Source organism: Hemicordylus capensis, chromosome 2, assembly GCF_027244095.1.
Source record: "Hemicordylus capensis ecotype Gifberg chromosome 2, rHemCap1.1.pri, whole genome shotgun sequence".
Classification (NCBI taxonomy): domain Eukaryota; kingdom Metazoa; phylum Chordata; class Lepidosauria; order Squamata; family Cordylidae; genus Hemicordylus; species Hemicordylus capensis.
The window spans coordinates 210,162,192-210,284,087 of record NC_069658.1 but is presented as its reverse complement, the minus strand read 5'-3'; the positions used below and the strand labels follow the sequence as shown (position 1 = coordinate 210,284,087).

The following is a 121,896-nucleotide window of genomic DNA, read 5'->3' as shown; positions in this document are numbered from 1 at the left end:
AAGCTGTGAGACCCAGGAGCAAATAGCTCCAGGTTGAGGCAGTGGCCAGAGGTACCTTTTATCAGCTTCGGCTGATACATCAGCAGCGTCCGTTTCTTGAGATAAATGACCTCAGAACAGTAGTACATCTGCTGGTCACCTCCAGACTTGACTACTGCAATGTGCTCTATGTGTGGCTGCCTTTGTACATAGTCCGGAAACTGCAGTTGGACTAGAATGCAGCAGCCAGGTTGGTCTCTAGGAGAGACCATCTCACTCTTATCTTAAAAGATCTACACTGGCTGCCGTTAAGTTTCCGGGCAAAGTACAAGGTTTTGGTTATAACCTATAAAGCCCTAAACAGCTTGGGCCCTGGGTATTTAAGAGAACCACACAATGCCCATCGAGATCATCTGGAGAGGTTTGTCTAGTTGCCACCGGCTCATCTGGTGGCCACTCAGGGACGGGCCTTATCTGTTGCTGCCCTGAGGCTTATTGGAACACACTTCTTGCTAAAATAAGAGCCTTCCCAGCTCTCACAACCTTTAAAAAGGCAGTCAAGATGTATTTGTTCACCCAGGCTTTTAATTAGATATTGTTTGTTTTAATTGTGTTTTAATAGTTTTAACCTTTTAAATTTTAATTGTTGAAATGTTTTAATCTTTTTTTGGTTGTTTTTATTGTTTTGTTGTGAACTGCCCAGAGAACTTGCGTTTTGGGCAGTATAAAAATGTGTTAAATAAAATAAAATAAACACTGCAGACTAGTCCTGGATTCAGGTAAATATAGGAAATCCCCTTATGTTCAATGGGAAGGGGAACATTCCTTCCTTAGTAAATGTAGAGGAGTTCGAAAACAAAGGACTCAACGCTCTGGAGAATACTATATCTCGCGTGTTCCTTGCCGGAGGCGGGAAGAGCCCCGTGCTTCTTTGTGGTTTCAGGCCCGAGGGATCATTGCTCGCCTCCTCCAGGACTCCATTTCCCAGCAGGCTTTGCGTCCTCGGCGCCTGCGCAGTGCTCTTCTGAAGCTCCCGGTATCCTTAAGAGATGGGTTAGCGCCTCCTCCTGGAGCGACAGGCAGGGTCCGGAAGGGGACAGACCCGCCCTGCCTAGCGAGCTGCGCAGTAGTTGGAACCGCTCAACCTCTCTTACTCTCCCACCCCCATTGGCCAAGCTAGCGTTAGGAGCAAGTGTAGCAGTACTTTACCCTGCCCTTCAACGTGTCCTGCCCATGTTCCCAAAGCACCAAAATATTTTATTGCTTTGTTCAGAAAAAAAAATTTAAAACATCTTAAACATTATTTTTAACAATCTTAAGCATCAGTTTAAAAAAAACATTTAAAACATCTTAAACATTATTTTTAACAATCTTAATCATCAGTTTTAAAAAACATTTAAAACATCTTAAACATAATTTTAACAGTCTTAAACATCAGTTTAAAAAAAATAATGCATTGTCCCAAAGCACCAAAATATTCTAATGTTTTGTTCAGAGAAAAACATTTAAAACATCTTAAACATTAAACATAATGTAATGTGCTGCAAAAGTCTCTTCAATGTATGGGCAACTGAGTGGCTACAAACGGGGACTGAGCATGAGCACCGACACGGAAGTAGTAGCGAAATCTGAGTGGCAGGGAATAAGAAGAGAAGAACGCACTAAGGGGCACGGTAAAGTACTACACCAGCCCAGTCTTCCTACGCGACTTCCCCTTCCCCAGGACTCCGTTTCCCGTGGCGCCCTGCGCCGCCCGCACACGCGCACTGTCCTGCCCCCGCCCTTCACCTTGCCTAGGGCTCGGTCCGCAGTCAATCTAAGATGGCCGCCGTCGGCGGCGGAGCAGCGGCCTCCTCCTCGTCTTCCGCGGCCACGCCGTCCTCCGCGGCTGCCGCTTCCTCCTCCACGGCGGCCTCCTCCTCCGCGACCACCACCACGACCACCACCACGACGGCGGCGGCCCCCGCCCCCCAGGCGGCGGGCGGGACCCCCGGGCCGGGCTCGGAGGCGGCGGGGGGCGGCGGCGGCGGCTCGTCCTCCTCGTCCTCTTCGTCGGCGGGCGCCGCGGCGGCGGGCGGGGGTTCCTCGGGCTCCCCGGGGGCCTCGTCGGAGTCGTGGTACGTGGCGCTGCTGGGCCTGGCCGAGCACTTCCGCACGTCCAGCCCGCCCAAGGTGCGCCTCTGCGTCCACTGCCTCCAGGCCGTCCTGCCCCGCAAGCCGCCGCCCCGCGTCGAGGCCCGCACCCACCTGCAGCTGGGCTCCGTCCTCTACCACCACACGCGCAACGGGGAGCTCGCCCGAGGACACCTCGAGAAGGCGGTCAGTCAGCCAGCCAGGCTCCCACCAGCCGCCGCCGCCGCCGCCTTTTCTCCCTGCCCAGCCGAAGCCCCCCGTCTCTCCCCCCCCTCCTCTCCCCCCAGCTGGCTGCCGGCCGCCTTTTCTTCTCTGCACACCTGGCTCTTCCCCCCCTCGCTTCTTGCTCTGCTCATCCCTTCACCCTCCTTCCCCTATCCTCCCTCTCTCCTTCATATCTAGTTAAAGTAAAGGTAAAGTGTGCCGTCAGGTCGATTTCGACTTCTGGCGCCCACAGAGCCCTGTGGTTGTCTTTGGTAAGATACAGGAGGGGATGACCGTTGCCTCCTCCCTTACCGTATGAGATGATGTTGCCTTTCAGCATCTTCCTATATCCCTGCTTCCTGATGGAGGTGCTTCCTGTGGTCTGGGAATGTGTGCCCCATATTCTAGGAAACATACCAGTGGGGATTTGAACCGGCAACCTTCTGCTTGTCAGTCAAGCATTTTCCCGCTGTGCCACTTAAGGTGACTTGGTAGAATGCAGGAAGGTTTTACCATTGCCATCTCCCACACAGTATGAGATGAGGCCTTTCAGCACCTTCCTATGTTGCTGCTGCCCGATACAGTACCAGCAGGGATTCGAACTGACAATCATCTGCTTGTTAGTCAAGCATTTCTCCACTGTAGACCATTTCGGTGGCTCCTTCATCTATTCTTTCCTTCCTTCCTCGGTATCTATCCATTTGTCCTTCTCTGTTCTTGTATGTTTTTAGTTCCTCCATGGAGCTCTATATCTCTAGGCATATCTGTGCGTCTCTTCCTCTCCATCTTTCCTTTCTTCTCTGCATACCTATCTAGATTCTTTCCTTGTGCATATTAATCTAGTCTTCCGTTTCTACATCCCCCCCTTCCTTGCATGTATATGACAGAGATAGAAATGTAGGAAAGGAAGGCTAGATAAATGTGCAGAAGGAAAGAAGCTAGGTACAACAGATATTTATATACTGCTTTTCAACCCAAGTCCCTAAAGCGGTTTACATACAGAAATTAAATTTAATTTATTAAATGGCTGCCTGTCCCCAAAGGGCTCATAGTCTAAAAAAGAAACATAAGAAAGACACCAGCAACAGCCACCAGAGGGATGCTGTGCTGGGGTTGGACAGGGCCAGTTGCTCTTCCCTTGCTAAATAAATAGAACCGCTGCTTTGAAAAGATGCCTCTTTGCTCAATTAGCAGGAGTTCTATGTGTACTTTCCCCTTCTGCATATTTCTCTCTCTCTCTGGATATTTATATTGGTCTCTCTCTCTCCCCCTCTCTATTCTTTTTCACTCCTTTTCTGTTTGTCTCTTCTTTCTCTGCTTATCTCTGTATCTTCTTCTCTCTCGCTTTCCTCCCTGCATATCTATCTGTTCTTCCTTCCCCCCTTCTCTGTTTTTCGGGGGGGGGTGTGTCTTTGTATGTCTGCCTGTGTCTGTATGCATATTTATCTATATCCAGGCTGCATAATTTTGGCCCTCCTGCAGATGTTGGACTACAACTCCTGTAATCCCTGACTATTGGCTGCTGTGGCTGGGGATTATGGGAGTTCACCAAAATCTGCTGGAGGGCCAAAGTTGTGCAGCCCTGCTCTCTATATACTTCTTTCTCTGCATATCTATCTGTCCCTTCTGGCTCTACATATCTCTTTTTCCTTCCAGATCTCTGTATTTTTCTTCTTCCTTCATATATAAATCTGCATTCTGCTTTTTATCTTTGTAAAAGATGTTGTGGAGGGGTATCTATATTTGAGCCAGATAGCAACTGTGTTCCATCTAACAGGGATTCCCAGATGTTGTTGACTACATCTCCCAGAATTCCCAGTTGCAATGGCCTTTGCTTTAGGATTATTTGAGTTGTAGCTCAACAACATCTGGGAATCCCTGTTAGAGAGAACACTGGATAGCAGCATCAGCATATGAGCATTTCTTCCTTCCTGTACACATGTATTTATAGCTGTTTTCTCTCTCTCTTCATGTGTATATATTACTTGCTTGCTCTTTTTCTAAATAGCTTACTATCTGTGGAGGGGATTGGAGAAGTAGCACTTAAAAAGGATCTTGTCTAATCTCTCCCTCTATCTCTTTCCTTCTCCCCTTCATCTCTGCACATCTGTATCTACTAATGTCTTCATTCCTTGCATTTCTGTGTGGAGGGGCTTGGAAGAGATCTTGTATTTAGACCAGATAAGCAGCACTGCAATCTGAATCCTATAGATAATTCCTTATATGTTTAAATGTTTATACTGTATAGTTGCTTTATTTGGTTCTCTGTGTGAACTCCGGTGTATTGATTTGAGGAATTCTGATTTCTCTCTCTCTCTCTTTTAATGCAGTGGTTGATATCGCAGCAAGTATCCTTTTCCCATCTCTTGAAAATTAGGATTGTCCTGTGCGAAAACTGGCCCTGGGTTATCTGGATGCTTAACACTACAAGTCTCTGTATGGACTAAAAGTTAAAGTCCCTTTGATTCTGTGCTGTGGTTTTGTTAATCTGCACTTTGGAAATCTTTCAGCCCTTGATTTGCTTTGAGAACCATTTAAATAAAGGGCTCTTTGGTCATTGTGTCTGGGGGATGATAGGAGTTGTAGTCCAACATCTGGGGACCCAGGTAGGAGAACCTATGTTTAAGATGTGTTCTCAGGGCAGGTCAACTAGCCTCCCCAAATCTAATGCATTAACTTAACTCAGACACTTCCAGATCCCACAGTTTGAGGATGTCAAGTTTGAAGCGGCTAGCCTCCTTTCCGAGCTCTATTGTCAAGAGGTGAGTGCGGAAGAGCATGCCTGAAGCCATAGTCCTTGGGAATGCCAATGTTTTGTGGGGCTGGCACTCAGAGAGGGTTTTGTATGGCTACTTATTTCAGTCTAAAATGGGTGAGTGCAGACGGTGCCTATTTTAAGCTTTTGTCCAACTGACTTGCATATTTTTCAAGTTTAGTTTAAGAATGCTTTCCTATCAAAAGGCACATTGTATGAAAGATGCCTGTCTGAGAATCCTAAATGAGACGGTCGGTGGTGGTGGTGGGTCTGATCAAGAGGGAATGGTCATATATAGCAAGGAAGCCCTGAGGTTCTTGTGTGTCTTCAGAGGATAGTACTATTGATTGACCGAAGTGTGCGTTTTGCATGCTTTGCAGGATAGCGCAGTTGTGCAGCTGTTTGTGTCAGTGCTGAAAACCTTGTTGGACTAAAATACTTGCCTGGTGTCCAGCTTCATTGCTTTGAAAGCCTGTCTTGCTCCTTTTGTGCTGGAGGTTGCACCCCCGTTGCCTTCGGTGCATATGCATTGATTCTTGTTGCCTGTGTTTCAGAACTCAGTTGATACAGCGAAGCCATTGCTGCGGAAAGCTATCCAGATTTCACAGCAGACACCCTACTGGCACTGCCGGCTCCTTTTCCAGCTTGCGGTAAGCTTGCCCTCAACGTTTCCTTTCAGATGGGCTAGAGCAAGGTCTCCTAACCTGAGGTCCATGGACCCTTTAGGGAGTCCATGGGGTTAGGTGGTCCTCCGAACGTTAAGTATGGTGTTAAAGGTAGCTTGCCCAAAGTGCTGTTTATAATCAACTATAGTTGATTGAGCAATGGCTTTCACTGTGGACAAGGGACATCAAGAGTGCAGTGGTCTCTACTTTCCCCAGCAATGCATATGAAAAGGGCCCAGAGCTTTTAATGCAGATTATTTACTGCACTTAATTGAATTTGCTTCCTGCTGCGTCAGAATAAAGTTCTTGAAAATAGCAGTCCTGAGTATATATTACGAAAATGTATAAATGGGGTGGGGTCCAGGGGTGATGCTTGAGGATCTGGGGAGTTCTGTAAATGCAAGAAGTTCAAGAACTGCTGAGTGAGTTCTGTGAAACCATGATCAGGTGGAGAGAGGTCTAAAAGAGCTGCAGATATGCACAAAGTGAAAAGAAGATATTTATCTCCTAGATATTCCATTCCTGACATTATAACCTTGCTTTGGAAACACAGAAAAAACTACATAGGAAGTTTTGTAGTTGACTGGCTACCTTGTATCAATTCCATTAAATTGTGTGGCCCACTGAGCTCAGATTTGAAAAGTAGACATGTGGAAAAGCAACTGTGTGTTCTTTTCCCGATCAGCAACTTCACACACTTGAAAAAGATTTGGTGTCAGCTTGTGACCTTCTGGGGGTCGGAGCAGAATATGCCCGTGTGGTGGGATCGGAATATACAAGGTGGGTCTCACACCTTCGATTCACAGGGAGGGAGGGCAGTGGGGGGTTCTGGATGTGTTGTTACAATGACAGAAGCTTGCTTAGATCAACAATTCGCAGATCAGTGTGACAGAGATCGCATGAATCTGCATCTGTTGGGACCAGTTTTCGAGTCTGAAGTGTGATCACAGGCAGTCAAGGTTGGCAGTCAGCATGTAGAACAGGCCCGAGTCACCGCTTTGTTCAGTGGGCTGTACCCCTTCTGTCATGTGTGTGCTGTTTGGGACAGTGATGGTTTTTGTGCTTTAATCCTAATGAGCGCCTGTCTCTCTTTTTAGAGCACTGTTTCTGCTGAGTAAAGGCATGGTAAGTTCCCAGTTCTGAACCTGGACCCTTCTCCACGCAAACCTCATCACTGAGTCCTCCCCTTCTGTGAAGCTGCCTCCGAGCAAGTCGGATCCTTGCTCCATCTAGTCCAGTATTCTCTGTCCTGATGCACAGCAGCTCTCCAAGGTCTCGGATGGAGTTCCTCTGGTGCTTCCCCAAAGGCGGCTGAGTGCCAGGCTCGTCTGACCTTTGAAAAGTGCTCGGGGTTGCTGCACTTGGGGGAAGCTGATGTCTTTAAAAACATCATAAGCCGAAATAGCTCAGATGGGAGAGCATTAGACTGCAGAGCTAATGGGCCCTGGTTTGATCCCGGGTTCCTGCAGGTGCGTTTTGGGGAGGAGAGCTGGGCTTGTGGTAGCAAGCATGAATGGTCCCCTTTGCTGAGCAGGGTCCACCCTGGTTTGCATTTGAATGGGAGACCACGTGTGAGCACTGTGATGTTCCCCTTAGGGGATGGAGTCGCTCTGGGAAGGAGAGTACTTACATGCAGAAGGTTCCAAGTTCCCTCCCTGGCAGGATCTCCAGATAGGTCTGAGAGAGCCTCCTGCCTTCAAGCTTGGAGACTCTGCTGCCAGACTGTGTAGACAGTACTGAGCTGGATGGACCAGTGGTCTGACTCGGTAGAAGGCAGCTTCCTGTGATCTGCTTGCAGCCCTGAAACTCTTCTGACATCTGCTGTTCTGTCCCTCCCCCCTGCCCAACTTCCTTTCTTACAGCTGCTCCTCATGGAGAGGAAGCTGCAGGAGGTGCACCCGCTGTTGACGCTCTGTGGGCAGATAGTGGAGAACTGGCAAGGGAACCCCATCCAGAAGGAGTCCCTGAGGGTCTTCTTCTTGGTGTTGCAGGTGACGCATTACCTGGATGCTGGTCAGGTCAGTGGATGTGGCTGGGCCATCGCAGTTCCCATGTGAGGTCTGGTGTGATGTCTAAACTGACACAGTACCCCTGTTTGGTCCCCCCTCTTGACTGGCATTCTGCTGCATTTTAAAGACTGTCTTTGCTGTGCTTTGAGATGGCTTGATTCCCCTGCCCTCCTTTGTGGTATTGAGTTGCTGCTTTCCCCCCCCCCACCCCCCGGCACATTTTTCTTGAGTGACTGGAAGCCACTGGGCATGGGGAAAGGCCTTTGGGGCTGAAAGGTGGGGTGCAAAAAGCTATATGAATGCACTTTTGGCTAGCAGATGCCATGCCTGAGTGGAACCCAAGTCTGTCGTCGTGATCTATGTGTTACATTATATTAATACTTTAACTAGAATACGAATAAAAGCTTGCTTTTCAGGGCTGTGGTGATTATTAATATGAGGGGTGTGGCTTGAAAGCAAGAGCAGTAGTCTGTTCCTTGCTGGGTGTCTCTTGGATTTCTGTATGCAACTCTGAGCTTCAGCCTCCTGTAAATTGTGCACAAAACCCCTTCAAATAATAATTCTATACAAATCTTAAATAATGAAGTATCTCATGTAATCGTACAGTCATGATAAATTATAACCCTTCATTGATTCCTATACATTGTTCCCACTCATAACTCATAATAAACACTATTAAAATCCTTACAACAAATCATACATAAAAATGATATCTTTCCATCAAACATGTATACATTCAGTCCTGTGATTGTGATATTAAAAAGTCCAAACGAATATTTTTTCCAAGTTCTCAGTTGGTGTGATTAAAGTCTATGTGATGTCCTGAATAAAACCCTATGAATAATTCTTAAAAACTAGTGAATTGATACAAACTATTTCAGAAAAATGTCTAACAGTTCTTCTCAATATGCTAGATGTGTTTTGGACATTACTCAGTCTTCAGTTGGACTAGGACCAGGGAGACCCGAGTTCAAATCCCCATTCAGCCATGAAACTCACTGGGTGACTCTGGCCCAGTCTCATATCTCCCAGCCTAACCTACCTCACAGGGTTGTTGTGAGGACATACATAACCATGTACACTGCTCTGGGTTCCTTGGAGGAAAAGCGCGATATAAATGTTGGATGAATGAATGAATGCAGTCTGTACAATAAATGAATATAAACATAGATAAAATCAACCATAAGAGTCTCTCAAAAATATACTCCAAGTAAATAATAAAAATATAATCTGTATAGCCCCTGCTAACTTGGCAAAGAGGCACCTTTTAATGTGGTGATTCTCTTTATTTAGCAGGGGGAGAGTAACTGGCTCTATCCACCCCAGCACAGTACCTTCAGTGACTGTTGCTGGTGTCTATCTTACGTTTCTTTTTGTATTGTGAGCCCTTTGGGGACAGGGATCCATCTTATTTATGCATTATTTGTCTGTGTAAACCACCCTGAGCCATTTTTGGAAGGGTGGTACAGAAATTGAATAAATAATAATAATAAAGGTGGAAGAGGAATGCTGCAAGTCCATCAAACAGTAGAGGAGGAGAAAAGAGGCCTTGAAGAATATATCAAGGACAGTGAAGAAGATGCACTGCAAATGGTCAATAACGAGAAACTATTCAACACCAATGAAAGAAAGCAGGCCTACAAGAAAGAACAAGTCAAGAACCGAGCAGAAAAATGGGGAAAAAAGCCCCTGCATGGTCAATATTTGCACAATATAAGTGGAAAATCAGACATCACCAAGACCTGGCAATGGCTTAAGAATGGCAACTTGAAGAAAGAAACAGAGGGTTTAATACTGGCTGCACAAGAACAGGCACTAGGAACAAATGCAATAAGAGCAAAAGTCGAAAAATCCACCACAAACCGCAAGTGCCGCCTTTGTAAAGAAACAGATGAAACCATGGACCACCTAATCAGCTGTTGTAAAAAGATCGCACAGACTGACTACAAACAAAGGCATGACAAAGCAGCAGGGATGATATACTGGAACATCTGCAAAAAATACAAGCTACCTGTAGCCAAAAATTGGTGGGACCATAACATTGAAAAAGTGGTCGAAAATGAAGATGTAAAAATATTATGGGACTTCCGACTACAAACAGACAAACATCTGCCACACAATACACCAGATATCACTGTAGTTGAGAAGAAAGAAAAACAAGTCAAAATAATCGACATAGCAATACCAGGGGATAGCAGAATAGAAGACAAAGAAATAGAAAAAATCACCAAATACAAAGATCTACAAATTGAAATTGAAAGGCTGTGGCAGAAAAAGACCAAAATAATCCCAGTGGTCATTGGCGCCCTGGGTGCAGTTCCCAAAGACCTTGAAGAGCACCTCAACACCATCGGGGCCACAGAAATCACCACCAGCCAATTACAAAAAGCAGCTTTACTGGGAACAGCCTATATTCTGCGACTATATCTATAACAGCAGCAGCAACATTGATGATAAAATTCTGGCATCCCAGGTCCTTGGGAAGGACTCGATGTCTGGATAAAACAAACCAGTCAATAACACCTGTCTGACAATGTAAAATAATAAATAATAATACTGTTATCAAATACTCACTAGAAACACTCATATAAATACAGCCCTTTGAATTTGTAATCGCTAATCCCTAATAATAATCATCATCAACAAAGATGCCAATATACATTCCCCTTTTACTTAGAATCCCATGCCTCCCACATATATTCCAAATGGGGTGTTCATACTCACTCTGTACATTCAATGTTTTAATGCTGTATCTCAAAATAAAGACATCCTCTCTTGCCATCTTGTCCCTACAGACTCCCAACATTTAAATACGGTGATATCTGGCAGTTTCCATTAGAGTAATCCTAACAGCTGTAAACTATAATTCCATTAGACATACTAATTTTGAAACAACTTACCCTAAGGCTAAAAAATCAAATGTTTCACTTTCCAACTATTTGAGTATCACCATTTTAACACCTCAGTAGGGATAAAGTTTATAATACTTAATATGCAGTTCATAATCCAGTTGTCCAAATTACATACCCCATAATACAATGAATCAGTATATAATTGTATTTTTGTCCAATAATAGTAACAATGGCTAGAAAAATAAATCAGCATTCAGTGAGTTCACCTCCTCATTCAACCCAAAGGGGGTCCATGTTTTGTGTATCGATCCAGAAAAGCTCCTGGCATGCTAATAATAAATTGTTAATATTGCTAGTGTTGTTCCTAATCTTTCACACACCAAAATCATAGATCCTTGAACTAATGTAACAACTTTTTATGGTGACGTAGATGTTATCTCATTATATACTAACATTCCTCAAAATGAGGCATTGCATATCATTGAACTGATTCTGAATAAAAGGGCTATTTTGGAACCTCCTGCTTCATTCCTCAGGGATATAGTGGAAATAACTCTCGCAAAAAAGTGTTTTCAGTTTTCTAAAGAACATTATTGGCAGGTCTGGGATGGCCAGAGAATGATTAAATAAGATACTTAATTATTTAAGGTTTGTATATTAGGATTTTTTTTATTTGGGATTCTTTTGTACACCATTTACTGTTTTCAGAACCCTAAAACCTCCTAGAGTCTGTCTGTCTGTCTTTCTTTCTTTATTAATTTATTTAATACATTTCTATACCGTCCAAAACGTAAGTTTTCTGGGAGGTTTACAGAACAATAAGATTAAAACATTGCAACAATTAAAAAGTTAAAATTATTAAAACACAATTAAAACAGTATCTAATTAAAAGCCTGGATGAACAAATGCGTCTTGACTGCCCTTTAAAAAGTTGTGAGAGATGGGGAGGCTCTTATTTCAGCAGAGAGTGTGTTCCAAAGCTTGTCTGGTGGCTATTCAGGGACGGGCCTTCTCCATTGCTGAATGGAGAAGGCCCGTCCCTGAATAGCCACCAGACAAGCCGGTGGCAACTGCAGACAAACCTCTCCAGATGATCTCAATGGGTGGTGTGGTTCATAGCAAAGAAGACGTTCTCTTAAATACCCAGGGCCTGAGCTGTTTAGGGCTTTATAGGTTATAACCAAAACCTGCCCGGAAACTTATCGGCAGCCAGTGTAGATCTTTTAAGATAGGAGTGATATGGTCTCTCCGAGATGACCCAGAGACCAATCTGGCTGCTCATTCTGGACTAACTGCAGTTTCCGGACTACGTACAAAGGCAGCCCCACATAGACCGCTTTGCAGTAGTCAAGTCTGGAGGTGACCAGCAGATGTACTACTGTTTTGAGGTCATTTATCTCAAGAAATGGATGCAGCCAGTGTATCAGCTGAAACTGATAAAAGACACTTCTGGCCTTTGGAGTCAGGTGGTATATAAATTGAATAAATAAATAAAATAAGTTTTAATCAGTCCATCTTCAGCCTCCTGTGCCAGCAAGTGCTTTGTTGGGCAGTTCTGACCCCGACCTTAGACACGGCCCTGCCTCCTTGCTTCTGAATATTGCTGGCTATTCTCCCCTGAGGTGATCCCTCTCTTTTGCAGGTGAAGAGTGTCAAGCCATGCCTGAAACAGCTTCAGCAGTGCATCCAGACCATTTCGACTCTCCACGATGATGAGATCCTGCCCAGCAACCCTGCAGATCTCTTCCACTGGCTGCCCAAGGAGCACATGTGTGTGCTGGTCTACCTGGTGAGCTGCTTTGCTGTGCTGCATATCCCTTGCCTTGCAAATAAAGTCAGGTCGCATCTAGTCTGTCCCTTGTCACTCTGTCACCACAGACAGGGCTGTGCAGTTTGGGTAAATCATTCTTTATTTTAGAAAGTGCTTTTTTCCTGCTTATTCCTAAGCATGTGTTCATGCAGCAAGTCCCAGGTTCAGTCTGTGGCATTTCCACTTAAAAGGTGGTCAGTGGAGCAAGGTTGAAAAAGATCTTTCCTGTCTTGGCAGACAAGAATATTATTTTTATTTATATATATATATATATATATATATATATATATATATATATATATATACACACACACACACACACACACATATATATATATACATACATACATACATACATATATATTTATTAATAATAATAATAATAATAATAATAATAATAATAATAATAATACATTTATATCTTGCTCTTCCTCCAAGGAGCCCAGAACAGTGTACTACATACTTGAGTTTCTCTTTCACAACAACCCTGTGAAGTAGGTTAGGCTGAGAGAGAAGTGACTGGCCCAGAGTCACCCAGCTAGTCTCATGGCTGAATGGGGATTTGAACTCGGGTCTCCCTGGTCCTAGTCCAGCACTTTAACCATTACACCACGCTGGCTGAATAGACTAGTGACTAAAGGTCTGATTTGGCCTAAGGCAGCCTTATATATTTATCGTGAAGGAGTTCCCCCTGAGTTCAGTGTAGCCTGCTTAAAATTGCAGCCTGGGGATTTCTAGAAGGTTGGATTTTCAGGATCTTTCTGATTCGTAGCTGCAGAGTTGCACCTGAAGGTAGGGGGCGCTCATTTTGGAAAGTCTGGAAATGAAATAAATCAAAGTGGCTTGGTGCTGCTGATAGGACAAGGCAAACGATTTTAAGCCTGCATGATCCAGTTACTCCGGCAGTATTTGATGATCTGCCGATCTGCAGGGGGAGAATGTCTCTTCCGGTTCAGGGTGACTTTCTGGGATGGCCTTGTGGGTGACATGAATTGCTCTCTTGCTTGCTGCAGAGTGAATGCAGGGCCTGGCCTTGCAGACGCACAAAAGTGACAGCAGAGGGTTCTGGTGTTCTCTTGCCAGGTGACTGTGATGCACTCCATGCAGGCCGGATACTTGGAAAAGGCACAAAAGTATACTGACAAAGCACTGATGCAGCTGGAGAAACTCAAAAGTGAGTCACGTAAAAAGCTGGGGGGGAGGTCTCTTTATGGTGATGGTTCCCTGTTGCTTGGATGCCCCTTTTCTCTTCTGCAAGGCCCTCCCTTTTCCTTCTGACTGCGGGGCTAAATTCACCTTCCCAAGGCCCATTCTAGTTCCTGCTCCAAATTCCATCACCAATAATGACTCTGCTGTCTTTCGGCAAAGCTAGCCCAACGGTTCCATTCTGAATCATTTGACCGGCCAGAGCATCTGTGCAGAAGGCAGAGTCCGGGGTTTTTCAACGTCTCTGCTTGAGTGACGCGGGGATCCTGTGCCGCCTTGTGCTCGTGGCCGGTCTCCCTTGGCACGCTTCATTTCTCCCCCAGACAAAGGAGATGCGGGCAGGAAAGGGAAAGAGGGGCAGAGGGTGGGTCTGACAGCCGCAAGGGCTCTGGGGGCTTTAGCACACCCCCAAGACTGCTGAGCAGCTGCTGCCTGCTCCGGGGGAAGCCAGCTGTGACAGCGGCAGCGGCAGCAGCTCTCCCTCTGCACACAAGGCTCCTGTCTGCTCACTTTCTGCTAAAACCGGTGCCCGCTCTTCCCCAGTGCTGGACTGCAGCCCGATCTTATCGTCCTTCCAAGTGATTCTGTTGGAGCACATCATCATGTGCCGCCTCGTCACGGGGCACAAAGCGACGGCGCTTCAGGAGGTAAAGGGCAATCCGTCTCTCTTGTGGGGCGGACGGGAAGGGGGGCTTGTGAGCCTGCCATGCTTGCAGAACGTGCCGCGCAGTGTCTAGGGCCCCTGAGAGCTCGCTGTGGATTTGCCCAGCCCTGGCCTGGCGTTTCCGCTCACAGTTGACTTTGAAAGGAAAAGGGTGATGCCGGGAAGGGAGCCCAGCGGAGCTCTCCTGCCCAAGGTCCGGTCCAGGCATGCAGTAGGAGGGGGTCACGGAGTCCCGAAGGGCTCCATGCATTGTGCCACTTCAGATTGCAGGTGGGAATCCTAATGTTCTGGGTCGATATTGAAACCAAATCTTCCTGCAAGGAGTGCACTGGGCTAGTAGCCTCCTCCCTGAGGGGGCGAGCTTTTTCCTTGCAGAAACTTCTTGGTGTGGGAGAACCGGCACCAGTGGCACCCCTCCTCGCCTGCAGTCTAAAGAGGTACAGTCTGCTCTCCCCACCCCCTTGGGGTTCTAATGTGGCATGCACTGAACCAGGCCCCAGGCTTTTGCCTAGTCTCTTCTCTTGTGGAGGGGTTGAGTACTGCGGCGCTATGCGTTGGCATCCCCCTCCCCATCAGAACCCCCACCTTGCACCCAGCAGTGGTAGTGTAGAAGCAGCAGGCAGAGGGAGGAGGCCAGCATTTCAGGTTGGGTGAATGGCTGCGGGAAAGAACCAGCACTGGCTGAAATTCTCCCTTCCCTGTTTTTCGAAAGATCTCTCAAGTTTGCCAGCTCTGCCAGCAGTCTCCCCGGCTCTTTTCCAATCACGCGGCTCAGCTGCATACTCTCCTGGTAAGTGTGGCGTGGCTGTTGTGAAGTTCCTTGTGTCCTTAGGCTGCGTGGTTTCAGGGGTGCACAAGATTGTGGGTTGGTTAAAGCACCTAGGCAGTTCCATTTACCATAGAAAGTGAGAGAGTTGCTGCATTTAAGTAAGTGTGTGTGTGTGTGTGTGTGTGTGTGTGTGTGTATATAATTTCTCAGCCAGCCACAGCCATGTGTGGGGATGTGGCAAGGGCTATGTGTGCCGGTGAAGGAAGTGCCTGATTGGCTGGGCGCTGGTTGGCCAGCTGCTGTGAGGAGGTGGCAGCAGGCCTATCACAGCTGCGGCTGGGAGGAGGCGGGAGGCAGCGGGATGGACTGGCACAGGCGGTGCCAGCAGGAGTGAGTGGGGAACAGACGGTGGGGGCAAAGCCTCCGCGCTTGTTGCAGCCTGGTGTGGGAGGGAAATGGGTAGCAGGGCGCAGCCCCGGCTCCCATTGGAAGCTGGGGCAAGAGGGAAATGCCCATTGGAGGCCGGTGCAGAAGGGAAATGGGCGGTGGGGCTTCCCTGTTCGCCGCCCAGGAGGAGGGGTGGCGGTGGTGGGGCCCTTTTTGGCCGCCCACTGCCCCATGAGGAGCAGCTGCGGTGCCAGTTGGAGATGCTCTGTGCAGGTGGTGGTGGGGAGGGAGGGGAGGAATGGAAGGGGGGAGGGCAAGAGAGCGTGGGGCTGGAGGGGGGAGGGGGGCAAGAGAGACCGGGGCAGGAGGGAGGGGGAGAACAGCCGGCCCCAAAGAGCGTGCGTGTGTGTGTGTGTGTGTGTGTGTGTGTGTGTGTGTGTGTGTGTGTACACACATACACATACATACACACGCACCCCCAGGGCTGGTTCCTGTGAACAAGTAGCCATTTCCCCAGTCTGCGGATAAACCCACCTGTGCACTTTTATCTGCTCCTTTGTGCCTGCTGTGTTGAGGCTTGGCCAGAGCTCTTGGGATGGGCAGCTGAGAGAGTTCCCTCCAGGACGGTGGCTCTCCGTTAACACTTAAGAGGATAATGCCTGGGCAAAGGAGGAAGTCGAGCAGGATGATGGGAAGAGAGCTGCTGCGAGTCCGAAATGCTTGGGGGAAGGGGGGGGTGCGTGCCCGCCCAAGGCGGGTGGGGAGGCCTTCAGAAAAGTAGAATGCCTGCACAGAAGGCGTTGCCCGTGGTGTGCTACTACTCCGGGGTTAGGGGACAGGGCCATAGTCCCGTGGCACAGCCCCTGCTTGGCACGCAGAAGGTCCCCGGTTCAATCCCTTGGAGCAGTTCCAGGCAGGGCCGGGAGAGACTCCTGCCTGACCCCCTGGGGAGTGGCTGCCAGTCCGTGTAGGCTGTCCGGAGCCAGATGGACCAGGGGTCTGACTTGGTAGAAGGCAGCCTCCGTGGTTCTGGTGATAGTCTGGCGTCATCCTGACCCTGCTTTGCCCCCGTCTGAGGACATAGAAGACCTGCTCCCCCTCCACACGGGCCCCTGCTTTCTCCTGTCTCCCCTCTAGAGGCCAGAGTCTGTATTTGAACCCTGAATCGTGACTTCCTGTTTCTTTCCCCCTGAAGGGACTGTACTGCATTTCTGTCAACTGCATGGACAATGCAGAGGCCCAGTTCACCACAGCGCTCCGGGTAAGGCTGGCATTTGAGCGGTGAGGGTGCTGAGCCCGCGTGTTGAATCGGGGGAGTCTTTTTCAAGGGTACCTTTCTAAGGAAACGAAAAGTCTTTCCTTTGTGAGCTGCAGAGAAAACCGCTATCCTTTGTACACCTGCCCTTGCTGTCTTGCAGCTCACCACCCATCAGGAACTCTGGGCTTTCATCGTGACAAACCTGGCCAGCGTCTACATCCGGGAGGGGAACAGGCATCAAGAGGTAGGAGCTGGGAAACCGCAGAGCCCGTCTCCCCCTGCATAGATGCGAGCATAACTTTGTCACCCTAGGGACTAGAAACTTGGTGGTTTTTTTAATTTGAATGAAAGCTGACCAGAGAAGCAGAATGATGTGCTTTTCCCATGCTCCTGCAAAGCATTGCCATATGTGCAGCCCTGGGTCCCACATCCGTGTGTGCACACATTTCACTGAAACTAATTTTGTGTGGACATGAGAACCATGGAAGAATGCTCCGGGGCCCGAGTCCAGTGTTGGCAGTCTTTGCTGCTTCCTCCTGTGCTGTTAAAGAGCAATAATGTCGGTTGGGCAACAAACCAACCCCTCTCCTCGTTCTCTCCTCCTCCTCCTCGGCTCTAGCTCTACAGTTTATTGGAAAGGATCAATCCAGACCACAACTTCCCTGTCAGGTATGCCTACAGCTCTGCAACTCTCTCCTTGTGGCGGGAGGGTGGTCGTGGTGGGGCGGCGGGGCAGGCCTCCAGTGAGCGCCCTGTGCCTTGCAGCCCTGCTCTCTTTGGGTGGTTCGGTGAGAGCTGTGTTGTCTCGGAGTCATGAGGACAGCCCTGCTGGATCAGGCCCAAGGAGGCCCATCTAGTCCAGCATCCTGTTTCGCACAGTGGCCCACCAGGTGCCTGTAAGAAGCCTACAGGCGGGACTTGAGGGCATGTCCTCTCTCCTGCTGTGACTCCCCTGCAGCTGGGACTCAGAGGCATCCTGCCTTGGAGGCTGGAGGTGGCCTGTAGCGACTGTTGGGTCCCTGGGGGTGGCCGGCTGTGAGTGAAAACAGCACAGTGTGGTCTGTTTGGGTGTGCCGGTCTGTCTGAGGTGGGGCGTTTGCTCGGTGGTAGAGCAGCTGCTTGGCTGCTGTAGAAGGGCCTGGGAATAATCTCCTATCTGGGGAGTTGGGCAGAGAGAAATCCTGCCGGCTACGGAGGTCTCGGGGAGCCTCTGTCAGTCCTGAGCCAGAAGGACCCAGTGGTTTCACTCTCATGCTCATCTCCGTGGCCTTCCCTTTTGCTTAAGAGCAGCCCCCTTCTTTTCTTTACTGCGACTTACAAAGACTCCTCTCCCACTCCACCAGTGCAATACTGTTCGGGGCAGCCCACAACAACCTAACGCTGAACCAAGACTGTCTGGGTGTTTTGCCCGTTGGCTGGAGGGGCAGGGGTGGAGTGTTGTCTCGTTGAGCAGTTCCTGCCCACATGACAGCAGCCTGCGTACCCGCCCTGCCCCCCCCCCGCTCCCTCTGACCCCTGCTTGCTTGTCTGCCTTGCCTCCAGTTCCCACTGCCTGCGAGCCGCTGCCTTCTATATCCGAGGGCTCTTCTCCTTCTTCCAGGGGAGGTACAACGAAGCAAAGTAAGTCGCTTTCCCGGACTGGTTTGTTTCCGGAGGGAGGGAGAAGGCAAACAGGGTGCCAGTCAATTAATGGCCTCACTGCTTGACTGCGGTCAGATGATCCGTGCAGTTGGGACTGTGCCTAGAGAAGTGGCAACCTCTGTGCTTCACTGGGGGCTGGCGGGAGGTGGTCATTGGAGAGCAGCGGCGTGTCTGTGTCCTGGATGAAAAAGTCCTCTCTTGCTTGACCTCCTGCTTTGTTTTGGAAGGCGCTTTTTACGAGAGACCCTAAAAATGTCCAACGCCGAGGACTTGAACCGGTTGACGGCATGCTCCCTCGTTCTCCTGGGCCATATCTTCTATGTCTTAGGAAACCACAGGGTGAGCCATGTCCCTCTTTAAATCCTGGCTGGGTATTCCCTTTTTGGAGAGCGCAAAAGATCTCCACCAGCGACTGGCAAGGTGGCTGGACCCAAATCCTTTTCCTCTCCAGGAGAGTAACAATATGGTGGTCCCAGCCATGCAGCTGGCCAGCAAGATCCCGGACATGTCTGTGCAGCTCTGGTCATCTGCTCTCTTGAGGGGTAAGTCAAGCATCCTTTATGCAGGCAGATTGAGAAGCCAACCTGAACCAGTTTGACTTCAGTTGCATTCAAATGCAACAGTTAAATGTGTTAGCCTTTTGGGGTTATTTCTTTTGTTTTGTTGTAAACCACCCAGAGACACAGGTTTGGGGTGATATAAAAATAGGTTGTTAAACAGATAAGGAGGGGTTATGTTCACATGCGGTCTTCCTTTGGGCCTGGAGCACTGAAGGTGTTCTGGATGAAAACTTGACCCATCCAGTGCCCAGTTCAAGGGGTCAGCACAGCAGCTCGAGGCCACTGCAGCAAAGACGTGAAGCTTTGCGGCGCTTGGTTCTCTTCTCTTCCCTCTCCCCTTTGACTGCCAACTTCAAAGCAAACAAGATCTATTTGTGACTTTCCTGGAGGCTTGTTGGCTGGCTACTCTGGAATATGGAGGGCTGGACTCGATGGACCCTTTTGTTCTACTTGGGGAAGAGGCACTTCTAGGTAGAACAAAGTGGCATTAGCAGTGTCCATTTGAAGTGCAGGGGAAACTCCGTTGGGCAGGCCAGGGTAACACTTTCCCATCTCCCCTCTGCACCAAGATCTGAACAAAGCCTGCGGCAATGCCATGGATGCCCACGAAGCAGCACAAATGCACCAGAACTTCTCCCAGCAGCTGCTCCAGGATCACATTGAGGCCTGCAGCCTCCCAGAACACAACCTCATCACGGTATGTTGGCCTGTGTGTCGGAAGGCCCTCCCCGCATATCGTGCCAGCCTTTGTTTTGTGGAATTTCACATCTTGGTTGGGGGACAAGATGACGATGGGGCCGTAGCTCCGAGGTAGAGCCACTGCTTTGCGTGCAGGAGGTCCCAGATTCAGTTTCCAGCAGCATATCCAGGTAGGGCTGGGAAAGTCCCATGTCTCGGAAAGCAGGAAGCTGCTGCCAGTCGGTAGAGACAGTCCTGAGCTAGATGGATCAAAGATCTGACTCAATAGAAAGCAACTTCCCTATGTAAGATTCTGCAGCAGGTAGAGCCAGAAGTCGCTATTGTATCAACTTCCCTCTCTGCACTCCCAAGATCTGGTTCTGGAGGGGGCACGGTGCTCCCAAGGTGGGGTTTCCACTGCTAAGGAAGGCAAAGAGAGCTAAAACCACTACTTGATTCAAACAGGTTTGCAAGCCTCACTTTTGCTACGTAAAGGACTTTGAGAAGCTTTTATTGAAAAGCGGTATATAGCTATTTTAAATCATGTTTATAAGGTATTCCTATAATACAGGTCACAGAACCAGAAGTGTTGATTAAATGGGGAGACTGAATTGCTCCCCATCAACTAATCATGCTGATCTGATAGTCATCTATTGAGAGACCCTCCCCATTTCCAGGTGTCCGGTCAGGCAATCTCACAATTTCGAGTGTTTGTCCTTGAAGATGGGCCTCCAAGATAGGCTGGGGATTCTGCTGGTGTACCGACCACCCCGCTGCACTTCAGTCTCCCTTCCTGAGCTGGCGGGAGTGGTCTCGGAGGTGGCCTTGGGTTCCCCCAAGCTTATTGTTCTGAGGGATTTCAATGTCCACGCTGAGGCCCCCCTAGTGGGTGCGGCTCAGGATTTCATGGCCTCCATGGCAACCATGGGCCTGTCTCAATTGGTATCAGGCCCTACCCACATGGCAGGACATACTCTAGATCTAGTATTTGCTGACCGGGGGAAAATGATCTGGAGGTGGGGGAGTTTGAGATAACTCCCTTGTCATGGACAGATCATCATCTGGTGGAGTTTGGTTTGACTGCTCCGTCTGCCCTCTGCAGGGTTGGTGGACCGATTAGGATGGTCCGCCCCCGGAGGCTTATGGATCCACTTGGATTCCAGAAGGCTCTCGGGGAGTTTCCAGTGTCCAGAGCTGGTGACCCTGTCAAGGCCCTGGTTGATCTCTGGAATGGAGAGACGGCCCGGGCTGTTGACACAGTTGCTCTTAAACGCTCTCTCCGGCTTGGTGGAGCCCGTTCAGCTCCTTGGTTTTCCTCAGAGCTTAGGGCGATGAAACAACTTGGGTGATGGCTGGAACAACGCTGGAGGAAGAGTCGTGATGAATCTGACCGAACACGGGCTAGGGCCCATTTTAGGGACTACTCCGTGGCGGTGGCGGTGGCGAAGAAATGCCTTTTCTCCGCCTCCATTGCATCTGCTCAGTGCAGACTGGCGGAGCTGTTTTGTGTACCTAAGACATTGCTGCACACATCCCCCCCAGGTAATGGGGGAGGAACCACCCACAGCCCGCTGCGATCAGTTTGCGTGTCACTTTGCGGATAAAGTCGCTCGCATCCGTCCTGATTTGGACTCTAGAGTTTTGGCAGTTCCGGCAGACGTGCCTCTGGTACCATCTGGTCCTATTGTGTGGGATTCTTTTCAGTTGGTGCAGCCTGAGGATGTGGACAAGATCCTTGGCAGTGTGTGGGCGACATTGTGTGCTCTTGACCCTTGTCCTCCATGGCTAATAAAAGCTGCCAGGGAGGGGGCAGGTAGATGGTTGGAGGTGATTATCAATGCCTCATTAAGGGAGGGCAAGATGCCATCGTGCCTCAAGGAGGTAGTGGTAAGACCACTACTAAAAAAGTTCTCCTTTGATTCCTCCAACCTGGAAAACTATACACCTGTGTCTAACCTTCCCTTTTGGGGCAAGGTGGTAGAGCATGTGGTGGTGTCCCAGCTGCAGAGGGTCTTGGATGATAAGATTATCTGGACCTTTTTCAATCTGGCTTCCGCCCCGGATATGGAACTGAGACTGCCTTGGTCGCTCTAGTGGATGACCTATACCGGGAAATAGACGGGGGAGTGTGTCCCTGTTGGTTCTGCTGGACCTCTCAGCGGCGTTCAATACCATCGACCATGGTATCCTTCTGAGCTGCCTCTCGAGTATGGGAATCAGAGGTACTGCGTTGCAGTGGTTCCAGTCCTTTCGTGGGGAGAGGGTCCAGAAGGTGGTGCTGGAGGACCACTGCTCGGCTCCGTGGCCATTGGCTTGTGGGGTCCTGTAGGGTTCGGTCTTGTCCCCCATGCTGTTTAATATCTACATGAAACCACTGGGAGAGGTCATCCGGGGACTTGGACTGAGTTGTCAGCAATATGCGGATGACACTCAGCTCTATCTCTCCTTGTCACCTGATCCTAGGGAGGCAGTGGATGTCCTGAATCAGGGATTGGAGGCCGTGATGGCTTGGATGTGGGCTAATAAACTGAGATTGAATCCAGGCAAGACGGAGGTCATGTTGGTCAGTAGGAGAGCCAATCGGGATGAGGAGATTTCACCGGTTCTGGATGGGGTTACACTCCCCTTGAAGGAGCAAGTACGCAGCTTGGGGGTATTACTGGACCCAGCTCTGCTTTTGGAAGCTCAGGTGGAGGCGGTGGCCAGGGGTGCCTTTGCACGGCTTCAGCTAGTGCGCCAGCTCCCTTTCTCAAGAAGGCAGATCTGGCAACAGTTATCCATGCCTGAGTCACGTCACAGCTGGATTACTGTAACGCTCTCTACGTGGGGCTGCCCTTGAAGACTAACTATCCAGAAACTTCAGCTAGTGCAAAACGCGGCAGCTAGGGTTTTGTCCAGAGCTGCTCGGTGGGAGCACATCACACCCATCCTGAAAGAGCTGCACTGGCTACCAGTTTGTTTCCGGGTCCAATTCAAGGTGCTGGTTTTCACCTTTAAAGCCCTTAACGGTTTGGGCCTGGGATACCTGAGGGACTGCCTGCTCCCAAGGGTTACTGCCTGCTTGACGAGGTCATCTGAGGGGGCTCTGCTCCGGGTACCAACAATGAGGGAGGCTTGGTTGTCATGCACATGGGACAGGGCCTTCTCTGTGGCTGCCCCCAGACTCTAGAATGCTCTCCCGGTGGCTATTTACTCCTCGGTCTCCATTACAGCTTTTAGAAAGAGTGTAAAACCTTGGCTTTTTGCCCAGGCATTTATTTGATTTCGTGCTGCTGCTCTTTATACTCTGTATTGCTTTTATGCTTTTGTTTTAAATTTTTAATCAGATTTGTTTATTTTTCACTTAATATTTTAATTGTGTCTTTTTTACCATCTTGTGTTTAATTTTTTGCTGTAAACCGCCTTGGGATTGTTTTAATGAAAGGCGGTATATAAATTTAACAATAAATAAAAATAAATAAATAAAAATCTGTTCTAGGATTTTTACTTGCCTCCCACTTCTCTCCCCTGCAGTGGACCGATGGGCCCCCGCCTGTACAGTTCCAGGCCCAGAATGGCCCCACCACCAGCCTGGCCAGTCTCTTGTGAAGGAGTGGTGCACTGTCTTTCCTCGGAGAGAAGATGGGAGCTGCCCTCTCCCTGAGCTCTTGACCAAGGACGTGCTGCAGACGCATTGTGGGGCAGAAGCTCATGCGGACATTCTCAGCTCCTCTGGATATTCCAGTGTGGGAGTGAATCTCCTGGATTTGCACACCTATGTGCATGCATGTGCGGACATGTGCAAGGTCACGGGGCTGCAATGCCTCCCTTCCCTTTGCTCAGAATTAGGTTTGACGGTATTCAGAGGGGCAACTGCTCCATTAATTGGGTTGAATCTTAGTCATTTAAAAACACAACACCATATCATGAAGGAAAAACCTGGTGTTGGTAAAAAGCAGGGGAGGGCAGCAAGAACCCTAACGATCTTCTAGTTAAAATGACCCCTGGAAGTGCCCTGTCTTTGCATTTAAACTTGGGCTCCATTGCTACTCCTGTTCCCACCGTTCTTAGATTTGCTGCAGCTGCAAGCATCCAAGGTTGGTGCACAATCATCTGTTCTCTCGCTGCTATCTTTCCCATGATCCCGACGCTACGGCTGGTTGGCCACGTGCCATTGGCCTGTCTTCAAGTGGAAAGAACAGCGCGTAGAAGCGAGATATAGGGGGGTGAAGCTGTCTCCCTCTACTTCCGTTGGGCTCTTCAGCGAACTTGCCTTTTTGTTTTCAAGAGGGGTGCTGGGGAACCAGCATTGGAAAGAAGCACAGCTCACTGTAAGCTGAGCCCTTCGGCCTGGTCTTGCCCCAAAGGATGAATCTCTTCCTTTCTGAAACACTTTTGCTTTCTCCAGATTGTTGGTCCATCTGTGGCGAGCAAGAGGCTGTCTCCTTCTAAGGCAGACATGGTGATTTCCCACCCTCTGATGCGTGTCCCTCCCCCAGTCTAAGCCACATGGCACTTGATCTGCATGAATCCACAGATGGGCATAGGAGCTTGATTTGTGGCAGCTTTATCATCAGTGCTCTGTGGTTACCACAAGAAAAAAGCAGAATGCAGTACTGGGTGAAGGTTTCAGCTTTGGCTTCCTGAGGATCTTGGCTTTCACTTTTTTTTTTAAGGCTCATGTTTCTAGCCCTTATGGCTGTGTAGATATGCATGAAAATCTGAAATCTCACAAGTCAGAGGGCTGGAAGGTTTTGAGGGTTTTGCACCATCCCTCCTTGATGCATGACTGGCGAAACCTTAAAAAAAAAAAGTATAATAGTATGTATAAAAATGAAAGTCAGACTGTATTTTGCAACTATGCTAAATTTGCATAATTCTTGTTGCAGGACTTTGTATATATCTGTTTATAGGGCAGGAACACACAGCCCTGCTTTCAGTATGATGTGTGTTGGGGTTTTTGTTTTTTAAGGAAATGTTTGATCCTCTAGCCCAGTGATTCTCAAACTTGGGTCCTCAGGTGTTATTGGACTTCAACTCCCATAATCCCCAACCAAAGGCCACTGAGGCTGGGGATTATGGGAGTTGAAGTCCAATAACACCTGAGGACCTAAGTTTGAGAATCCCTGCTCTAGGCAAATGATGGTTGAGTTCTTTTAACTACTAATTTTATCAAGTCTATTTATCATGTGCAAACCATGACCCACATTCTTTAATCATTCTCTTCCATGGCATTAGCCTTGTTCCCGCACTGCATCCCTCGAAATCTGTCTTCGGCCACTAGATTGGGCTGATGTGCAAAAATGGTCCCTGCAGAAAAGTTTCTTCCTTGCAATGTGCCTGCCATTGGAGAATGCAGAAGAGGAGAATTTGGACTGTTTCCTGTTGGGAATATATGTCTGTATATAGCATCCACTTACAAATATTGGAATAACTCTGTTCTCTTCCCTGCCCCCATACCTGAGATAACCCCTAAAGAAGCAGCTGATGCTTATTAGTTTATGTGAATGCAGACTCTTGAGTTCATTAACACCCATCACCCCAAAGCCATGCAGACACATCTTAATAATGAAAGCTTGGTCGCCTTGGTGAACCACACAAGAAGACGCTTGCCCTGTGATGTTGCTTGGGGTCTGCTCGGTCTCTGACAGCCCATGCTTGGGGAAGAAGGACCCCAAGTGCTTTGTTTCATAGGCCGGCCCATTCAAGAGACTGCCTTTTTTGTAAAGTTTTGCTCTGATCTTTAGGCCACATGTGTGTCAAGGTGGATCAGCGAGTCACAGGTCTGTTCTGCTCAACCTGTTTTAATTAGTCCCTTTTCCTAAAACCAATCATGTTTTATTCCGGGCATAATGCAGAGATGGCTGACTCCTGTATCTTTGGCAAGGGGAGCCCTCTGGTCTCCAGCCAAGAATCTAGGAGCCAGACATGCATGTTGCTGGACAAGCCCAACCCCCTTCAGAAATTGTCAGCTCCATCATGGTCAGCACTGCCTACCTCTGCCTACCTTCTCTTCCAGGCCATGTGTGTTCAGGTATGAGTCTGTGTAAATGTGCATACAGAATTGGAAAGATCTTAATTGAATGTGTGGCAGGTTTGCATTGTACAGTTTTAAAATGTGTTTCAAATTAATGCATGAGCCTTGCTGGCCCAATCAAAAGTTCCATCTAGTCTTAGCCTCCTGTTTCCAGCAGGGGACAGCTGGATCTCGCTTCTTGGGAGCAGATCTTGCTTACAGGCCTCTAGTTGGCTGCCCAAGTCATAGGTCATCTCCTCACACTCCACTCACCCAGTGAAATGTGTCAGCTGAACTGCCTTGGCCAATTGGGCCCCCTCCCCAGAGACTCTTTGTGGGTGGATGAGTGTGTGCTGGTTTTGCACTGTTGCAATGTAGAATCCATTGACGTGCATGAGAGTCCACATCTGATACTACCCTTTCTTCATGTAACTCTCTATGAAACAGTTTTTTAATGTAAAAAAAATTAATGATTGTGTACTCTAGTAAATTTTTACAGTTCTGTTTCTAGCCCTTTCCAAAAAGTGTGTTGTCTCTTGGGAAAAAATTAACATACAAACATAAAGATGTACAGGGGTGTGCAATTACTTTTGTCTTCATTTCAGGATTTCAAGTGATCTCTTCTCCTAACACACACACCCTTGCCAATAATTAGATAAGGATATTTGAAGCTCAAATTTAGCTTGGCATTGAGTCTATAATTCTAAATAGGATTGTGTGTGCAGACTACAGAATATAGAAAACGTGCTGCATTTCTGAGGTGATCATGTTCCTTATCCTCATGGCTGCACTTATATGCTTGAAAGTAGGTTCCTATATAAGATGTGGGGGACAGAGCAGCAGTACCTTAAATACCCTATTGTTTCTTATGCCCCGCAGAATAACTTGTGCATACCTCACCTTTTGGGAGCCTGGCATTTAAAAGGTTAGCAGGTCAGCACTAGGGGAGGACTAGCATAATTTATACATGTCACAGAATTTGGATTGCTTGGAGCAAGATTTTATTTTTGAAGCACTGTAGCCCCTAACCATTACGTTGTTTAGAGGAAGGAGCAGGGAGAGAGAGGACACTATTTTGAAGGTACCTCGGGCAGAGCCAGCCTCCCAATCACCCTGAGGAATTTCCTCTCTTGTAGTACATGGTATTTCTGGTGTAGGTGCAGTACCATGGTTAATAAAAATGGTTACATACCCAAAAAATATATATTGAGAATAACTTTAAAAATGTATTTAAGCTCCGTCATTCAAGGTTACTTCATTTTAAATCTTAATGGATTACTTCAAAATGGTTTCTCAAAGTTGGGTCCCCAGAGGTTGGACTACAGCCCCCCTGTTTAATAGGCTGGGGTTTTCCAGTAGTAGCCTCTTATGGTTATTGAGGCAGGCAGCCTTGTGATGTTGGACCACAGTGTTCTGCTACAAACGCCAAACTATTCCAGGACCGTTGCTATGCTGCTTGTCTCCAAGCTCAACTTCAGGCATGAAGTTTTCCAGTTTGTCCTTCTTGCTCGCCAGTCATCCCCTTGACTGCCTGGCTCTTAAAAGTTGAGGTATTTCTACCAGCCACTGTATAGTTCTTGTGAAAGTACAGGGCCAAGACTCCTTAGCAGATTTTGAAAACTTCTCAGGCAGAGATAATGAACATAGGAATCTGCCTTTATACCGAATCAGACCCTTGGTCTATCTTGCTCAGCATTGTCTACCCAGACTGGCAGCGGCTTCTCCAAAGTTGCAGGCAGGACTCTCTCCTAGTTCTACCTGGAAATGCCAGGGAGGGCATATGGAACCTTCTCCATGCAAGTGTTCAGGTGCTCTTCCTAAAGTGGCCCCATCCCCTAAATATCTTGCCGTGCTCACACATGTAGTCCCACATCTGAATGCAAACCAGGCCAGACCCCTGCTTAGCAAAGGAGACCATGCATGCTCGCTCCCACAAGACCAGTTCTTCTCCCTACCAGGTCATCAGTGCCTACCCTCCTGTTCCCTGTGCTGCCCTTTGCTCCTTCCTCCTCCAGAACTCTCCCAGATATCTCTCTAGTCACTCCTGTAGCCTGCTCTGTAGTCATTCCTAGGCTGTGGAATGTGTTCCCTTATAGAAATTTGAGGTTAACATCTTTGCCAGCCTTCAAACACATATTTTTTTAGCCTAGCTTTTGGTAATCTCAGAATGTGTGTTAGATTTTTAAATTGCTGTTTTTAGCAGTTGATTTTCTTGTATTTATTTTTGAGAACTGCCTGGCGCCTTTGGAGTCAGGTGGTAGATAATTTAAATAAATATCTGCCTGTGAACCTGTCCAGACCCTCTATTTATACCCCACTCTGCAGGATGTTGACATAGACCCAGCCAATTCCAGCCCAGATGTCACCTTGGAAATTGGCCACAAGCTTTACCTGCAGAGTTCCTTCTGCTTTAATGGGATTGGATAGTATCTTTACCTGCGGGAGCCTTCTCACTGGACAGTTTTTGGATTCTACCTAGCTTTGTATACTACTGCCTGTAAACCAGGGGTGGACAAACCTGGTCCTCCAGCTGTTGTTTAACTTATTTATTTTTTAGTGAACTTTTTAAGGAACTTTGGTTGAAAAGCGGTATATAAAATATTCATCGTATTCATAACTACCGTTCCCATCATCACAGTCATGCTACTGTGGCTGGGGATGGTGGGAGTTGTAGTTCAACAATAGCGGAAGGGCCAAGTGTACACACGCCTGCTGTAGGCAAAGGCAGAACCAGCCAGCCAAGGGAAACCAAAGATCAATCACAGGGTAAAGCAAAGCTAGCACAGGTTAATTTTCTTGGCAAACAATGATGGGAGAGCCCCTTTTCCTCCCCACTTCCCTTTCTTGCTGATTTGTGTGTGTGTGTCTTTTAAATGCACATTTAAAATGTGTAGCACTTTAAGACTAGCACTTGATAGGGTTGCAATGAAGGCCTGGGAAAGGATATTTATATGCCGTGACGTGTATATACCTGCAAAGATTAGAATTGTCCTTACACTGGTTTTTCCCATGACACCCTCTGGATGCAAACACTGGACTTTGAAGAAGAAAGATAGAAAAAGCATTGATGCTTTTGAACTTTAGTCTTGGAGAAGACTTTTGAGGAGACCATGCAGGAAAACAAACAAATGGATCATCGAACAAATCAATCCAGAATTATCACTCGAGGCACAAGTCATTTGTGCCCAACTATAGGTTCAAACTATCATACTTCAGACACATTATGTGAAAACCCAGCTCCTCTGAGTCCATAAAGCTGGGAAAAGTTGAAGGAAAGAGAAGAGGACGGCCACCAGCAAGGTGGATGGACTTGATTACTACAGCCATGAATGCACCACAGAGAGACCTTAAAGGCGAAGTTGAAGACAGATCGTCCTGGAGAGAATCTGTGTGGTCACTAAGAGTTGGCACCAAATTGATGGCATTTAATCAATCATTTTTTAAAGGTGCTGATAATTAAGGTATGCTCTAAGAGTCCAAAGTGTCCCTTAAAACATGTAAATCTTTGCAGCAGTTTTAATAGCAGTTAAAAATACGTTCACTTGCTATTTTGATTTACATTAAATTATAGATTAAAAGATAATTTATATATTGATATAATTATGTAATTAGTAATTACATATTGATAGACTAATTAACAGCCCTAAACCATAGAGAAGCTGCAACTTTGCAGCTTTATTTGGCGGGAAAAGAGCTTTTTGAATCTTACCAGCCACACCTCCTCCCTGGCTCCGTGAGCTTCCCCTCTACGGCTGAAACTTCTCATTGGTCGAATTGCTTTTGCCCGTCAAAACTGGCGAATGAGGGTAAAGTTCCTCTTTTCATTCACTTTGCGCTCCTCATTGGGTACAGCTGCCTGCCAGTCGGCATGCGTAATCAGTATAGGGGCGGGGCGAAGGGCTGAGAGAGCTTAGTAGTTAATTATAAGCCACAGAAAGATGGCTTATAAAAACGTGAAGCAGCAGTCGTTTAAGATTGGCCCCTTTTTGTTTGATTGACGGATCAGGTTTGCACATGCGCTTTGGAAATTAAGTTATAATTGTAATAACTTTTTTGTGTCAAGTTTATTTACGGTCAAAGACCAGAAATCAATAATTCTTAATAAATAACATTTATATATTTTTGGGAATTTTTTATTGAAAGGAGGTATATAAATATACGTCGTGTTCGTTTTTAATAAACAGGGCATGGCAGTCTAGGGTGGAGAATCGGGTCAATGGAAGACCAGAAGTTCCCCCGATTCCTAAGGAAGGGAGGGCGGGGGACCGGGGGGGGGTCCCATTCCACCGAAGCCTCTTGCAAAGTAGCTTATGGCAGAGTGAAGTGTCATTCTGCCCTTCCTTTGAGTTACTCTATGGTACCTTGGCTCACTTTTTGTATTGCGTGAGTTTCCCTCCCCCCACTGCGAATGCCTTTTAATATCTTGACTCGCCCCCCTTTGGACACTAGCAAGCAACCCTTCTCTAGCCAGAAGAAAAGAAATACTTTAAAAAGCCGTCGTACAGTTCCAAGCAACACGAAACTTGGTTCCCCTCCCACCACCCCACACTCTTATCTCCCAAATCAAATAACATTTTCCCACCCGAGAAATGTCAGGAGCTAGGGCGGCTCCCTTGTTTCCATCAAAAAGAGCCCCTAGCCACTCAAGAGCGGCTTTTGCTTGCTAACCGGAAGTTCCTGCAGCTGAAACCTCTTTCTCACCTCTAAGGCAGGAATAGGAGCCGTGGGCGCGGCCCAAAAGTTGCCTTGAGGCGCACGAGACTCGGCGGGGGCGTGGCCTGGCGAAATGTTGGAGGCGGAGCCTCAGACAGTCGCGAAGCGGCACGGCTTGGGAGAGCCGCCTTGAGGCGAGCTGGAAGGAGAGGGGTGTGGCTTAGCGCCCTGGGCGGAGGAGGAGAGAAACCTGGGCGTCGGGGGCGTGGCTTGAGTGGGCGCGCGGTCGGGCAGGGCTTGATCCGATTGGAGGAGAGTGAGAAAGGGGGCGCGGCCGGCCGCGCGTGGAGACTTAGAGTAGCTGCGTGGGCGTGGCCTTGGAGGAGGCGGGGCTGTGGGGGGCTTGGCTCGGTCGCCCGCCTTCTCCCCGCGCTTCCAGTCCAGTTCCCGGTGTGGCGCGCGGTTCCCTCTCCGCGCACGCGCACTTGCTCCCTTCCCCCCCCCGGCTGTGGCCACCTGAGGCAGCCGCCTCCCCTCCCCCACCCCGTCAGTCAGGCCGGCCCTGCGAGGAGGCGGCGGCGGCGGCGGCGGCGGAGGGGAAACTCCTGAGGTGACGCCCAGGACCCCGGGGTGGGGCGCGGGGGCTAGAACTATACTTCCTATCCAGCCTTTTCCAGTGCTCATGAGAGAGCTTCGTGCACTACTATTGATATTATTAGTGCCGCTCTGGGTTTATCTACTTTATATTAGAGCTGGCTGGTTTTCGTTGCCCGTGTGTGTGCTGGGCTTGCCAGTTCCCTCGCTCCCTGGGGCTGTCTGTGTCGTGAGGACCCTGGTTAGGGACTCGTGTCGTGCCTGGGCTGTTGCTGGAATGTGTGTGACCTCTTATAGGGCTCCTTGGGCCGATTGCTGCCACCCTTCCTGCTGGTGTTATGAGGCACGCGGAGCTCCTTGGCTTCTTAAAAGTTGTGAATATATATGCCTTGCTTCAAATTTGTGCAACTGGCTGATGGTTATTGCTGCTGTTAATGCACTGAACTAGTTGACTGAGCATTTTAAGTTTTGATTCCATCCCAAATTTTATATTCATTAGGAGGAGATGATTTATTATTATTTGATTATTATTTTATCATTATTTTATTTTATTTTATCATTTTTTAATTATTTTATTCTGTATATTTCTCTGCATATTGAGTTCTGAATATATTTAACTTCCTCATTGGGGTTGATTGCTATTATTATGTACTTTTATAGTTTATTGGTTGTTTTTAATTTTGAATACATCTAGTATTTTATGTAGTGCATGGGGGGCTTAATAATAATAGTAGTCCCGAATGCACCATAAATGCATAATAGTCTCCAATGAACTATATATACATATATATTATTATTGGGCACCAATATAGTTTATTGTTGGCTGTTTTTTTTTTAAATTTGAATGTATTTAGCATTTTATATAGTGCATTGGGGATGTTGTTGTTAGTATCGACTCATATAGCTCATTGGTGGCTGCTGTTTTTATTTTGAATATGTTTTGCATTGATATGTGGTGTACTGCAGGCTACTGTTAATAAATAAAAGTAGCACCCAATCAATTTTATGTATTTATTTATCTATAATAATAATGCCTGCACATTTGGTAAATGCATTATTGTTGTTAAAAATTATACAATACTATTCATATTTAGTTCTAGAGTGTTCAAAGCATTTTTTCATACAGAGTTCTGTTCTTCTTCCAACATTGTGAGGTTGGTTAACATTATTATTTCTTGTTGCAGAAATGGGGCCTAGCCTGAGAGAAATTCAGCTCGCCTAAGGCCACAGGACGGGTCGAATTTGTGGCAGAGGCAAGATTCGAATTGTGGGCTTCTTGGCTTGTAGTCACTGCACAACATCCTGCATGCATCATTTTGGTAATCTCTCCAACAGCCCTGTAAGGTCAGTGGTGTTATCTCTATACTGTATGAAAGTTATTTGGACGGCTATGGTTGATACTGAAGCTTGCCTCATGCCACCATCGGTGTTCATGGCAGAGGTACGATTTGAACTGGAGACTTCCTGATTTGCAGCTTGGTCTTTTAACCACTTTTGGAATAACAATCAATCATAATCAGCTTTGGTTATACAGTTACAGGCTCCAAAGCAATTCATGTACTCTTTCTTTGCAGTCTTTACAAAAGCTCTGTTATTGTTGTCTTATGGGGGCAAGGACGACACTGATATGAAGGGAGTGGCATTCTTAAGGCCCCCTGGCAGTCAAGATTCGAACCCCTGACCATAACTCAGTCTCTTCATCCCATGCAACACTGATTTCATGGAGAATAGTTGTATATGTGGTGGAGAGGCAGAAGAACTATGGGGTCATATTCTTGTGCTAAATTATGGAGGATTTGAGGTGGGGGGTAGTTGTATAATTGGGAGGCTTAGGCTTTGTGGGGAACGAATGAGTATTGAGGAACTTGCACCATGTGGAAAGGCAGTTGATGTGCGGTTTCCCCTGATGATCCTTTGTGGAGGAGTAGTTTTGGGGGAGCTTTGGGTATGACAGAAGACTCTTGAGTGTGTGTGTTGCGGGGTTTTTGTGGCCCATATGGGGGAGTTACAGAGGAAGAGGGGTGTTCTGTCATGGGGAAGGGGTGGTATGTAGGGTAAGGTGAAAATAGAATTGAATAGAGATGTGCTATGAGGAAATAGGGATGAGCTATGAGATGTTTTGTGGGAGGGGAAGTAAGAATGCTGGAGGGAAGGTTCTGTATTAGGGCTAAATGAGAGCATCCTAATTCCAGCCCACCTTTTGGAAAGAGCAGGAATCCTTTACTTCAGGATCCATTGGAGCTCCCCAGATGTTCTGCTTTGATATTGATTGATTGATTGATTGATTGAACTTACATACCACCTAATATAGCAATGTCTAGATTCCAAAGAAGTTTGGTCTGGACTGTAGGGTGGTGGCAACTTAGCTGGGGTGGAGAGGGATGGATGATGATTGGCACACTCCCCTAAAAAATAAAAATAACACGTAGGAGGGGTCTGTGATGAAGACGAGAGATGCAGGTGTTAAGGGAAAGGGGACTTCTCTATAGAATTGATTACTGGGGAGGAGGACAGTTCAGAATGAGAATGGGCTGTATTGGCAACAAATGAGAAGGTCGGGAGTGGGGAGATTGGATCAAAGTGGTAGGTTATCTGGTGAATAGTGGTGACGGTGTGTGCACTGTATCCACAGAGAAGAAATGAAGGTGTGTGTGTCAGGGAATGCTGAGGGCAGGGAAGAGTACCAGGGAAGGAGGATACCAGGTTAGGGACAGCTAGAAAAGGACAAGGGGATAAAATTGACAAGGTGGTGTGGGAATACATGGATCTAGCTGTTGTGGGAGGGATAAGGGTATGTAGAAGAAAGGAGTGCGGAAATCAAGAAGGGGGGCATCAGAGGGCATAGAATCAGTGGCACAACTAGAGGCATGTTGGATGTTCTGTGTGGGGGTAGGAGGGGGCCTGCTGAGGTTGGTGGGGGGGCATTCATGGAAGGTCTGCGGAAAGGAAACGTGAACTTGTGGGACTTGGTTCCCCTCTGTTGAATCTTCTAGCCTTGACAGAATGGTGGGCAGCTCTTGGCCCCCCTGGCAATTGGGAACAGAGTTGCAGGCCGGCTGAGGCTAGCCAGAAGCCTGAGAAGAAACCAGGGGAGCACATTGGCAGGGGTTGAATGAGGAGGAGAGCGGAAAGGAAGTTGGGAGAGTCCAGCCAGGGGAAGCAGGTTCCCCAGCACCAAGGGAGTGGCTTGGGGACGACTGGAGGAGCGCTGACGATCCTGACTCAGGGAGTGGTGGACAGGCAGGCTTTAGGGGAAAGGGTGTGCCATTGAGAACGGAAGGTGTTCTATGGCAATGTAAGGCTGGCAGTCTTGCCGTGTATTTTGATGGCCAGTCTGGAGGGCCTTCAGGGGTAGCTGCTGGGGGGGGGGCAGATGGGAGATGCAAGGGGTTGGTGGGTTCTGCAGATAAGGTGCCTTTTGGGAAGTATGTATCTGGGGGAAATGTGCTGTATTCATGAAACTGGTTAGCAGGGAGAGTGCTGGGGTATACGTGTGTACAGGACAGAGGGTGAAAACCTAGGTAGGTGTGTAGAGTAGGCCATGTGTGTGTTGCAAAAGATGTGGGGTGGAAAAACCAGGAGCGATGATGGCTCAGCAGGGCAGGGAGGGTAAAGGCCATAGGAGAACATTATGTGAGACTGGCGGGCATGTCATCTCGATGGAGATCCAGAGGGCATTTAGCGCAGTGGCCAAAGGGCACCTTGGCCAGTAGCCTGAGGAACAGCAGAAGGATATCTGGGCAATTTAAAATATTTGCACCCCGTCCCTCCAGTGCACTACTGCTCCGGGCGGCTCACAACAATAAGATAGACACAGATACAATAAAAGTAATAAAATTAACTAAATTCTTTTTTTTTAAGTCAGATTAAAAACCACGATTACTAGGTTCAAGTTAAAATTGAAAATTATAAAAAGCTAAAGAAGCTAGAGAACCTACCAGATATAACAAAACAATAATGGAGCATTAAAAAGCTTCCTTTAAAGAGGTGTGTTTTGAGATATTTTTTTTAAAACGCTGAGGGAGGGAGCATGGCAAAGCTCTTCAGGGAGGGCATTTCAAAGCCAAGGGGCCGCAACCGAAAAGACCCTGTCTCTAGCCCTCACCAACCAGATCTTTGTAAGTGGCGGGGTCATGAGCATATGCTTTAAGGACATATCTGAGAAATGGATGCCAAAGCAGGCCAGAAGGTTGCATGAAGAGGAGTGGCTGATGCATACACCAAGACATTGGTGTATTTTGGAGAGGTGCCTCGTGAGGGGCCCTCTAGAAAGTGAGGAGCCCCAGGAACAAGGGTTCTTAATTGTACACATGCCAGCATTACAGTGATAACTGGCAAGGGAATGTACAGGGCAGAATATTCTCGTCAATGGAGTACAAAAATCTGATACTGTATGCGAACTGTGTTTACAAGGGAGTTTGCAAAAAGAACTACTTGTAACCGAAGGAGCCATCCCTACATCCTTCAGTTTGGGAAATGGGACTTCTTTTCAGCCCTGTTTGGCATTCTACTCTTTTGCCTACAATAATGTTCTCAGCACCGTTCTGGAAGCCTATTCCTCCAGTGACTGTTGCTGGTGTCTATCATGTTCCTTTTAGATTGTGAGCCCTTTGGGGACAGGAATCCATCTGACTAATTTAGTTGTTTTTTCTCTGTGTAAACCGCTTTGGAAATTTCTGTTGACAAGCGGTATATAAATATTTGTTGTTGTAGTAGTGTCAGTTGGCTAATTCAATCTGAATGTAAGCAAGCAATACAACATTAAAATGCTATGTAGAACTTCCTTTTTTTTGGTTCCTTGCTCCTTTGTTTCATCTGTTGCTTGAAAACATTTCTTGTTTGTTAATAATAAATAAATTATTATTGTTATATCATTTTAAAAAATAAAAATGCAGTCATTTGGGCTGTCTGTCATGTGTGTATGTGAGAGAGATTCCTTATGGCATAGCACTTTTTCTTCAGAAAGTTGTCAAGAAAGTTCTTGTAGGGTTGTATAGGGTACTTACAAAAAAGGTCATTTTTGAGAGATTGGTTTTGCCTCGGGATGAATATGGGGAAATTGTAGGGTTTTTAGAACTGTGGCTAAAAAACGTGTTGTGTCTGTGTAATTAAAAATATTTTAGTAGCCTACCCCTATATCCAAATCAGTTGTTTGTAGTCTAAAAGGGATACATTCATGGAGACAGGTATATTAATGGCTACTGGTCTTGACAGCTGCAGGCTATCTCCAAGCTCAGAGACAGGTTACCTCTGAATATGAGTTGTGGGGGAGCAGCGACAGGACAGAGGGCATGCCTTCACCTCCTGCTTGTGTGGCTTCCCAGAGACATGGGACTGAAATTGCCTTGGTCGCTCAAGTGGATGACCTACAATGGGAGCTAGACAGGGGGAGTACGTCCCTGTTGGTTCTGCAGGACCTCTAAGTGGCATTTGATACCATTGACCATGGTATCTTTCTGGACCGCCACTCAAGTATAGGGACTGGAGATACTGCTTTGGCCTTTTCTATGGCCCTTTCTTTGGTGGGAGGATCCAGAAGGTGGTGCTGGGAGGGGCTACTGCTCATCTCCATGTTTTCTGAATCAATGGCTCTATGGCCATTGGCCTGTGGGGTCCCACAGGGTTTGCTTTTGTCCCCCATGCTGTTTAATATCTACATGAAACTGCTGGGAGAGGTCATCCAGGGGCTTGGACTGAGTTGTCAGCAATATGCAGACGACACTCAGCTTTATCTCTCCTTGTCACCTGATCCTAGGGAGGCAGTGGATGTCCTGAATCGAAGGTTGGAGGCCATGATGGGTTGGATGTGGGCTAATAAACAGAGATTGAATCTGGACAAGACAGAGGTAACGTTGGACAGTAGGAGAGCCAAACGAGTTGAGAAGATTCTACTGGTTCTGGATGGGGTTGCACTCCCCTTGAAGGAGCAAGTACGCCGCTTGGGGGGTATTGGTGGACCCAGCTCTACTTTTGGAAGCTCAGGTGGAGGCGGTGGCCAGGGATGCTTTTGCACAGCTTTGGTTAGTGCGCCAGCTATGTCCCCTTCTCTAGAAGGCAGATCTGGCCACAGTTACCCATGGCTTAGTCACGTCACGGCTATGTGGGGCTGTCCTTGAAGAATATTTGGAAACTGTCGCTAGTGCAAAATGCGGCAGCGAGGATTTTATCTGTAGCTGCTCATTGGGATCACATTACACCCATTTGAAAGAGCTGCACTGGCTGCCAGTTTATTTCCAGGTCCAATTCAAGGTGCTGGTTTTGAACTTGAAAGCCCTTAAAGGTTTGGGCCCTGGATTCCCAAGGGACCGGGAGGTTCCTCGGTTGCTGCCTTCTCAAGATCATTTGGGCACCTGGAGCATTTCTGCTCCAGGTGCCGACAATGAGGGAGGCTTGGCTGTCATGCATGCGGGACAGGGCCTTCTCAGTTGTTGACCCCAGGCTCTGGAATGTTCTCCATCACAGTTTTTAGAAAGCGTGTGAAATCTTGGCTTTTTACCCAGGCTTTTATATGATTGTTTCTGTTGCTGCTGCTTTGTATCTTTTATGGTTATATTGTGCTTGTTTTTTAATCATTTAATCAGATCTGTATTTTTATATTCCAAATAATATTTTAACTGTGTAATTTTTGTAGTCTTGTGTTAGCTTTTGTGTTAACTGCCTTGAGATTGTTGTAATAAAAGATGGTACAGAAATGTAACAATAAATAAAAGAAATCTGGTGGGCTGCTGTGGGAAACGGGATGCTGGGCCAGATAGGCCTTGGGCCTGATCCAGCAGGGCTGTTCTTATGAGAAAGCTGCATTCCCTGGTTGTTTGGACGTGAGTTTTAATCATAATAGATACCTAGCTGGGAGGCTTTTCTAGTCTCTCAACAGCTTTGTGGTGTAGGTTATGCTAACTTGGCCAGAGCCACCCCATAAACTACCTGAGCACAGATGCAAATCCAGATCTCCTGCATCCAAGCCCAGTGCTCTTGCCATTAACCCACAGTGCTCTATGGTGGAAATGGAAAGTTGAGTTCTTATCCACAGAATGGTCAGCTACCCCTGACAATTGATTTCTGTTCCTGAAATAGCTGGGGAAGTGAGACACTTCCTTCCTCTTGGCTACAGTGACAGGGATGTTTAAGTCCTCAGGTGATCTGAACTGCCCTACTTTTAAGATTATTCATCCTGTGTTTTCTGTGTATCTGTTGAGGCTCTCCAAGGTATCTGCTGAGGCCTTTTTCAGCCCTGCTATGCCAGACTATTTTGACCAGAGATCGAACCTGGGTCCTTCTGCATGTAAAACACGAAGCTCTGGACCTCTTGGTATAAGCTGCCAAGTACCAAGTCTGACCGCTCATTCATCTAGCTTGATTTTGTCTGTTTTGACTGTCAGCAGCTCTCAGAGCTTTTGGTCAGAGCCTTTCCTAGCCCCGCTACCTGGAGATGCTGCCAGGGATTGAACCTGGGGTCTTCTGTATGCAAAGCAGCAGCTTTGTCGCTGAGCTCTGGCTTAGCTGTTTCCTAAGAAAATAACTAGATTAATTTGTGCAGGGTGGAGGTGGGGTGGATATGGTATGCATATTCCACACTATTAACTCCTTAGTTTCCCCAAGTCAACCCGAAACCAGACAGCCTTTTCCAAGGATTTGGAGAATCTAAAAGAATGTGGCTGATTCTTACTCTTCTCATTTTGAAATCTCACCTTACTTCAGGGTGGGCCAAACCTCACTAAACTGAGATGTTTCAGATAGTACAAACTTCCCTCTTGTGTGAAGCTCCACTTTCTTTTGAGATGCCGGGATGCCAGATTCTGCCAACAAGCGCGCTCTGTGTGTGAGTGTGAGTATGAGAGAGAGAGAGATCCGTCCATCCTGGTTTCCAGTGGAGCAGCCGTTTTTTTGCCTTGTAGTGTCAGTAAAATCTAGGCGAGACAAGATGCCACAGGAAAAGGAGGGGAAGGGTGACAGGGAAAAGAAAACAGGATCAACCAATTAATTGTGCAAGATCTAATCTCTTGTCAACAACTTCTCCAAGGTTCCATTTATTTAAATGAGGTTGGCTGTTCAGCTGCTCTGAAGTGCTGCCTCCAAAAAGTGAGGTGCAGGGAGGAACCCACAGCTGTTGCCAAGGAGTTTTGCTGGTCGAAATGGTTGGGCTGGAGAGACAGAAGCTCAGCCCCTTCATCACAAAGAGGACTGGGCTTCCTATGGCAGGTTTGGGGTTTTGCTGGTTAGTTGGGTCAGTCAATGAATCAGCCCTTGCCTTCAGAACAAATAAACTCTTCCTCCTTTGGGGCCAGTTACATCGCCTGATGACTGGAGGCCTTCCAGGATTCACCAGCTTGAGCTGGTGCTGACCTACAAAACCCTCTGTGTCCTGGGACCAATGTACCCAAGGCAAGGGTTCTCAAACTTGGCTCATAGGATCATAGGGAACTGCCTTCTGCCAAGTCAGAACCTTGGTCCATTTAGCTCAGTACTAACTTGGTACTGAGCTAAATGGCAGCAGCTCTCCGTGGTCTCAGGCAGGAGTCTTTCCTAGCCCTGCCTGGAGATGCCAAAGACTGAACCGTCTGTATGCCTAGCCGACGCTCTACCACTGAGCTACATCCCCATCCCCTGCTGGAGGAGAGAGACCTTTGGTCTCATCCAGCTTGTTTTTTAAAAATGTTCTTAGTCCTACCAAGGCCATTGTGGTTGGGGATAATGGGAGTTGTAATCCAACAGCAAGTTTGAGAAACCCTGATCTAAGAGACTGCCTCCATCCCAAGATCAATTGGGAACATTCTGGTGGGGAATGCCTATCACCTATGTCTCAAGTCAGGTCACCCAAGATCTTAACTTCAGAATTCCCCTTCCCCTTGGGAGGCTCACCAAAGTCTGAGCCTGCGTGTGTTCCAAAAGCTGTGTGGTGATGGTGTGTGTTTGTTTTGAATCAAACTGACTGTGGGGCCTAGGGGCTAGGGTAGAGCTGAGGATTATGTAAAAGGTTGGATATAAAATATTGATTACAGTTTGTGACCCTGCTTTCCTTCAAGGAGACCAGGGCAACATGCATAAATCTGCCTAGCTGCTGTTGGAAATAGGGTGTTGAAGTAGAAGGATGTTTGGGTGTCATCCAGTTGGGTCCTTTTTATGTTCTTAGACCTACCAAGATCTTCACTATGGCCTTTTTGTACAGGGGGTGGCATGAAAAGCTCTCATCTTGCCTTACAGAGCTGTCGTCAAAGGCGAAGAACCTATCCTCCAAAACAGTTTAGTGGGGCAGGGTGATGGTGGGCTCATGAGTATCCACTTGACTTGTCACCTCTGAATGAGCAAGCTGGGCTTGTAAAAACTGAGGTCTAGTGTCATATCTGCGAGATTACCAGGTGGGATGGAGCTGTCTTCTGAATCAGATCATTGGTCCATGTATTTAGTATTGTCTACTCTGTCTGGCAGTAACTCTCCAGGGTCTTAATCGTTGCCCAGCCCTGCTATTTATAAGATGCTGGGCACTGAACCTAGAACCTTCTGTGTAGAAAGCATGTGTTCTCCCGCTGAGTTATGGCCTTCTCCCCTACTTCTAGACTACTGTTCCCATTTTACAGATGTAAATAAATCTGAAAGAGAACTGGCTTGCCAGTGGTAGGTTTTTTATTTTTATTTATTTATTATTTTTACATTTATATCCCACTCTTCCTCCAAGGAGCCCAGAGCGGTGTACTACATACTTGAGTTTCTCCTCACAACAACCCTGTGAAGTAGGTTAGGTTTTGGCTGGAGGGGTGAGCTAGGACACTAACCTAAAGCTCCTACTTCAGCTGAGCTTTAGGCTCCATCCAGAATCAGATCAGTGATATGCTTCTGTTCATGTTTGTTTTCAGCAGTTCAGAAAACAATATTTTTTAAAAACAAAACCCAGATGTGAAAATATTGTTCTGGGGACCAGAAGATGCTTCTTGTTCATGTGTTCTCTCTCTCTCTCTCTCTCTCTCTCTCTCTCTCTCTCTCTCTCTCTCTCTTCCCATTTATTTACCTTAAGTTGGCTCATCTTCTTGTCAAAGTGTGCATTTTCCTGCCACCTCAGCATTCCCCTAAAACTGGTTATGCTAAGCAGTTTCGTTTACAGTTGTGTTGAGCAATGCTCCCACTCACCCTTTTTCAACTAAGTTTTATAGCCAAAGGGGCTACTTCTCCAATGAATAAATAATAGATACCTTTTTCAGCCTTGAAGTCTACAGGATTCTTTTTCAATCTTACTTGGCCAGGAATTCCTTATGCCAGTGATTTCCATCTGTGTCCTGGGGCACCTTGGTGTGCCTTGAGAAAGCAAACCCGCCATCTTGGATGCATTCGCTTCTTCATGCTTCTCTGAGCAGGCAGGGAGGCCCTGGACAGCACACTGATTCCCCAGCCTCTTTCTGCTGTGGGTAGGGAAACAACCTTTACAACTCAAAATACGAATCCAACTCGACTCTCAGTATCGCAAGGGGAATCTCCTTCCATATCCGTCTTAGCTCCAAGCTCAGTCTTACAAAGAGGCTAAACTAGCCTCCATTAGAAGCAAGGCCTTCTCTGTTGCAGCCCCAATGTTCTGGAACTCAATTCTGTGGAAGGCTTGCACTGCCTCCTCCCTACAGACCTTTTGCAGACAGGTTTAAAACATTTTAGTGTCAGGGGGTCTTTGGAAAAACAAGAGCCAAAAACTGACTGCTGATATGCTACCCTTGATATTTGTTGTTTATATTTAAATAGCATGCCCAGCTCTTAAAAACAAGTCCTCCCACAGCAGCTGAGACCACTGGAGAAAGACAGTCACCATATAAAACAACAAAAGAGAAAAACAGCAGTCGTTTGAAATGCCAGCTAATATGGGCAGTTTAAAATCCTTTCCAAAGAGGAGGGCTTTCCCACTGTCTGCTAAAAAGCAGAGGGAAGGGGCTGGATGAAGATCCCCAGGGAGGGGATTTCCAGGATTAGGAGCTGCCGCCACCAGTAAGCCCTGGGTCTGGTCTCTAGCAACCAATATTTCCCTTGCTGGTTCTTAATACTGGTTGTGGTTTTTTTAGAAACATGTTTTAGTTGTATGTGTAAACCACCACTTAAAAAAAAAAGAAAGAGTAGTGGTCTTTTAAAAATAAACCATCCTGCAGGGCCTAGAGCACCTTCCTTATGAGGCAAGGCTACAACACCTGGGGCTTTTTAGTTTAGAAAAAAGACAACTGTGGGGAGACATGATAGAGTATATAAAATCATTCATGGAGTGGAGAAAGTGGATAGAGAGAAATTCTTCTCCCTCTCACATAACACTAGAACCAGGGGTCATCCCATGAAATTGAGTGCCGGGAAATTTAGGACCAGCAAACGGAAGTACTTTTTCACACAATGCATAATCCACTTGTGGATTTCTCTGCCACAAGATGTGGTGACAGCCAACAACCTGGATGGCTTGAAAAGGGGTTTGGATAACTCCATGGAGGAGAGGTTTATCAATGGCTACTAGTCGGAGGGCTATAGGCCACCTCCAGCCTCAAAGGCAGGATGCCTCTGAGTCCCAGTTGCAGGAGAGTCACAGCAAGAGGGACGGCATGCCCTCAACTCCTGCCTGTGGTTTCCAGCGGCATCTGGTGGGCCACTGTGTGAAACAGGATGCTGGACTAAATGGGCCTCCTTTGGCCTGATCTAGCAGGGCTGTTCTTATGTTCAGAAGGGAGTAAGGACACACAAGGATTCCCTGATGCAACCTGCACTTCCACCGACAGAAGAAATCCAGAAGAATCTTCTGTCCAGAAAGCAGATTCCTTCCCTGAGCCAAAGCAGGAGAAAGCAATAGAATTGTCTCGTAGCAGAGTTGGGAGGGACCTTGGAGGGCCTCTAGTCCAGCCTTCTGCTCCATCACAGGAAACTGCTACGGCACCTCCGAGATGCACCTGTCCAGCCTCTGCTTGGAAGCCTTCAAAGCAGGAGAGTCCACCACCACTGCACAAAGTAGACTGCTGCACTGCCAAATAGTTCGTACAGTTGAGAAATCTCTCCTAATGTCTAGCCTGAACTTGCTTCTTTGTCATTTCAACCCACTGATTCTAGTCCTCAGGACCAACAGAGAACAAGTCTGCTCTTCAGTTATCCTAGTGCCCCCCCCCCCCCCCGCCGCTTTAATCCTCTGTACTCTATTGGACTTGGTTTCCAGACCCCTCCCCATATTAGTTGCCTCTGAACTCATTGCAGCTTATCAACATCCTTCTTAAAATGGTGTCTCCCAGAATTGGAGACAGGGTTCACAGGGTTCCGTGATGAACTGAGCTGTGTCACAACAGCAAGGAGGATGAGAATTGTGGTAGGCTTTATGCCTGGTTCTTAAAGCCTCTGCTTATATCTCTGGCTTTCCTAGCTCTGTGTTGCTAGCAGCTGCCCCATATTTTAGCTAGTGTTGAAGATGCCGAAATACACCTGTGCCCCCACTTTGGACTATTCTGATCTGTGCAGATAGCTAGTCCCCACACTGACCAGTATACTCCAAACTGGCATGTTTTTCTCCCCGATAAAAATGGTGCTTAGTCTCCGACTGTAGCGGTCGAAGGGCCTGTCTCAAGAGAACTCCTTGCTTGTGTGTGTATGTATCTGGACACATTAATATTCAAGAAAGCAGGTGATGTAATCCTTGCTATTTCTGTCACTGCCATCTTCAGCCATAACCTAAAGGGAAAAACCGCTCTCTCTCTCCCTTGATTAGCATTCCATTAAGGCAGCCAGGTTGCTGGGCCCAGTTTTTTGTTCAGACTTTGGATAACAGTAATAGTGGCTTACGTTTGTGAGAATGGAGTTGTAATAAATTGTGACTGGTATCCATGCCTTGGCCTTCCATGAGAATGAACGTGGTTTATTAGCTTTCCTTTGAAGGTGTGTCATGTGAAAGGGCTTGTGTATCTCATGCACCTTGGATAAAACTGATCACAGTTCGTGTTTGCAAATCACCTTCCAGTAATATACAGTGTTGTCAGTGCTTAGCATCTGCGCCTAACTTGTCATGACTGCTGAGGCTGGGACAGCTATCTTGCTATAAGTACCCCTGTAGGGAGAGTATCGCCAGACATAGGAAGCTGCTTTACATTGAGTCCACCCTCTAGTAGTCCTTTTTGCCAAGTTTTGTTCATTCTGGAGAGCAGGGGCCTCCAGGGCTTGGTTGCAGAGAGATCTTTCTCGGCCTTTTGCCTCGAGTTCCGTTTTAAGTAGATATGCCATGGACTGAACCTAGGGCCTTCTGCGTGGACAGCAGGTGCTTTGCCACAGAACACTGGTCCATTTAGCCTGGCGCCAGCTGTTCTAGGAACATAGGAAGCTGCCTTATATGGAGTCCATTGGTCCATCTAGCTGCATATTGCTCATACTGACTGGTAGCAGCTCAGGGTTTCAGTAAGGGGGCTTTCCCAGCCTGTCCTGGAGATGCTGCCAGGGACTGAACCTAGGACTTTCTGCATGCAGAGCAGGAGCTCTGCCCCTGAGCGACAGCCCCCATTTTGTCTGGCAGCAACTATCCAGGGGTCTTCCATAGCCCTGCTATCAGAGATTGATCCTGGGGCCTTCTGCATATGCTCTTCCAGTGAGATCTCTTTTCATGCACGTGCACCCTTGCACACCTCCCTCTCAGTGGAATTGGTATAAATGGCTTGTGGTTTGGTTTTACCTCCACTGCAAAGGTATCACCATGTGTAATTCCTTTGCTCTCCCCATTGAAGTTGGTGGCAGCTGATCTCAGAGAAAGGGGTGTCCTCAAGGCCACCTTTGGGATGGGGGCAAACCTCTCTCGGGTGCCTGAAGGGGCTGCCTACCTCTTGATTGACAGAAAAGGCTCTGCACCTTTAGGAACCTGCTTATGTTGAAGGCACACCCCAGACAATGTCTTCAGTGGTATCAGATCCATCGCCTTGTTGAACTTCAGCTCCCAGGAAGCTGGTCAGTCTGGTTTGCTTCTAGTATAGAGAGAGAGATGCCTCTGCTCCATTTGCCGAGGTGGAAAGATGGCAGCCCTCTTTCCTCTGGGCCCACCCTGCTACTGCCAACTCACAGGGGAGTGTAATTAACGCAGCACAGCTGATGCCTGCTGTCTCCAAATGCAGTGTCACCTTAGGGGCGTGCCCCAGGATGCGACACCTTACAGACCTCAGGATGCTGACAGCCATCTCGGGGCTGGTGACAGCCTGGATTGTGCCTTCTGGCCTGATTTGTGCTTGATTTTTAATAAGTGTTTACCCCTGTGACTTTTTTATTGCAAGTGTTGCTCTCGCCTGCAATGCTAGATTTTGGATCTTATGACCAAGTTGGGGGGTGCGGGGGGGAGGCAGAATGAGAGCAGTGTGGAGTGAGTGAGCTACGACTTCACTTCTAAATAAATCATATAAAGTTGCTGATTAGGCAGAGCATGTGACTGTAGAAGGTCGTGTAGACCAGGAAATCCTGAAGTGTGTGGACACTGATATAAACCTGCTTGCTCTTGTACCAAAGATTTGTGTGGCTCTGTCTCCTTTTACATCCAAACCATTTTTTCCCCCAAGCATGGATATGGATATGTTGTACATGCCCACACACCCATAAACACCCAGATTAGCTCTACCACCAGAAGTCTGGCATCTCCCAAATGATGCTCTTGGACAAAATGGCCTTTCATCCCAGAAATGGGAACAGAAAGCTTATGAGGCACCTTGCAAGTCTAAGGAAGTACAACAGTTTATTATGGTTATTTCTTGTCTCTTCCACCTGGTTCTAGGGTTGGGAGGCATGGAATTGAATAAAAGCTCAGCACAATAAAATAGAAAAACCAGTTAAAAGGAATACACACCCACCAAACACAATGTATCTGAGGGAGTAGATTTTTGCCCACCAAACCTGAACTTCCACTGAAAATAGGACTGACTTTTGAGTTAAACAGCATTAAGCTCTAATTCTCTATTATTATTACTATTACTATTAGTACTACTACATTTATATCCCGCTCTTCCTCCACGGAGCCCAGAGCAGTGTACTACATACTTAAGTTTCTCTTTCACAACAACCCTGTGAAGCAGGCAAGGCTGAGAGAGAAGTGACTGGCCCAGAGTCACCCAGCAAGTCTCATGGCTGAATGGGGATTTGAACTCGGGTCTCCCCGTCCTAGTCCAGCACTCTAACCACTACACTATGCTGGCTCTCATGTCTCTATGTCTGTGTGTACCTGGGAGTAAACACACTTCTCAGTTGGGACTTTACATTAGCGATCTCTGCAACAGTACTGGCTTAGGATGGCAGTATTTCCGCTCTGAAGCTAATTCCTGAAATCTCTGCAAGTTACTTCTGAGTGAACAGCCATAGGGTTAGGCTAGTGCAGTCGGATCCCATATATCCTGGTTACCTTTAAATCCCACTTCTCTGTGGGTGGATGCATGCACGCCCACCTGCCCCCCCTCCCGTTTTATCCTCACAACAGCCCTGTGAAGTAGGTTGGGCTGTGAAAAGGTGACGGTGGAAGCTTAACCAGTGAACTTCATGGCTGAACAGGGATTGGAACACAGCACTCTTCGGCCCTGACCTGACAGGCTAGCTGTTCTGTCACACTGAGCTCAGCAGGGCAGGCTGGCAACTGTGTGCAGGATTTCGGCCCGCTCCTGTGCAGGTATGCACAGCGGCATGTTTCCTTGCTTTCAGCTGGCATGCATGGTGCCCTACAGAGGCACGAGCCGTCCAAAAGGAGCTGGACGGACACGCAGGCGACGGTCCTGCTGTTTGAAGTCTGGCGGCAGCTTGGGCTGGCTTCGCAACAGGGATCTTTGCAAGAGAGCCAGCCTGTCCCTGTTTCGTTGCTTACGGGCCCCGCTGTGGGGACTGGCTCTCCCGAAAGCGTGCACAGGCTTGCAGCTGCTGCAGTCCGTGGGGCTGAATTCCGCGTCAGCAAGCCCAGGTCCCGCGGCTTCCAAGGAAGGCCCCCTTTCGCCTTGACTGAAGGCTCAGCGTCGCGGCCAGAACATTCGTGCCCAGGGGAAAGGCCCCAGGGTGAGCTGTGGCCGTCCCCTGGGGCCTCGTGAAGGCGCTAGGCCGCGGCGGGGAGCAGGACGCGCCCTCTCCAAGGCCATCCAGGAGGGACAGCGAGCCAGGAGCTCTCTGGGAGCGGCGCCCTGGCCGGGTTGGGCTAGGCCGGGCTGTTTCTTCTCCTCCTCCTCCTCCTCCAGGAGGCACAGCAAGACCGGATGTAGCCGCCGCCGCCTCGCTGCCTCGGCTGGTCGCAGCGCACCCCAACACGTGGAAGGAAGCCCCCCTCCCCCGCCTCCAGCCACACATACCCAGCTTGGTCCGCCGCTGCGTGCGCCCTGCCTCTCCACGTGGCCCCAAAGAGAGTCGCGTAAAGGAGGGAAGGTGGGTGGTAGAAAGAAACGGGGGACCCCCGGCCCCCCTCCCCACGCTGCTTCATCACTCCCCCCCCCGCGCCTTTCTGTGCGCCTTCCTTACACCGCCCCAGGGGGCTGATCTGGCCCAAGGCATCCCAACCGGTTCCCCCTCGCTCTCCCCAGCGGCTCCATTTTACGCAAAGGAAAAAGGGGAGGCTGGAGGTGGTGGGTGTAAAAAAAAAAAAAATGTTTGCAGCCGAATTAAAAGCTTGATCGAGGCTGGGGGTGACGGAGAAGAGAACGAGAGCGATCGGGGGGAGGGACCGAGCGAAGTGGGCAGGCGCTTTGCGCGCATGCTCCTCGGCGCGACTCCATGTGGAAGACGCGCATTTGATAAAGGGAGGGGGAGACGGCAGGAGGAGGATTAGGGAGAGGAGGAGGAATCTAGCCGGCTGGTTTAAAATAGGAGGCTTCTTCGCTTCCCTCCCCCCACTTTTGGAGGGGGTGGGGTAACAAACAGACAACCCACCCAGCAACCTTAGGTCATCTTAACCAGAAGCGGATCTCCCTCCTTCCTTTTATCGGGATTGCACCAGCGGCTTTTGTAAGTCAACCTCTTAAAAGTTGGGGGTGAGTGGGGGCAGGGCAGTAGAAGTTCTCTCCTGGAGAGCGGGGCTCTCTGCTGAATTCCGGAGGAGCGCCTAGAGTTGAGGGGTTGGTACAAGTGGATCTCTTCTCTCTACGCCGGAGTTGGATCTGGCTGGGCTAAACCGAATCCTCTCCCCTTTCACCCCAACTTCTTCGCAATCGGGGAGAAAGAGCGTAAAACTCCTTAGTCGGTTGGGCCTTCTGGACTCCAAACCTGAGTGTGGAAGGGACGCATTGGAAAAGATTTCTCGAGAGGAGAGGAGAGGAGAGGTGCTTGCTCTATGCGTGTGTGTCTGTAAATCTACCAAGTTCCGGACCCTGGTTTGGCTTGTTTAGTGAAGATGAGAAGGCCGAGAAGGAGAGGGAGGCTGCTTAGGAGTTGCCTTTTGGGGTGGCCTTGTCCACCCTCCCCTTGGCAACATTTTTGCTTCAAACAGGAACTTTTTCTTGGTCTAAGACCGAGACAAACTAACATTTGTCTCCCCAGCCAGTCAGACTTTGAGAGTGGGTCCGAGTGCTAGATACCAGCCTTCGAAAAAGCATTTTGTCTCTGAAAGTTCTCCTAGCTCATCCCACCCCCACACCCACTCTTCCTTCCCTGGCTGGCTGGCTGGCTTCCTCTTCCTCCTTCCACCATCACACTCCCTCCCGGTTTGGGAAGGAGAGACTCCATGGAGTTAGGATGCCGGAGAGGCGGGTCAGCGGGAGGTGGGGGGTTCAGAGCTCCCAGTGTTGCAAAATATGTGTTTTTAAAATGGTACCCCTGCTGCTGCCGTATTTTAGGGGTGGTGGAAGCATGTTCGCGTGCCATCTTACGGGGTGTTTTTTCCAAGAGGGACTGAGTGGGCTTTCTGGCGTCTCCTAAAGCTTGCTTATTTTGGACCAAAGGTGTGGCACCAGTTTTCTTGGGGGTGGGCCATGGGGAGAGGTTGCTGGAAGTGGGGTGGGGGTGAGGAGGAACCTAAGGGACGTATTTGTGTCTCTTACTGGCACTTAAGCCGGCTGCCAGCCAGACGGAATTTCATGTCAGAATAAGAGTCTCCTCTTAATTAATTAATTCTCTCCCCCCCCCTCGCCACTCGCTCTTCAAAGGTTCTCTAAGTACAAAATGGGCGGGGGAGGGGTTAAGCTTCCCCCGTAGCCTGATCAGTCGCACAGAGAGGCTCTTCCCCCCCCCCGCCCCCCATCTTGCTCCACCTCTTCCTGGATTTATGTCCCCTCCCTTCCTTACAGGACGGTTGTGTTTCTCTCTCTCATCCCCCTACAACTTGGCTTCTCCCCCCTCTTCTGTTGTGGTGATATTCTAGTGTGCATTTCTTTTCTCTACCCACCCACACTCAGTCCTGAGACGGAGCAGGGGCTAAAGTTTCCTTGCTGTAGAGGAGTTGTATGTAAACATCTGTATCAACCTTCCCAGAAATCCTGCTCAAATATACATTTATTATCGTTTCTGAAGGACCTTTCTTGAAAGGCTGTATAAAATCATGAATGAAGTGGGATGTGTGTGTGTATGGTTTTTCTTTTTCTTCCCTGCCCCATACTGGAACTCAGGGGTCACCCAGTGAAACTGAGGGCAGTAAATTCAGGACTGACAAAAGGAAAGACAGCTTTGTGCAGCACACGATTCAGTTCTGGAATTTACTGGTTGCAAGATGCCTTGATGGCCCCTGACTGCTTTGTAAAATAGACAAATTTTCATAGAGGTCTGTTGGCATCCAAATGAAACCTCCATGTGCAGTGGCAGTGTACCTGTGAATTCCAAGTGCTGGGAGCAAACATGGCTGCTGTTTGCATTCTTAAGGACTGAACACTTTGGCAGCTTGTAGCGTTGTGCAGAATCGGTCTAAAAGCTCTCAGGTCAGAATCCATCGTTTCTGGTGAATGGACGTAGGATTTGCCCTCTTAAAGCATCTAGGAGTCCTTGAAGTATGGGAGTGTATGTACACAGGTAGTCGATAGTTCTTGTATGCATTAGTTCACTTATGTTTTGAAGGTAGGGAAACTCACCAGACTTGCGCTTGGGAATCTCTTCCTTTTGTTTCTCCCTGGTCTTTCTGTGAACAGATCCGGTGTTCCGTGTTCCTGAGCCTCTCCCCATCCCTCCTTCTCCTGAGTTCTTTGGAAGCCAACAAGACTTCTGTGTCTGTGGGCTGGGATGTAAGCTCTGCTTGTGGTGCAATTTGTATGGTCTTGTTTTATCATTTTGCCTTCATGCCCAGCTTCCCAGAATCCCTTTCAGGTCTTCCATTATAGATAATACTTGTAGCATCAACTGGGTCAGTTCACAGAGAGGAGTTCTTCTGCTGACCATCGGCATGGGAACCGAAAAGGGAGCCTGCATGTTCAGAAGCAGTCTGTCTCCTGAGTAGCAGGTGCTTGGGACAAGCATCAGGAGTGGGCTTTTACCTTTGTGCCTCACTTTTCAGAGACATCTGGCTATCCCCTGTTGGTAACAGGATGCTGGGCTAGATGAACCTTTATGCCAGTCTAGCAAGACAGCCACTTCTGTTCATCCTTGCACTGCTATCTCCCTTCACCGCTTCCTTTACAACCCACACCTGAATGTGTTTCCTTGGAAGTAAATATTGTGCATTACAACTTAAACTTCCCAGGTATGCAGGCCTAGGACTGTTACCTTAGACTCGGGGTAAAAGTTAGCCTGCATGCCACTCCGGTTTTACTTTCGCTTCTGCTCTGTGGACTTCCGCTGGCTCCTAAAGCCTGTGGTCTGTGTATGTTTTTTTCCTTCTTCTAAAACTGTGAACATAATGGGTTGGGTTTTTGTTTTTGTTTTTTAAACTGATCTGCAAATGAGCTAACTTGCTACAGGTGGCAAGTACTTACTCCTACATATTGTTATGGGTCAGAGATCTTTGCTAGCTGGCTAGAAATGGGCAGAATTACTAACAGTAGTGTGAGATCAGCAGTACTTTAGGTTTTTGTTACCGGATGGCTCTTGCATCCAAAATGCTTCTTTGGGAGGGAGCTAGAACTGCACCTTCCTCCAGCAGTAATCGCCTAGCTTGAGCAAAGAGAGGTCTGTGTTAGATGCATTCCCATGTTGCTATGGGGTAAGCCCTTATCTTGCCACTTGGCTACCAGGTGTGGGAATGGGTAAGGAAAGAGCAAGGGGTGTTGCATAGTGGTGCCACAGGGTTGCATCAGCATATGTGTGTGTGGCAAACGTCCCAATTCTGGAGAGCTCGCCTTGTACTTTCCCAACCTTGGCCATTTTAACATCTGGATCTTGAAAAAGTCGCTTGCGAGAAAGTAGGTGTGATGGTTGGAGGAGCAATAGCCGTGGGGAAAACTGTGGGGTGGGGGAGGAGATGTCTCAGTGCGTGGGGCAGTTCGTGCTATATGTTGCTCCTACATCTCCGTCCAAGACTGTTTTACTCTGCAGCCCGTCTCAGAAGCAGTTGACTTCTCCAAGGCTCCAACTGCTGGGTGTCGGTTTTGCCCCAGAAAGGGCTTTCATCCACTTTCATCAAGTACAAAAACTTGAATTCTGAAGTTGCAAGTAATAAATCCAATGTGAAATTTGAAATCTATTAGCAAGCAGGACAGTACTAAATATCCCACACTCTTGACTTTCAGGTCAAACCAAGAGATCGTAGTGGGGTGGACACCCCCTCTAACTCTGCAAATACTTAGGTATGTTTTCACATTCTCTTTGGCACCATTGGGTTTGCAGGCGCAGCTACTCTGTCCTTCCTGGATCATTTACGTGGGTGCTCCTCTCCATCAGGGATCATGTCGTAAACATGATGGTGTCATGCCACTGTGCAGCCAATCTGATTTGCCTGTGTGGTGATGTTGCTGAGGTCAAGGGGAGACCACAGAAACGAATAACTGAATATTTTCAGAATGTGTGCTGCAGCTGCTGTGCGTTGTGAGTGCACATGCACACATACACATTCTGTCCTGTGTTCATTCCACCAGGGATCTCAAAGCGACTAACAGTATAAGATCTGGAACATTGAGACAATATTAAATGTGTTAAAATATTATCGTAGGACCCGCAGTTGGAGCAGAAAATTGGTTCAGCTTCCCCAAAAGGCCTCTTTAAAGAATCTGTACACAGCATTTGGTAAAGGTCTGATGTCTTACAGTGACAGGGTTATCCAGGCCTCTGTAGGGAGGCCACTCCAGTATTGATGCCACAACTGAAAAGATCCTGTCATGCTTTCCCATCTGCCAAACCTCAGCAGGGGAAGGAAACCTTGGATGTTGAACAAAGTATACAGAAGGGCAGAAATTGGGGGCAGGGAGTGGTCTTTAAAGTGCCCATGTTTAGTACTTCAAAGGTAAGAACGAGCACTTAAAACTTCCAGTGCATAAATTAGTCCAGAAATAAACTGGTAACCAGTGCCAAGTTGTCTAGGCTCAGAGATAATTTAGCAGCAGCAATTTGGACTGGTTGAAGCCCATGGATGCTCTTCAGGGGCCGCCCTGCATAAAGTGCATTGCGGTAGTCCAGTTCTGGGCTTACTGGGGTGACTAAGGTGATCTCCATCCTTGCTAGTAAAGAGTGCAACTGGCAGTGAGCGGGGGGCGGGGGGGATAAATTATACACGGCTAAAAAGTGGTGTACCCTATGAATGATAAATGACTAAAAGCCGACAAAGAAGTCAAGGTGGTTTTCAGCACTGCTGGAAGCCTTTGCCTCCCACAAAATGGTGAATGGCTTGGCCCTGCTGATCGATCAGCCAAATATGCTCAACTAGGCAGAAACGCTGCTGCTGGGTGAAAGCACTGTGTTAGGATGGGAGTGCCATAGTGGGGTGGGAGGAGGTGTCTTAGGACTCTTGGAGCTTTCCAGTCAGGGTGGATTTGATTTAAATCAAACTGATTTAAATCACGATTTAAATCACTAGCAGGGTGGATAAAAATAAAAAAAAACCGATTTAAATCAAAAAAATAGATTTAAATCAAAAATCTGATTTAAATCAAAAAAATCGGATTGTTTTGATTTAAATCGGATTGTTTCGATTTTTATCCACCCTGCTAGTGATTTAAATCGTGATTTAAATCAGTTTGATTTAAATAAAATCCACCCTGCTTCCAGTGACAGAACTGGTGATCGGTGCAGTGGACCGGGGATTTGGGGACACTTCAGAAATCTCCCTTTCCTCCATGCGACTGGGATGCACTTCTCTGGGCTATACTTGTCTGGTGTTTTCTCCCAGAGGTTGTTGAACTTGCTTCTGTCAAGTTCACGACCTGGCTGACTTGTTCTGTGCAGCTTGTCGTCATGAGCTTTTGCTGCTCCTCCCACAACTGAACATGGCCAAGGCTTCTGAATTTAAAAATTGGTCACTATGTTTACCCTCAGGAGAGAGTACCAGGTCTGGATATTGTTTTAAACTTTCCACTTCCATCCTGTCTATATATCTATTTCTCTTAGGCGTACCCGTTGCTAATCCCATGCGTGGCAGCTCTCACGAGAGTTCATGAGCAGCTGCTGATTAGCGACGGGACAGGGGAGAAAATAGGGATGTGGCCAGCTGGGAGGAGGTGGCGGTGGGCGGGCTTTCTGGCCAGCCCACCAACCAGAAACTATAGGCAGGCGAAGAAACGGGCTGCTCCTGCCAGCGGTCGGCCAGCAGGAGCAGGGGGCAAGCTGGGCCGGCCGCCAGAAGCAACAGGCGGCAGTGGTCCAGCCCGGCCACTGGGAATTGGCAGGCAGGAGGAGGTGGCAGGCCAGCTTTCTGGCCGGCCTGACAGCCAGAAACTGCACGGGTGGGGGGGGGGAAGAGAAGTGGGCCGGAGGAGGTGCAGATGCTCTGCACCAGGAAAGCTAGTTTTATCTAATTCCTATACTGCCTTTTAAAATCATCATTCTCACAAGGTGGGTTACCGGCAAGAAAAGTACTACAAAACCTAAAAGCAAATGAAAAAATGAAGGCGTTAGCAGTGCTGAAGAGGCAAGACTGTTTTTAGTTTTAAAGCACGTACTGTAAAGCTGCTTGCTTCTTCAGCATATGTGGTGAAACTATCAAGGAAATCCCTTGCTCTTCAGTGTGTCGGTCGTGGTGACCTCCCTGGAAGTGAGTTGCTCTGGTCTCCACTTTAAGAATCTGTGCCTGTGAGTTAGTAGGCCAGAATGGTAGTGTTAACTTCTGTGGTTTCATCAATGGTGTCCTACAGAGTGACAGAAGCAAAGAGTTCAGGCCTACCTCCCACCTCCCCAGAGATTACAATCCAAATGTCAAGAAGTAGCGACACAGAAGTAGGGAGCAAACCGGAGGGTTGATTTGCACCAAGGACATGAATGAGGGTGCCAGTTTAGCTTCAGTCTCTGAGGACTAGGGGGTGAAGCCAGGGGTGAGTTTTGAGGAGAGCTGGTCCCAAAGCGGTACTTTAGAAGGGGCAGCAAGGGAGAACAGGCTGAGCTGTGTTGCATGTTAGGAAACCCTGTTGCTGGAAAAAGGACTTCAGTTTCTCTCCATGAGATCCACAGGCTCTCCAGCCATAGACATTTCCCACAAGCATCCAGTCGGTGTGTAAGCAGTATACTTGCCATACAAGTTGGCATGTGGAGCTGGCACGTCTGTGGTCCAAGCAGGTGAACCACTAGCATGGCTGACTACCCTCAGGTGAGTCACTTTGTGTGGCAAGTGTGTCTGTAGATGACAGGATGCTTGTGGAACGCTGCTTCAGTCGGCCTCTGTCGCGTCTGTCATGGCCCTTTGGTATTTTCTCTTTCTCTTTTCTGTTTGTGTGAGGGTCGGTCTTTGAAAAGTCTAGTGCAAGCGGGGAGTCTTTGGAGTTCAGCAAACACCCTGAATGTACGGTTCTGCCCCCCAGGTGAGCTGAAGCGGGGGTCCTGGGGTGCTGTTTCATGGGGGAGCTCCAGAGGACAGTTTTGAGTCGCTGGCTAAACCCTTGGGGTGGCCACAGTGCTACTTCACCCCTTCCTGAAGAGCGACACCCCCACTTCACCCTGCCAAAATGGAGGCAAATTGGCTGGTCAGCAGGAAGCCTTTTCAGCTGGCTAATTATGCTCCCCCCCTTGCCACCCCCGCCCCTTTGTGGCTAAATTAAGAACTTCACTTTCCTGTTTTTAAAAAGAGAGAAAAGAGAAAAGCTTTGAAAGGTGCCATTAAAGCCCATTTTTCTTAAAGGCCAAAATAAATTGGAGGTGCAAATAATGCCGAGGTGGAGCAGCGTAAACTTAGCAAATACTCATAGTAGAGCCATATAAAAATATATGATGATTATGGGGCCCATTGTGTCTCTCGAAATGGTGTCCGCAGCATAAGGTCCCCAAGGCTGTTGCCAAGCAACCGGAGGAGTTCTCTGGCGACTCCCTCTTGAGAAATTTAGAAGTCGGAGAGGCTGCGATTAACCTGCCACAAGGCCCTGGCCGGCCGAGGGGGGCGTTGTATGCAGTAGGATGGCTGTTCGTTTTCATCGCTCTGTGTGTGTGTGTGCGCTCGCTCGCTCTCGCGCTCTCTCTCTCTCTCTCTCTCTCTCTCTCTCTCTCAACTTGTGGAACATTCCCTTGGGAGGAACCCGTGGTTTTCGGTGGTGCTAGCCCCTGGGGGCTGTTCCTTGATTTTGTTTTTTTGTTCTTGCCCAGCAAACATTAAAATGAGTTTTAATGTTGGGGGTGGCTTGCCTTGTGTCCGGGGCTGCATTGAGGATAGGCAAGGCAACCAGACTGGGGCCTTGGAGGCTTCTCTCTCTCCGCCAGCATTGCTCTGGGTCTCCCCCCAAAACGCACACAGATGCCACCTATTATGCACCTTAGCTGTACTCTTTCATGGGAAGCAAAGCACAGGCTCTCCAGCCCCTCTTCCTCTTCCCTCCCCACCATGTGAACAGCGACAAACTCTCTGCTGCAGTTCACAGGAGAGTGGAGGGGCAGTCGGTGTTACATGCCAAACTACACTTGAGGTCTGTGATCTAATCTCCTCATATCTTTCCACAGTGCTTAAAAAGCAACTGTGGGGAGGGAAGGATTGGCTGGAGCCAGCTGTGCTGGGGTGGAATATGTGTATTCACTACTCTTCCGGCCTCCCCGTGCCCTTTCCCCAAAGTCCCACTGTGGGAGAAGCCAAGCCCGATGAAGGAATCACTTATTTTACCCTAACTCGAACTGGCTAATCGGAGCTTGCAGGGGGAAGTAAATTTTGATGAAGGGGGAAAGACCTCTTGCATTGTGGGTAGTGAGCCCTTGGCTCGAGTCTCCCCGGAGTAACTAGACCAGAAGTGTAATAGGAGGAGGGCTTTGCCCAAGCCTTTGCTGACGTTTGCTCTAGAGAGGAGAGGGTTAAGGAGTCATTTGGCTGTGTTTTGTGTGAGACGCGGTGATGAGTCTGCTGCTGATGCCACTGCCACTGGGCATCAGTGAGGGTCTCTTGGTGTATTTATCGTGCTTTAATGCCCTTGCCCACTTTGTCAAGAGGTGAGCCACAAACTGAATGCGCTTTTGAAACAGAGAGGATGTGTTAGGTCTGTATTGCAGATAGGAGCTACCTGAGGATGGAACCTCGGCTGTTAGTAGACCTGTTTATGTTTTATCCCAGGGGTTCCCAGCCTTTGGTCCCCCCAGATGTTGTAGGACTACAACTCCCATCATCCCCTGCTCTTGTGGCAGGGGGTGATGGGAGTTGTGGTCAACATTGGGGGACCTGAAGTTGGGGGGACCCCTGCTTTGTGCAATAAGTCCAGAGGCTGAGACACTCAAGAAAGCATGTTTTGTCTGTGGGCTTCCCAGAGGTGGGTATCTGAGCACTCTTGGAAGCAGGATGCTGGGGGCTAGATGGACCTTTGGACCAGTTCAGCAGGGCTCTTCTGATATTCTTGCATAGAATTCAGTGTTTGCAAGGTGTGGCAGTGACCAGTGCTTAGATGCCTCGAAAGATGTTTTGAAGATCACTAATAACCATTGATGGGTAGATGGAGGATTGATCCATGCAACTACCCAGGGAGGTGACTTTGTCTGAGAGGGAGTGACTGACCTGCCCGAGATCACCGAGTGGCTTGGCTTGAGGATCTGAACGCAGGTCTCCTTGGCCTGAGTCCAGCATGCAAGCTGCTGTGGTGGTTACCTCCTCACTGACAGAGTGCCTTATTAGTGTTCACTGCAGGTGGAGGAAGTGTTCAGACACATGATTCTCCCCTCCCTCCCTCCCACATTCCAAAGTGGCACAGTCCGTCAAGAGCTGTGCCATAGCTTATTTTTCTTTTGGTTCACTCAGTTCCATTCCACAAGGGCTCTCCAAATGCTTTGTGCCAAGCCTTGGACAGAAAAACGACCACAGATGTGTGTTGTAGCTGGACTCTCTGCCTTTTTACCTGTAGAGAAATAGAGCCTCCATGTGCAGAGGTAGGATATCTCCAAGCATCCACTGCCCAGAACAAGCCTCAGTGGCCATCTGACCCCAGAGCTCCCTGGTTCACGGATTCTTGTTTCAACACCAGTGTGGCTTCAGTAATTTCCACAGTGAGGCCAAAGGCCAGCCAGGTTGAGGAGAGAAGGTCTCTATTTGAGGCTTCCTTCATCCTAGCAGGCTGTGGGGTTCGGATGTGAGCCAGCAGAGAGCCAGCGTGATGTAGTGGTTAGAGTGCTGGACTAAGACCAGGGAGACCCGAGTTCAAATCCCCATTCAGCCATGAAACTAGCTGGGTGACTCTGGGCCAGTCACTTCTCTCTCAGCCTAACCTACTTCACAGGGTTGTTGTGAAAGAGAAACTCAAGTATGTAGTACACCGCTCTGGGCTCCCTGGAGGAAGAGCGGGATATAAATGTAATAATAATAATAATAATAATGTGAGGGTGGTGGCAGCAGCTTGCTCCATCTTCACAGTGGGTGCTTTCTAAACCCGCTTGACTGCACCACATCTCTGCCTTAACTTCCTGACTCTCCCCCTTGATACATAGTTCACGGTGCGGTGAAGCCTTTGCAGGCTTAAGGACTGGAACCTTGCTTTTTTGTGTTCTCTCTCTGGTGCGGACAGGGGTGTGCGTGTGCGCCAGAAACTCAAGTAGAGTTCTGGTGGCTGCATTTACGACAACAGATACAAATACGACTAATATTTAAATATCGCCTTTCAACAAAAGTTCCCAAAGCGATTTGCATAGAGATAAATAAATAAATCATATGGCTCCCTGTCCCCAAGGGCTCACAACCTAAAAAAGAAACACAAGATAGACCCCAGCAACAGCCACTGTGAGGATGCTGTGCTGGGGATGGAGAGGGCCAGTTGCTCCCCCCCCCCGCTCAGTGCAAGGAGAATCACCACTTTTCAAAGGTGCCTCCCTGCTCTGTTAGCAGGGGATGGTGACAAGATGGGCCTGTGACACGGAATCCAAGAGTTGCATGGGCAGCAGCTGAGAAACCCTCACAGCAAGATCCCTTTTGGATGCATGTTGAGTCCTGCGGGTGGGTGCACAGACCCAATAGACCGTATGTCAGAAGAGCTCTGCTGAGCTGGATGAAATGGAAGGTCCATCTCTCCCAGCATCCTGTCCCTCACAGTGGCTAACCACATGCCTGTGAACAGGGCCTGAAGCTAAATCCTTTTGGCCCTTTGTACCCCTTCTTCACAGGGCTGGTGCTCTTAACCTCTGGGTCATTTTGGTTGCCCTTCCCTGCACCTTCGCAGTTCTTCAGTAACCTCTTTGAGATAGGGTCACCAGGACTACGTACACAGGCCCAATGTGGCTGCATCACAGATGTGCAGTTGGTATTACTTGCTCCTTCCTCCCCACCTGCTTTTTATAGCACCTGCCTCCCTCCTACTGGCCGCCCCAAATTAATTTTTGCTCGCTGGTCTTTCTGCCGATCGCTAACTGCTGTCTGACCAACTTCCTCCTTGTCATTTTCATCCGTGTCCATTTTGCCGCTCCATGTTCTGAGTTGTCCAGATATTTCCTCCCTGGCAATATAAAAATTTAGTGTACAGTCACAGCCCTGTTGGAGAACTCCTTTCCCCTTTCCAGATAGATTTTATTTTTATTTATTTTATTTTTTGCAGTGAACCAAGCAACTGCTTCCTGTGTTTGGTGTTTATAGGGTTTGGGGTGAGGGGGAGCTGGGAGGCAGGGACGTGGAGAGGCTGGATCCTTTTGCAGCAAAAAGCACTCTGTTTTGCAAGCTGGTGGTGATGACGTTGGGGGAAGCTTTTGTCAGAGGTGGGGAGCAGTTCAGACACCAGGCCTGAAGCGGGTGTGGCTTTTCTATATTAAGTCCTGGGCCTTTGCCAGCCTCGTATCACGGTGACCATTTTAAGGCCTTGTCTTGTGCAAATCCACCAGGGCTGGAAACAAAGTCTTGCTTTCGCGAGACGCCTCAGATTCTGCTGTGGCTCAGAGCTCCTTCCTGCCAGGAATCCATGAGAGCAGTGGATAGAACGCTGATCTCTACACCACTGATCCATCTAGCTCAGTATTGTCTGCACCGGGGTAGGCAACTTTGGCTCCCCAGCTGTTGTTGGACTACAACTCCCATTATCTCCGGCCTGTTGTGGATGGGAGTGATGGGAGTTGTAGTCGAACAGCTGGGGAGCCAAGGCTACCTATCCCACATCTGCACTGACTGGCAGTGACTCTCCAAGGTTTCAGGCAAGAGTCTTGCCCAGCCCTACCTGGAGATGCCACGGATTGAACCGGGGACTTTCTGCACACTAAGCCTGGACCCTGTGGTATAGCAGTGAAGGGCGCTTGGCCTGGACCCAAATCCCCACAAGTCCAGGAAGCTCATTCTGGGACCAGTTGCTATCTTCTGGCCTAACCCCACTCACAAGGTGGTGGTTGAGAGCAAACATGTGGGGTACAGAGAACCATTTATGCTGCCCTGCATAAGAACAGGATAAAACAATAAACATCCACAGGATTGTGAGAGCTGGGGGTGGCGGCGTGGGGAATGGATTTCCCCCCCCCCATAAGGAAATTGGAACCAAACAGACCTGCTGGTATCGGCCTAAATGCTCGTTTGTTCCAGCATCCTGTTTCAGACAGTGGCTGGGAAGCCCACAAGCTGGCCATGAGGGCATGCACTCTCCCACCCCCATTCATTTGCCTCTAGTATGTATGTATGTATTTATTTACGTTTGTATTCTGCTCTTCCTCCAAGGAGCAAAGAGTGGTGTACATAGTTCTGTTTCTCCTCACAACAACCCTGTGAAGTAGGTTAGGCTGAGAGAGAAGTGACTGGCCCAGAGTCACCCAGCAAGTAAGTCTCATGGCGGATTGGGAATTTGAACTCGGGACTCCACGGTCCTAGTCCAGCAGAACTCTAACCACTACACCATGTTGGCTCCTTAAAACAGGGAGGTTCCATTTAACTGTTGCTATCCTAAGAAACTTTGCACACTTAAATTTTTTTGCTTGCAGGGGACACCATTGAGCTAGCCTAGTTGCCCACACAGTCCTCTGATAATCATATGTGATACACTAGCCTAGATAAAAAAGATGATTTGCTAGTCTTCTAATTTAATAATGCATGTCACTTGAGGTTTCTTCTTAACATGCCACAGAGAATCAGGAAGGCTGGATGTTTGGAAGCCTGGTTGGTGGGCAACTGTGTTTGTGGACAGCTGTTAACAATTGGGGTTTTTCTATTCTGTATAATAATTACGGCGGTTGACTAAATGCATGCATACATTAGGAACATAGGAAGCTGCCTAATACTGAGTCAGACCATTGATCCACCTAGCTCAATATTGTCTGCCCAGACAGGCAGCGGCTTCTCCAAGGTTTCAGGCAGGAGTCTTTCCTATCTGGAGATGTCAGGGAGAGAACTCGGAACCTTCTGCATGCAAGCAGGCAAGTGCTCTTTCCAGAGTGGCCCCATACAGTGCTTCCACATGTGCTCCCATTCAAATGCAAATTCAGGGCAGACCCTGCTTAGCAGCGGGGGGGGGGATGCTTAACTAACAAGCAGAAGGTTGCTGGTTCGAATCCCTGCTGGTACTATATTGAGCAGCAGCGATATAGGAAGATGCTGAAAGGCATCATCTCATACTGTGCAGGAGGAGGCAATGGTAACCAACCAACCCCACCCCCATTTTCTACCAAAGAAAACCACAGGGCTCTGTGGGCGCCTGGTACACTTTACCTTTACCACAAGGCCAGCTCTCCTCAATAAGTAAAATCTTGGATGAGGCATTCCCCCTTCACTTTCTGAGAAAATCTCTTAGAGGAAATGCCTTTCCAAAGATAGGGAGGTTGCAGCTGTTTGTAATTACTTGTAATTTTTTTAAATATATATATTTTGCCTGTTTAATCGGGGCACCTTTTTTACATCTTATCAAAAGGTTTTTAATGGATTAGCTGTTTCAGCTGGAACAGTAATACCCAAAATATGTTGTAGAGGTTAAGACGTTGGGTCCCCCAGGGACATAGGAACCTGCCATATACTGAGTTAGCAGGCGTCTCTCTCAGCCTTATCTTGGAGAAGCCAGGGAGGGAACCTGGAACCTTCTGTTATTCCCAGAGCGGCTCCATCCCTTGAGGGGAATATCTTCCAGTGCTCACACTTCTAGTCTCCTATTCAAATGCATCCAGGGTCAGGGTACCTAAGGGAACAAGTCATGCTTGCTACCACAAGACCGGTTATTGGATAAGAACATAAGAACAGCCCTGCTAGATCAAGCCCAAGAAGGCCCATCTAGTCCAGCATCCTGTTTCCCACAGTGGCCCACCAGATACCGCTGGAAGCCACAGGCAGGAGTTGAGGGCATGCCCTCCCTCCTGCTGTGACTCCCCTGCAACTGGTACTCAGAGGCATCCTGCCTTGGAGGCTGGAGGTGGCTTGTAGCCCTCCAACTAGAAGCCATTTGATAGACCTCTCCTCCATGAAGTGATCCAAACCACTCTTCAAGCCATCCAGGTTGTTGGCTGTCACCACATCTTGTGGCAGAGAATTCCACAAGCCAATTATGCTTTGTGTGAAAAAGTACTTCTGTTTGTTGGTCCTAGATTTCCTGGCAATCAATTTCATGGGGTGACCCCTGGTTCTAGTGTTATGTGAGAGAGAGAAGAATTTCTCTCTATCCACTTTCTCCACACTTTGCATGATTTTATAGATCTTATATCTCCCCACAGTTGTCTTTTTTCTAAACTAAAAGGCCCCAAGTGTTGTAGCCTTGCCTCCTAAGGAAGGTGCTCCAGGCCCCTGATCATCTTGGTTGCCCTCTTCTGCACCTTCTCCAGTGCATGAATGGATGCATGAAGCTTTCTTCTACTGAGTCAGACCCTTGGTTCCTCTAGCTCAAGATTGTCTACACAACTTGTTGCACAACTTCAGTCCTCCAGCTGTTCTGGGACTTTGTAGGGGATGATGGGAGTTGTAGTCCAACAGCAGCTGGAGGGCCAGTCTTGTGCATTTTGGTCTGCATAGACTGGGGCAGTTCTCCCGGGTTTCAGAGGAGGCTCTTTGCTGCCAGGGATTGAACCTGGGAACATCTGCCTGCAAAGCAGGGGCTCTGTGGCAAAGACTACTTAGGAAAGTTGGTGCTGAACGAGTTTGCCAATATTTGGGCACAGAGCTCGGCTGGGGAGTCGGAGACTCCCTCCGTCCTTGGTTGAAAGGTCCCTCATAAACCCCTCCAGCTTGCTCCTGCTAGCCCATCTCTCAAAGAAATGACAACGTGTCCTTCACTTTGGGCCTAGCATGGTAAGGTGGAAATAGGCAACCATCCACGTAGCTCTTCCCTGTCTTAAGGAACTTTCCCTGAAGCAACAAAAAAGCCTCCCAGCAGGCAATGTGTGTGTGTCCTGGGTTCCCTTCTTTCTCCGGAAGTGCAGGGCGAGGTGATCCAATGACCAGGCAGTTCAAATTGTTATTTGGGGAACGGGCAGCAAAAGCCCAGAAGGGAGTGTCTGGTCCTAGGATCTCCTGGAGGGACTGTGGCCCGGCCCTGCCCGTGGGCTTCCAGAGGCATCTGGTTGGCTGCAACCTTGGAGAGGCTGCCGCCAGTCAGTGTCGGCAGTGCTGAGCTAGGTAGATTAATGGCCTGACTCGGTATAAGGCCGCTTCCTGTGTTCACTGTGGGAAGCAGGAGGCTGGGCTAACAGACCTCTGGTCTGATCCAGCAGGGTCAAATGGAGGAGAGGAGGAATGGCTCTTAGCCCTCCTAGCCGAACAGGACCTCCATGTTCAGAGGCAGTCTTCCTCTGAATACCATTTCCTGGGGGACAAGCAGCAGGGGAGGCTTGTACACCTTCAGATGTTGCTTGTGGGCTTTACCAGAAACATTTGGCACTGTTGGTAGCAGGATCCTGGTTCAGAGATTGCATCAGACCATCCTGGGTTGGATGGTCGGACACAGCAGGGCTGCTTGTGTGTGTCCTTACAACTCTTGAGGTTGCTTAGCTAATAGCACCCTTAACCTGAAAGCACGGTGCGTGCCCCAAGCCCTTGCTTTGTGGGCCCCATGCCGCAGTGAAAACGGTGTTGCTCTCAGGGGGTCGCACCTTCTGGAGGATCCATAAATGCCCCCGAGTTCCACCATCTGGCACTAGCCTGGCAGAATCAGCCCCCCACTTGCCCAATAATTGGCTCAGGGCATGGGTTGCGAGTCAGACCTGCCATGCCTGCCCGGTCCCCTCCTGAAACCATTTGGCCCCCAAATCCGCCCTGTCTTTCTGCATTAGTGCACGCTTCTTCGGAAGCGAATGGCATTCTGCAGGGGCTTATCTCTCCTTCAGATCCTGCCTCTTTGAACACAATCCCTTCTTTCTCTCTCTCTGGAGTCCTAAGGTCATTCCTGCAACTGCTCCGGAAGCGCAAGCCCAGCTTAGAGGGGCACAAGCCGGCCGCGTTTATTGGCTCCCTTAGAGGAGGAAGCTGCTTGTAGGAGTCTCCCTCCCTGACTTTTTCGGAACGCCCACTTGAAGCAGCTTCCAGTCTCTGGTGTGACATTTGAATGCATAGGTAACCCTGTTCCGGTGGGGCGGTGGAGTTTCCTCTTGGGCAGGCGGGCTGCTGGCGGAGCGCAGGGTCCCTGGCCCCTTTCTCTTGGCAGCGGACGGCTGTGCTCTGCTCTCTTGCGTGAGAAGTTGACACAGAGTTAGATCAGCTTCCTTGCCGGGAAGAGGAGGAGGAGGAGTGGATCTAGGAAGCGGGGCGAGCCTCCACTCAGCTGGTAATTTCCTCTTCATAAGCAGTGTGTGGGTCAGGAGGAAGGGAGCCGGGTGCCGAAACTGAAATGGTTTGCTTTTCCTGTTGTCTTCGAATTGTTGAGGACCCAACTTGTGCTCTGGATTCGTAGGTGGCACTATTCCTGGAAACGGGGGTCTCTCTCTTCACACCCTCCACTTTTTGAGGCGTGTGGAGGGTTAGGGTTAGAAACACGCTGTGTTCCAATGCTTGTGTTAAATTCCTTTCCTCTATACCCCCCCCCCCGTTAAAAAAAAAATTCAAAATACTATAACAAGATCTGAAGCTCAGGGAGGGCGCACTGATGTTAAAATCTATTTTTGCAAATTTGCATAGGTTTTTAATAAATGTGCAAATTAAATTTTCATAGTAAATAATTTTATTTGTGGATGAAGAGAGAGGAAGGAGGACTCTGCCAGGGGACTCAAGTCCTGCCCTCTGACACCTGCACATCTCGCCACCCCGTGAGCTGCCAAAATGTCTCCATGCCGTTGAGTCCATACTTTCAAGCCAATTCTCTCCCCACCCCCCCGGGCCCCACCTTAAGTACTAGGGCCTTCCATTTACCCTCTTAAGATCAAGCTGGAGATTTGGGGCTTTTTGAAACTGATATGATACGTAGACTTGATCGCGGTGTCCTAGTTCAGGAGATGGCTTTAAAATGGGGTTGGACAGATTTCATAGGGGAGAAGAGATCCCTCAAGCGCTGTTGGTCACAGTGGCTAAATAGAACCTCCAGATTCAGAGGCAGTGTACCTCTGAACATAAAGAAGGCTAGTCAGCTTGATGGCTGGCTTGTGGGTTTCCCAGAGGCATCTAGTGGGTTGGCCTCTGTGGAAACAGGATGCCGATGGACTTATCTTGCTCTGTTGTAACTTGTATGTTGCGAAGGCACCTGGGGATGGAGCAAAATAAAAGTTTTACTATGTTTTCTTATGGCCACCTGACACCTTCAGCCCCTCTTGTGGATGAGGACCAGGCCACTCACCCTCTTCAGAGCCAGAGGGCAGACTTTGTGTGCTCTGCCCCCCAGCTGCTAAGTGAAGGAAAGGGTGCACATGGACTCTCATGTAGGGATGTGCAAACCGGTTTGGAAATGAACCTGTTCAACAATTGCGAATGACCTGAACCGGAGGCGGGGTGGTGGTTCTGAGGTGCACAAAACCAAACATGCCTGGTCCAATTCGAGTCCTGAACCAGGCAATCCGGTTTTGTGCACACCCCTACACTCATGCTACAGTTTAGGATTGTTCTGTGGAGGCCATAGTAGGACTGCTTTGGGAAAGTGCAATTTTATTAAGTCACGTACAGTCCTTTGAGCATCTAGGCCAAGCCGGCACAACTTTGGCCTTCCAGCTGTTGCCGGACTACAACTCCTATCATCCCTAGCCACAGTGGCCAGTAGTCAGGGCTGATGGGAGTTGTCGGCCAGCATCTGGGCCTGCACAGTGGCAGAAGTGGTGTGGCTGAGACCAAGAGATCAGCTGCTGGCCGGAGGCTACCTGTTGAGAGCTGTGTGGCCCCTCTGCCGTGGCCAACAGCTGATCCACTAATGGCTGCCCCACATCTGCTCTTAAGGAACCCTTTCGTTTTTTGTTGCGTGCTGAGTGTCATGCCATCCCAAATTCCCAGGAGCCATGGACTGGCTCTGTGGTTCTTGAACGAGTGAACGTAGGAAGCTGCCTTCTGTCGCATCAGACCGTTGGCCTATCTAGGTCACAGATGGTCTCCAGGGCTCTTGGACCAGGGTCTCTCCCAGCTTCACCTGCAGGAGCTGCCTGGGACCGAACCTGGGGCTTCTGCCTATGCAGCAGGTGCCCCACGAGTGAGCTACGGCCCGATTCCTTCTGAGCCTAGCCTCAGCAGGGCCAAATTGTTCCACCTTCAAAAGTGGGCCATGCTGAAAAGCTCTTGCCACCACTGCATTTGAAGTGGATAACGTGACCTCTTTTCAAAAGCAGCCTGCGTTGAGTTGACTTAGAAGCGCCGACTCTGCAGCCATGGGACCCACATTTCCCAGTTACCGCTGTGAACATATTGCAAATTTGAAGCCCCATGACCTGGGCTTTTGGTTTTGCATAATTTTTATCTGGCTGCCCACCAGAGTGCGGGCTCCAGGGAGTTGAAAAATTCCCCTGCGTAACCCAGCACACTTCTTTGTTTCCCTGCTAGGTGCCTTGCCATCCAATCGCCCCTGTCAGGAGGACTGGAGTGCCTCTTCAGAACTCATGAATGTCTGGGACAGGTAGGAGCTCTCAGTAGAACAGCTGGCTCTTTTTTCTTTTTAAAGATGCATGCACGTCCAATCACTTTGCAAAATGCAAACGGTAAAGAGCTGTGGACCCCCATGCTTAGAAGCAGTGTGGAGGAGGACGGCTGGCAGCCCGGCAAAGGCCTTAGTCTCTGTGCTCTGGCCGTAGGTTTCGCAGAAGCATTTGGAAGTCTTTGCCCTGATGATGCAAGGCAGCTCTTGTCACCTTAGGCCAGGCCTGCTCAATGTAGCCCCCCAGCTGTGTTTGAACTAAAACTTCCATAATCCCCAGCCACAGTGGCAAATAGCCAGGGATGATGGGAATTGTAGGCCAGTATCTGCAGGAGGACCGAAGTTGAGCAGCCCTGTCTGAAGCCCTGGTGGCTGAGTGGAGCCTCCATGTTGAGAAGCACTCTACTTCTGGATGCCAGTTGCTGGGGACCTGTGTGCCCTGCTTGTGGGCTTTTTCTGGAAGCATTTGCTTGGCTGCTGACAGCTGTACTAGATGGCTCCTTTGTCTAGTCCTTTAGTGTGTTCAGCCTGGCTTCTTGGGCTACACCACCTGTTGTGCATCCTCCCGCTGCTGACAGAGAGCTCGCAACTGATGTAAGGTCACCCAGTGAGCTTTGTGATGAAACATGAGGATTTGAATCCAGGCCTCCCTGGTCCGGACCAACACTCTTCTCACCCCTGCCTCCCCCCACTCCACCTCTAAACACTCCTGGTTCAACATACCATAGAAACGGCTTGGAAGGTGCTCTTAACAATACCATTTGTGCATTGGCTTCAAGAAGCCGCCCGCAGAGGGGCAGCTTGGTGGCTTCCCCTGCAGTTGTCCAGTTCCACCCCTCCCACAGATTCTCCTTACCCCAAACTGGAGCACTTCTGGAGGCCTGCCTGTCTTTGGGGCTGGAGGTCAATTGGGGGAATCTGAAATGAATTAAGACTCCTGTCCCAATGGTTATAAATGTCATTGTGTGTTGTTACCTGCCTGAGCTGGCTCTTGATGCCAACAGGGGCAACCACTGGTCTTGGTTTTTGCTTGGGATTAGCCCCCCAGGTCTTGAGACCTGGCTGGTTGCAGGTGCTTGCGACCAAATTTTTTCTGGATGCTTCTGGTGGAGGCAGTGAGGTTGGGACTCATCCTCATCTTCTAGAGTTGATGGGCATAGTCAGTCAAGTTTGATAGACATCTGGGCTGAAGGTACTGAGTGCTGTCCGGGCCTCTGGGCTCACCTTTGCTCATGTTGACCCATTGGCTGGTGGAACTAGAAGCTTTTGGTGAGGCAGGTGGCGGTTCATATGGTCAGCCTTCCCTGGAGGCTGCACCAGCATGTGGGGTGGCTTTGCAGTTCCCTGTGTGAGGGAGAGGCTGTGGGCCAGTGACAAGCAGTGGTCCCTGTAACAGGGTATCCCAAATGTTGACTTCAACTCCCAGCCAAAGGCCATTGCAGCAGGTGATGCTAGGAGTTGCAGTTGACATCTGGGTTTCCACGTTGCACGGAACACAGGTGACAACACACCTCATAAATCCAGGAACGATGGGAGAGGAAGCTGTCGAAGGACCCAGCAAGAAGGTGATCCCATAGGTGGTGGCAGGCTGGGACCGATAGGGTGTGCCGAGGGGAAGGCCCTCTGTGTGTGCTCCAGAGCACTCCTTCCTCCAGTCTGATTGGCAAGGACAGATGAACAAGGTACTCTTCATCTCTTTGGAAAAACCAGAGCCCAAACTCAGTAGGGAAAGCGGAACCCCCGCAGGCAAGGACACCCTGTGCTGCCAGGCAGACATTTGGTAGGGGAACATGGAGGTGTAGCGATGGGGCCAAGGCCACACTGGTTTGATATCTGCCTGCGACCCAGTACTTCTCTCCAGGAGGAAGGGTGTCTGCCCAGACACTTGCTGTGCGGAAAACTGGGTTCTTCCTAGTTTGTGGGCAATTGGCTGAGCTGCTGTGGAGCGGTTTATTTTACTGACCTAGAAACTCATGCGGGGTCTAATACCTCTTAGAAATCACTTCCTGCCATCCCCGTCATGACCCGGGAGTGGAGCCCAGGCGGCAGCAAGCTCAGGTCTCAAAGTGCAGGGTCACCGTGTGAAGGGGGTGGGCTGCTCTCCCCTGCACCCACCCCAATCGGTGTCCCCAGTGGAGGCATCCCCATCACTCAGCCTCTGGGAACCTAAAGCGTGTTCCTTGTGCATGTCGGTGTGGGGCGGGCGGTCTTTCCTCTCCAGCCTGACGCTGGGCCCTTCCTGAGCGAGGCCCCACGTAGGGTGAGCACATGGTGTATGCCTAGTGGTGCGCTGCATCCCCTTCCAAAAAGAGAAATTACATTTTGCTAGCATTAAAGAGATTGCTTTTTGATAACAAAATAACCCTGTCCCCCCATTTCCCCCCCCCCACCGCCAAAAAAAACTTTTTTCCCTTTTCCCTTTCTTCATCCTACCCTGTGTCTTTTAAATTAAGAATAAAGAGGAAGAGAGAGAGGAGAGAAGCATGGTGAGGTGGGGAATCCTCACCTATAATTTTCTCCCTTCTTTGCAAACAGGGCAGGGCTTCCTAGCAGCCCCAAAGCTGTGGTTTAAGCTGCTGTTTTGCTGAGCTGGGTCGTGCCTGTGACTGACAGGCAGGCAGTGAAGGGGGAGTGTGGCACATGAAGGGTTAAGGTCTGCCATTTTGTTATGTAACACCCTTAATGGACATATCAGTGAATGGCATGAAGATGGCAGGGTTTAACCCTTTGTGGACTGCAGTCCAGGGTCTCTCAGCAGTTGCCTCTGAAGTGGTGGGTGTGTGTGTTTCTTTTTTTTTAATTATACAAGTTGAGGGTTTAAAAAAAAGAAAAAAGACTGCTTCCACCCCAGCCAGACTTTTTAAAGTGGGTCATGTTAATGATTTGTTTTTGTTTTTTTTTGGGGGGGGGAATCTGTATACCTGACCTGTTTACTAGGGTAATTACATTATTATTATTGACTTATTTCTCGGTGTTTCCTTAAAAAGCAAGCACAGAAACAGAGCAGTTTCCAAAATTTAATACAGAACTAAACAAATGAAGCCACAGGTCACAGGTTTATAACTCTGGAAAAGTTTCTAAAAGTTTTTAAGAGACCTGCTTTAATCAAGTAATAAAGACAGGTTGGGGTGGTGGGGGGTTGGTTTGCTTTTTAAAGGCCAACATTGATTGCAAACAATTACATGCTTTGGGAGGGGTATAGTAATCTGTTGGGATATTTTTTTAAAGCATTACCCCTGCAGTGCATCAGCATTGTAAGAGCAGCTGGCGGTGTTAGGGAATAAGGGAAAGGTAGGATTTTCTCTTCCAGGTTACCTTAGCTGCTCAGGATGAAAACTTTTATTATTCTGATGTTGCACAGTTGTGTGTTTTGTGTTACTCGCTGCCTTCCCCACACTGTTTTGTGTTTTGCCTGTCCAAAGGAAGAAACATTCAGCCTTTTTGTAAGTAGCTGGTGTTTCCCTTAGGAACAGACTAATTTTTCATTGAATTCTCGATCCTGTATTAAACAATCCTTTACCCTCTAGGCTTCTTTTGCCTGTCCAAAGGCACCAGTGTGTTAGCCCCTTAGGAGACCAACATCCTTAAGTAGACTACTTCAGTTTATATTTCTGTAGATAGCACCATATCCACATACATGGTGCTTTCCATAGTCCCTGCCGCTCGGAGTTTACAGTCTAGAATTTGGCATAGGAAGACAGCTGAGGAAGGGGAGAGAAATGCAGACAGAGGTAAACACAGGGAGAATAGACAACTTCAGTTATGCCTAGGGGCCTAGTTACAGTAGGGAATGGTTGTGCAGAAGCCTTCATGGGAAAAGTCAGTTTTGAGGAGTGGCTGGAAGGAAAGCAGAGAGATAGAACTGCAGGGTTGTTCCAGGTGCAAATTCCTTCCTCTGAAAAGCTTGGGAGGCAATGTACATGGCTCTTTCCCCACTTCCCTGCATTATCCTCACAACAGCTCTGTGAGGTAGTTCAGACTAAAAGAGAGCAATTGGCCCAAAGTCTCCCAGTGAGCTTCAGGGCTGAACAGGGACTCGAACCCAAGCCCGCTGAGTCCTTGTGAAGCCTTCTCAGTGCTGTGCCACACTGGCATGCTCATGGACTTACATGACTCCATTGCATTAAATTAACTCAGTTCTGCAGACAAAAGCATTGAGGCCAGTTTCATTCCCCCGCACCAGCCCCCGATGCCAACTCATTCATCAAATCAGGCTGCACTTCGTCTACCAACAATAAGGGAGGTGCAAACTTCTGCTCAGAGCAGGGTCTTCACGATCAGGCCCCCGAACTGCGGAACAATCGGCCCCTTCAGGTACAAGCTTGCAGCTTTCTGGCCGCTAGGAAGGCTCACAAGACGCCCCTGTCTTAGCCGGGCCCAGGGATGGGCCATGAATGTTGAAAGCCGGTGGATCCCGGCCGGCCGCCCGCACAGGTTTCCTAACACCTGTGTTTTGAATTCATTCCTTGTTTTGTACACAGCCTCATTTTGTTGTTTGAAGGGGCATTTTCTCTGCTCGAAGCAACTTTGAGCTGGCAAAAAGTGAAGCAGCCTGCAAAAGATTGCAAATTACCTCTGAATCGCAGGGAGCTGGGGATATGTGTATATATGTGTGTGTGAGAGAGAAAGCAGCTTGCCTTTGTGGCTGAAGTGAGACTTAGATGGGGACTTTGTGGTGCCCTGTCTTTTAGATGCTTCCCAGAGGCATCTGGTGGGCCACTGTGTGAAACAGGATGCTGGACTGGATGGGCCTCCTTGGGCCTGATCCAGCAAGGTGTTCTTATGTAGGCACTGAGCTGCATTAGTTGTACTAGATGCCCCTTTCTCCTTTTCTCGTGTAAGTGTACATGAGCAGTATTACTAGTATTTCTCTTTCTCCCCCCCCCCCCACTTTGCAGATATTTTGGGGAGGGGGTGAGGGAAGGAAGTGTTAAAGACTATCTTGTGGAGGGACTATAGCTCAATGGTAGAGCATCTGCTTGCTTTGCATGCAGAAGGTCCCAGGTTCAGTCGCTGGTAGCATCTCCAGGTAGGGCTGGGAAATACTCCTGCCTGAAGAGCTGCTGCCAGTCAGTGTAGACAATACTGAGCTAGATTGATCAAGGGCTGGAATCAGTAGAAGGCAGCTTTGTATATTTGGAGAAGACTCTCATAGCTCAGTGGTAGAGCCCCTACCTTTTGCAGAGAAGGTCCCAGATTCAGTCTGCAGGTAGGGCTGGGAAAGACCCTGTTCAGGAGAGAGACTTCTGGACAGCATAGACAGTGCTGAGCTAGATGAACCAAGGGTCTGACTCTGTAAAGGTAAAGTGTGCCCTCAAGTCGATTTCGACTCCTGGCACCCGCAGAGCCCTGTGGTTGTCTTTGGTAGAATACAGGAGGGTTTACCATTGCCTCTTCCCATGCAGTATGAGATGATGCCTTTCAGCATCTTCCTATATTGCAGCTGCCCGATATAGTACCAGCGGGGATTCAAACTGGCAACCTTCTGCTTGTTAGTCAAGCATTTCCCCTCTGCGACACTTACTCTGTACAAGGTAGTAATGCCATTTCAAAAGATAGAGAGATGTCTAATTGATCAGAAGCCTTTTTATCAACAAAAAGCTACCCTTGACTGGACAAGGTTTTGTGTGTGTGTGTGAGACCTTTGAAATACAAGCCCTTAGAAAAACCATGGGCAGCATCCCCATCTCTGAAGAGGCATGCCGCTTTCACGCAAAGGCGATGCATCTCCTGAGATGGCAGCTGACGCACCACATATTGTCTGTAACTTTACAATGCTTCCCCCTCTTCCTGTTAATCTTTACTTGTATTCACAATAAATAGATCTAATAAATTTGCACAGTTGGCTGAAGTTTCTTGAACTGAGTAACTTCTGTAAGTTGCTTTTGATACAACAGTGGGGGCCCCTTTGGAAATGTTGGTGTCGACCTGATTCTTTCCATGTGTCTTAAACTGTAACTCACTTCTGTTTTTGTGTGTGTTGTGTGTTTTGTGTTCTATAACTTTCCCTGCAGTGGCTAAAGAAAGCGGTGGTTGTCCCGCTGGGAACTCCCTTCTCTTTGCCTGTCTTCCAAGCAGGAGGTGGCTCAGTCAGTATGTGATAGAATTCTGTCACTGACATCCATGTTGGAAAAGACACTGCCTGAATTATACCAGGTTTGTCTTCTTTCTTTCTTTTTTTTTTAAAGGGGAAAGGGCAGGGTCATTGCATTCTGGGCTGTTTGTCTTCCTGTCTTTACAGAGGGCTGTGAAAGGGTATGTGTTTCCTCACTGACCTGAAAGACATGGAGATAATAAAACTGAACAGGAGTGTTGCATGTTGCACATTGCGTTATTACATGTTGCTCTTTGCCCATCCTCTAAGGAGGTAAAAGCAGCATAGATGGTTCCCTGCCCTGTATTTTATCCTCACAACAACCCTGTGAAGTAGGCTCGGCTGGGGGAAGAACACAACTGGCCTAAGGATCCCCCCCCCCCGCATCAGCTTCATGGCTGAGACAGGATTAGAACCCTGGACCTAGTCCATCATTCTAACCTCAGCATCCCACTTTTGCTCTTGGTGGTGTTAATGTCCGATCGCCTATCAAGAATGGTCTGCAGGTAGCTGGGCAGGGAAGCTTCCACAAGTTGTGGGCTTTCTTTGTTTCTTGGCCTACGGGTACTTCTTGGCAGAGAAGCTTTTAGTAGAAACCTTTTTTTAAAGGCTTGCTTGCAAAGTATTGGAATCGATTTGGAGATCGGCTGCGTGCTTGTTCACACAAGACGTTTGCCCCTCCCCTGCTGTGGGTTGTGATCATCTGTAGAAACACATTTCTGAAGATGGTGTCAGAAAGCTACATTGTCTGGTCACCTGGGATGAGTAAAGCTCGCCTCTGGGTGACCAGGCAGGGAGGAGGATATCTTGGAGGCTGTTGGCTGCGTCAGAGCTCAGCAAGGGTCCGGCTCCAGGCAGCCTGCTTTGGGGGTCTTGGGAGAGGAGGCAGCGGGCTGACAGCCTGAGCAGGCTAGCAGCAGGTGTGTGGTCTATAACCGAGTGCAGGGAGGCAGGCACTGGAGCCTGGCTGGTGGGAGACCCCGTTTGGGTCTTGTGCTGTTGTGTCCCAAATAACATGGATGTTACGCAGCTGCTGTCAGGTATGCCACTCCTGGTTGCTATCCTCCGGTTTCTTTGCATGTCAGAACTGCTTGCTAATAAAGTTGCACGGAGCAGTGGTTGTCCCAGGTAGGGAGAGGTGACAGGCAGCCCCGAGGCCAAATCCGATTCCTTGAGACATCTCCTCTGGCTCTCTGCTCAGGACCTATGAAGTGCTGCAGTAGCCTTTTGTCCAACTTTCTGGGCACTTTCGCCCTTTGTGATCTGGTGTGAACAGGGGCTTTGGCAAAGGTGGGGGGGGGGGTCCCATGCCTCTTGCATGTAGAAGACTCGGACTTTTGTAGGACCTGCTTCCACGGGGTGGGGGTGTTTAGTTTGAGAGGCTTCTTGAGCAAGAGAGTCCGTAGCTCAGAGACATAGCTCCCGTCTTGGGTGCAAAAGGTCCTGGGTTCGTTTCCAGTTTAAAGGCTCAGAGGCGATGGGAAAAGCGTGTCTCTGCTTGAGTCCCTGGAGAGCCTATTCTGGTGAGCACAGACAATATTAACGAATGGCCTGATTTAGTATAAGGCAGGACTTGACAAATCCCAAGCACCAGGGAGCCATGGCACCTAGAAATTCAGCCATAGCACCTACACAGAGCCCAACAGTTTTATCAAGGGTCCATTTTCTGTCTCCTAGATCTTTGTGTTGGCTCCTAGATCCAAAGAAAGGAAATTCAGGGCTCGGTATAAGGCAACTACAGATGCTCCTGTAGAATTGTGCAGCTCACAGGTGGTTATCCAGAGAACACTTAAGAACCGAGGCTTCCTCTTGGGTCAGGAAGCAATTTCCTAGTCCCTGGGGTCTTCAAATGTCATGCTCAAAGTTCCCTCTTTCGTCCTTATTTTTGTGGGCAGGCCACCTTCCCGAGTGCCAGAGTACTGGTGGTTGGCACAGAGAACGTGCTCCCCTCACTTTTCATTGAGGGCATTAAAACTTTGTGCCGCAGGATAGTCTCTACGATCCCCCGAAGTTTAGAGAGACGCTGTTTAGCCATGGGTCTCGAAATGGAGGGCATCCTGTAGACAGTGGATTTGGCCGGCCTCCTCCGATATTTGGGGCTTTCTCTCACAAGCTGTGGGGTGTTTCACGGAATCCCAGGAAGCCCATTTTCCCTTCCTATTTTTAACTTTGGTGGTTATACCGAGAGAGTTGAGTTATCTTGGCCAGTTTTCTGTTTCCTTTGTCCTCTGGTCCTAGGCTTAGTTTCCTCTCCCTAAACCTCTTTTGCCAAAGAGGCGGTGGCAGTACTGGAGCAAGCGTGGCCCTGTGGCTGTCACGCACGCTGCCCCTTTAAGAGCGCCAAGGGATGCTCTGCCTCCTTTCCCGGGACTTGTGCTGTGGAATGCCAGCTGCAGGCAGCCCCTTCGATGATGCCGCTCGCTTGCCGTGTCTCCGCGAGGGTTAACACTTAGCTTGTTGTCTCGAACCAGTTCAGACCGGTTTTCTGGAAAGTGCTTTGTCTCTCCCACTGAATCCTGGGAACAGGGTCATGTGTAGACCCAGTGATGTCATGGGATCACCAACTGACTCAGCTCTTTTCTCCCCCATCAGATGTGTCTGTCTGTGTTTGTCTGTCTTGCAGGTACCGGGCCGAAAGCAGCCAGGCTGAAAAGAAAACCCTCCCCCCAAAGAACAAACTTTTAAAAAGCCCCTTCCCCCCACTCTAAAAGTCACCCCGGGATCCAGGTGCTCTTGAAGGAGTTTGAAGCACTTCCTGTGCAACGGGGCAGACAGGGAGCCTTGTTCGTTAAGGAAATATCTACACTCGGTGACTCTCTTGCAGTGGCCTCTGAGAGCCTCCAAGCTGTTCTGGCAGGCAAGGGGAGAAGAAGTCAGAAGGGCCCATCCTGGCTTTCGAGCCCATGAGGGGCTTGAAACTTGCCATCAAAAGGGACAGGTGCCCGGAAATGTTCAGACAAGATTTTGAGAGAAGCACATTCCAGTGTGCTTGTTTTAAAAAACAATAAAATGCACAAGTAGTTCTTGGTCAACACCCAGACTTTCTATGGTGAGGTTCTTGGTGTTTGTGTGTCACCTTTCCAACAGTGTGTTTCCTTTTTGATCCTGCGTTGAAGTTGATGTGGAAGTTTAGCTCCATCTTGACTAGTACTCAAAACAGTTTCTGTTGTGTTGAATGCAACACGTGCTGGGGGCTAGAACAGACTTGGCTTTTAAAAAGTATTAATATTCTATGATGCACGGTGCCCGTGTTACTTCTCTCCTCTCCCCCACTCCTTTAATTTTCCAGAGCACCATAATGACTGAAGAAGCTTGCAGGACACGAAGTCAGAAGCGAGCACTTGAGCGAGAGATCACGCAGAACGACGTGGACAGTAAAAAGATGAAGCTGGACAAAGGACTTTTGGGGGGGCCCGAGGCAAATGCCGAGGGTGCGGACCTTAAGATAAAGACTGATTCTGGATCCAGGAGAGTCCAAGGATTATTGAAAGGCGGGGAGATGAAAGCCACAATCAAACTGGAGGTGCCGACGGGAGACGAACCAGTGGACATGAGCACCTCAAAAAGGTAGGAGGTAGTAATGCCTAAGAGGCGGCTGTTGGGTGGCTTACGCCTTCCTAATCAATGGGCGGCGGGTAGGGTGGGGTGGCTGGAGCTATGGCTTCATAAGCTGCAAGAGAACTCTTTGCCACGTGATGTGTTGGCGGCTGTTGACTTCAATAGTTTTAAGAATGGGCTAGAGAAAGTCCCTGCTATAAATCAGATCATGAAGGTCTGTCTTGTTTAGTATTTTGTTTCTTGGTGTGCATATTCCATTTCGTTATGGTTGAAACCCATTAATGGACCCACCTCCATGTCAGTGGCGGTGAGGCAGTATAGCTGAATGAAGCTTCCGTGTTCAGAAGCAGTCTCTCAGATACCAGAAGCTAGGGAGAAATGGGATCGGCTATCATCAGGGGTCAATAAATGTTGGCTCCGTTCACTAGCCAGACAAAAAATTTTTTACTCGTCGAGCTACGTTGATACATTACTCTTCAGGATTTGTTCGTCAGGCCTCCTTTTTCACTCATCACGGACAAGTAGACTAGTGGATTTCCTGAGCTCTGGCTGTCATTTTGTGCTTTCTGCTTGCGAGCTGCTATAGAGTATTAGAATTGGGAGGGTTCTGGGAGGTCTTCTAGTCCTACCCCCTGTACACTGCAGAGATCTGCTGCAGCACCCCTGATGGATGCCTGGCCAGCCTCTGTTTGAAAAACTCCAGTGACGGTAAGCCCACCACTGCACAAAGCAGACTGTCCCAGCAGATCTTACAGCCAGGAAATTCCTCCCAGTGTCTGCTTCCTTGTAACGTCACCCCATTGGTGGCAGCAGAAGACGTAAGAAAAGCCCTGCTGGATCAGGCAAAAGGTGCACCTGGGCCAGCCTCCTGCTTCCTGCAGTGGCCACCAGGTGAAATCCCACAAGGTGGGGAGCAAAGAGGGCACACACTACTCCCACCACCCCTGTTGAGGTTCCCTAGAGCCTGGTGTTCAGGGGCATGCCCTCTCTGGGCCTGATGGTCTTGGTGGCTGCACATTTCCAAGACAGCTCCATCTGTCCACTGGGCGGCCATTCAGATATTTGAAGACCGCCACCAGATTCCCCGTCCGTCTTCTGTTCTTCAGGCAAAACATGCCAAGCAGCTCCGTTGACCATGACTCATAGAAGTTGACTTCTAGTGGTATGTGGCTAGCTACTTTTGGAGACTGGACTAGCTGGCCCCTACATTCTGCATGGACGTTCTTGTGCAGGTTTACTGGACACAATCTGTTGAAATGTCCCCTCTTAACTGAGCAAAGAGGCACCTTCCAAAGTGATGATGCTCTTATATTTAGCAGTGGGGAGCAATTTGCCCTTATTTGTTGTTTTCTTTGTAAACCGCTTTGCAAACGTTTGTTGAAAAGCAGTATATAAGTAGTAGTAAATATCTCCTGTGCCAGCCCTGAAAATATTGCTATGGGACTCGGGCGCAAGAAACAGGAGCAATTTTGCACATTCCTCCAACTTTTGCCTAAACTTTGCAGAACTCCTGGAAATAACCGCTGGCTGTGGAGGCCAGCCAAAATCTATAGGACCCTCCCTCCACCCTGAGTGGCATCATCCCCAGAGCAAACAAGGGGGAAGTGCAGCAACACATTAATTTCCCAAACTGACCCCTTTTTGGAGGAATAATGGAGAAGTCCGCCCAGCCTCAGCAGAGAGCCATTAATGGCAAAGCAGTTAGAGGTGTTTTAAGCGACACTTCCTAGTTCCTCTAAATGTGTGTGATTTCTGTGGAAGTGGGTTTTTCGGCACCCAGGGGTAGGGAGGGAGTCTCATTTCCTCCTCACTCCATCCAACACTCCTGTGAAGTATGTCACTCCAGATGTTATCCGGAGCTGTCCGCTGGGACCATATCATACCTGTTTTGAAAAAGCTGCGTTGGCTGCCAGTCTGTTTCCAGGTCCAATTCAGGATGCTGGTTTGGACCTTAACAGTTTGGGCCCTGGATACCTGAGGGACTGCCTGCTCCCAAGGGTTTCTGCCAGCTCGGTGAGGTCACCAGCCAGGGGGCCCTGCTCCATGAGCCGACAATGAGGGAGGCGTGCCTTTCGTGCATGTGGGACAGGGCCTTCTCAGTTATTGCCCCCAGATTTTGGTATGCTCTCCCAGTGGGCATTCCCTCCCCAGTCTCCATCAGTTTTTAGAAAGCAAGTAAAGTCTTGGCTTTTTACCCAGGCTTTTATATGAGCGTTTTGCTGCTGCTTTCTATCTTAACGGGTATATTGTACATGGTTTTTTTAAAAGACTTTTTAATTAGATTTGTATTTTTATATTCCAGTTTAATTTTTATTGTGCAGTTTTTATGGTTTTATATGGTTTTAAATGTATTGTAAACCACCTTGAGATAATTTTAATGAAAGTTGTAAAAAAACAACAACAAATAAATTAAAATAAAGTGAGTTAGGCTAGGAGAGAGGTACTGTCCCACAGAAATCCCTCAGGTGTGTGACACTTGACAACCCGATTCCCTATGCCGTGCTGATTTTCAAATAATCTCCTTGGTTTGGGAACGAGAAGCATCGGCTAACCTGCTCTTCTAGGAGGGCAGGTTATGCTGATGAATTGGTTACCCCCACCCCACCCTGCAGCGATGGCACCACACAATTTTAGCCTGTGCAGGATGTTCCTCTGACTACTTGGAAGGGAGGGAGGTGGTGTGTGTGTTTGTGTGTCTTTAAACTTATCATGCAGGAGGAACTCTTTCTCACTGTTACACATAAGCTTCCCTGCCATCTTGATAGGCCACGTGTTTGGGTGGTTGTTGTTTTTAATGTGGGTACTCATGCCATTTTGATTGTAAGCTATTCAGGGCAGGGGTTTGGACTTCATGAAGTGCTGTGCTGTGCAAGTTGATGGCGCGCTGTGAGTACTGGGCAGGGTATCTGGGTTCCTCAGCCTCACAATCCCAGCTTGCATTAGAAAAAGCAAAACAAAACCTCAAGGTTCTAGTCCTTATGGTGGACGTATGTTTGAAAGAGGTGTGGGCAGTTTCTAGTAGAATCCCATGGGGCTGATAACTATTTACAGCAGCAGGGAAAGATGACACTTCCCTCACAAATAACTTATTTTCGCCAAACCAGAATAAAGTTATGCAGAATAAGAGAATACTAGCTGGGCCAGGCGCAGAGCATCTGCACCTCTAGTTCTTGATCCTTCATTCTTAGCCCTCCCCGCTCCAATGTTTTTTTCTCTGCCCAGGCAGCTGCTTTTTCTGCCCCCACCACTTTCTTGACCCCCCGCCACAGTTTTCTTCGCCCCCACCGCCACTTTCTCTTCACACACCCTGCCGCCGCTTTCTCACTTTCCCCAGTGCCGCTCTCTCCCCCATCCATCCATTTCTGTCTATTCGCTCCCCCCGCCCCGCCCCCCAGCAGCGCACTCACAAACTCTCGTGAGAACTGTCACACATGGGATTAGCGACAGGTACGTTTTGTGTATATAAAGATGCCATATTAGCATAATTTATGCTTGTTGCAGAATTTGGATTTCCTGGTGCGGAGTTTATTAATAATGATATTTAATTTTATTTATTTATTTATTTATTTTATTGTTAAATTTATATACCGCCTTTCATTAAAACAATCCCAAGGCAGTTTACAGCAGAATTTAAAACAAGATTATAAAAATGACACAATTAAAATATAAGCTAAAAATATAAACCAAATCTGATTAAAAATTTAAAACACAAGCATAAAAACAGTACAAAATATAAAGAGCAGCAGCAGGATTTAACATGCTTTCTACAAGCTGTGATGGAGACTGAGGAGTGAATAACCACTGAGAGAGCATTCCAGAGTCTGGGGGCAGCCACAGAGAAGGCCCTGTCCTGCGTGCACGACAACCGAGCCTCCCTCATTGTCGGCACCCGGAGCAGAGCCCCCTCAGATGACCTCGTCAAGCGGGCAGCAACCCTTGGGAGCAGGCGGTCCCTTAGGTATCCTGGGCCCAAACCGTTAAGGGCTTTAAAGGTCAAAACCAGCACCTAGAATTGGACCAGGAAACAAACTGGTAGCCAGTGCAACTCTTTCAGAACGAGTGTGATATGCTCCCACTGGGCAGCTCCAGATAAAACCCTAGCTGCTGCATTTTGCACTAGCTGAAGTTTCTGGATAGTCTTCAAGGGCAGCCCCACATAGAGAGCGTTACAGTAATCCAGCCGTGACGTGACTAAGGCATGGGTAACTGGCCAGATCTGCCTTCTTGAGAAAGGGACGCAGCTGGCGCACTAGCCGAAGCCGTGCAAAGGCACCCCTGGCCACCGCCTCCACCTAAGCTTCCAAAAGCAGAGCCGGGTCCAGTAATACCCCCAAGCTGTGTACTTGCTCCTTCAAGGGGAGTGCAACCCCATCCAGAACCGGTGAAATCTCCTCATCCCGATTGACTCTCCTACTGACCAACATGACCTCCGTCTTGCCTGGATTCAATCTCAGTTTATTAGCCCACATCCAAGCCATCACGGCCTCCAATCCCTGATTCAGGACATCCACTGCCTCCCTAGGATCAGGTGACAAGGAGAGATAGAGCTGAGTGTCATCCGCATATTGCTGACAACTCAGTCCAAGTCCCCGAATGACCTCTCCCAGCGGTTTCATGTAGATATTAAATAGCATGGGGGACAAGACCAAACCCTGCAGGAACCCACAGGCCAATGGCCATGGAGCCGAGCAGTGGTCCCCCAGCACCACCTTCTGGACCATCCCCCCCAAAAAGGAGTTGAACTTCTGCAACACAGTACCTCCATCTAGTCCAGCATCCTGTTTCGCACAGTGGCCCACCAGATGCCGCTGGAAGCCACAGGCAGGAGTTGAGGGCAGGCCCTCTCTCCTGCTCTTACTCCCCTGCAACTGGTACTCAGAGACATCCTGCCTTGGGAGGCTGGAGGTGGCTTACAGCCCTCTGACAGTAGCCATTGACAGACCTCTCCTCCATGAAGTGATCCAAACCCCTCTTCAAGCCATCCAGGTGGTTGGCTGTCACCACTTCTCATGGCAGAGAATTCCACAAGTTGATTATGCATTGTGTGAAAAAGTACCTCTGTTTGCTGGTCCTAGATTTCCCGGTAATCAATTTTATGGGGTGACCCCTGAGTCTAGTGTTACGTGAGAGGGAGAAGAATTTCTCTCCACTTTCTCCAGTCCATGCATGATTTTATAGACCTCTATCATGTCTCCCCGCAATCATGTCGTCTTTTTTCTAAACTAAAAGGCCCCAGGTGTTGTAGCCTTGCCTTGTAAGGAAGGTGCTCTAGCCCTTGATCATCTTGGTTGCCCTCTTCTGCACCTTTTCCAGTTCTACAATGTCCTTTTTCAAATGTGGTGACCAGAATTGTACACAGTATTCCAGGTGTGGCCGCATCATAGTTTTGTATAAGGGCAGTATAATCTTAGCCGTTTTCTTTTCAGTCCCCTTCCTAATGATCCCTAGCATGGAATTGGCCTTTTTCACAGCTGCCGCACATTGAGTCGACACTTCCAATGAGCTGTCCACCACGACCCCAAGATCCCTCTCCTGGTCAGTCACCGACAGCTCAGATCCTGTCATCCTATATTTGAAGTTGGAGTGTTTTGTCCCATTATGCATCATTTTACACTTGTCAACATTACCACATCTGCCATTTTGTCGCCCACTCCCCCAATTTGGAGAGATCCTTTCGGAGCTCCACACAATTGATTTTGGATTTCACTACCCAAAAGAGAACATAAGAACAGCCCCGCTGGATCAGGCCCAAGGCACATCTAGTCCAGCATCCTGTTTCACACAGTGGCCCACCAGATGCCGCTGGAAGCCACAGACAGGAGTTGAGGGCGTGCCCTCTCTCCTGCCATTACTCCCCCACAACTGGTACTCAGAAGCATCCTGCCTTTGAGGCTGGAGCCGGCCCACAGTCCTCCAACTAGTAGCCATTGATAGACCTCTCCTCCATGAAGTCATCCAAACCCCTCTTAAAGCCATCCAGGTTGTTGGCTGTCACCACATCCTGTGGCATAGAATTCCACAAGTGGATCACGCGTTGTGTGAAAAAGTACTTCCGTTTGTTGGTCCTAGACCTCCTGGCAATCAATTTCATGGAGTGACCCCTGGTTCTAGTGTTGTGTGGGAGGGAAAAGAATTTCTCTCTCTCCACTTTCTCCACACCATGCATGATTTGATAGACCTCTATCATGTCTCCCCGCAGTCGTCTTTTTTCTCAACTAAAAAGCCCCAGGTGTTGTAGTCTTGCCTCATAAGAAAGGTGCTCTAGGCCCCTGATCATCTTGGTTGCCCTCTTCTGTACCTTCTCCAGTTCAACAATGTCCTTTTTAAGATGTGGTGACCAGAATTGTACGCAGTACTCCAAGTGTGGTCACACCATAGTTTTGTATAAGGGCATTATAATGTTAGCCGTTTTATTTTCAATCCCCTTTCTAATGATCCCTAGCATGGAATTGGCCTTTTTCACAGCTGCCGCACATTGAGTCGACACTTTCAACGAGCTGTCCACCACAACCCCAAGATCCCTCTCCTGGTCCGTCACCGACAGCTCGGATCCCATCAGCGTATACTTGAAGTTGGAGTATTTCATCCCAATGTGCATCACTTTACACTTGCCAGCATTAACCACATCTGCCATTTTGTTGACCACTCCCCCAGTTTGGAGAGATCATTTTGGAGCTCCTCACAATCCGTTTGAGATTTCACTACCCGGAAGAGTTTGGTATCATCTGCAAATTTGGCCACCTCGCTGCTTACCCCTGCTTCTAGATCATTTATGAATAAATTAAAAAGCACCGGTCCCAGTACAGATCCCTGGGGGACCCCACTTCTTACTTCCCTCCATTGTGAAAACTCTCCATTTATACCTACCCTCTGTTTCCTGTCCTTCAACCAGGAGAGACTGGGAGCAGGAAGACCTGGATTCAAATTACCACTCAACCATGAAGTTGTGTGGGTGTCCTTTGGCCTGCCATTCTCTCTCAGCCTAGCCTTCCCCACAGGGAGATTGTGAGGATTAAAGGGGATATCCTATGTACTTCTTGCAAAGGAAGGGACAGATATAAATATGAAGGACTATAAAGACTCTCCGTCTTCACAACATTCCTGCAAGGTAGGCCTGTGTTGTAGACATATTGCAGATGGGGGTGAGATGGAATGTCTCCCTCTTAAGAAATGTTGGGAAGCCCGCTGCATTGCTTTCACCCCAGAGAACAAGTGGCATAGCCCTACCAAAACTGCACATGTTGCGTTTAACACCCCTGAAGGGTTCTTTCTAATCCAGCATCCTCTTTCCTACACTGGCCAGCTAGATGTCCTGTCACCTCACAAGCAGGCCTAGATGGCAAGGTATTGCCTTTCTGCTGTTTATCTCTAACGCTCTGATATTGAGGTAGACTGCCTGTGAACATGGAGGTTCTTGTCATTGGTGATAGCCACACATAGATACCCCCCAGTAGTTGTCTTGCTGGATACTCCATCTAGTTTCTGAGGGTGCGGGGGTGGGCAGCCAGTAGAAGTCAACAGCCCTCTCTCACTGTGTATCCCCAGCAACTGGTATCTAGAGAGAGACTGCCTCTGAAAATGGATGCTCTATATGGCTGTAATGGCTATTCATATCCAGTAGCTGTTGCTGGTGTCTCTTGCGTTTCTTTTTAGATTGTGAGCCCTTTGGTGACAGGGGTCCATCTTTATTTATTTATTTTTATTTCTCTACGTATACCACTCTTGGAACTTCTGTTGAAAAGAGGTGTATAAATATTTATAGTAGCAGTAGCCTTTGATAGGCAAATTCACAGAAGATAGGCCTTGTCCCATTTTAAAAGCAGGAACCATTGCTACTCCTTGTGACAGCAGGTTCCACAGATTTAATTCGGCATTGTGTGAAGGATATTCTCTCTCTCTCTCTCTCTCTCTCTCTCTCTCTCTCTCTCTCTCTCTCTCTCTGTCCTTTCTGATTCTGCCTCTAATCTAATTTCATTGGGCGGTCCTGAGTTCTAATTCTTCTGAGAGAGGGAGGAAAAAGTCTCTCTCTCTCTCTCTCTCTCTCTCTCTCTCTCTCTCTCTCTCTCTCTCTCTCTCTCTCTCTCTCTCTCCAGTGTTTAGAGGTTTTATTTCTAAGCAAGCATGCTTGGAATTACTTGTTGAAGAAGTTCCTGCCAACCTAGAGTGCTGCTTTGAAGGGTGGCCGCAAAACCTGTGTACACGTGGATATTTTCTCTCTCTCTCTCTCTCGTTTTAATAAACTTCCTTTTTAAAAATCTGATTCCGAGCACATGGTTCTGTGCACTTGCTCCTGCAGAATGCGGTGAAGCAGCTGATTTCTGAGAAAGTTGCATCCAGGTTCTCCCTTCCTTGGGCTACCCACCTGGAGCTCCAACCCACTCCATTTTCTGACGGTACCTGTCTCCTCCCTCCTCCCTCCCGCCCCCCACTTCACAAAATGAAAGCGATGGATGTGTCACGAAAACCAGTTCCAACCGGCTGGTTGCCATAGCTTTTCGAAGGCATGGGAAGGGATGGTTAAAAAGGTCACGTGACCAGGACACGGGGGGGGGGGAGGCTACCTCCGTGCTCATGTGACTTTGGGGGGGAGTGGCTTTGTTAGCATACAGGAAGTTGGCTGTTGATGATGCTGTTGTGGTGATTGATTAGGGTGTGGGAGATGAAAGGGACACCCTCCTCTTCGGCCAGAGTGACTTGATATTTTGTGAGTGCGTGCTTGGTACATGAGGAGTTAAAACTCAGGGACCTTTTCCAGCAAACATGATGGTTTGGGATCCATTCCACCCTTCCTGGACTCGAAGGTGTTAAACATCTTTATTAGGCTGCAAAAATGCAGGGTGGGTAGAGTGGTAACTTTTTTTCAGAGAACGGTAACTAATCATCTTGGAAGTGGGGTGGTTCTGAATTTGCCTGTCGAGCAGTTGCCACAGATGCACTGTTCTCTGTTGACGGAGTGGGTGATCTGGCACACCCTGGAGGAAAAGTCATGGCCCAGAAGATAAAGACAGGATAATCCTCTCCTTAGCCAGGGCTTGGTGCCGCAGAAGTCTGAGCTTTGGTTTGAGTTCAGTGAGACCTGAAAATAAAGAATCTCCTGTCCAAAGTTCCTTGCTTTGTACCAAGACCTGGATGTTTCAGGATTGCAGCAGTGGGTTTGAAATTTTGCCAAGGACATGGAAATTTAAAAATCTGAAACTGAAGCAAAGGACCTGGAACGGGCCGTCGCCCGGGGTAGAGCCCCTGCTTTGCCTGCAGAAAGCCCCAGGTTCAATCCTTGGCATCTCTCCCTGTATGGCTGGGAAAGACCAGTCTCAGACCCTGGAGAGATGCTGCCAGTTAGTCTGTACTGTGCTCGATGGACCAGAGGTCTGACTTGGTCTGAGGTTCCTCTCCCAACGCCTCCTTAGCCGAATGTTATCAGTGAGGCAGCACTGAATGCTCCCAAACTCTGCTGCGAACCACTTGCCAGCAAATCTGGTTGGCTTTTGACATGTCTTTGGAGCTGGAAATTGGCTAGTGTATTGGGAGGGGCGTGTGGCTGGGAAGCTGGCCAGCTGAGGCATGTCTGATACGTACTGCATGCTGGAGATTTATACCCTCCGTCAGAAATGCCACCCATCGAAACCAGCTGGAAGGCATTTCGTATCGAAAGCTCTGTGTGTGGGGTGGGGTAGCAGGCAGGGGATCGTGGCGTGGGGTGTTGATGTTCAAAGGTGCTCTGATTCACTTGCCTGAGATCAGAATGGCTGGACCCCAGTTGGTTCATCTCTGAAACTTTTTTGCGGTGGCTGCCTTTTTTCCTTCGTGTGCTTGCAGGAAGAGGTGGTGTTGAGAGTGGTGGTTCTTCCAGGTGATTGAGCCACACCTCTGGAACAGTTTTAAAGAGGGGGGGGGAGGGAAATGACCCCCTTTTCACCCCTGTCCCCTTTTTGGGCTCAGTGCTGAACCTCTCTTTCCAGGTTCAGACACTGCTTTGCTTGTGTTAGAGCGCCCTCTAGAGACTCCTTCAGGTAGGGCGGCATTCAAGCCAGCTCTCCTTAGGACAACATGTGTAGAGCTTTCCCATGGAATGGAAGATGCGAGTGGCTTCTTTTCCAGGGGCCGATCCACCCTTTAAGCACGTGGTAAACGCTATCTGGGATGGTCTAGCCGCAGAATGGAGATGGGCCTCCAGCATCTGGGACTGGCATTCTGCCTCTGCATGTTTGGCTGCTATGGCTAGTAGCCACTGTTCCTCCAGAAATGGGTTTTTCTCGTTAAAAGAAATCTGAAGTCTGCAACCCTGGTCAGTCCTTGTGGCTTTTGGAAAGATTCTGCAGAGGGTTCGCTTGCTAATTGCTTTTAGCTCGGTAGCGCCCATTTTTGCCGCTCGTTTTCTGGAAACGTGAGAGTCCTACCACTTTCCCCCTGCCGTAGCACAGTGGGGAGTTGTTTTGCTGCTCTGGGTCTTATATCCTTGCCTTGGTTTTTATTTCACTGTTTGTTTTACTTTTGTTAGCCACTTTGAGTTGTTTAAATGAAAAGCGAGAGCTAACTTGAAAGGGGCGGGGGGAAATCACTGTACATGCTTTATCCTGGCTTTTCTAGTCACAGGACCTTTGCAGGGCTCTCAGCTCCCAAGCACTAGGACTCTATTTACTCCCTGTTGGCTTTTGAGATCTTATCAGAACAAGAAACCTGAAAGCTCATATTCTTGAGAAACTTTATTTCTGTATCCTGCAGCATTCAGACAGGCTTGAAAGAAAACACTGACATGTGTGTATTGGTGCGGGCGGAGCAGGGGGGGCTTCTCTGTTATAACAATACCTTTTCTAAAAACAGCCCTGCAATGTGTGTATTTTTGGGTGGTGTCTGCAGTGACCCAAAGCGAGAGAGGAGAGTTCCTTCGCCTGATGTCATAGTGCTATCGGACAATGAGCCCTCAAGCCCTAGAATGAACGGGTTGACGAAAATTGCATTAAAAGAGACCAGCGCGGAGGTGCTGATGGTGAGTCTGAGGCCAGGGCATTGCAAGCCACTACAACCCAGAGGCTTCTACTTCTTGGTTGCCTTCAGATCTGTGGGCCGAGCCAGCAGCTGTGGCCTTGATCAAATTCCTTGCCTCCCTCTGATCAATCTATTGCCAAGTCACAATGCTTTGTCCTGGATAGCCCTGTAAAAACCTCCCCCCCCCCGCCCCCGGCCGGTAGCAGAAACTCTGGTTGTGCTCCGGTCATCCCCTGCCTTGACTTCTGCAACTTCTTTGGCCTTTCATCCCATCCTTGTTGTACCTTGCTCCTTTTGCCTCTTTCCCGGATTTCTTGCCTCTCCCATAGCTCAAGCCACCTGGTGGTATCCCTTCTCCAATCCCTTCGCTGGCTTCCCATGCCCACTCTTGGCTCTTGTCTCTCCACAGCGTTGGCTCCTCAGATCCTTCCCCCTTTAATTCCAGTTCTATCCTGTGACCTCTGTCCTCCCATCCCCCTGAGCTGCTGCTGCTTCTCCCTTACGAGGCCCTTCCTCCCGTTCTGCCCCTTAGGCTCATAACTCCTTCCCAGAGACCCATAGGTCGCCAACTCCATCTCTCTGTCCCTTCAACTCCTTCCTCGGTGCTCACCACTTCCATACATCTGCTGAGGTTCATCGTCCTGGACTGAAACAAAACTCTCTCTCTCTCCCACCCCCCCCCACCCCGGCCTCTCAGAAAAGCAGCCAGGAAGAACGGGAGCGAATAATCAAGCAGCTGATGGATGAGCTGCGGCTAGAAGAAGCCAAACTGGTGCTGTTGAAGAAACTACGGCAGAGTCAGATACAGAAAGAGACAACAGCTCAAAAGGTACCGTGGCCTCTGAACTGCTTTCCAGGCCTTTGGTATCCCCTGGGTCCTCCCGCAGTACCCTCTCCAGACACTGCCTTGTGGGTTCTGGTGAAGTTTGGGGGAGGGCCCACTTGCTTCCGAACTCTGTGGCCCCTGTTTGGCCATCCCGTTTCTCACCCTGGGGACACAAGAGGCCTACCTTCCTGCTCAGCTTCCAGGTGGCTGCATCAGGGGGTTTCCAGCTGTGCTCTGCTAGGCATAATTTCTAGATTATGGATTATGTTTCTGTTTAAAAAAAAAAAACCCTAGAGGAAAATAGGAGAGTGAGAGAGAAAGCAGCGTGTAAGAAATGTTCAGGAGCATCTTTTATTGTCCAGTCTAATTGTCCTGTAATGCTTCTCTTTCCTTCTCCCCTCTCCCCCCCCCCCCCGCACCCTGTCTGGATCCCATAGCCTGCTGGTTCCTCAGGAAATGCAGTGGCAACCCCTCCCCCCTTAGTGCGAGGGACACAGAACATTGCCTCCAGCAAGTCTGCCCTCCTTCAGGTTAGTATGGGGGGGGGGGGGCTTTGATGAGGTTTCTTGCCCTGTTCTGGGTTCACCAGGGACCTGGAAGTGAAGGGGGTGTGCACGCATGCCCATGTGTTGGGGGAATCAGAGGGGTGTAGCATGCTCTCCACAATTCTTCAGAAGTCCACCCCAAGGAGGTGTCTGTAACTGAAAACTAGCCCCAGTGCTCATACCTAGCTCTCGCTGGCTCTAAATCAATAGATGATCCCACTTGAGCAAGACATTCCCTCTTGTGGATAGCATCATGCCAGGTGGTTCCTACCTTTGTGAAACCAAAATGACTCCCCAGCTTTCTGCTCTTACAGAACCAACTGCCTCCTTTTTTTTTTCTTTTCTTCCAATCCCCACAGAACTCTTCTTCGCGTATTTCCGGGACTGTTATACCTCCCCCGTTGATCCGGGGAGGGCAGCAGGCCTCCTCGAAGCTGGGCTCTCAGCAGAACACGCAGATAGTAATGCCGCCTCTGGTCAGAGGAGCGCAGGTGAGTTGCTTGCCACGCCTCTTGTGGCTCTGCACACCTGCCCCCTGCTCGCTCACTGGCTTCCTCCCCGCTCCTCCGTGAAGAACTTGAACAGGTGGCGAGGAAGATGGGTGAGGTTCTGAGCTTGCTTCCCGGACTAAGCAAGGCCTGCCTTTCGGGACTGTGCGTTAGTAGAATATCTTTGTGGAGGGGGAGCCACTGCCTATCAGAGGTGAAAGGGCAAATGCATGTTTTTTGGTAACACATAATTTCCAGCCATGCTGCTCTTAGAGAGCCCGATGCAATGCAGATGTTCTCCCTGCAGGTCTGTGCACTCCCTTCTTCCCCCCTCTCCTCCATGTAAATTCCCTCCCTTTTCACCGTTAACCATAGCATATCGTTTTGTCTGCACCAAGGTTGATGCTAACCACGGTTAGCTTTTGAACCAGGGTTTGCAACAAACATTTAAGCTGCTTCAGAACTCTTTTCCATCCTCCAAGCCACAATCTGAAGATGTTCTTGCTCCTCTTGTCTGCAAAGCACCAACACTGAATGTAGGGTAGCCCTGACAAACATCTGAATTTGCCTTCTAAGAAGACTCGGGTGCAGTCAGCTAGTTAGTACTAGCCCAGTACTAAAACTGCTGGCAGCTCTTGGACAGAAGTCTTGCTCAGGACTGAACCCGGAACCTTCTGCATTCAGGACCAGCACGTGCTTGCTCTCCCATGAGGTCAAAGCCAGGCCTTCAGTTGGTATGAAACCACAGGAAGGTATTTTCTCCTGAGTCAGACCACTGACCAAGTCATCATCATCATCTTTATTGGTTAGCCACCCCATAACAAATTGTTCTTTGGGTTGCTCACAACTCAACATTAAAAAACATTCAATAAAAACACACATAAAACACAACAAACTAATCACAACACATAACAAAAAAAAATACAAAGTACAATACAAAACATTTTTAGATAGGTTTTTTTAAATCAATTTTTTAAAAACTGAGTGAATGGATTTGTAGCACTACTTCTATCTGGCAACAGCTCTCCAGGCAGGAATTTCTCCTAGCCTCACTGCCTCAGAGAGTGAACCAGAGAGGAGAGCTGGTCTCGGAGAGAAGAGCTGGTCTTGTGGTGACTTGTCCCCTTAGCTAAGCAGGATCCACCCTGGTTGCATATGAATGGGAGACCAAGTGTGAGCACTGTAAGATACTCCCCTCAAGGGATGGAGCCACTCTGGGAAGAGCATCTAGGTTCCAAGTTCCCTCCCTGGCAGCATCTCCAAGATCAGGCTGAGAGAGATTCCTGCCTGCAACCTGGGAGAAGCTGCTGCCAGTCTGGGAAGACAATACTGAGCTAGATGGACCAAGGGTCTGACTCAGTATTTGGCAGCTTCCTCTGTTCCTAACCTGGGATCTTCTGTGCCCCGTCCACTATGAGCCTGCCTTTGATTGGTGTCCATGTCCAGGCAGGCAGAATGCTGTGCAATGGGTAACCTTGGAAGGGGAGAGGAGGGGGCCGGGAGAAGGTGTGAGCCTGCAGGACACTCCTGGTCACAGCAGCGTTAGGTCAAACTGTGAAACTGAAGCCCCTGGCTTTTGTGCTACTGTGTGTTCTCTGCAATGCTAATCCTGTTGCTCTCTCCTCTCTCTTTTGGTCCCTTCTGCATTGCTCCCATTGCATCATTTCTCCTCTCTTGCCTTCTTCACCTCCTTCCTTGTCATCTCTTTCCATGACTTCCCTCTGGCCACCCTGTCCTCCCACGGATCCATCTGTATCAGCCCATTTCTGTGTCTCCTCAGCAAATCCACAACATCCGCCAACACTCCAGCTCGGGGCCGCCTCCGCTGCTCCTTGCCCCACGGGCGTCCGTCCCCAGCGTGCAGATACAGGGTCAGCGGATCATACAGCAGGGCCTCATCCGTGTCGCCAATGTCCCCAACGCGAGCTTGCTGGTCAACATCCCACAGGTGAGGTTGCAAAGAAGGGCGTGTCCCCATGATCCACCCACCCCAGACAGCAAACAAGATGCTGACTACCTAAGGAAGGGCCTAGAGCTCTTGCTGCCAAGGAGGTTGGCTGCTGTGCCTCTGTATGAGTCTCTGCTCTTCACTTTGCTTCTTTCCGATTGGCAAAAAGAGAAAATCTTCAAACATGCATTGACTATCGGAATGTGTTGCAAGGAATCCAAAATGCCCAAGATTCATCATATTTATTATTTATGTATTTATTAGAGTTATATACCTCCCTTCCAAAATGGCTCAGGCCATATTTATATTCCGCCTCATATGTGCATCTGTAGGTGGTGTACATAATTTAAAACATGACACACATAAAACAGTAGAAACAAAACAATTTCACAGAATAAAAAGAACAATCTTATGGGATAAAAACAATTAAAACAGTTTACAATTAATTTCAGTTAAAAGCCTGAGAAAACAGATGTATCTTGAGGTCTTCCTAAAAGCAAACAGAGAAGGAGATGCTCTTATTTTGACAGGGAGCATATTCCAAAGTCCTGGGGCAGCCACAGAGAAGGCCTGGTCCCAGATTGCCACCAAATGATCTGGTGGCAACCATAACTGGACCTCTGCAGATGCTCTTAATAGGCAACAGGGTTTATGACAAAGAAGGCACTCTTTTAAACACCCTGGACCCTAGCCGTCGAGAGCTTTATAGTTAATAACCAGCACTTTGTATTTTGCTCAGAAACATCAGAAACAATGCAGTTCTTTTAAAATCGGTATTATATGGTCCCTTTGGTTGTCCCAGAAATCAGTCTGGCTGCTGCATTCTGTACCAATTGTCATTTCCAGACTACATACAAAGGCAGCTCCATGTAGAGTGAATTACAGTAGTGAAGCCTGGAGGTTACCAGCATATGTACTACTGTTTTAAAGTCATTTTCCTCCAGAAATGGGTGTAGCTGACACATCGGCTGAAGATAAGTCAGTCGTTTTTGTTTCAGTCATTGACCAGAAGCATTATCACACACACAGCAGAACGTAATTTACATAAAATATAACAGAATTTAGCCACTGAGATGGTGTACTTATAACTAAAATTTGACAATAAAATTTTTAAGAGAGATTAGAACTGGGGCCAGCGGCTAACATGCCAAAATTCCTCGGTGGTACTGCTCAGGAATGTCACCTTAAGTGGCGCAGCAGGGAAATGCTTGACTAACAAGCAGAAGGTTGCCGGTTTGAATCCCTGCTGGTACTATATTGGGCAGCAGAGATATAGGCAGATGCTGCAAGGCACCATCTCATACTGTGCGGGAGATGGCCATGGTCAACCCCTCCTGCATTCTACCAAAGACAGCCATAGGGCTCTGTGGTCACCAGGCATCGAAACTGACTCGATGGCACACTTCACCTTTACCTATGTAACTAATGAACATGGAATAATGTAGAACTGCATTCAAATGTACTGGTGATAAGAGTGTTTCATATTGATATTGCAACTATGGTTCAGGAGCCATGAAATGCAGTTCCTTAGGAGACTCATTTTATGTTCCAGTCCTGTCACTTCTTAAAAATTGTAACGAGACATGTTTTGTTTTTGTTGTTTTTTTAAACCACTTATTTCTGCCAGACCTTCAGGAATTCACTGGAATTGATTAGAAGCTTTTGTTTCATTGCTCTGAATTTGTACGTTCAATTGTTTCAAACTTTGAAAATGTTTAAGCAGCATCTCTGACTTGCCCTGGGGTGTGCCTTTAGTTCAAGGCCAAAAGGTGAGCCTTGCATCCTTCCAATCTGGAGGGCGTGTACAGCTCACTCATTCAGAGACTCAAGAGTCGGGCTTCCTCTGAGGGTAGCTAATTTGAACCTTCCTCTGCATGCTCCATGCCTTCATTCTCCCTCATCCCCAGGCCTCCCCAACTTCGCTCAAAGGTACGGCCGTGACGTCTGCCCAGGCCAACGCAGCCACCACGACCAGTGGTGCGGCCATCGTCAACTCCAACGACTCACCAGCCAGTCGGCAAGCGGCCGCCAAGCTCGCGCTGCGGAAGCAGCTGGAGAAGACACTGTTGGAGATCCCTCCTCCCAAGCCACCAGCTCCCGAAATGAACTTCCTGCCAAGCGCAGCCAATAACGAGTTCATTTACCTGGTTGGCTTGGAGGAGGTGGTGCAGAATCTACTAGAAGCTCAAGGTGAGGGTGGGGTGAATGCTGATTTGGCTCCTCTTAAAAGATGTGCTACTTCTGGTATGTGCTTAAAAAAACAGTTACAGTTCCTCACCAAGAGGAGCTGGGCTCCGTGACCTACATATATTATGCAGCTGGACCAGGTTTACAAACGTATTTTGCATGATGATTTTCTTCTGGCTTCTCTAGTCATAGGGCAGCTGTCAATGCAGACACTGAGGTGCAGTCTGTCTCCCAGCTTGGCAACTAGGAATCTTATTCTTTCACCCCTTTGGCTTCCAGGATTGTAGTAGTCATTACTCAGAGTACTAGAAACTTGGTTTTTTAAAAATGCAAAATGAAAGCTGAGGTTCTCAGGAAGCTGAATTCCATGCCCAGTACCACTTTGGTCTACCCCTGCTAACTGGACAAAGAGGCACCTTTTACCGTGGTGATTCTCTTTATTTAGCAGGGGGAGAGCAACTGGCCCTCTCCATCCATCCCCAGCACAGGACCTTCAGTAACTGTTGCTGGTGTCTATCTTATGTTTTTTTTTTCCCCGATCGTGAGCCCTTTGGAGACAGGGATCCATCTTATTTATTTGTTATTTCTCTGTGTAAACCGCTTTGGAAACATTTGTTGAAAGGTGGTATATAAATATTTGCTGTTGTTGTTGTTTGGTCTCTTGGAATCGTGGCATCTCTACAGCCCAGTCTACAGCCTCTGAGGCTCAGTGGAGCACCTAAGGCCCCAGGTTTTATCTCTGGTGTCTCCAGCAGGCCTGTGAAAGTCTGCTGTCTGAGACGATGAAGAATGTCTGGCAGTCGGTCGCCATACTGAGTTAGATGGGTTGAGGGTCTGACTCAAAAGGAGTTGGCTTCTAATGCTTTGAGGGCTCATAACTCAGTGCAGCTCTGCATGCAGCGGGGCATAGGTTTAGCCCAGACAGCCTGTCCACATAGAGCCGAGACAGACCCATCTTAGACACTGAAGAAGCATTGCCAGTCAGCATAACCAGTAACGGAGCTAGATGGACCAGAGGTCTGCCTCCATATAAGGCAGCTTCATGCTGCCTTCCCACCACACAACATGTGACAGTGACGATGAATATTTATATACTGCATTTTGAGAAGTTCCCAAAGTGGTTTATATAGAGAAATAAAGATGGGTCCCTGTCCCCAAAGGGCTCCCAGTCTAAAAAGAATAATACTGAAGTCCATCCTTGCCTCCTTCACTCTGTTGCTTGCACACACACATACACACCGCTCTCTTTCCTTACAAACTCCGGTGTTTAAGCCCTTTCAGGCCAGGGAAGCTGCATTACTTGCCAGGGCTCCAGAGTGAGATTTCCCCCCATGTCTCCTGCAGGCAAAGTTCCCCTGACGCCCTCTTCACAGGAGCCCTACACTTGCGTCCAATGCAAGACGGACTTCACCTGCCGCTGGAGGGAGGAGAAGGGTGGCTCCATCATGTGTGAGACCTGCATGTCCTCCAACCAGAAAAAGGCGCTGAAGGCTGAGCACACCAGCCGGCTGAAAGCCGCCTTCGTCAAGGCCCTGCAGCAGGAGCAGGAAATCGAGCAGCGGATATTGCAGCAGGCGGCTTCTCCGGTTCCGACCAAGCCAGACCAGATCGCCCAGCCGCATCACTCACTGAAGCAGGTGGGTGGGAGCTGGAGACCTCTGGGGGCTGGGCAAGGGAGGCCGGCGTGGGCTGCTCTCCCAGGTCCTTGCTCACGGACTCTCCTCTCTCCCTCCGGGCTCCCCAGGCCTCCAGCCAGCTGCCCCGAAGTGCCAGCACCCCCCGGGGAGTCTTGCATGCATTTAGCCCGTCGCCCAAGTTGCAGAACGCGTCCGGTGTGTCCGTGCTTGGTGGCAGGCAAGGTAAGCGTGCTCAGAGACCCATCGGCAAAGGAGGTGCTTACACTTGGAAGAAGACTCCCGTCAATGCAGGTAGACGACTCGCTCTCGAGCCCTCTTGTCTTAACGCTGCTGGCCGGCCTCCCTTGTCCGGCCAGCGCTAGCTGTTTGTTTATTTTTATGCGAGAATCTGAATCTCTCTTTTCTGGATTAAAAAGGTCTGTCTTCTGTTTCCTCTTGCTCCCTTCTGGTGCATCTGCTTTTGCGAAGCATTGTGGGTATTCCAAGCACGCCACGCTACACTTTTGGGTATTGGAGAATCCCAGCTACCGCTTGTGGGCGCGCTCTGTCTCTCTGAGTGGTCTCCTTGGCACTCGACTTTGAAAACAATTTCCTGGATTGTATGTGTGTTTTACTTGGGTTGCTTTAAACCGATTAGCGCAAACCTATACATGTTTACTCAAGATGGGTCTGTCGCCCAGTGGCTGAGCCCCTGCTCTGTATGCCAGAGATGCCTGGTTCAATCCTTGGCAGCATCTCCAGGTAGAGCCGAGAAAGACACTCTTTGGAAGCCCAGGAGAGCTGCTGCCACTCAGGGCAGACAGTACTAAGCTAGATGGACCGATGCTCTGACTTGGTAGGTGACGGCAGCTTAGGGGGTTGAGGCCTTTACTCAGTAGCAGAGCTCTTGCTTTGCACCCAAAAGGTCCTCGATTCAATCCTTGGCAGCATCTTCAGGTAGGGCTGGGAAAGACACCATCTGGAAACTCCAGAGAGGTGCTGCCAGTCAGTGCAGGAAATACTGAGCTAGATGGACCAAAGACAGCTTCCCCCTAACTTCGTCTAAAGGAGCTCTGCGCCTAAAAGGAAATTCCACTGGGTTCAATGGGCCTTACTTCCTAGTAAGTGTGTTCAGGATTATGGCCTTAATTTTCACAGGAAGCAAACAAGTGAGCCGGGGGGGGGGGGAGTGGTGGGGAAAGGCATTATCTCCTTCTAACTTGTTGCTTTGAAATGTGGACCGCAGAGCAGTATCATTTAGCTGCTGTTCTGCAGCCAGGATTTAAAGGCAACTAAATCACGCCAGCACAGGCTGAGGGTTTTGGGGCAGAGGGGCAGGCTGAGTGCACTGGCACCAGCATTTTCCTAGAAGAGGCATTCCTTCCCATGCCAAGGGAGGTGCCTCTTCTAAGGGCTTCCTCGCCACCTCCCAGTTTGTTTTAAAAGGAGCACCAAACATAAGGTGTCTGATCACTAGGCAGTGTATAACCATGATGGTCCTCATGTGTGTTCAGTTCCCCTTTAGTCGTTCTTCTGTGAGCCCTGACCCTGCTACGTCTTACTCCCTTTCCAGGTGGGGCGCTGAACTTCGTGAACCCTAGTCTCACCGTGCACAAAGCAACTTCTTCAGCTGTGGACCGCCAGCGCGAGTATCTTCTGGATATGATCCCCCCGCGATCCATCCCTCAATCTGCCACCTGGAAATAACGCAGGAACCTCCGCCTTGAGTGGAAGACGTCTACCTTTTTGTTTTTGTTTTTGTTTTTTTGTTGCCCACCCCTCCCGACCTTCTGATTCTGCCACCCTCATCCCAAAATGCCACCATGCGGTAGAAATCTGCTCTCGAGCCTAGCTGGATCTGCCTGTAGGGTTTGCAGGGAGGCAGAAAGGACTCTCGGAAGGGTGGTGATGAACGTTAGGCTACCAAATCTTGCAAGAGAGAGAGAGATATAAACACACACATATATATATTTCCCTTGACAGCAAATGCTGTCTTGGAAAGAAGAGAAGAATCCAGTTTTATCATTTTTTCTTTACATATTTTGTCTCTGTTTTGGCGGGGGATTGTTTTTTTTTTCCTGATCACCACAGAACGAGGACTGTGCAGAATAGTTTGGCTCTCGGCTGCTTTTAATTTTCCCTTCCCGCCTTACATTGATAGTTATTTTTGTTGTGTGTTTTTCCTTTTTGGTCGATCGTACAACGGTCATCAGCAATTAAGGACTTCTTGCTTCCTGCTCATGGAAAACAGAACCAGAACCCAGTGGTAGCGGACAGAATTGGCAAAGACGGAATGGTTCTCTCATGTCCTCTACGGCAATCGTATAAAGGATGATGGGGTTTTTTTGTGTGTGCTTTAAAAAAAAATCCATCAATAACTTTTAAATTATGAACACGTGCAGACGGACCAGCCCCTGCCAGAAAGGATGGAGCAACCCAACCTGGTGCTTGCGTTTTTTCTTTCGTTCTTTTGAGTTTTCAGAAACTGGATCCTGTTGCTGATGGATATTTTGCCCTGGACACTTGATGGTCTAAACATTAAAAATTACTGGACAATTTAAACAAAAACAGCTTTTCTGAATCTGGATAGAACGGACAGTTGTGTGGTTTGTTTTTCTCCCAAAGATGGCTTGTGGGGGAGGGGGCCAAGGGAGCATGGAAGAGCTTTGAAAAGAAAGAAAAGCAACTCTTTTTTTCCCTCCCCTCAGTTGCTCTCTTCTTGGGCAAAAAAAAAAGAAATATTTTTTTGGCTGTCTAGGAACAGTGTGCAATTTTGTTAGGGATATGGAGCAGAAGGGACCAGAAATGTGGAAGAGGGTTGTGTTTAAAATGATGACAGGAGACGACTTCCTTTTGCCTCTCTTGCTGCCGATTGCGGGTGGCGAGGCGACCTTCCCTCTTCTTGAACCGTTCCAGATCCGGTCACTGGCTTACGGACGCAAGAGGGCCAAGGAGCGCGCTCTCCCCTGTGCAGAGTTGTCACCCTCCTTCCCTCCCCCCGCCCACCCCCACCTTTCATTTCTCCCCAACATGCAACTCTTCCTCCTCCTTGACCTGCAATTCCGCCCCCCTCCACCTCACCTCCTTGCATTTTAGTAGTCGCACCTTGGCTCACTCTCTTGCTTTCCGTCAGCTTCCCCGACAAATCCAGCTAAACCTAGAATCACCAGATCTACGATTTTGTTCCCACCCACCCCTTCTTCCCGTGCTTTTCAAAGTTATGTTTTCTAGAGGCGGAAATACAGACCTTTCTAATTACTATTCGTAATAACATGTTGGTACTAGATCTAGTGCTGATATGGGGGTTCACTTGCAAAAACAAAAATTATATAAATATCTATATCTATATATATAAAGAGGAGGGTGTGGGCGGGAGAGGTTAATACCGTGCATTTGAACCTTTTCTTTTTGGGGGGCGGGGGGGGCGGGACAGGGGAGGGCTCTGGTATTTTGTTAGCTGCAAGTTAGATACTTAATTTAAAACTAAAATACACCACCGTTGCTGTACAGAGGGAGGGTCCCTCTTCAGATATGACCCTTGTAATAAAAAGCTCCTTCTACTTCTGTTTTTATCTTATTTTGTTTGACGAGCAGGAAGAGATGAGTGGTTCTGCACCCACTAGAACAGACGTTCCACATAGTCCTCTAGGCTGATGTATAAAGCCAGTATTGGATTTTGGTTTGCTGATCTCCCTAGTTTTCACTTTAAAAAATAAATAAATCTGGGGGTATTGTGGTTCAGTTCTTCTCTCATTCCATTCTCCTACACCACACGTTTTTGAACTGCTACAACTACGAATATTTATATACCACTTTTCAACCAAAGTTCTCAAAGTGGTTTACATAGAAAAATAATTAGGATGGTCCTCCTGTCCCCAAAGGTGTCTCAGACTGTCTTAGGGTTCTTTTTGGACCCCAGCAGCCACCACTGGAGAGGTGCTGTATGGGCTTTGGATAGGGCCAGTGGCTCTCTCCTTAACACCAGAGAATCAATGCTTTAAAAGTTGCCTCTTTGCTCCATTTAGCAGTGTCAACTAGTCTCCAGCAACCAGAACCTTCTCTCTCAGATGTTTGGGAAACTGTAGAATTCTAGGACCACAATTCCCAGAGTTCCTTAGTTGGAAGCCATCAGTGCTTGAACTGGCTTGATTTAAAAATCTTTTACCACCATACCATCTGCCTCTGTTCTGGCCTCAGGCCAGAACTGCGAACTGAGCAAAGAGGTGCCTTTTTAAAAGCGGTGATTCTCTTTATTGAGCAGGGGGAGAGCAACTGGCCCTCTCCATCCCCAGCACAGCATCCTTCCAGTGGCTGCTGCTGGTGTCTCTCTTGTTGGTTTTTTAGACAGAGCCCTTTGGGGACCAGGAGCCATTTTTTGTATTTATGTCTATGTAAACCTACTTTTTGCCTAACCTACTTCACAGGGTTGTTGTGAGGAGAAACTTATTTATTTTATTAAAACATTTTTATACCGCCCAAAACTTGCGTCTCTGGGCGGTTTACAACAGTATGTTAAGAAACATTGTTAAGAAACTTAAGTTTCTTAAAGCACTTAAGAAACTTAAGTATGTAATACACCACTCTGGGCTCCTTGGAGGAAGAGCGGGATATAAAATGTAATAAATAAATAAATAAACCTTGAGTGGCGCAGCCGGGAAATGCTTGACTAACAAGCAGAAGGCTGCCAGTTCGAATCCCCACTGCTACTATATCAGGCAGCAGAGACATAGGAAGATGCTGAGAGGCATCGTCACATACTGCGTGGGAGGAGGCCATGGTAAACCCCTCCTGTAAACCCCTCCTGTAAGAAAACCACAGGGCTCTGTGGGTGCCAGGAATCAGAATAGACTTGACGGCACACTTTACCTTTTACTTTAAACTGCTTTGGGAACTTCGGTTGAAAAGGAGTATACAGGTGAAACTTGGAAAATTAGAATATCGTGCAAAAGTTCATTAATTTCAGTAATGCAAATTAAAAGGTGAAACTGATATATGAGACAGACGCATTACATGCAAAGCGAGATAAGTCAAGCCTTAATTTGTTATAATTGTGATGATCATGGCGTACAGCTCATGAAAACCCCAAATCCACAATCTCAGAAAATTAGAATATTACATGGAACCAAGAAGACAAGGATTGAAGAATAGAACAATATCGGACCTCTGAAAAGTATACAGTGTACTGTGCTTGATTGGCCAGCAAACTCGCCTGACCTGACCCCATAGAGAATCTATGGGGCATTGCCAAGAGAAGGGTGAGAGACATGAGACCAAACAATGCAGAAGTGCTGAAGGCCGCTAATGAAGCATCCTGGTCTTCCATAAGACCTCATCAGTACCACAGGCTGATAGCATCCATGCCACGCCACATTGAGGCAGTAATTGTTGCAAAAGGGGCCCAAACCAAGTACTGCATACATATGCATGCTTATACTTTTCATCATCACTGATCATCACAATTATAACAAATTAAGGCTTGACTTATCTCGCTTTGCATGTAATGCATCTGTCTCATATATCAGTTTCACCTTTTAATTTGCATTACTGAAATTAATGGACTTTTGCACGATATTCTAATTTTCCGAGTTTCACCTGTATAAATATTTGTCGTATCTGTGAATCAATAGGTGTGTTTCTGAACTCCAACCTTGCAAAAGGGGCTATAGCCAGTGGCAGTGCTTTGCCTGCAGAAGGTCCCAGATTCATTCCTCTGTATCTCTAGATAAAAATCTTGGACAGGGAAGGACACCCCCTACCCCTGGCCGGAATTCCTTGAAGAGCTGCTGGCAGCCAGTGGGCAGTTCTGAGCTACGTGGCACAATAGTCTGATCCTGCCCAGAGCAGCTACCTACATTTGTGGATTTTTTACTCCCTGGACTGCAAAAGTGACATAACACAGAATTTAAAAGAGTGGTTCAGAACCTCTTTTTGGGACACAATTCACATAAAAGTGAATCTGTGTGATGGTTGTCGCTGGCACAGCGGGCTTTAAAAGGGGGATTTAAGCCAATTCATAGGACACATCTTTCTATGGCTCAGAGTCATAATGACTAAGTAGAACCTCCATTTACAAAGACACTCTATTTTTATTTTTATGTATTGTTAAATTTATATACTGCCTTTCATTAAAAACAATGTCAAGGCAGTTTACAAAAATTAGAAAACATAATAAAAATGAGTTAAAAGCAATAAGCTAAAAATATGACAGCAAATCTGATTTGAAATATATAAACTACAAACATAAAAACTGTACACGGAACATAAAAACTGTAAAGTGTACCAGCTGAATGTCAGTTGCTGGGCACAAATGAAAACAAAATGCCCTGATTGCGAGCTGCAGCAGGACAGGCTATCATTGCCAAAGAGATTTTTAGTTTGAGATGCCTCTGCCCATATGCAGAATGCCTTTACAGGGTGGTGATGTTTTATAAGAACAGCCCTGCTGGATCAGGCCCAAAAACCCATCTAGTCCAGCATCCTGATTCACACAGTAGCCCACCAGATGCTGCTGGAAGCCACAGGCAGGAGTTGAGGGCATGCCCTCCCTCCTGCTGTTTCTCCCCTGCAACTGGTACTCAGAGGTATCCTACCTTTGAGGCTGGAGGTGGCCCATAGCCCTCCGACTAGTAGCCGTTGATAGACCTCTCCTCCATGAAGTTCTCCAAACCTCTTTTAAACCCATCCAGGTTGTTGGCTGTCACCACATCTTGTGGCAGAGAATCCCACAAGTGGATCACGGCATTGTGTGAAAAAGTACTTCCGTTTGCTGGTCCTAAATTTCCCGGCAATCAATTTGATGGGATGACCCCTGGTTCTAGTGCGATGTGAGAGGGAGAAGAATTTCTCTCTCTCCACTTCCTCCCACCATGCATGATTTTATAGACCTCTCTCATGTCTCCCTGCAGTTGTCTTTTTTCTAAACTGGAAAGCCCCAGGTGTTGTAGTCTTGCCTCCTAAGAAAGGTGCTCCAGGCCCCTGATCATCTTGGTTGCCCTCTTCTGCACCTTTCCCAGTTCTACAATGTCCTCCTTGTAATCAATTTCATGGGTTATGTGAGGAGGAGAATTTCTCTCTCTCATGGTTTCATAACATGGTTTACAGTAAATCACTTTGAAAGTATTTTGCAATTTAAACAATAACAACCATCCTCATCTGCTTGTGTTAAAATAAGTGAAGACTATGGCATTGTTAAACCAGATCAGATTAGACTGGGGCGATGCTGGGTCAGCTTTTCATTCCTCTTCTGATCATTTGTCAGAAGAGGGGCTTGTAGAGCCTTGAAAAGTCCATGTATGTTCCATCCTTTCTATAAGATACATTTAAAAACCAAACTAACAAAAAGGTACTTGGCAAATGCTTAAATGCTTTTTAAAATGCTGTATTTGGGAGGAAAAGAGACTGTAGGAGTATTTTGATCCTGGATCTCCACCCCGCCGCCTGCGTACTGTGCAGGCACTCATCCATGCTTAGGAGCATGCATCTTTCAGTCTATCCGCATAAACAAACACATGTCCTTAACAAACAAACAAAACAACTCTTTGGGGGCGAGGCGGTCTTTGCATCCGCAGAAATACTTTGCCCATAGTTGTGTCTCCCCACTTCCAAAAAGAAAAAAGGATCATTTATTGTACTCAGCAAAAATGCAATCCGAGTTTTTGAACAGAAAATGCTGTATACCGATACAGGTGCGAGCCAGCCGAGCAGTGGCCTGTGTCCAGCCCCGCTCGGTGGCCCCCTCCAATATGCCTGTGTGCGTGACATCACGTGCATGGGGAGTGGCTAGGGCTCCAGGGGAGCACAGAGCGAACTCCCCACTCCCGGGCACCGAGAGCCTTCCCGCTTCCCATGCCCGGCCGGCTGAGATCCCGGGCGAACTCTTCACCAATTATTTCAGGCAGCTCCAACTGCCTGATAGACCGTTTTCCCGTTCCTCTTCCTCTCTGGAGGGAGAGAAAGGGGGAAACGGTCTATCGGGCAGTTGACACTGCCTGAAATGAGGAGGGGAGAGCTCACTTGGGCCCTCAGCAACCCAGGCCACACACCCTTTGCACGTGACAAGGGGGAGTGGCCTGGGCTGCCGAGAGCCCGAAGTTGCTCTCCCCTCGTCATTTCAGGCAGTGTCAGCTGCCTGATAGGACATTTTCCCCTTTCTCTTCCTCCAGAGCGTGAGAGGAACGGGAAAACGGTCTATCGGGCAGTTGGAGCTGCCTGAAATAATTGGCAAAAAGAATTCAAGCTTCCTGCCCTCCTGTCTTTCAAGGATCTGTAGAGTTATTCTCCTGCTGCCAACCTCCATGGCCACATGTCCATCTCCGCACCTCCAGCCTAGGTTAAAGAAAACCACAAGGAACTAATTTTACAAGGCCCAAGAATAACCTGCCTGTCCTGCAGCAGTGGGCGTGGAAAGGACAGCCACTCTTCAGGTGGAAGAATATTTCTTTTCATGCGGAAGTGGGGACGTTGCCAAGAATTGGGAGAAACGTGAGACAAGTATTGTGCTTCCCCGATGGTGTCTGAATTCCCTCACCTTCCAGAGTCTCACCTCTGTCTTAGATACAGAAAACACAGGCCCTGTTTTCACACTTTGCTGGCGTACGTTTTGTGTGCATGCGTGCATGTGGCTGTCCACTGTTGGAAACAGTCCACTGGGTGTTCATGGGCCTCCAGTGGGGCTCTTCTCACCTGCTGAAGATGGGCCTATCAGTTGTGATTGCTGAATGGAGCTTCCTCTCCTTGCCCAAGAGTACTCTACCTCTGAATGCCAGTTGCTGGGAGAGAAACCAATAGGATTTGGCCATAGTTTGGTGGTACTGCCCCTGCTTGGCATGCAGAGAGTCCCAGACTGAATGCCAGGCAGCATCTTCTGGTAGGGCTGGGAAAGACCCCTGTCTCAGAAAAGCTGCAGAGTTGCTGCCAGCCAGTGCAAACAACTCCGAGCTGGACAGACTGAGGGTTTGACTCAGCAGGCAGTGTCCTGTATATGGGAGTGCATACAGGTGCAATATTTTCTGTCTGTTTAAGAAGGATGCAGAAATTAAATGTATTTGTGGGGCTGCTTGTCAGGGTGGAGGCACAAGCAGCAAAATATGTAACGCTTCACGAATTTGCGTGTCATCCTTGCGCAGGGGCCATGCTAATCTTCTCTGTATCGTTCCAATTTTAGTATATGTGCTGCCGAAGCGAGCACAAAAGCGCTTCCTACTTGGTTGCTATATAAAGCCTAGAATACCCAAGATATTCAAGATACAGTGAATAACTAAAAATTATTCTTTTGCTACCCATTCCCTATATTATGGAACGTAGAGAAAACACTCGTAAGTTTCTTCTCATTAACTTAAAAAAAACACACACTTAAAGTTGAAGAACTTTGGGGAAAATATCGGAGAGCATTACGAGAAATCACGTTCGCGGGGGATTATGGGTGAGGAGGAGGTGGCGTATGGAAATGAAGGGGCGGTGCCTAGGCTGGGAGAACGTAAAGCGATACAAAGGTCTCCTGTGAGGCATCATTTCGGGTTTCCAAAAGCAGCCAAAGGGGTCCTCCATATGCGGGGCCAGAGTGGTGAGAATGACTTCGGAATCGAGTTATGAAAGGAGAAATAAACCGCGGAGCTTTTCTCTGAGCTCCGGAATAATGATGCTCACACCACCCCAAACTTAAAAGCCTCGTAATATGTATAATTTTATTTTATTCTTTTAAAAGAACCTGAATATTGTATATGGAGTACTCCAGGAAAGTTGTGTGTGTGTGTTTTTAAAAGTTCTCCATCGTCCAATCAGACTCCAGAATGGGGCTTGTGTGTCTCTCTCTCTCTCTCCTAACTTCGGAAGCCTTGGCAGACCCTTTGCCTTCCAGTCAGGACAGGCAAGAAATCCAACAGGGAGAAGAAATGCAACGAGGGAAGCAGGAGAAACATAAAAGCTTTTGATTATTATTTCTTGTTTACACAGTCAGGTAGGTGTCATGGACTGGTTTGTTTTCTCCAGACCTCGAGTCCTGGCTGATGGTGATTTCTGTGGCCCCTATAGTGTTGAGGTGCTCTTCAAGGTCTTTTGGAACTGCACCCAGGGCGCCAATGACCACTGGGATTATTTTGGTTATTATTATTATTATTATTCTCTAATATTATATTAGAGAAAACTAATATTATATTTTTTTTCCTTAAGCCGCCAACACATTTCCTCCTCCAGCAACAAACAGCTCCGCGAAAGCAGTCTCTGAACTGAAATGGATCGCTATACTACCGGAGCTGTTCCTTGACATGCCTTTTTCCTTCTCCCCTGATCCCCTTGGGCCGTGTCTTCCTCCTCCCAGCATCCTTTTCGCTCGGCGGCTCGCCCTCCCTCCCTCCGCCGGCTGACGTCATCGGGGCAGCCGAGGGAAAAGTCCTCCGGGCGCAGAAGCTAAGTCTTCGGTTTGGCCTCTGGGGTGTGCGTGTTGCGGATGACGTCATCCAAGCGCGCCGGGCGGGCGGTCCTGTCGCGGGGCAACGTCGGCGCATGGGCGTCCCTCGAAGAGGCGACGACGTCGTTGTCGTCCTGGCAGGAGCGCGCTACCCGATTCCAAGATGGCGGCGGCGGCGGCCGGGAAGGTGAAGCAGGACATGCCGCCACCGGGCGGATACGGCCCCATTGACTACAAGAGGCACCTGCCCCGCCGGGGACTCTCTGGTGAGCAACGCCGGCTCGTCTCTTTGGCGGCTGCAGAGCTTTCCCCTTGGTTCCTGGGAAGACTCGGCTGCCTGGCTTCCCCGGCAGGGATGCGCGCTGGGGTCCCCAGGGGAAGGCTGGTGGGGTGCCCGTGGGAGGCCCAGAGACGCCAGCCAGGGAGGCCTCTGTGGTCCCACGAGCAAGGCCCTTCAGTAGACAAGAGGCCAGCGTGGTGTAGTGGTCAGAGGGCTGGACTAGGATGGGGGAGACCCGAGTTCAAATCCCCATTCAGCCATAAGACTTGCTGGATGTGACTTTGGGCCAGTCACTTCTCTCTCAGCCTAGCCTACTTCACAGGGTTCATAATAATAATAATAAATAATAGCCCAAAAGCAGAAAAGTCTCCAGGCCTTGTGATGCTGAGAGTGTGAAAGGGGGGGTCAAGAGACTGCAGGGAAACTAAATGCGCATCTGTCTTCATGGCAGAGGATGCTGAGCATCTACCCGCCCCGGAACTGAGCTGCTCAGGCTTGGAGGCTGAAGGACTGGGCCAGTTTGCGGTGACCAGAGAGGAGATCCTAAACTGCCCTGAAAAATGAAAAAATTAACACATCGCCAGGGCCGGATGGCATCCACCCAAGAGTTCTGAAAGAACTCACATGTGAAGTTGCGGATCTCCCAGCAAAAATATGGAACGTGTCCCTACGATTCAGGCTCTGCACCAGGGGACTGGGAAGTAGCTAATGTAACTCCCATTTTCAAAAAGGGATCAAGGGGGATATAGGAAAATTTATCGGGTAAATTGATGGAAAGCATACTTAAGGACAAAATTGTTAAACACATAGAAGAACAGGCCTTGCAGAAGGAGAACCAGCATGGCTTCTTCAAGGGCAAGTCTTCACTCACTAACCTTTTGGAGTTCTTTGAGAGTGTGTGGATAAAGGTGATCCGGTTGACATAGTAAACTTGGACTTCCAACAAAGCTTTTGACAGAGTTCTCTACCAAAGGCTCTTGAGTAAACTTAGCAGTCATGGGATAAGGAGCCAGGTTCATGTGTGGATCGGTAACTGGTTGAAGGACAGGGAACAGAGAGTAGGAATAAATGGAGGGAAGTAAGCAGTGGGGTCCCCAAGGGATCTATACTGGGACCAGTGCTCCTTAACTTGTTCATAAATGATCTAGAAGTTGGGGTAAACAGAGAAGTGGCCAGATTTGATGATGACACTAAACTATTTAGGGTAGTGAAATCCACAGCAGATTGTGAAGAACTCCAAAAGGATCTCTCAAAACTGGGTGAGTGGGCAACAAAATAGCAAATGCAGTTCAGTTTAAACAAATGTAAAGTGATGCATATTGGGGCAAAAAAAAACCCCAACTTTACATATACACTGATAGGGTCTGAGCTGACAGTGACTGGCCAGGAGAGAGAGATCTTGAGGTCATGGTATTCAGCTCATTGAAAGTGTCAAGAGCCAGACACCTGAGTTCCTGAGAGGAGGGAGCGATGTGTCAGTCAAGCATGCCTGTGTTCCTAGGAGTGGGGTGGCAACGAGACACTTGGACACCTGGGTTCCTCAAAAGAGGTGTCAGTTTTCAGGGATCCATATTCTCCATAGGAAGGAATGTGTTCCTTGTCACAGACCTGAGTACCTGAATCCTTGGGAAGAGGAGAGAGAGTGTTAGTCATGGACTCAGACACTTGGGGTCCCAGAGGAATGAGCTGTCAGCTCCCAGGAGGAGGGGGAGAAAGGTGTGAATAAGATGCTAGATGCCTGGGTTTGCAGAGAGAGGATGAGATTTCTATGACAGACATGGACTCCAGAGTTTCCAAGAAGAGTGGGTGGTATCAATTTGTTTTTGGGCAAAATGCAGAGTGCTAGTTATTAGAAACCAGCCCTTCTATAAAGCCCTGAACTGCTTGGGCCCAGGCTATTTAAGAGAGTGCCTTTGTCTTCATGAACCCCGCCGCCTATAAAGATCAGCAGGGGAGATCCAATTGTGGTTGCCACCAGCTTCCTTGGTGGCGACCCCCAACCGGGTCTTCTTTAGGGTTGCCCCGGGGCTCTGGAGCACACTTTCAAATGACATCAGAATCTCCCCAACTCTGGTGGTTCTTAATTAAACAACTTTTGAAAACACACCTCTTTTATCAGGCTTTTAGTTCATCGTGTTTTAAAGTTTGAACACTTTATTTATGGTAATTCTCATCTCTTTTATATGATTTTTAGGTTTGACTTGCTGTTTGCTTAAATTGTAAACTGCCCTGAGATGTTATATAGGGCAGTATATAGATGTGGCAAATAAATCAATATCAGTCGGAGACTTGCCCAGAATGAGGAGGGGCTGTCAGTCAGTCAGTCATGAGAGCATTGATGATAACCACCTTCCCCTGCCATTTCATCCCAGCAGCCATCACTGAGGTAGTCCACTGTGTTACGTTGGCTCATAACGTCTCCATAAAGACTCGTCCCTTCATGTGGGTTAGTACTCTTAGGGGCTTGTCTGGAGAATGAAGGCAAGTCAGAAGCTGCCACTGAGAGAGCCCTTGCTGTTTCTCTCCCTGTCTAGGCTACAGCCTGTTTTCCTTGGGCATTGGCATTTTTTGCTTTGGCTACTACTCCATGGTCAAGTGGAACCGGGAAAGGAGGTGAGCAGGTGAAAATGAGCCTCTGGGCGGAGGGGGGGGCGGTCCAGGTGCTGAGCTCCTTTACTGCTGTGCTTGTTGGTTTCCTATTTCTAGAGGGTGCCCGACAACTAGGCGCAAAATTAGGTGGGAATAAGGCTCTGCCCTTGTGCTTACACAGCGGGTGACCTTATTGTGCACAGCGGCTCGCAAGCCTTGAAATTAGGCCACCATGTTGGATACATCCTGCCCAGTCCTGGTGCCTAGTCCATCTCTGCTGTGGGCAGGGAGTAAAGTTGCATTGGTGGCCGGACCTACACTCCAGAGCTGAACTGGTTTCGTGGTTGCTCCGTCTCCCCGTGGTATCCTGGGAACGGTGTTGTGGGGTGGGATCTCGAATGGAGACTTCTGGTACCCTCTCTAGCCTACAGTTCCCAGGATTCATTGGAGGAGGGGGACGCCCTGCAAATTAAACCAGTGCAAGGTCCATGTACATTTGTAGTGCAGAGAAATCGAGCAGAGCGGGCGGAGAGAGAAGTTGCTCTTGCACTGCAGGAAGCAATTGCGGTTGGGTCTAGAAGGCGGCTGCTCTAGCATCTGCGTGCAATGCACTTTGGATGGTTCATCCTTTTACAAAGCCCCTCAAATGCAGAGGAGACCTCAAGGTCTTTGGAGGAGAGTGAATGCCCCATGACTCACTCCATCAGTACAACTAGAAAGTAGGTTAGATTTATTTTATTTGTCACCCCTGAGATAGGAAGCTGCCATATACTGAGTCAGACCATTGGTCTATCTAGCTTGGTATTGTCTTCACAGACTGGCAGCATCTTCTTCAAGGTTGCAGACAGGAGGCTCTTTCAGCCTTCTCTTGGTGATGCTGCCAGGGAAGGAACTTGGAACCTTTTTCTGCCCTTCCCAGAGCGGCTCCATCCCCTGAGTGGGGGAATCTCTTCCAGTGCTCACACTCCTAGTCTCCCATTCATATGCAATCAGGGTGGACCCTGCTTAGCTAAGGGGACAGGTCATGCTTGCTACCACAAGACCAGCTCTCCTCTCCGAGAGCTTCAGCTGGGTTTAGTACCTTGCCCAGTCCTCTGAATGGCCTCCTCTTTCCTTAGGCGCTTGAACATTGAAGACCTAGAAGCGCGAATTGCTATTTTGCCGCTGCTGATGGCTGAGGACGATCGAAGGTATGTGCTGGTCTCTGCTCCCTGCCATAAAGCCTCCCCACTCAATACATATGGGGCAGCCACATTTAGAAACTGCGTGTGGTTCTTGTTCCTCTCTTCAAAGAGGATATCCTGAAACTGGGGGAGCTTCGGAAAAGAGGCTGCTAACATTATGCGGGGTTGGGGGGTGTTGGGAAACTTCCCCCGTGCGGGAAAGATGGAAGTATTTGGGGGTTGAAAATAAAAAAGGGTTATCTGATACAGAGGCATGGAGAAAGGAGGGAAGAGTTGAGAAGCGTCAAGAGAATGTTATTTCCCCCCTGCCATCTCCTTGAAGTGGTATGATCCAGAAAGGACTGGACCTTGTCCTTTTGCTAAATATGTAATAACGCGAAGGGATGAAGTGGACAAAACTGAGCCATAGGGGGCCAGAACTCGCTCTGGGGGCATCTGGGGCCCCTCCGGCTTGCCTCGGTTCTGTGACTTGGGCTTGCTAGCTCCCTTTTTTCTTTGTGTGTCTGTAGGACACTCCGCATCTTACGGCAGAATCTCGACGAAGAGGCCAAGATCATGAAGGATGTTCCTGGATGGAAGGTTTGGGCCTTGGCGGGGATTGCTGCAGTCTTGCTGGTGGAGGAGGGTGTCTCCCATCCACCCACCCTGTAACACCCCCAGCTTCTCCCTTTAATAAGCGGCCTTCACGCCCCATCTTGTTGCTCATTTCCCACCTCGCTTTCAAATAGCAGAAAGTGGCTACGCGTGGTGTAACTCTCGAGGGTGAGGGGAGGAGCCTTATTTCAGCAGGCTTGGGAATCTGTGCTTCTCTGGTCTCCTGTGGTGACTTAGGAGCTCTCTCGGACAACCAGAGACGGCTGCTGCGCTGCTCAACAGCACCACCACTGTGAATGGCCAGAGGGTGGTATTGCAAGTGCCAGCTCTGCTTTTATGGTGGCATGCTGTTGGCTCCTCAGGTCACCCCATCTCAGTCGTTGTCAGGGAACGTGAAGAGCCAATAGCATTCTACTGGTGCCAGCCAATCTGCTGAACGTTCTGTGTTGGCTGGCCGGCCGGCCCCATCGGCTTCCCATTTTCATTTCCATCCGGTCAGGCTGAGGTCATCGAAGTAAGCAGCAAAGAGCCCGACAAACGTGAGTATCCTCGCCAGTCCCCACTTCCCTCTAGCCCTGACCGTCCCCTTCTTCCTTGCAGGTGGGAGAATCCTTATTCCACACCACCCGCTGGGTGCCGCCCACTGTAGACGAACTTTTCTACTTGCACCCGCAAAGCGAGCTGGATAACGCCAAATACGGCTGTCAGTTCTACACCTGAGTCTCGGCGCCGACAGTGGGGTTGGCCTCTCCTTCCCTCGCCTTCCAAAACTGGTTTCTTTCTTTCTTAATAAACAAGTTGTGGCGGAAGTGCTGTGGCAGGTTCGTGGTTTGCTTTGTCCCTTGTGTTCCTGACACCCTTTCCCCTTGTCATTCAGAACGTTACATTTTCCATGACTACCGTTGTTCTTTTCCCAGAGAGAGGCATTGTGCATGGTATCCCCCCTGTTGTCTTTATTTTCACAACAGCCTTGTGAGGTAGAACACCTATTTGTTGCATTCTGTCTGCTTTCCCTCCGTGATGGTGGCCGAAGGAAGATCCCAGGAGGTCTCTCACCCAGGCCCTCTGAGCTTCCAAGAGAAAACAACCCACCTGCTGCCCCCTAGAGAGCTTCGTGGCTGAGCTGGGATTCACACACAAGTCTCCCACCACTGGATGGGGTAAAGGCAGGCTCTTGCTCTTCACAATAATCCTGTGAGGTAGGTTAGGCCTGAGAGAAAACAACTGGTCTGGAGTTATCCAGCCAAAGAAGGAACTGAACCTAGGTCTCCTTGCTTCTCAGCTGACGCTAACCACTACACCACACTGCTTCTATTTAGACCTCTGGACAAGCCTGACAGCCCTTGGTATAGACTTTGCCTCTCCTTGTAGACTCATCTCAGGGGAAAATACAAATATGACCAATGTTTGTATACCACTTTTCAACACAAGTTCCCAAAGCCGATTACACAGAGAAATACAAACAGAAAATGGCTCCCTGTCCCCAATGGGTTCACAGTCTAAAAAAGAAACAGAAGATAGACCCCAGCAACAGCCACTGGAGGGATGCTGTGCTGGGAGCGGATAGGGCCAGTTGCTCTCCCCCTGCTCAGTGGAGAGAATCGCCACCTTTAAAAAGGTGCCTCTTTGCAGAGTTAGCAGGGCATCAAGGTTCCAAATGGCCTGGTTGGTTTCATCAGCTGGCTGGCTTTTGGCAAGACTCTATAAAGTGGAGAGGAATCTGGCAGGGATGTCAGTTGGTTTCATGGGGCTTTGCCCTGTCTTGACCTTGCCTCTCAGCACCATGTCAGGATCAGACCTCACGGGGCCGTTGAACCTGTTCTGGTGGTTTCCTGTAGGGCTTGACCTCCAGAGAAACGTTGGGGTGCAGCCCTGTCTTAATGTACCTAGGAAGGCCTGTTTCCAGGGGAAGATGGGCTGCTCGGCTGGCTGGAGAGGGAGGCCATGCCCCTGTGTCGGTGATCTGTGAATGTGTGCTGGGCAGAAAGGGCGGAGTTATTTGAGGGAGCAGGAGATCTGTGGGGCTCTGGGAGAGGCTGCCCCATAAGGAGAAAGGGCAGAGTTATCTGAGGGAGGAGGAGACTTTTGAGTGGCTGAGTCACTGAGTGTGATGCAGCCTCCCCTCCGCCCCAGTTGAAAATTAAAATAACCATCATGAACATAAACAGGACTCGTTGCTGTCCAGATACTTAGGAGACTGATCTAAAACAAATTCTGTCTTCCACCCATCCCCTGCTTTTTAAACCATCCCAAAGCAGTCGACGCTTTCATGGCAGATAGGTCTTTCAGTTGAGCTTAGCCGGGCAAGCCCAAACAAAACCTCCAGGTTTAGGAGCAGTCTACCTCTAAATGCCCGAGTGCCAGGGGCTGACAATTGGAGAAAGATGCTCACGCCACATGAGGGCTGCCCAGAGCAGTGCAGACAGACCTGTTGATATGCCAGGTGAGCTTGCCACGCCTCGGTTTTGCGGCTGCCAGCCTAGAGTTTGACTTTGGTTTTTTCCAGGGGTTGCTCCTAGGAAGCTCCAGGAGGCGGCTCTTTTTGTCCCTGAAAGCAGAGAGAGAGAGTTTGAGAGGGGAGCGTTCACAAGTCTGTGCTCTTTTGTGCAAGAAAGAGGTAATTCAGCCAAAAAGATCAGAGGCTTGGAGCCTCTTCCCTGTGAGGAAAGGATAAAGGCATTGGAGCTTTTTCTGGGTTGGGAAAGTATCTGAGGTGGGCACACGATAGAGGCTTATGAAGCTGTGCATAGAGTAGAGAAAGGGGACAGGGGTCTCCCATGATAAAAACTTGGTAGTCTAATAAAATGGATGGGTGACCATGCAGCGCAGAAAAGGTGAAGTCCTTTAAACTCTATGAAGAGTTATAACTTTTCAATAATGTTTACTGAAGTTGTAAATTTCATTGAGAAAGTGGTATATAAATATTTGTGGCCATTCAATGAAGAATCAGCTGATGGAACTTGCTGCCACATGGTGTGGCAAATACCCACCAGCTTAGCTAGCTGGCAAAGTGGGGGTTGAAACATGCATGGGAAACAAGGGCTAGGGATCATTAGGAAGGGGATTGAAAATAAAAAGGCTAACATTATAATGCCCTTATACAAAACTATGGTGCGGCCACACTTGGAGTACTGCGTATAATTCTGGACACCACATCTTAAAAAGGACATCGTAGAACTGGGAAAGGTGCCAAAGAGGGCAACCAAGATGATCTGGGGCTTAGAGCACCTTCCTTATGAGGCAAGGCTACAACACCTGGGGCTATTTAGTTTAGAAAAAAGACAACGGCGGGGAGACATGATAGAGGTCTATAAAATCATGCATGGTGTGGAGGAAGTGGATAGGGAGGAATTCTTCTCCCTCTCCCATCACACTAGAACCAGGGGTCATCCCATGAAGTTGCCATGAAATCTAGGACCAACAAACGGAAGTACTTTTTCACACAACGCGTGATCCACTTGTGGAACTCTCTGCCACAGGATGTGGTGACAGCCAACAACCTGGATGGCTTGAAGAGGGGTTTGGATAAACTCCATGGAGGAGAGGTCTATCAACGGCTACTAGTCGGAGGGCTACAGGCCACCTCCAGCCTCCAAGGCAGGATGCCTCTCAGTACCAGTTGCAGGGGAGTCACAGCAGGAGGGAGGACATGCCCTCAACTGCCTGTGTGCTTCCAGCAGCATCGGGTGGGCCATTGTGTGAACAGGATGATAGACTAGATGGGCCTCCTTGGGCCTGATCCAGCAGGGCTGTTCTTATGTCGTTAAATGTTATTTGCAAATGCCACGTCCAGAGACATGATCTGAATACCAGTTGCTACAGGGGGCAAGGGATGGGAAGGGCTGTTGGATTCATACCCTGTCCTTGAGCTTCCTGAAGACAGGAAACTAGATCAGAGGGGTCTCTGCTCTGACCCAAGAGATCTTGTATCCCCCTCCCCCTCTGACTTGACTTCACCTCCTGGGGATGTCACCCTAGTTCCCTCCCTGCGCTCACAGACTGGAATCTCCCACCCACTAAGCTGCGTTCTTATCCCATGGATCGTTAAAGAGCCAACCTGCACCTTACTCAGGAGAAGGAATTCTGGGCTGCAATACAGGGAGACCAGGCTGGTGCAAGCGGAAGATTCTTAATGAATACTCTCCTGTGCAAAACCGAAGCAAACCAAACACAGACCTCCCTGCATTTAGTAAGTCAGCACATCAAGAAAGAGCCTTGAGGGTAGCCCTCTCCCTGACCTGCTAGCTTTCTATATGAAGAGAGGGATGTATATTTTTTTTAAAGCCAGCTAGGGAAGGTCCATATATTTGAAGATATATAAAGATATATCTTCATATATCTTGGAGAAGAGCTGGTCTTGTGGAGCAAGGATGAATGGTCACCTTTGCTAAGCAGGGTCTGCCCTGGTTTGCATTTGGATGGGTGACTACATGTTTGGGAGCACTGTAAGATCTTCCCTTGAGGGGATGGGGCCGCTCTGGGTAGACCGCCTGCCTGCTTGCATGCAGAAGGTTCCAAGTTCCTTCCCTGGCATCTCCAGATAAGGCTGAGAGAGACTCCTGCCTGTGACCTTGGAGAGGCCGCTGCCACTCGGTGAAGACAGTACTGAGCTAGATGGACCAATGGTCTGACTCAGTATATGGCAGCTTCCTATGAAGACAGTCCTGACATCTGACACTTTGGTCTGTGGTTACAGCGGCCTTCTGCAGAAGGGATGGGCAACTCGTCCAGAGCATAACAGAACTACGGCAGGGGGTTGTGGGAGGTCTGGCAAACAGCTCTGGGTCTTTGAAAGTTGCCCGGCAGAGGATTTCCCTTCCCGAATCCAGTTGGTCTCACCTCAAGGCTTCAGACAGCAGAGGACCTAGCGAAGTCCTCTATGGTGTGACCGGCCCTTACCCAATATCCAGGGGGGGACTGCTCACGATCAGCTCTTCTCGAAGCGTGCTCAGCACTTCCATGATCAGCACGTGGTTCCTACTCGTCGTGGTCTCTTGCAGTCTCTGCAGGAGCAGCCGTGTTGGGAGCTGAAAATCTGGGGAGGGGGCAGCAGGCTGGGGGAGAGGAACAGAAAGGCGCTTGCAACTATTTTCAGTATGGGGACTGAGATGCCCTCAGCCCGGAACTCCGTTTCACAAGGCACTGTCACACCCTGGAAGTAAGCAGGAAGAGGGCCTCTGAGCATGTCCAAAGTGCATTTCGAGACCAACCACATGCATTGGCCAGGTCTCACACACTGAGGACTAGGAGTCGGGAAGGGGGAAGGCTGCAGATCAGGGGCTTCGCATATCAACGGTTTTGTTGTCTCCAGTTCCAAGGACCTTGGGGTAGCAGGGCTGAGAAAGACGTTGGAGAGCTGTGGCCATGGGGGTGGCTGCTACTGGATTAGACGGATCAAGGGCCCGAGCCAGTAGAATACGGATATGAAGCTCATTTATTCGCTGCTTTTCAACAGAAGTTCCCAAAGTGGTTTACATAGATATAAATATATTAAATAAAAATGGCTCCCTGTCCCCAAAAGGATCACAATCTTAAGACAGACACCAGCAACAGCCACTAGAAGGTTGCTGTGCTGGGGCTGGATAGGGCCAGTTGCTCTCCCCCTGCTAAATACAGAAAATTGCCACTTTTTAAAAGTGCCTGTAGCGGATTACAGTCTTTGTCTCAGAGCAAACTCACGTGAGGGAAATAAATGCTGAATCATCCCTGCTGAGCTGCCTGGCCAGGCTTCTCCTAAAACTATTCTGTATTATCGGTAGGTTCAAAATGCTGCCGCCACCCCTGCTAACTGGGCAAAAAGGTGCCTTTTTAACATGGTGATTCTCTTTATTTAGCAGGGGGAGAGCAACTGGCCCTATCCATCCCCAACACAGTACTTCCAGTGACTGTTGCTTGTGGTCTGTCTTTTGTTTCTTTTTAGATTGTGAGTCCTTTGGGACAGGGAGCCATCTTATTTTTTATTTATTATTTCTCTACGTAAACCACTTTGGGAACTTTTGTTGAAAAGCTGCATATAAATATTTGTTGCTGTTGTTTTATTGACAGAGCTTGTACCGCCCTGGGCTTGGGGTGGAATCCCATGGAAAACTCTTATTTTGCTATTGCATAAGTACAAAGATCTTCCACATGCAAGCCTACATGTGGTGAGAAAACTGATCGCAGCTGTACATTTGAGGACATGTTTGCACCAGAGAAATCCCCCTTCAGGTCCCACTTTTCCTGAGTTAAAAACCAACTCGGAGAGGATTGTAACAAGAAAATAACTAAAAAATAGTTCTATTAAATTACTACAGACTGCTTCCATCTGAGGCTTCTAGCTTTCTTGGATACACTCAAAAATACTTAGTACGTTGCAAAAATTGGCTGTCTTAGGCACACTTAAATGTTTCTAGAGTCTTGCAACGCCCTAGGTAGGGTGGGCGTAGGCTAGTGTTTCTTATTTTTAATTACATGACAGGTAAATAATAATAGAACACTATCAGGAATATGCAAAAGCACACACACCAAAGAAATAGAACATCCCTAACGCAAAGTCTGACTAAACAAACTTTCCCCTAGACTAAACTTTCCGAAGACATAAGTCCTGGCTCCTTGTCTTTAACTCACCAAATGCCTGATGAGAATTCAAGCTTCCTGCCCTTCTGTCTTTCAATGATCTGTAGAGTTATTCTGCTGCTGCCAACCTCCATGGCCACATGTCCTTCTCCGCACCTCCAGCCTAGCTTCTTCCATCAAAGAACTCTCTTCTTCCTGGCATCAGCTCTCTAGGTCCCACCCACCTGGTGTGCTGATTGCCTGAGCCCTGGAGTTCACCAGCCTGTCAGTCAAGACAGAGTTCACTTCCCGTTAACTCTTTAGGGGGAGGGGAGTCACTACAGTGCCTCTCTGCCCAGTTAGCAGGGGACATTAGAGGACCTATCAGAGTATAACAGTATCAGGCAGTTTTGTCTGTCTAGATCAGGGGTTCCCAAACTGTGGTACTCCAGACGTTGCTGAACTATAACTCCCATCATGCCCAGTCGCAATAAATTGTAGTTGGGGGTGATGGGAGTTATAGTTCAGCAATATCTGCAGCTCCACAGGTTGGGAACCCCTGGCCTAAATCTCTGTTAATGGTTGGGGGGGGTCAAAGAAATCCCCTGTGATCTGCAGGGATCCATCAAAGCTCCGTTTGCCCACCAACCCAGCTCACCAACCACAGGACGCACCGGCTCCCAATTTCTGCTTACCGGTTCTCCCGAGCAGATTGTCTCTAGCCAGTCATCCTGTTGTCGCTGTGGGATGATTTTGGGGAAGGAAACTGTCGTTCTGAACCTGGGTTCAGGAGCTGGGCTCTCCTGCAAGTGATGTTTCCAAGGCTGGGGTGTATCACCGCTTTGCGTCTGGAATCCTGTGCGGGGGCTGGAGGACCTTGCAGCAAAGCTGGAGGCCTTGCAGGGGTCCACTAGGGGAGGCAGGGAAATGCCTGGATGGGAGCCCCCCTCTTGAGGGCACGTGGTGGTCACCTCTGTGGGGAGATCTCGCCCTCCCGCATGGAGGTCCTCAGGCCCAAAATCTCCAGCATCTGAGGAAGGACGCCTGTCAGGTTGAGGTCCCCTTGCTGCTCTTTCCTCCTGCCGAGAGTCAGAAGCAGCCCTGACCTTCTCCAGAATGGGCCGCAGGTCCACCAAAATCTTTCTGACAGCACGTTTTTCTCGAGGGGCCGGCCTTTGTGGCGTGGACGGAGGATTTCCCGAAGCGGGGGACCTGGAGGGAGGACATTCTCTTCTGCCTTCTTCTGCCTCTTTTTCGTGGATGCAATCCAGGCGGAGATGGCATGGGCTGGATTTCTCGCCCTTTGGGGCCGGTCTGCTCCCACCTCTCCCTGCATGTAGCGTGGCCGCTGCCTGCAACGGTCTGCTGCATCTCCCCTTGGCCTTAGTTGCAACTGAAAGCAGAACCATTTCCAAAACCTTCACAAAGTACCAAACCGATTTGATGCCTTTTAATGAGTGCAGAGGGGACAAATACACACAGCCATGCTGGGACAGCATTTTGCACCAAACAGGGTGGGGTCTGTTCTGCTCTGGGCCGGCCCATCCAGCAGGCAGGCGGACAAACCGAGGTGGCCGCCTAGGACGTCCTATGCGGGGGGCGGGGGCATGCTTCTCTTTCCCTTTCCAAACAAACACCAACAGGTCTGACTCGCAGAAGTGCCCATTCACTCTCCGCCCTGGAGGGTAGGGTTACCATTTCCCCGAAGAATTTAGGGGAACCCCCGGATCTTGGCTCCTGCACCCAGCTGCTAAACTCCACCCGGATTTACACGGATTTCAAATGTGCTGCCCAGATTGCCTGGATTTTACTCTGGATCCGATCACATGGGAGGGCAGAGAAGGAGAGGAAAGAATACAAATCTTCCAAATAAATAAAATGCAAATTAGTTGCCACATAATTTGCATAATATGCAAATTAGGCCACCTGGATTTTGGGATCTTGAATATGGCAACCCTACTGGAGGGGAGTGGGGGAACCACCTTAAATGGCGCAGTGGGAAAATGCTTGACTAACAAGCAGAAGGTTGTCGCTCCGAATATCCGCTGGTACTATATCAGGCAGCAGCGATACAGGAAGATGCTGAAAGGCATCATCTCATACTGCGCGGGAGGCGGCAATGGTCAACCCCTCCTGTATTCTACCAAAGAAAACCACAAGGCTTTGTGGGCGTCAGGAGTCGAAATCGACTTGACGGCACACTTTGCCTTTACTGGAGGGGGAAGTGGGCAGGGAGAGAGAAAGAGTGGGAGAGCAAAGTCAACCTGGCCTGCTCTCTCTCCCGTCCCAGTAAATGAGCAGCCTGTCTATGTGGCTCAAGTTAAAGCTGGACCTCTGCACTTTTTGCATGGGTGTGTGAGTGTGTGCGTGCACGTGCGCCAAAGTCAAACTTGGCCCAGGGCGCCAAAAACCTCAGGGCAGCCCTGATTCAGCTCGGATCGTACCTTCGACACGGGGCTTGTGAGGCGGGACTCGGAACACCAAGTCGGTCCAGATTATCTGGGGCAACCGCAATTGCGCCTGCTTCTGGTGTCCCAAATTGACCGGCAGCATCATGCCTGTCCTGGTCTTGCCCTTTGAACCCCAGTTGCTGGCTGCTTTGATGGACGGCGAAGGAGGGCAAGCCAGCTGAAAGAGAGATTGGACGGAGCAGTGTTGAAGCCGGAGACTGTGCTGTATAATGCCTAAGGAAGGGCGTGTGGAAGGACAAGAAAGCGTTTGTAGACAATGTCTACAATGTTGGCAAAGAAACCCGGAGAAGTTCATGACATTCCTGGTCTCCTGTTGGATATGCAGAGGGGGAGCAAGGGGTGTGTGGAAAATCAAGAAGTTGACCCACGTCACATTTATTGAACAACTTAACAAATCAATAGCAAACAAACGAACAAGTTAGACATTTCTCTTACTTTGAGCAATATCAAAAGTTCCCAGTACTTATTCCTAAAAGTAGATGTGTGAAGCAGGGAAATGCTTGACTAACAAGCAGAAGGTTGCCGGTTTGAATCCCCGCTGGTACTATATCGGGCAGCAGTGATATAGGAAGATGCTGAAAGGCATCATCTCATGCTGCGTGGGAGATGGCAATGGTCAGCCCCTCCTGTATTCTACCAGAGACAACCACAGGGCTCTGCGGTCGCCAGGAGCTGACACCGACTCGACGGCACACTTACCTTTAGATAAGTGAAGCTGCCATCCACCTTTTAATTACCCTCCACCCAAACTCAGAAGGCAAGCTCCAGCTACAATGAAACAGCGCCAGTTCCAAGTCCTGCTGGTGAAGTTAGTTTCCTCTCCTTTTGGTAATGGTTCTGCAATGGCCACTGAATGGATTTCCAGCTGAGCAAAATGTCAGGTATTGGCACCAACGCACTTGTAGAGGAGCAGCTCAGCTCTTGCAAAGGGCTTCTGGCAGCTCAGCTCTTGCAAAGCCCTCCTGGAGAGCCAACAACCACTGTTGGTTTTTTCCAGTGTCACAGTAAAATGCATTTGATGGAAAGAGAGATGGCTAAAAGCTAACTACAGTTCAGACCTAAAGGAAAAAGGGAAAGCAGTGGAGTTTACCCAGCCCATACCTGCTGGCCAGATCACTGGGAGGTCTGCTTTGAGAGAGCGGCTTGCAGGGGCAGATCCTTTTTCTGAATCAAACTGGATTTCCTGCGATCCCCAACTGTATTTCTGCAGACATTGTCTCTGCTGTATTCGGACGCACCAAGTAACTTAGCAATGAAGATTGCAGAGGGCTCCCTGCAGCCAGCCCATAAAACCACAAGGAACTCATTTTACAAGGCCCAAGAATAACCTGCCTGTCCTGCAGCAGTGGGCGTGGAAAGGACAGCCACTCTTCAGGTGGAAGAATATTTCTTTTCATGCGGAAGTAGGGACGTTGCCAAGAATTGGGAGAGACGTGAGACAAGTATTGTGCTTCCCCGATGGTGTCTGAATTCCCTCACCTTCCAGAGTCTCACCTCTGTCCTTGATACAGAAAACACAGGCCCTGTTTTCACACTTTGCTGGCGTACGTTTTGTGTGCATGCGTGCATGTGGCTGTCCACTGTTGGAAACAGTCCACTGGGTGTTCATGGGCCTCCAGTGGGGCTCTTCTCACCTGCTGAAGATGGGCCTATCAGTTGTGATTGCTGAATGGAGCTTCCTCTCCTTGCCCAAGAGTACTCTACCTCTGAATGCCAGTTGCTGGGAGAGAAACCAATAGGATTTGGCCATAGTTTGGTGGTACAGCCCCTGCTTGGCATGCAGAGAGTCCCAGATTGAATGCCAGGCAGCATGTTCTGGTAGGGCTGGGAAAGACCCCTGTCTCAGAAAAGCTGCAGAGTTGCTGCCAGCCAGTGCAAACAACTCTGAGCTGGACAGACTGAGGGTTTGACTCAGCAGGCAGTGTCCTGTATATGGGAGTGCATACAGGTGCAATATTTTCTGTCTGTTTAAGAAGGATGCAGAAATTAAATGTATTTGTGGGGCTGCTTGTCAGGGTGGAGGCACAAGCAGCAAAATATGGAACGCTTCACGAATTTGCGTGTCATCCTTGCGCAGGGGCCATGCTAATCTTCTCTGTATCGTTCCAATTTTAGTATATGTGCTGCCGAAGCGAGCACAAAAGCTCTTCCTACTTGGTTGCTATATAAAGCCTAGAATACCCAAGATATTCAAGATACAGTGAATAACTAAAAATTATTCTTTTGCTACCCATTCCCTATATTATGGAACGTAGAGAAAACACTCGTAAGTTTCTTCTCATTAACTTAAAAAAAACACACACTTAAAGTTGAAGAACTTTGGGGAAAATATCGGAGAACATTACCAGCAATAACCTTCGCGGGGGATTATGGGTGAGGAGTTGGAAATGAAGGGGCGGTGCCTAGGCTGGGAGAACGTAAAGCGATACAAAGGTCTCCTGTGAGGCATCATTTCGGGTTTCCAAAAGCAGCCAAAGGGGTCCTCCATATGCGGGGCCAGAGTGTGAGAATGACTTAGGAATCGAGTTATGAAAGGAGAAATAAACCGCGGAGCTTTTCTCTGAGCTCCGGAATAATGATGCTCACACCGCCCCAAACTTAAAAGCCTCGCAATATGTATAATTTTATTTTATTCTTTTTAAAGAACCTCAATATTGTATATGGAGTACTCCAGGAAAGTTGTGTGTGTGTGTGTGTGTTTGTAAAAGTTCTCCATCGTCCAATCAGACTCCAGAATGGGGCGTGCGTGTGTGTGTGTCTCTCTCTCTCTCTCTCTCTCTCTCTCTCTCTCTCTCCTAACTTCGGAAGCCTTGGCAGACCCTTTGCCTTCCAGTCAGGACAGGCAAGAAATCCAACAGGGAGAAGAAATGCAACGAGGGAAGCAGGAGAAACATAAAAGCTTTTGATTATTATTTCTTGTTTACACAGTCAGGTAGGTGTCATGGACTGGTTTGTTTTCTCCAGACCTCGAGTCCTTTCCAAGGACCTGGGATGGCTGAATTTTGTTATAAATATTGTTCTTGTTGTTATTATAGATATCGTCGCAGAATATAGGCTGTTCCCAGTAATGCTGCTTTTTGTAATGGGCTGATGGTGATTTCTGTGGCCCCGATGGTGTTGAGGTGCTCTTCAAGGTCTTTTGGGACTGCACCCAGGGCGCCAATGACCACTGGGATTACTTTGGTCGTGGTGGTGGTTGTTGTTCTAATATTATATTAGAGAAAACTATTATTATTATTATTATTATTATTATTAATTACTATTCTCTAATATATTAGAGAAAACTAATATTATATATTTTCTCCTTAAGCCGCCAACACATTTCCTCCTCCAGCAACAAACAACTCCGCGAAAGCAGTCTCTGAACTGAAATGGATCTCTATACTACCGGAGCTGTTGCTTGACATGCCTTTTTCCTTCTCCCCCGATTC

At 48.6% G+C, this 121,896-nt stretch overlaps 3 protein-coding genes and 2 non-coding genes across 15 annotated transcripts; 3 read left to right on the top strand and 2 right to left on the bottom strand.

The window, feature by feature from the left end:
- The first annotated feature begins 1,660 nt into the window (after nt 1-1,660).
- Nucleotides 1,661-26,149, top strand: MAU2 (MAU2 sister chromatid cohesion factor). Of its 2 annotated transcripts, none has more exons than XM_053298963.1 (19): nt 1,661-2,298; nt 4,647-4,664; nt 5,013-5,078; nt 5,626-5,721; nt 6,422-6,516; nt 6,834-6,861; nt 7,599-7,754; nt 12,240-12,386; nt 13,491-13,581; nt 14,157-14,260; nt 14,990-15,067; nt 16,629-16,694; nt 16,852-16,935; nt 17,311-17,360; nt 18,234-18,311; nt 18,560-18,671; nt 18,784-18,874; nt 19,462-19,589; nt 23,084-26,149. In XM_053298963.1, exons 1-19 carry the CDS (start codon nt 1,801-1,803, stop codon nt 23,156-23,158), a joined length of 2,061 nt encoding a protein of 686 aa, XP_053154938.1. In that variant the 5' UTR covers nt 1,661-1,800; the 3' UTR covers nt 23,159-26,149. The 2 variants fall into 2 exon arrangements, with proteins under 2 accessions (XP_053154938.1, XP_053154939.1); XM_053298964.1 differs by having other exon boundaries at nt 1,978-2,096.
- A 4,474-nt stretch (nt 26,150-30,623) lies between these two features.
- GATAD2A (GATA zinc finger domain containing 2A) lies at nt 30,624-97,990 on the top strand. Of its 10 annotated transcripts, none has more exons than XM_053299858.1 (13): nt 30,624-30,828; nt 31,997-32,156; nt 66,070-66,142; nt 75,544-75,821; nt 86,670-86,799; nt 87,496-87,627; nt 88,062-88,154; nt 88,529-88,660; nt 90,438-90,605; nt 92,513-92,795; nt 94,137-94,429; nt 94,537-94,720; nt 95,982-97,990. In XM_053299858.1, the coding sequence occupies exons 2-13, from the start codon at nt 32,119-32,121 to the stop codon at nt 96,113-96,115; spliced, it is 1,938 nt and encodes a 645-aa protein (XP_053155833.1). In that variant the 5' UTR covers nt 30,624-30,828; nt 31,997-32,118; the 3' UTR covers nt 96,116-97,990. The 10 variants fall into 10 exon arrangements, with proteins under 10 accessions (XP_053155833.1, XP_053155835.1, XP_053155834.1 ...); XM_053299860.1 differs by having other exon boundaries at nt 30,625-30,828; nt 94,537-94,651; XM_053299859.1 differs by lacking the exon at nt 30,624-30,828 and adding an exon at nt 30,907-31,155.
- A 5,498-nt stretch (nt 97,991-103,488) lies between these two features.
- On the bottom strand, nt 103,489-103,595 carry LOC128348378 (U6 spliceosomal RNA). Its single transcript, XR_008318110.1, has one exon. It is a non-coding gene; the product is annotated as a U6 spliceosomal RNA (small nuclear RNA).
- A 1,267-nt stretch (nt 103,596-104,862) lies between these two features.
- On the top strand, nt 104,863-110,269 carry NDUFA13 (NADH:ubiquinone oxidoreductase subunit A13). The gene is made up of 5 exons (XM_053302922.1): nt 104,863-105,079; nt 107,628-107,706; nt 108,801-108,872; nt 109,376-109,445; nt 110,061-110,269. The coding sequence occupies exons 1-5, from the start codon at nt 104,977-104,979 to the stop codon at nt 110,178-110,180; spliced, it is 444 nt and encodes a 147-aa protein (XP_053158897.1). The 5' UTR covers nt 104,863-104,976; the 3' UTR covers nt 110,181-110,269.
- Nucleotides 110,270-120,497: 10,228 nt separating this feature from the next.
- LOC128348375 (U6 spliceosomal RNA) lies at nt 120,498-120,604 on the bottom strand. The gene has a single exon (XR_008318107.1). It is a non-coding gene; the product is annotated as a U6 spliceosomal RNA (small nuclear RNA).
- Between the last annotated feature and the right edge of the window lie 1,292 nt (nt 120,605-121,896).

Excerpts from the sequence above, each read along its gene's own strand:
- MAU2 (XM_053298963.1), top strand. The coding sequence starts at position 1,801 with ATGGCCGCCGTCGGCGGCGGAGCAGCGGCCTCCTCCTCGTCTTCCGCG. Across the intron at positions 5,722-6,421 it reads GGCTCCTTTTCCAGCTTGCG|CAACTTCACACACTTGAAAA; the intron begins GTAAGCTTGCCC and ends TTTCCCGATCAG. Across the intron at positions 6,862-7,598 it reads TTCTGCTGAGTAAAGGCATG|CTGCTCCTCATGGAGAGGAA; the intron begins GTAAGTTCCCAG and ends CCTTTCTTACAG.
- GATAD2A (XM_053299858.1), top strand. The coding sequence starts at position 32,119 with ATGCATCATTTTGGTAATCTCTCCAACAGCCCTGTAAG. Across the intron at positions 75,822-86,669 it reads GACATGAGCACCTCAAAAAG|TGACCCAAAGCGAGAGAGGA; the intron begins GTAGGAGGTAGT and ends TGGTGTCTGCAG. Across the intron at positions 90,606-92,512 it reads TGCTGGTCAACATCCCACAG|GCCTCCCCAACTTCGCTCAA; the intron begins GTGAGGTTGCAA and ends CCTCATCCCCAG.
- NDUFA13 (XM_053302922.1), top strand. The coding sequence starts at position 104,977 with ATGGCGGCGGCGGCGGCCGGGAAGGTGAAGCAGGACATGCCGCCACCG. Across the intron at positions 105,080-107,627 it reads GCCCCGCCGGGGACTCTCTG|GCTACAGCCTGTTTTCCTTG; the intron begins GTGAGCAACGCC and ends CTCCCTGTCTAG. Across the intron at positions 107,707-108,800 it reads AAGTGGAACCGGGAAAGGAG|GCGCTTGAACATTGAAGACC; the intron begins GTGAGCAGGTGA and ends CTCTTTCCTTAG.